Consider the following 121,896-nt stretch of genomic DNA (forward strand, 5'->3'; position numbering starts at 1 on the left):
CCTCCCAGAACTTTTTCTACTTCAACTAGGTTACCCTCACCCTCCAGGAGCAATTTTCCTCTGAGTCCTATACCAATTTCAGCCTTGCATAAGCAAAAAAAAAGTCCAGGTGATGGTGGCCATAATTCCCCTATGGTCCTGGTTATAACTTATGTTGGCAATGTGGGAGCATTTGTGAGCAGCCAAACGTGTTTATGTGTAAGAGAAATTAAGAAAGACAAGCAAACCCCAAGACATGACGACTTTTTTTAAAGAAGTAGCTAGGATAGCTGCAGAAACAAAGCAAGCAGGTTACTTCCATGCCTCCTCTCTTCATCTGTACTCTATTTATTGGTGAGACACATCTTCTGCTCATTTTCCTTCATCCGTCCTGCTTCCAGAATCCGTCCTGCTCTCCTTCAAAGGTACTCTGGCCTTCCCTCTGCCTATCCCAGAATCTTTCACTATGCCCACTCACTAAGATATGTTTAGCTACCTAGGATAATGATAATTTCCTAAAATAAAGCCAAAATTGTTCACATCACTTGGTTATATGAATATCAGAATATAACACCATTTAATAAGAAAAAAAAAATCTTTTAAACATGAATTAACCAACCTGGGTCCCTGTCTCCACTCCATCATTTAATGGTCCCATAGCCCTGGACAACTCAAGCTAGGATACTCAATTTCCTCAGATTGAAAATGAGTAGAATAATATCTGTCTTACCTAACTCAAACAATCAACTCATCAAAAGATTTTTAAAGTTTTTATAAACATAAAGTAATAATTAGGTAGATGGTCAGCCATGAGACCTAAATATAAGACACTCATTCAAAGAAAGCAGTTAGAAGACGACATAATTGAGGATTTCCCTGGTGGTCCAGTGGTTAAGACTCCACACTCCCAATGCAGGGCCATGGGTTTGATCCCTGGCCGGGGAATTAAGATCCCACATGCTGCACTTCCCACCCACCGCCTCCCCACAAAAAAGACTATACAATGGAAAAACCTAGAAGAATGCTGGAGACAAAAGCAACTCCAAACCTGTATAATCACTTAGCACAATGAAGACATCCAACTCGAGAATAAAGGGGAACCTCAGCCTTTGAGTCCACTCCACCTTCAGATCTCAAGCCATGGCTAAAACCAGCTCAGCTGCCTGCCAACTGGTGAGTGCCAGAGCATTCCTATTTGGTAAAAAGTTCTATTCTAGAATAGTTTGGGAATGAACGCAGAATTACTTTAGTAACTGCAGTTGCATGGGGTGGGGGTGGGGGGGTGGCGGTCAGCACTGCAACTGTACAGTAAAACTTTTCTCCTTTTACATTAGCAATGCCCATCCAAAGTCAGGGTACCTCTTGACTCTATCCTCTGCCAGACTGAAGATAAAGCAACTGTCTGCTTTCCAGACTACTGAAATTTAATACAGTACACATATACTATATCAAATACACATATAAATACACACTAAGCTGCTAAATCCCAAGAGGAAAAGGAGCTAATATACACTGAGCTCTATGTGTCAGAAACCATAAGGAAACAGAGATTTCATTTAATCCCCACAAACACCATGCCACGTAGGTATTATTATTCCTATTTTTACAGATGAGAACACCAAAGCTCAGATAGATTAAATAACCTATCCAAGGTGACAAAGCTAGTAAGTAGAAGAGTGGAGACTTGAACCTTAGTGTTGCCTGTCCCCAAAGCCCACACTGCTTCTGACTTTCTCCTCTCAATGGTGTAACCAGGACAACCTTCTTGGGTCTTCATTTCACCTTAATTCCTGATGTGTACTTAACTGTGAGTCGTGGTTTAAAGAAAATTTTTCCAGATTTCTTCTTTGCATTTTCTTTACACACATTTACTTCATGTTTCTGTACAAAATTATTCTTTTTAGGTTGAATCACTGGGCTAGATCTAATATGCTACCATTCAACATTTCAGCAATTAATATACATGAAGGGTGAAAGTTCTAGTCCCTTCTTTTAACACTTTAATAGTCATAGTTTTCAAGCATGTTACCATTTTCTAAGCTGGTTCTTGCCATTTAAAGAGTTAGTGTTTAGTACAATGCTTCACACACAGTAGGTGCAGAGGGAGAATATTTATTGAGTCCCTGATTGAGAGAAGTTGTCTTTATTCTTCTAGTTAACTGGCTATATTTGAGTACAGAATGAATTCTTTTACATTAAAGATAATTTCTTGAAATTAAAAAAAAATGATTCCGAAAAAAAAGGATATTAAAATCTAACAGTCTAGCAGTTACATCTCTAAATGACTAGTAGACTGTGAACTTAAGAGTTTAAAAGGCTTGGTATTAAAATACTTATTTTTATTATTCTGAATAACTTTTGCAAGTGCTTCTTTCCCTCTTTACAGAAAAACAAAACAAAACTGAAATAACCATAAAACAATTGTTTCACTAATGATGACTTTTTCCCCCATTTTCCACATATTAAAATATTTCTGTAATAAGTATACTTTATTTTTATAATTATGGAAACTCATCTCTGAACAAACTGTTTTTGTTTGTTTGTTTGTTTTTGCCAATTGCAGGAACCACCTACACCCCAGAGCACTCTATTCAGACATTACTGTTTATGCAGTTACACTGCTTGAGCTATCCAAGTTTCTCTGTGCCTGGTCCCAGGTCACTCTATGTAGAGTTGTCCCCAGGCTGCCAGGAGCTGGGACACTGCTAGGAAAAGGCTAGACCCAGAGTGGAAAGAACAGTACCTCTGAGGAGCTGCAGAGGAGTCACTGGGCTTTCAGAGAGCCCTTAAGGTGAGCAGAGAGGTCAGGAGTATGGGCTTAAGCCAGGGCCTGGGGGAAACATTCCCTGAGACAAGTCAAGCCCCAGTCCTCTCTGAGGTTTCCAGAACAAAGGCTAGGTGTGGAGAGAGCAGGTGGTGTTACCTCCAGGCACTGCTGAAGCTAGGGGAGCATGGCAGAGAGGCCTGCATGATGGGCGTATAACCTGTGGCAACTGGGCCTTCCCACGACACTGGGCAATGAGTATCTGTTATGGGGGAACCTGGCACCATGGCTGGGCTGGAGCACCCGGCACTAGGCCTGGGGGCCACGGGGCTGCTGGGGTGAGCCAGCTGCTGCCCACACCCTACTTTAAGCAACTGCTGAATAAACTGCATTTTGAACACTTTCTAAACAGTGTGGTTTTATTTTCCTTCTCAGATATAATCTATAGGAATTAAGTATTCACTAATTCATGCATGTGGCTCTAGAACAACTTGTTATATACTATCAGCACATTAAAGGTAATTATTTTTGCTTCCATTCAAGAATGTTTTCCTTGCTTTAGGTGGATATGTCTCTATCTTTGTATTCTTTTCAAGCAGGTGCAGGTTTCTTGTATAATCTCTATAGAACACTGAATGTCAGTCTTTTCTTAGTAAGAAGCACAAGAATGACATCTGCCCCTCATCACACCCAATTTATATGTCTTTTAACTTTATGTTACCTTTTCAATGACATAGAAGTGCTTCAGTCACAGTGGAACCCCAGCAGAATGAGCTGCTTTATGTGAGGTCTCATATAAGGGGATCCCTGCGCTAGATGGGCGATCCATACAAGCTGAATTTTATGCCCGTCTTCACTATTTTAGGATTTTAAAATACTTTTTTGACAAATTACTTTGGTGAAACAATGAACTGCATACCGGCCTCTGCTGTGTCAAGTCCTTTTCCCAGCTCACTGTTCAAACCAACCCAAATAAGATGCCCTTCTGATCCAGCTTAACTTAGCAAGCCAGGTGATTAGTTTGGGAGACCAAAATCTCATAACATTAATAGTTTCTTGCTACTTGAAATTATCAAAATGTGCTGAAATAATGCAGTCAGCAAAATGTCACTGTGTGACTTACATATGGATCTGTTGCAGCCTGCAAAAACACTGTCTCCATGAGGGACAGCCAAAATGAAGAGTTATGTGGGAGTAATAAAATATGATAACTAGGTCTGCAACTTCAAGTATAAACCGAGCTGCGCATGCACACATCTACAGGAGAGCCTGCTGATCCAAAAGCAAGAAAAACCCAATGTCCAGCATGTATGCACTCCACTAGCAGGCCTGCCAGGGAACTGTCCTTTCAGCACCACGGCAAGAAACCCTGGCGTAAACCTCCATACAGGCAACCAAAGCTGGGCAAGCTGGGCAAGCTGGGCCCTGAGAAACGTTTGTTAGAGACCCTGCAAAGAAAGCAACAACCAACTGTATGGTTGTTTATTTTTACGTACACTGTCTGCCATTTCATAATCCTTTATTAATTTAAAATAAAATCCTTCAATATTTTGGTAAAAGTTGACAAAACCCCAAAAGAAAACCGAAGATGTATTGTCAGCCTCTCAAACTGAACCCAGAAAACCAGTAACTGGCCTGCACTGTCAAGAACTGCGCTGCAGTGCCCACGAGCAGCACTACCAAGAAACACAACACATTTACACATACCCTGTATCAGATGTGCACAGAGCACATAACATGCTTAGAGCCCTCTCCAGGGACAGCCTCAATTTCTAGGACAGACAATGTTTGCTGAGTGCCAAAGCCATCACTACCACCCCCCTTCCAAGCAATCAAATTCTCTTTCAGGGAGAACTGAAGGCCTTGTGTGTCATGAGCTCCAAAGAAAAAATGCTGCAGTATTTCAAGAACCAGGTTAAAGGCAATGTATTACAAAGCTTTCAGCATTTTAAGTCGGATTTCCCCAAGATTTCTACCAGGTTGGGACCGGATGGTAATGTCACCCAGCCATTTGCATTACACATCAAAAATAAAAAATTAAAATAAAAAAAAAAGTCCCCCAACCACCATTATCTTCTAATACACGTGGAGAAAAGAGAAGTACAGAAAGACTGTGAAACAGTGACAACCTACCACACCCGAAATCTCTCTTGGAAAACTAAAACATCCCCAGCCTTAGCACACCCCTACCTCTCTAAAGGCTCTCCAGGCTCAAACTTGAGAAACAGTTACAAAAAGTGCCTTCCCCCTTGGCCCCCAGAGCCCTCACCCACACTTTCTGCCTCCATCCCGACTTCTCTGTGCCCACTGTGCATGCATTAAAAGCAATTTTCCCTGTTTGGTAGCGCTTGCTCTATGTTAATTATTTCTCCCTCCCCCTGAATTCGCCAGATGCAATGCAAAGTTTCTTCTCCAACTCTCCCCTCCTCCCCAAACAGATGACATCCTTTTATTATGGATACTGATACTGAACCTTGGAGTCTCCGGATGTAAAATGTATTCCCCCATGTTTCAAAAACTGCAGTGTAAGTGTGGAAGAGGGCACAGGGTGGGGTACCTGGAAGGAATGCCTGGTTTGAAAAATCATATTTATCAGACTGAAAAATGATTCCTATTCCATACCACTTCAAAACTGGGACCCTTGAAGGGGTCTGAAAGCCCTGGCTAAGCACCCCCGAAAGTTAACTGCCAAGTCTCCACTGGTGGTTGCTGCTGGCACGGAGAGGATGGAGCTGAGCTCTCAGGGAAAATGCAGAGGCTTTGCAGTCCCCCGAGTACCAAGGGAGAACTACAGAGCTGGGGTCCAAGCCCGTGCAGCTGGGCAGTCCTGTAAGCCCAAAGCTAGCAGAAGCCCAGGGTGCTCGCTGCCGGTGGCACGGTGGGGGAGGGCAGGAGAGAGGAGGAGAGGAGCAGGCTCTGCATCGGGTGGCGTAGGGGTGGGGGTGGGGGAAGGGGATATTCTCAAAGTGATGTACTCCCTAATGCAGGAATCCTAGCCTGCCAAGGAAGGTCCCGGGGGCCCCCAACACAGCCCCAGGGCACCCTGTCGGAAGGGGGACGGACGCATCTCAGTAAAGGACAGAGGAGTCCCGGCTCCCCTAAGAACCCACGAGCCCCCGGCTTCTGCACTTGGTAACAACCTGGAGCTGGATGGGGGAGAAGGATGCAGTAAGACATGGGGGAGGGGGTAGAGCTAAGGAGCTGCTCTAGAAGATCCGGACAGCGCTGCCCTTCCAGTGCAACCGGGCAAGGGGCCCCGACTCTGCCCTGGCTCTGGCATACAGGAAGGAGGGGGTGCTGCACCACGGAAGGGGCGCCGAGGGCAGCCAGAGTACCCCTGTGCAGCCAAGAGCGGAGGAGAGAGAGGGTGTATGGGGGTGGGGGGCAGTGGTCCTCAATTCTCCTCAGGGATCCCCGATAAACACGTTAGAAGGAAGCAAGACTTCCAAGCACCTGTACAAAACCGGGAGGGCAGAAACCCCGCTCCATGGCCCCTAGAGCCCCGCCGCGCACTCTGCGGCAAAGCCCCTGACTGGAGATGGGCGAGCCCCGCTCCAGGGTCCCGAGGCGAGAAAGGGAACCCGGCGGACGAGGAGCGGCGCCGGGGCAGGGGCTCTGGGGCGACTTACGGCAGCGGCGGCGAGGGAGGCAGCGGCGGCCCTAGCGCGGGGCCCGGGAGGCGCGGCCGGACTGCAGAGGCGCCGAGGATGCGGCGGGCGGGACTGCGGTGGGCGCCATCTTGGAGCGCTCCCCGAGCCCGCCCCCCGCGCCGCCCGAGTCCTTGCATAATTGATGACTCGCGCCCGCCGCGCGCCGCCGCGCGCGCCCCCGCCGCCGGGCCCCCCGCCCACCCCGCCCCCGCGCCGCTCCCCGCCCGCGCGCGCCCCCCGCCCGCCCCCGGCCCCCGCCCGCGCACGCCGCCCCCGCCCGCCCTCCTGCCTGCGTCCCGAGGCCCACCTACCCCTGCAGGGCGCGCCCGTTCGCTCGCGGCGCTCCGCGCCGTTCGCCGGTCCGCTCGCTGGCTGTCAGGCCGGCGTCCCCGCGCCGCCCGGACCGGATCCGGGGCGAGGGAGCAGGACGCCGGTAGGGGGCGCCGCGCCGGAGCGCCTCGCGAGCGTCCCCGGGCCCGCCTCCCCGACGCCCCCACCGAGCCGCGAGGGAGGGGCAGCCGGGCAGAGCGCCGGGACGCAGCCGCGGAACACGCTGGCGGGCTGTCAGCCAGCACGCGGGCGTTGAAACCCGAAAGGTGCTATGTGGACTCGAGGGCCCCGTGACCCTTGTAAATGCCAAGCCCTACCTTTTTCCTGAACGGCAGTCGCAGAAGAATATGTCCAGCAATATTGCAGTGCTCAGTTGTCGGAATTTCTGACATCTGTAAACACCAGGAACTCAATTTATCCGATCTTTGGCCATCGGAGGAAAAAAAAAAAATCGCGGAGGTCTATCAACAGCAGTTGGAGCCTTGTGATTCAGTGGACAGGGAGCCCTGGTAGGAGGAGGGAGCCATCCCTTCCCCCAGACCTGAAACTAAAAGTCACCTTAATCTTTTCGAACCTCAGTTTGTCCATCTGTAAAGTAGGCACAATCATTTGAATTGCTTACTCCACACTCTCTTAGGAGGATCTAGATAATGAATGTGTGGCCTCTTAGCACTATATTGTGCCTCTCAGATATTTCTTTCTATCGCAGGTTCACAGTTGAGAGTGAGAGTGTGGTCAGGCTGCCACTTACCAACTGGGTAGCCTTGGACGTGAACAACTCTGAGCTTCAGTGTCATCTGTAAAAGGGTACAATCATAGGACCAGCCTGTCGGTTTGTTGTGATAATTAAAGAGGAGGTTGCATTTTACACACTTAAAACACTTATCTGGCACACATACTGTGCCCAGTATATACATTTTAAAATAGTTTTTAAAATAGATTTATGGAAGTATATTTGATATAGAATAAACTATGCAAGTCTAGAGTGAACAGTTTTGATGTATGTATACATGGAACTATCAACAGTCATCAAGGTAATGAACATACCCGTCACCTCCAAAAGTTTCCCCAGGCCTCTGTGTAATCCATACATCACTCTCCTACACTCACTCCCTCTCCAGGCAACCACAGTCTCCTATTACTATATATTAGTTTGCATTTTCCAGAATTTTAAACAAATGGGATCGTACCATATGTACTTTCCTTGTATGGCTTCTACTCAGCATAATAATTTTGAAATTATTCTGTTGTTGATTATTCAGTCATCTATCAATAGTTCTTTCCCTTTTATTGCTGAGTAGTATTCATTATAGAGATATACCACAATTTGTCTATCTAATCACGAGGTGATGACATAGGTTATTTCCAGTTTTGTCCTATTATAAATAAAGCTGTCATGAGTATCTGTGCACATCCTTCTATGAACATGTGCTTTTATTTCTCTTGGGTATAAATTTCTAAGAATGGGACAACTGAGTCCTATTGTTCAGTTCAGTTCAGTTCAGTCGCTCAGTCGTGTCCAACTCTTTGCAACCCCATGAATCGCAGCACGCCAGGCCTCCCTGTCCATCACCAACTCCCGGAGTTCACTCAGACTCACGTCCATTGAGTCGGTGATGCCATCCAGCCATCTCAACTTCTGTCGTCCCCTTCTCCTCCTGCCCTCAATCCCTCCCAGCATCAGAGTCCTTTCCAATGAGTCAACTCTTCACAGGAGGTGGCCAAAGTACTGGAGTTTCAGCTTCAGCATCATTCCTTCCAAAGAAATCCCAGGGCTGATCTGGCTTGGAGAATTTTGAGCATTACTTTACTAGCGTGTGAGATGAATGCAATTGTGCGGCAGTTTGAGCATTCTTAGGCATTGCCTTTCTTTGGGATCGGAATGAAAACTAACCTTTTCCAGTCCTGTGGCCACTGCTGAGTTTTCCAAATTTGTACGTGTATATTAAGCCTATTAAGAAAGGGCCAAACTGCTTTTCAAAGGTGTGTCATTTTCCATTCTTACTAGCGGTAAATGAGAGTTTCGGTTGCTCCCCATCCTTGACAATACTAGGTATGGTCAGTCTTTTTCACTTCAGCCATTCTGACAAGTGAGAAGTGTTACCTTATTGCAGTTTTGATTGGCATTTCCTTAATGACTAAAGATACTGAGCATCTTTTCATGGGCTTATTTGTCATCAGTAAATGCTCTTGGGTGAAGTTTCTATTCAAGTCTCTTGCCTATTTTTTTCAGTTGTAGTGTTTGTTTCTCATTAATGAGTTTTGAGAGGTGGTTATATATTCTGGATACAAGTCTTTTATGAGATATGGGATTTGTACATATTGTCTCCCAATCTAGGCGTACCTTTTAATTCTCCTAAAGTTTTTCAAAGTGCAAAAAGTCTTGATTTTTATGAAGTCTGACTTATTTTCTCCTCGTTTATGGATCCTGCTTTTGGAGTCATATATAAGGTTTTTTTCTTTTGACATGGATATCTAGTTTTTCCTGTACTATCTGATTACCCATACACATTTATCAAAAATCAGTTAATCAAGTATGTTAAGGGTCTAATTCTGGCCTCTCTATTTTATTTTGTTGATCTTTTTGTCTATCTTGATTCTAAGACCACATTGTCTGATTGCTTTAGCTTTTTAATAAATCTTGAAGTCAGATAATTTAAGCCCTCTGACTTTGCTTTTCTTTTTTAATATTGATTTTGCTATTCTAGTTCCTTTGCATTTCTATATGAATTTTAGAATCAGCTTGTCAAATTCTGCAAAAAAGGCCCTTGGGATTTTGATCAAGATTGCATTGAATTCTACAGATCTATTTGGGGAGAATTGACATTATTACAACAGCATGATGTTTATCATTCCATGTATTTCACTTCTCTTTAATTTCTTTCAACAATGTTCTATAGTTTTCAGGATACAGGTCTTGTTCACCTTTCTGGGATTTATTCCTAAATATTTCATATGTTTGATGCTATTAAATAGTGTTTTTGTTTTTTAGCCACTCCACATAGCATGTGGGATCCTAGTTCCCCGACCAGAGATTGAACCTGTGCCCCCTGCAGTGGAAGCTCAAAGTCCCAACTACTGGACCATCAGGGAAGTCCCAGTATTTTTATATTTTAACTTCTGATTATTCATTGGTAGTATATAAAGTACAATTACCTTTTATATATTGATCTTATGTCCTGCAACTTTGCTAAATTCACTTCTAGCTCTATTAGATTTTTTGTAGATTCTATCAGATTTTCTACAGAGATTATTGTGTCACTGGCAATAAACACAGCTTTGTTTCTTCCTTTCCAGTCCAAATGCCTTTTATTCCTTTTTCTTACCTTATTGCACTAGCTAGAACCTCTAGTACAATATTGAATAGAAGTGGTAAGAGCAAAACGTCTTCCTCGTCTTAGGGGGAATACAGTTAGTCTTTTACCACTAAATATAAAGTTAACTGTAGGCTTTTCCTAGATACTATATCATGTTGAGAGGCGCATCTCTTCTTTTTCTGCTTTCCTAAGAGTTTTTTTAATCAGGACTGAATATTGAACTTTCTCAATACTTTTTCTGCATATGTTTTTTCTTTCTAGTTTGTTAATATGGTGAATTACACTGACTGATTTTCAAATGTTAAACCAACCTAGGGTAATGAAGTGGTCATGGTGTGTTATCCTTTCCATATGTTGTTGGATTTGATTTACTAACATTTTGTTAAAAATTGTTGCATCTGTGTTCATGAGGTGTTTTGGTCTACAATTTTCTTGTAATGCCCTGTTTTTGGTATTAGAGTAATCCTGGCCTCATAGAATAGGTTAGGAGGTAGTCCTTCCACTTCAGTTTTCTGGAAGAGTTTGTGTAGAATTTATATTCTTTCTTCCTTAAATGGTTGATAGAATTGCCCAAATGAAATCAATTGGCCCAGAGTTTTCTTTGAAGGAAAATTTTCACAAATTAAATGTCTTTAATAGATTAGGGCCATTCAGGTTTTTTATTTCTTCTTGAGTGAACTTTGATAGTTGTGTCTTTCAAGGAACTTCCATTTTATCTAAGTCGTTGGATTTATAGCCATAGAGTTGTTCATAATAATACCATATTTTTCATTTACTACCTATAGAATCAGTAGTGATGCCAACTCTCTCATTCCTGAGATTGGTAATTTATGACTTTTGTCTCTCTCTCTTTTTTATTTCTGATTATCTGGCTAAAAGTTTATAATTTTTACTGACTTCCCCAAAGAACCACTTTTTGGTGTCATTGATTTTTCTCTACTGATTTTCTTTGTTTTTTGTCATTGATTTCCACTCTCATCATTATTATTTCCTTTATTCTGCTTACTTTGTTTCATTTGTTCTTTTTCCTCCTAGATTCTTAAAGTAGAAATTGAGGTCATTGATTTGAGACCTTCTCCTTTACCAAAACAGGCATCTATTGTTATACATTTCTCTCTAAGTACTGCTTTAGCAGCAAACCACAAACTTTGATATGTTAGATTTTCATTTTAATTAAATTAAAGAAACTTTCTAATTTCCCTTTTGATTTTTTCATTGCTTCATGGATTATGTAGAAGTATATTATCTAATTTTCAAATATTTAAGGATTTTCCAGCTATTTTTCTGTTATCAATTTCTAATTTTATTGCACTTTGGTCAGAGAACATGAATTGTATGACTTGAACCCTTTAAAAATTTTTGAGACTTTTTTTTAATAGCCCAGAATATGACTTATCTTGGTAAATATTCCATGTGCAATTGAGAAGGGTGTATTCTCTGCTGTTCTATAAACATTAATTATGTCGAGTTGATTAATAGTAATGTTCAAGTGTACTATATTGTTCTATACTGATTTTCTTTCTACTTTTTTATCAGTTATTGAGAGAAGGATGTTGAATCTCTGAATATAATTATAGATTAGTGCAGTTCTGTCAGTGTTTGCTTCACATATTTTGAAATTCTGTTATTAGGCCCATTAGTATTTAGGATTGTTATGTCCTATTGATGAATTGACTTCTTTATTGTTACAAAATGACCTTCTTCATCCCTGGTAATATTTTTTGCTCTGAAATTTACTTTGTCTGATATAGACAAATACTGGCATGGTATTTCTTTTCATATTTAAAAAATTTTAACCTATTTATATCTTTATATTAAAATGGGTTTCTTTCGGGCAACATCTGGTTGAGCCTTGTTCCCCAGTCCCCCACCCCTGCCATCTATCAAGTTATGTTTTTCAATTGGGTGGTCAGACAATTTACAGTTCATGTGGTTATTAATATGGTTGGGGTTAAATCTAACATTGTGCCACTTATTTCCTATTTATCTTTCTATTCTTTGTCCTCCTTTTATGCCTTATATTGATTAGTGGGTATTTATTTTATGAGGTAATTATAAAGAGAAGGAATGGAAATGAAATCCACAAAAAATGGTTAAGCAGAATTACTAAAAGCTTTATGTAGTATAATTTATAAGAAAACCAGTGTGTAAATAAGTTAGAATTTTGAGGTTATAGATTTTTAAAAAATTAAATCTCATGACATGGAGAAACTCTTTCTTCTTCCTTGCCTTTGTAAATAGTTTTTATTTTGCATTTGTGAAACTCTATGATTGTTATAGTAAGGATGTATGTCCTTGATACTAAAACTGGCTTTTCCTGAAAACCAGACCCTTTGGAGCTATCATTAGACATTATTTGCCAAGAAGTGAGAGAGAACAGAGTTCTATATCCTTTCTCCAATATTTTAACAAACTTGGAAAGTCAGCCTCATGGGATTACATGGGGTTCAGGTAATAGAATTTGTTACTTTTAAGCTCTATGCAAGCTTTTCAAAATTTAAGAATTTTTGCTGACTTCATGAGAATCTTTGAAGGCATCAAAAATGTCAGGGATTTCCTTTAACAACTAAGCTCATGTCAGAAAAAATTTCAATGCACCTAAAAATGAGTTTACATTTAGAAAGATGAACGAGGGATTAGTCTTACCCAGGGTTGCTCCAGGGGGCAAAACTAAGACCAGGGTTGGGAGTTCCTAGAAGATAAGTGCCAGCTCAGTATGAGGAAGGATGTTCTAATAGAGCTGATCAGCAACAAATCAGACCACTCCGAGGAAAAGAGCCAAAAGCATTTGTTCAAGGAGAAACTGTTGGATCAGTCGTTGGACCCATTCAAAAATCGGATGAAAAGCTATGAACTTCTTTTTCTTTCCTGATAAATTCACAGATCCATGCACACACATGCACATATACTAACACACAGCTTTACATTCTCTTGTGAAACTCATCCTCTACCCCAGGTTAATGATGACTGATGTCCCGGATGTTTAAAGTGTGAAGTGGGACATGCCCCTTCCCACCCTGAGAGCCTGTGACCCTCTTATTCTGTCTCCATCTTCACCACTGCTTTTAGAGGTCACCTAGGGTTTAATGGAAATCCAGCAGAAGTACTTTCCCTCTTTGGATGTTCTGCCTGGCTTTTCATCTCTACCTTTTGACCCAATAATAACTTACTTAATCTTCTATCCCTCATTCCAGACATTACTGCTCCCTCTAAATTCACTGTTCCCTTCAATGGTAACAGGATTTAATACCTTAGCTTTCTGTGATGCCACCAGACTCCAGTCTGGAGATTTTATCTCTGAGATTACTCCTAATCTCCCACACAGAAATATTGGTGATGTGGAGGACATTATTCACTCTAGTCTTCCTTTTCTCTGCAACCAGTGTGAAACCCCCCACAATAATATACACTGTGTGCTAGTAGGCTTGTGGACTTTTGGACTATCCTACTTTTGGTTTAACTTACTTTTGGCTTGTTGTCGCCTGTTGTTTAGTCGCTAAGTCATGTACGATTCTTTGAGACCCCATGGACTATAGCCCACCAGGCTCCTCTGTCCATGGGCTTTCCCAGGAAAGAATACTGGAGTGGGTTGCCATTTCTTTCTCCAAGGATCTTCATGACCCAGGGATCCAACCCACATCTCCTGCGTTGGCAGGCAGATTCTTTACCACTGAGCCACCAGGGAAGCCCCCTCCCAGGACTGGCCCTTGTTAGGCCAGCTGTCTCTGACTTCATCTCCGATCTGCACCCATCTACACTCACTGGCCTCCCTCATTACTCGGAGACACCAGGGCTTTTGCACTCGCTGATCCTTCTGCCCGGATCATCCTTCTTCTGTCTTCCTCCAGACAGCCACAGCATGTCCCCTTATTCCCTTTAGGTATAAACAGATATCTCTTTCTCAGTGATGCCTTCCCTGGTCATCCTATCCAAAATTTCAATTCTACCCCCAATGTTTCCAATTCCCCTTCCCTGCTTTATTTTTCTCCTTAGCAAATGTCATTATTTAGCGTACTATCTATTTTATTTACTTGTCTTGTCTATCGTCTGACTCTCCCGCTAGAACATAAACTCTGGTAGGGCAGGGATTTTAAGTCTGCTTTATTCACTGCTTTATCCTCAGTACCTAGAAGAAGATCTATCAAGCACTCAGAATAAATATATTGAATGAATGACAGAAGGAAACTAAAATGGGGAAAAAAAATAAGGTGTTAGCACAGGGTTAGATGAACAGATCCGTGGAACTGAATGGAAATCCCAGAAACAGACCCCCCACATTTATAAATCCTTGATGTTTGACCATAGTTGATTTTGCAGACCAATGGGGAAGTGACAGACTTTTCAATAAATGGTGCTGAAATTGGATAACCACATGGAAAATAATGAGATTAGACTACTTCCATGTGAAATAAACATCTAAATGTGAAAGACAGAACTATAAAAGCTTTGACTCTAATACTGAAGAATAACTACATGGCCTCAGGGAAAAGAAGGATTTCTGAAATAAGACACAAAAAGCACTATCTTTAAAGGAGAAGACAAATCCAGTCCTGATCAAATTGAATCGTTATTTTCCAAAAGATAACCATAAAGAAAGTGGAAAGACAAGGTGTAGGATAGGGAAAATATCTGAAACACATATAACTGGCACAAGGCTGAGATTAAGAACTCCTGCAACCAAACCACCATTAGAAGCCAGGCAGAAGACTAGCGCTTCACAGGAAGAGAAATCTAAACGCTCAGTAAGCACACAGAGAGGTGTTCGACTTTATTAACAATGAAAAATCAAGTTAAACCCTCAGTGAAATGACTACCAGATTAACAGAAAAATTCCAAATCTGACAGTGCCAGTATGTTGGCATTGATATGGGACGAGGAGATCTTTCATCTTCCGTAGCACTAATGGGCACCCGTGTGAGACAGAATGGAATTGTCCAGTCAGATTGAAGAGAAGCATATTCTATATCCCGGCAAGGCCAGTCCCATGTGTGTACCTCAGAGAAACTCAGGCTCGCGTGCACCAGGATGCATGGGGGAAAAATGTTCCTAAAAGCAGTGCTTACCATAGTCGGATGTCCTTCAACCCTAGAACGAATAAGTTAAATGCAGTACAGTCACAGAAAAGACTACAACAATGAGGATGAACTAACTCGCCCCTCATGAAACAACATGGATGACTCTCAGAAACATCGTGTTGGACACAGAAGCAAGACACAAAGTAGCTAGAGCTGATTACTCCTTTTATACAAAATTCAAAAACAGATCGACTACATTACATAAATTAGGGATCAGATATAGGTGGTAAAATATAAAGAAAGGCAAGAAAATGGTTATCACCGAGGCCAGGACAGTGATTGCCTCTGTGGGGGAAGGAAGGAAATTATAATTGAGAAGGGACAACTGACGGGCTTCTTGGGGGCCAACAGTGTTCTGTTTCTCAGCTTGGGTGGCATTTTACAGGTCTTTATTTTCTGGTTTGTCTTGAAAATATACTCTCTGTTTCATGCCCTCTGCTGTAAGTATGATGCATCTCATAATAAAACTTTTAAATGTGGAAAAAGAAGAAGAAAGCTTGCAGCTGTAAATACTAGAGACATAAGTTAAAGCATCTAAGAAAATATAGTCCTGTTAAGAAAATGGAAATATTGGATCGATTAAAGAGTGAGATGTCACATATGCCTGTGGCATAGCTTTGTGATATGCATGAACCCAACCTAAGTACTAGGTAAAAATAAGAAAAATCAATTTGTAAAACCGTTTCAGCAGGTATTCTAGCCAGATGCTCATCATCTGAGGTAAAGTAACAAGAGTCTGAAAGAGTCATTTAAAATTTTTAGTTATACTTGAGAAGAAAATTGTATACTAGTATGGTGTATTACTAAAGTCAGTACAAACTACAAAAACAGATGTGCACTGTAATCCCACTGGCTAAGCACAGTACAATTTCATTTTTCATATGCAGCCTGATGGGCAGCAGGGAGGAGAAGTAGCTTTGCTCCACAGTCATTCAGGAACTTCCTGGATGTCAACAGTCAGCTTGGAGACCCCACAGAAAGCTTTAGGGTTCCATCATTTCCGCCCACATTCCACTGGCCAGAATCTAATCACGTGGTCCAACATGCAAGGAGTGATGGAAAACAAAGTCCTTTGCTAGAAGCCACTTGTTAGCAGCAGCTCTATAATGTGCAAGGGGAACAGAAGACTTCATGAAAAAGCTGGACTTCACTGCCACGGTGGTATTTATTATTTTATATATTTTTGAAGATTTCAGAATATATATTTTTTGACCCTCAAGGTTCCACTGTACATTGACTACAGCACTGTTATAGTATGTTGTCTAAACTGTAAACTTGATATTGATAAGAAATGAGTCTTTCAAACTTTGACATGAATCAGTCATGACAGAAAACAGCAAAATTCTGTAAAGCAATTATCCTTCGATAAAAAATAAATAAATTTTTAAAAAGAGATAATCATCAAAAAAAAATGACTCTCATTTTAACAGGTAAGAGCACACAGAAAAAGTCTAACCCCCTCCTCCTATTCTACACAAAAGTTGACACAGTGTACAGTGTGTTCTGCATCTTGCTTTTATCTCTTAACAGTATACCTTGGGACATTTCCAGTGCCCTTACATAAAGAGCCTCCTCATTCTTTGTTATAATGGCACAGTGTCCCACCATATGGATGCTTTGTCATTCTTTAAGCAGAGACAGGTCCCTATATCCCCAATGCCTAATATAGCACCTGATACATAGGGAGGGCACTTTATAAATATTTGAAAAATGAATAACTCTACCCTCAAGAAGATGGTAGTATAATAAAGCATACAAACCTAGACATGAAGAAGGCCAAGAACATGGTATATTACATAACAGTACACACGACACACGCAGCAAGCAGAGATAATTTATTTTAAAGGTAATTATTCAAGCGGGACGTGATGTCTAAGAGCCCATGTCCTGAGCTCACGTTCAGACCACCCGAGGTGCAGTGTGAGCTCTGCCATTCACTAAGCATACAACCTTAGGCAGACGACTTGCTCTCACTGTGCCTCCATTTCTTCACCTTGCAGTTGGACTAACTAAATGGGATAATACACATTAAAGCTTCACCGTTCCTGGCATATCCCCAGCACTCAGTACAGGTTAGACATCATCTCAGATGAGATGGGGCTGACAGAGGCAGCCTCATGGAGGTGTGTTTTGGTGGGAAAGGAGGAGGGTGGTACAAATAATACAAAGGTCTCAACAGGAAGGAATGACGGGAGCAAAGGTGCAGCCATAGGATCCCTAAGGACCCTGTGGGGGATGTCAACAGATTTGTATTTGGAGCACAGACAGCTTCCTAAGGAGTAATGAAACAACGAGATTGGTGAGATGTAGACTCTGACAGCAAATTGAAATTTGTGATTAATACCAGTGTAAGCCAGAGAGATGACATTTCATAGCTCTGTCTCAGGAAGATAATTTTAATAAGCAGTATTCAGGATAGATCAGAAAGACAAGTGAAAGAAAAAAATTAATACTGTGTGATGATCATTATAGTGTTTCAAAACATCAAATCACTGTGTTGTGCACCTGGAATTGACAGTGTCATAGGTCAATTTTTACTTTAATTTTCCTGACTAGCCAAACACATTAATAAAACAATTAATATTATGTTCCTACTTTGTGTTGATTTTGGCCCTTCATAAACTTGATCTCATTTTGCTTTCACTCAGCTCTATGATGAAGGTATTATTAGCCCTGTTGTAGATACAGCCTGACTTGAAGAGGCTGGGTATTATGTACTGCCCACAGCTGGAGAACAAAGAGTCAGCAAAGTTAAGTAGAACCTGAACTTGTCTGACTCCAAAGCAGAGGTGTACTAGGACTGACACATTACAGCCTTGCAAGAGCTGATAGGCAAAATTTCAGGAATTTTGTGAGCGTTTGTCAAGCAGTTAGTGATATAAACTTAAGTAATGCAAAACTTAAGTGATGCAAACTTATACTTTGATTATATTTAAAACAAGAGAATAAATACTGAAAATTCATCACTTCCTAAGTATTAACACTACCTGTGATAGTGTCTATGCTGTTAAGGTTATTTACATCTTTTGGATCTGTAGAGTGGAAATACTAAATAATGTTATGCTACCCTGAATCTCTTCCCAACTACAATCAGTAAGATCATGCTGATAGCTTGAAATTGACCGTGATGGGAGTATTTACAACATAACAAATGGGACACATTATAATTCAGGACTTGATTTATCATTTTGCCAATTGTCTAGACTTAAGAAGGTGGTGGAAAAATGTTAGAAATGTAGACTACACTTAAAAGTGTGTTGTGTCTATAGCGACTACAGTTTTCAAAACACAAAAACATTGAGGAACGATTCTTTCAGTATTAGGAGACTGTTACCTGATTCAGCAAGAAAGTCCCTTATGTCATTGACAAATCAGTGAAGTTTCAACATATGTCTTTGCTGTTCATTTTTCTCTTATTCATTAATGTAAACAAAAACACCAACCAACATTCATGACAAAACTGTATTCTTCTGTCAACTGCAACCTAGGTTGGCTATGGATACAGAGTTAGGGAAAAACCACAAGAGCTTTCGGTGAGAATCATCGGCTAATTGGCTATATGGTTGTTGCTGTTCCATTGCTCAGTTGCGTACGACTCTTTGCGACCCCATGGGCTGCAGCACACCAGGCTTCCCTGCCCTTCACCATCTTCCGGAGCTTGCTCAAACACATGTCCATTGAGTCGGTGATGCCATCCAACCATCTCATCCTCTGTTGCTCCCTTCTCCTCCTGCCCTCAATCTTTCCCAGCATCAGGGTCTTTTCTAATGAGTTAGCCACCCATCAGGTGGCCAAAGTGTTGGAGCTTCAGCTTCAGCATCCAGTCCTTCCAATGAATATTTAGAGTTGATTTCCTTTAGGATTGACTGGTTTGGTCTCCTTGCTGTCCAAGTGACTCTCAAGAGTCTTCTCCAACACCACAATTCAAAAGCATCAATTCTTCAGTTCTCAGCCTTCTTTATGGTCCAACTCTCATATACGTACATGACTACTAGAAAAACCATAGCTTTGACTATATGGACCTTTGTCAGCAAAGTGACGTCCCTGCTTTTTAATACTCTCTCTAAGTTTGTCATAGTTTTTCTTCCAAGGAGCAAGTGTCTTTTAATTTCATGGCTGCAGTCACAGTCCACAGTGATTTTGGAGCCCAAGAAAATAAAGTCTATCACTATTTTCATTTTCCCCCATTTATTTGCCATGAAGTGACGGGACTGATGCCATGATCTTAGTTTTTTCAATGTTGAGTTTTAAACCAGCTTTTTAACTCTCCTCTTTCACCCTCATCAAGAGGCCCTTTAGTTCTTCTTCACTACCTGCTATATGGTCATTTACAACAAAGGGTAGTATATTTCATAATATTTGTAAGCTGTGTGCTACCTATCCTTTCTATCAGTAAAATTTATAATAAACATATATATGCACATTTTTCTAGAAAGCCAGTTGCTGAACATTTATCAGCACTTCAGTGTTCTAAGTTATCATATCACCTTGCATCCCAAGGGGAGAGGGAGACCAACCATGCTTCTCTAGATCAAGTTAATGAATAGCAGCCTCCATCAAACATAGTATACTTATTTTAGGCAAACTGTGCTATTTTCTTTTAACCTTTTCCCTGATTTTATTCTAGGTCCTTGAAATACATGACTTCTTATTTTCAGCCCAAATTATGCAAGCATGTAAGACTTCCTCTAATTCTGTAAATAGTAATTTTCTGACTCTGCCTTTTCCTTCAACATACTGATTCATCAGTTCTAAGATGCACTTTTTTTTTTTTTTTCACATTCTAACATCTCTGAAATTGAGAATCCTCTTATAGTCACTGTTGGCCCGGCAGCAGCTGTGTCACTGCTTCCCATGTGTGAGCTTGGCCATACCTCTTCCATTGGCATCACTGCAGATGAGCTTAACTGATGTCTAAAACGTCCTTTAAAAGGCTGCTCACTGAAATAAAAGGTTACCGTAGTCACAGAACTGCAGAGAAACAGAGCAACAGGGACAAACTGATAGAAATAAACCAAACATTTCACTATGGAGGAATGGCCAAAATGCTAATTCTCCTGTAAAGACCAGCCAAGAGCTTTATAAGATCAAAGAAAGGAAGAGGCCCACCGCTAGATGAAGTTGTGTTCCATTTTGTACCTGACATACATATATGCAAAAGCAATGTCAATCAGAATATCATGCACCAAGCAAATACAGCAAATAAAGGGAGGAAAAACTGCCAAATCTCTAGGAATAAATAAAATTTGAGATTTGCTGAAATCTGATTACTAGTTTTATTTTCCTCTTCCATTCACTGATTTATATCATCAAACATTGCTTTGCATGTATCTCAAATATCTTACGTTTTGGTATTTAACTAGAGAAATATAAAAGCTACTTTGAAAAGAGAAATATAAAAGCTACTTTGAAACCAAAAGAAGGCCATCTCCACATAGGATCTGTCCTAACTCTATATGCCTGTCTTTCAGTCTTCCTTCCTTTAGAATATAACAGCAACCAACTGCTTTTTTCAAATAACTATTAGATCGATGCATAATACACATATAAAAAGTGCATTGTAAAGGTACAGTTCAAAGAATTACTACAAAGTAAGCACCATGCAGGTTAAGAAAAGAACATCAATAGTATCCCAGACAGGTACCCCCCCCCCCCAGTTACTAACTCTCCTCTCTTCCCCAAAGATATCCTCTAACAATATAGATTCATTTTGCCCATTTTTAAACTTTATATAAATAGAACAAGATAGTTTATATTGTTTTACTTTTATTTCTTTCACTCAATAACATGTTTGTGAGATTTATCATTAGCCCTATTCTCACACTGAATCAAACTTCAGGAGTGAGAAGGGAGAGTCAATGCTTTTCAAAAAATATTGATAACCCTACTCTTATAGAGACTTTGGGTTTCCCAGGTGGTGCTAGTGTAAAGAACACACCTGCCAATGCAGGAGACATAAGAGATGTGGGTTTGATCCCTGGGTCGGAGAAGATCCCCTGGAGGAGGGCATGGCAACCCACTCCAGTATTCTTGCCTGGAAAATCCAATGACTGGCAGGCTACAGTCCATAGGGTCACACAGAGTCAGACACAAACTTACCACACACCCACGCAAGAGACTTTGGGATCTTTTAATTGGTCTCTTCTCTTCCTCAATGTGAAAACATTGACCTTTGCCTTACACTTTTTCCTTTCCCTATATTTTTTTGAACTGAATTCCCTTTCTCACCACTTCCCAGCATCAGCAGATACTAGATGCTTCCAGTGGGACCCCAGACAGCACTCCCATCTCCTCAGCCTCCCCATCAGGGGAGAAAAGGCTTATTCCTTGCTCTTGTCATAGTTGGCCAGCACACCAGGGCTGGTATGATGCCTTATAGGAGGGCATCTAGAAATCCAGGAGTTTCCTTCTACCTTGTTGCTCTGCCATCTTCATGATGGCAGTCCTCATGTTCCAAGATAAGGCACCACAGAATCGACATTGTGAGCAGTAGGATAGGGAAAGGGGATAGAATGGCCTGTTTCTCTCTTTAAGGGTGCAATCTGAAAATTGCACAGGTTAACTTTTCTCATAACAGCTCATAAGTCAGAACTTTGTCATATGGCCACATTGAACTGCAAGGAAGAATAAATAGCTATCTTACTTCTAGAAGACCATGAGCCCAGGCTTAGAAGAAGGGAAGAGCTAATGTTGGGGAGCAACTGGCACTCCCTGCCACCCCACCCTTGGAGTGAATGCCAACTGAAATGCCAACTGAAATTCCAACACTTTTACTAGGTCCCCCTGCTGAATCCCCCAGTATCCAGAAGCACTGAATCCCAGCAGCTCTGCCTCTTAGCAATGATGCTCCTCAAAACATGCTCAGAACCTTTTGTACCTCTTGGATTCTCTCATTACTTCTGTGCACATGTCTTATTCCCCTGCTGCTGCTGCTGCTGCTAAGTCGCTTCAGTTGTGTCCGACTCCGTGCGACCCCATAGAAGGGGGGTCCTATTCTCCAGGCAAGAACACTGGAGTGAGTTGCCATTTCCTTCTCCAATGCATGAAAGTGAAAAGTATAAGTGAAGTCGCTCAGTCGTGTCCGACTCTTAGCGACCCCATGGACTACAGCCCACCAGGCTCCTCCATCCATGCCAAATGTAAATCTCCTTGAGGGCAGGATCCAAGTTGGATTCAGTTTGCATTTTCCATGCTAGGAAGCAATTCTTGCATTGAAATTGGTTCAAGTATTTATCCTGCCTTCCTGTGGGAACTATAAATAGGGATAACCAAATAGGTAAGGAGAAATTTCCTTTTATAGAAATATTCCAGCTAATATATAAAGAAGAAATGATAGGATTAAAATATCACCACTTCATAATTCCTAAAGAAACAATAATGGATTGAACATGACTGCTGACACCTCAAAAGGAGAGACAAACCTACACATTTTTAAACCTTTGCAATTTGGGGGCTTCCCAGGAAAAGCTGGTGAAGAATCCACCTACCAATGCAGGACACATGAGAGATGGGGCTTCAGTCCCTGGGTCAGGAAGATCCTCAGGTGGAGGAAACGGCAACCCACTCCAGTTTTCTTGCCTGGAAAATTCCATGAACAGAAGAGACTGGTAGGATACAGTCCATGAGGTCACAAAGAATTGGACATGACCAAACACGTGCACACACACACACATACTTATTAGTTTATTAGCATCATCCAGGACTCAGATGTTCAGTATTCCTCCTGAAATTACATAAAAACGCAAATGGAAAGAATCCAAGTCAAAATTATGTAACAAAACAGCACTCCATCACAAAAGCATGTTAAATTGTAAGAATGTTATTTTAAAACACTGGCACTTTAAGAAAATGATAGTCTTGAAAACCACAGAAGTGCCAAATTGCTAAGCAGATAAACATATGACCCTAATGAATGAGCTTGAATTTTTAAAAAATCAAATAAATCAGATAATTCACACTGAGATACAGAGTTTATGTATCTTCTTCCCTCATGTCTATTGATTATAAAGGAGCAAACCATTACATAGGAAAATATACCTGATTTAAAGTGTGGTACACGATCTTAAAAGTTGACCCAATTACTTAATTAAGTATCTCTAATGGAACATCTCAAGTTTCCTAAATAATCCGTATTTAGATAAAAAGGAAAAGATATTTACAGCCAGCACCTTTTCCCCAGAGCCTCTGTCAATGTCAACAAAAAAACTTAATATGTCAGTCTTGTATTTTAAGCTCACCCTTCTGGGGCTACATTCTCAGGTTTTTAACAAGGGAACTGCAAATATAACTGCCCAGCACATGGACTGTTTTACTAGTCCCTCAGGGACAGGCTTTCAAATGCTTAATTCCAATAATCCCATGCTGTGAGTAGATGGGTTAGTCTTCACTTTGGGCTCTGTGAACTCGATATCAACTGATCAAGAGCAGAGCCTCAGTTATGAAGGAAACAGTGGAAACAGTGTCAGACTTTATTTTGGGGGGCTCCAAAATCACTGCAGACGGTGATTGCAGCCATGAAATTAAAAGATGCTTGCTCCTTGGAAGGAGAGTTATGACCAACCTAGACAGCATATTCAAAAGCAGAGATATTAATTTGCCAACGAAGGTCCGTCTAGTCAAGGCTATGGTTTTTCCTGTGGTCATGTATGGATGTGAGAGTTGGACTGTGAAGAAAGCTGAGCACCGAAGAATTGATGCTTTTGAACTGTGGTGTTGGAGAAGACTCTTGAGAGTCCCTTGGACTGCAAGCAGATCCCAACAGTCCATTCTAAAGGAGATCAGTCCTGGGTGTTCTTTGGAAGGACTGATGCTAAAGCTGAAACTCCAATACTTTGGCCACCTCATGCGAAGAGTTGACTCATTGGAAAAGACTCTGATGCTGGGAGGGATTAGGGGCAGGAGGAGAAGGGGACGACAGAGGATGAGATGGCTGGATGGCATCACCGACTCGATGGACATGAGTTTGAGTGAACTCTGGGAGTTGGTGATGGATAGGGAGGCCTGGCGTGCTGCAATTCATGGGGTCGCAAAGAGCTGGACATGACTGAGTGACTGAACTAACTAACTATGAAGGAAAACTGTCTCAATTCAACTTTTATTATCCTCATCATGAGTATGCAAGGTATGTAGACAAAAGCTTTTTATCACCTAACTATATGAAAGATGAAACACTGCAATAATTCACGTAATCCAAAATGGGCAAAAGGAAAAGACTAGCTTCTGCTCAAGCAGAAAATTTTCAGACCTATGGAAAGGACAATACTAATAAAAAGTTGTATTTGTTTAGAAGCATTCAGAATGTCAATAAAACAGCTGCAACTTTTTTCTTTTTTTGCAATTACAGGGTCGTGTTCAGTTAACAGAATAAGAATGATTTCATGTAAGCTTCCTCAGAGACAACTGAAGATGAAAAACACTTCCATTCCCATATGTAACTAACTTGAGCTATGCACCAACAAGAACATGCTTTAAATTTCCAGGCAAATCTGCAACCCCCATAATAGTACCAGGCAGGGTCAGTAGCTGTTGAAAATATCACCGGGACAGTGGCCATCTAAAGACACATTTGTAGTATGTTACCTATATAAGAAAAGACACTGTGCAGTTTAAAATCAAATCTTACACAGCCTTACATTCCAGTTTTTTTCTTTGAAAGGAGTGAGCTGTCCACATGGGGGTTAAATTCTTTATAGACAAGAGAAAAAAAAAACTGGGTTAGGAGCAACTTACTCATCATCTTCCTCTTCATTTTCTTTTTTAAAAAACTGTCGACTTACTTATTTCTGGCTGCACTGGGTCTCCATTGATGCCGGCTTTTCTCTATTTGTGGTGAGTGGGGGCTGCCGTCTAGTCGCAGTACACAGGCTTCTCGTTATGGTAGCTTTTCTTGCCGCAGGGCTCCAGGCTCAGGGGACTCAGTAGTTGCGGCTCGCGGGCTCTCCTCATATTCCTTCTTATTCTCGCTTTTTTTCAGCCTTTGGTTGCTGCATCGCGATAGTCAGTCATGTCTGACTCTTTGCAACCCCTACTCTGAGCCACCGGGGAAGCCTACTATTAAGAGATATTTCTAAGTATAAAGACAGGTCAACTTAAAAAGTGTCAGCAGATAAATGTTTGACTTTATCTTATAATCTATAAAAATATGGAAGCTTCACGAACTTGCATGCCATCCTTGTGCAGGGCCAGGCTACTCTTCTGTATCGTTCCAACGTTAGTATACGTGCTCACTGTTGCTGCGTCGGGTTTCCCTTTAGCCTGGCATGCAGCAATACTCTTCTTGGACTTTCCCTCCAGCTGAGCAGCCTTCTTCTCACAAGGCTGCTTGGCATCGGCTGCAGTGTTAGTCCACATCTCTCCCAGTCTCTTGGCAGCTTCACCAGTGAAGAGGCCAGGGTGTTCTCCTTTGATTTTTGGACAATCCTCAGAACAAAACCAGGAAAAGGCCGAAGGAGGCCTCTTGGGCACATTGGGATCTTTGAACTTCTTTTTTGTTTCCTCTTTAGGAGGGATATAAATTTTAATTTCTTCTGCATGACGGGCCTTCTCTGCCTTTGCCATGTCTACGAATGTCCCTTTCGCTTGAGCAAACGTGGTCCTCCACCTCTCTGCACACTTCTTAGAAAACTCTGAGACGTTGATTGAGCATCTGGGTGCTTCTTCTTGTGCTCCTCCCAGCAAGTTCGCACAGAAAATGCATGTGATATTTTTCTCTTGGCTTCTTAGGATCTCCTTGGCCCACGTTTAGTTATTTTTCCTCAGCCATGCACAGGATCACCCAGTGCTACCCGGCTCTCACTTGCCCTGGTGCCATCTCTGAGAAACTCAACATACTGCGATGGCTGTGAGAGTGGGAGCCAGACACAGCCTCCTCACTCTCTCCAATCTGTCAACAACCGTACATTTTGTGTCTGTCTGACAGGGTCCTTCAAAAACAGATAATCTGGGGACTTCCCTGGCAGTCCAGTTAAGATTTCAAACTTCCATTGCAGGAGGCATGGGTTCTGTCCCTAGCCAAGGAACTAAGATCCCGCATGCCTTGAGGTACAGATGGAAAAATAAAATCTGAATTTAAAAGAAATATAGAGGAGGGTGGAATATTTTAAATAATACCATAGGTGGGAATCTGTAAAGGACAAATGACCTGGTTTCTTCAATATGTAAGTTGAAAGGAAAAAAGAGAAAGACAAAAGGGAAAAACCTATAGATTACAAGAAGCTCAAAATGTGCGTCAGTCACTTGCAATATGTGGACCTTATTTCAGTTCAGTTCAGTTGCTCAGTCGTGTCCAACTCTCTGCGACCCCAAATTGTAGCACTCCAGGCCTCCCTGTCCATCACCAACTCCCAGAGTTCACCCAAACTCATGTCCATCGAGTTGGTGATGCCATCCAGCCATCTCATCCTCTGTCGTCCCCTTCTCTTCCTGCCCCCAATCCCTCCCAGCATCAGAGTCTTTTCCAATTAGTCAGCTCTTCGCATGAGGTGGCCAAAGTATTGGAGTTTCAGCTTTAGCATCAGTCCTTCCAAAGAACACCCAGGACTGATCTTTAGAATGGACTGGTTGGATCTGCTTGCAGTCCAAGGGGACTCTCAAGAGTCTTCTCCAACACCACAGTTCAAAAGCATCAATTCTTCGGTGCTCAGCTTTCTTCACAGTCCAACTCTCACATCCATACATGACCACAGGAAAAACCATAGCCTTGACTAGACGGACCTTCGTTGGCAAAGTAATGTCTCTGCTTTTTGAATATGCTATCTAGGTTGGTCATAACTTTCCTTCCAAGGAGTAACCGTCTTTTAATTTCATGGCTGCAATCACCATCTGCAGTGATTTTGGAGCCCAAAAAATAAAGTCTGACACTGTTTCCACTGTTTCCCCATCTATTTCCCATGAAGAGATGGGACCTGATGCCATGATAGTTTTCTGAATGTTGAGCTCTAAGCCAACTTTTTCACTCTCCTCTTTCACTTTCATCAAGAGGCTTTTTAGTTCCTCTTCACTTTCTGCCATAAGGGTGGTGTCATCTGCATATCTGAGGTTATTGATATTTCTCCCGGCAATCTTGATTCCAGCTTGTGCTTCCTCCAGCCCAGCGTTTCTCATGATGTACTCCAAACAAACTATGAAAATAACCAAACATGCAAACCTGAACTGAGTAGATATTTGATATGAAGCAATCACTGTTAACTTTTAAGGTCCAATAATGATATTATGGTTATGTCCTTGGTTAGCAGTTCTTATCTTTTGGAGATTCAAGTTGAAATATTTACAGATTAAATAACAGAAAGCCACGGGGGAGGGGTGTATAGGTGAAAAAAATACAAATGAGTTGATAGTTATTTTGGGGGTGATGGGTACATGGAGTGTTATTATATATTTTCTCTACTTTTATTTTGCTTGAAATTCTCCATAATATGTTTTTAATACAAAAAATGGCCTCCTTCATGGTGCCTAGATCAGTATTTACACACAGCAGGTACTCTGTGAAAAATATGTACTGAATTGTCAGACAGCATCAGCTTTAGGGTCATCTGGGCTCCAACACCCATTTTCAGTGCTGATATTCACCCAATATCTTACATACAATGACCGCTCGCTGCCTTCTTAGAATTCCCATCAGGCCCTCATGTAGGACATGAATAGACAACCGATCAGAGCTGAATGCACCTAGGGTAGCAACCAAGTCACGGATAGGTGAGCCAATCAGATTCTCTCTCAGTGACTTGAAATAAGATGCTAAGACTTGGCCAGACAAGAAGGGGCCCTACCAATGAAAGATTTTATAGGGTGGAGGGCAGAAGTCTGCACCACATACTTTTACATGAAAAGAAGTTCAACTTCACTCACTGTAAGAGACATACAAAGTGAAAAATCATTCCAGTCCCATCAAACTAGCAAACATTCAAAAGTGTAGCAACATATATGGTAGGCAAGGTGGTGATAATACAGGGACTCTCATATATTGCAGGTAATAATACAAACGAGTACAGCCCTGTGGAGAGGAAGTTGGTAATACCTATCACGTACCTTGTGAGCCATAAATCCCATTTCTAAGAATTTAAGCTCAAAAGACACCTTGAACAATACAAAACTACATAGGCACAGGGTTATTTATTACAGCATTATGGGTAAGTCACAACTGCAAAGTACTGGAATATTCCTTTCTGTCTCTGCATATTCCTTGTGTCTGGCTTCTTTGATTCAAGGTTTTCTGAGATTAGTCTCTGTTGCCATGTGTATCGTAGCTCATCTCCATTTATTACGGAACAGCGGTCCACTGTACGGGTACGCCACAATGTCTTGATCCAGTCATCCGGTGATGGACATCTTCATGTTTCCAGGTTTTTTACTATTATGAATACAGTGACTTTGAAAATTCATATACAAGTCTTGGTGTGGATGTAGAGTCTCATTTCTCTTAGGCTAATACATGCGAGTAAAGTTTCTAGGTCACATGGTAAACATAAAACTTTACAAGACAGATTTATTTCAAACACTGCCAATTTCCCCCAAAGTGGTTCCAATAGCAATATATGAGCATTTTAGTCATCCACATCTTTGTCAATGCTGTTATTGTCCTTCTCTTAATTTTAGCCATTCTAGTGAGTGTAATGGCATATCATTGTGGTTTTAATATGAATTCTCTGATGATTAATGTTCTGGAGCATCTTTTTTATGTGATTATTGGCCACTAGTATATCTTATTGGTGAACCAGGACTTCATGGAGAAATTGTTCATTCCAGAGCTAAAACGTCACAGCCGCAGCAGATTCCTTGACATATATACACACCTTGCGACTTGCAACCAAGGCTTCTGGATTTGAACCACTCTGAACTGACCTCCTGGAGGGCAGAAATTGTATTCTTTTTTGTTGCCTCCCTGAGAATCCCAGGGACGGCGGAGCTTGGTGGGCTGCCGTCTATGGGGTCGCACAGAGTCGGACACGACTGAAGCGACGCAGCAGCAGCAGCAGCAGCATGCCCAGGGTGCGGCATTTAATGGATGCTCACGATGGTTTGTTGGAATGAATTTATTTCTGTAGTTCTGTTAATGTGTTACTACCTGGAAATCCAGTTTTCCATCCCTGGGTCAGAAAGATCCCCTGGAGAAGGGAATGGCTACCCATTCCAGTATTCTTGCCTGGAGAATCCCATGGACAGAGGAGCCTGTTGGGCTACCATCCACCACGTCACAAAAAGTCAGACATGACCAAAATTACTTAGCACACAGGAATGCACGTAGAAATCCAAAGACCCAAGAAAAGATATTGAAAACAGAAAGAACTTCTTGCCAATGGATGTTATTATTTTGTTCCTCTCTTGCCTCCATAGACAGTCCACCATCTGGCCTCTTCATCGGCCTTTGTGTTTCCCTTTGGCTTGTAACGTCCTCCCAGTATCAGGCAGTAAGATCCCAGCCACTGAAGAACACACAATTCCCAGTGTCAGTTTCAGACATCCTGTTTTTCTATGACAATTATCACTTAAATAGGGGTCTAATTTCCTGGCTTGAGCAGCTTATTCCCCTGCTGGGCATGCATTCTTAGCAGTGATATAGCTGATTGGCACAACAAGATAGCTGGACTTTCTCCTCCCAGGGCAGGGGGAGAAGGTTGGTAGGTAAATATTTCACTATTGCAAAGGGGATGACCCTTTGGGTAAGTGGAAAGCAAAAGTACTCAATGATTTCTTGTGTAGACATATCAGTTATCTATTGCTGCATAATAAACCTCTCAAAATTTAGTAGCTTAAAACATTAGAAATCCCCATAGACAGAGGAGACTGGAGGGCTAAAGTCCACGGGTTTGCAAAAGGTTGGACGCGACGGAGCAACACTTTCAAAACATCAACAATTAATTATTCATCCATGCTGTGAGCGTAAAGGGCAGTTCTTATGTTGGTCTCAACTGACCCCACTCATGCAGCTGCGTCCTGGACTCGATGGGACAGAATGACCTCACTTGGGTGTCTGGGGCCTTGTGTGCAATGGCTGGAATGTTTGCAAGAAATGGGCCTCTCTCTGCACTGGCTCTCATATCCTGGACTTCTCAGCATAGCGATTTCAGGCCAAAATCCCAAGAGGACCAAAGTAGGAGCTCCTAGGTCTCTTGAGACTTGCTTAGAAGTCATAAATAACCTCTGCTATGTTCTGTTGGCCGAAGCCAATCGAAAGGCCAGCCCGGATTCAAGGGGTAGAGAATTAGACTCCATCTCTTGGTAGGAAGAGCAGCAAAGAACTTGTGGCCATTTTAATCCACCACATGATCTGATAACAGTAGCGTACCCCAAGTGCTATGAGACCAAATGTATAAAAAAGCGTCAGGACAGAGCTGAAGTGTGGAGAGGGGACACAAGTGAACTAAAACTTGTTTTTGTTTTTCTGGCTGTGGGGTACCTCGGTTATTTTGTTTTATTTCTAGAAAGAAAATGTCAAGAGAAGAATTGTGAGGGTGGTGGAGAGAGTTCAGATCACCAAGACACAATAGAAGGAGCTAGAGCTGTTTGTCCTGGTGATGAAACGGCTCAGAGGAGATGCGGAACTGATTCCAAATGTTCAGAAGACTAGTACGTATTAGGAGGCTTGTTCGTGTGCTACCAGAAAGCAGAAGTAGAACCAGGAGGTAGACATTTCAGGGAAGAAGATTTTCCTTAATTTAAGAGAGAACTAACAATCAGAGATGTACATAAACGAGGTGAACTACCACAAGAGATGGGCCTCCCTGGTGGCTCAGAAGGCAAACAATTTGTCTGCAACACATGAGAACCAGGTACAATCCCTGGGTCGGGAAGATCCCCTGGAGAAGGGAACGGCTACTCACCCCAGTATTCTTAGCTAGAGAATTCCAAGGACATAGGAGCCTGGTGGGCTAGTTCATGGGGTCACAAAGAGTTGGACACGACTGAGTGACTAACACTGACTTTTTCACCACTAGAAACAGTGAACCACCCTCCACTGTGGTTTGGAAGCAAATGTTGGTGATCACTGTTCTAGAATGTAGGAGTTATTCATGCATCTGGTGGGGCCTCTGGGATTCCTCCCAACTTTGAGATTTGATGATGCCACTCCCTTCTATTGTTACCGTGGGGCCTCTGTGATAGGCACGTTACCCAACTGCTAGTTCCCTGGGCAGTTTCCAGAACCTCTATGCTGCCAGTGGCTCCCTGAGCTCTGCAAACCCCCAAGTGGCAGCTGGGTGGCACAGGCCTGCACGCAGCCTTCCTGAAGTTCTCTGACAGTTTTGCTCCTTCAGTTTGCTATTGTTCTAAGATTTCCTTCTGATGTTTTCCAGGAAGTGAAAAGGATCCGTCTTACCCTGTCTGGGGTGGATGTGTTTCTTGCAGCCCAGAGACAACCACCAACAATGACTCCTTTCTTTTTAATTATTTATTTGGCTGGGCTGGATCTTAGTTGTGGCATGCAGGATCTTTTTGTTGCAGCCTTTGGTGTGAGGGCCTCTCTCTAGTTGTCCGTGGGCTAAGTAGTTGTGGTGCGTGGATTTAGTTGCCCCATGGCATGTGGGATCTTAGTTCCCCAACCAGGGATGGAAACCAAGTCCCTTGCATTGGAAGGCAGATTCTTTTTTTTAACTTCTTTATTTCGGCTGTGCTGGGTCTTCATTGCTGCATGCGGGCTTTTCTTTAGTTGCAGTGAGTCGGAGCTACACTGTAGTTGTGGTGCACAGGCTTCTCGTTGCAGTGGCTTCTTTGTTGCCGAGCGCAGGCTGTAGGGCGCTCAGGCTTCGGTAGCTGCGGCACACGGGCTCAGTAGCTGTGGTTCCTGGGCCCGGGAGCACAGGTTCGATAGTTGTGGCACATGGACTCAGCTGCTTCACAGCATGTAGAATCTTCCCAGACCAGGGATCGAACCCGTGTTTCCTACATTGGCAGGCGGATTGTTTACCACTGAGCCACCAAGGAAACCCTAAGCTAAGAGAGACCTCTTTCTTCCTGTGTTTGAAGATTTTTCCACCTCAGGGTGCCATCTTCTCTCACTACTCTGCATCCACAGAAGGCAAGGCTATCTCTCCTTCCTGCTTAGTTTAGGGGGAGGTGGGCTGTGGCAAGGCAGCTCCTGCATCTCCTCTGGAGCATGTTTGCCAGAGACCTGCTTTTCACAAGCTGCTTGACCCTGTGCTGTTTCAGTATGCGTTCTGCTTGCTGGTGGTTGTCTGTAAGTCTTGCTGGTTTGGAGTTATGAAGGCTCCTGGGGGTAGAGAAGAGGCTTGGGGACTCCCTCTGTTCAACTGCCAGAAAACCATTTCCCAACATGGGGTCTGGGCTCTTGCTGCTGCAGCTAATGGGAAAGGATGGCTGTGGATCTCACCATCTGTCAGCCAGCGGGAGGGAGGAGCAGGGACCCAGCTCATTCATGCTCCCTGTTTGTAAGAGCAAGAGCTGAAGAGTGGTCTGCATCACCTTCGCGGTTCACTCCCAAACCATTAGCCAGAGCTCAGGCAAGAGACACACCTGGCTTTAAGAAGGCTAGCACCTCTCTAATTTTGGAAGAAGAGGAGACTAGGTACTGGAGGACAGCAGGATTCTCCACCCACTCTCGCCCTCCAGCTGGTGTCTAATACAGTAGTATAAATATGCACATTTTTGCAAGGAAAAAAACAATAACAAAGTGATACACTTAGAGCAGCAGAACTTTAAAAATGTAAAGATCAGCAACTTGTGGTGCCAGAGAGCAAGGAAGTGCTCAAAAATAAAAAAGATGTCAGATCGAGGAACTAGCTTGAAAGAACACCCAGTGGCTAAAGCTGGGACAATCTGGGTGATGAAATTGGTAGTGTAGTATGGATTATAACCCAAAGCATAGAATATGCATGACATCTTTGCATAAATTAATGATTCAGCATATAGATTCTTGTTGTTTAGTCGCTAAGTCATGTCTGACTCTTTTGCAACTCCAAGGACTATAGCCCACCAGGCTTCTCTGTCCATGGGATTCCCCAGGCAAGAATATTGGAGCGGATTGCCATTTCCTTCTCCAGGGGACCTTCCCGACCCAGTGATCAAAACTTCATCTCCTGCATTGCAGGCAGATTCTTTACAGCTGAGCCACAAGGGGAGCCTTTATATGGATAGGAGACAAAAGGCAAATGTCCCTTACAGAAGAATTCCAAATAATACAAGTAAACACTCCACCCTTAGTAGGTGGAGCTTAATTCTTGCCTCTTGTGGGCTGAACCTAGTGAATACAGAATGGAAAGGAGGGAAACAGCCATTTTACAGTGGACAAACCTGGCCAACACCACCTTAACCAAGTGATCAAGGTTAACATCCCCAGTGACGAGTCAGGGCAGTATCTTCTACTTCAACAGGATGTGATAGGAAGCCCTTCATCTCTTCAGGGCTCTTCCTAAAAGCTCATAACCCCACTCTGACCATGAGAAAAACACATGGTTTGTGGATTGGGGGACATTCTGTAAAATATCTTTTACCAATACTCCTCAAAATAGCTAAGGTCATGATAAACAAGGAAAGAGAAACTATCACAGACCAGAGATGGTTAAGGAGACATGGTAACTAAGTGCAAGACAGGGTCCTGGTTTGGATCCTGGAACTAAACACTGTAAAAGCAGCTGGAATCCACATAGAGCCTAGAACCTAGTTAAAAATAATATGCTGGGACTTCCCTGGAGGTCCAGTGGTTAAAACTTTGCCTTCCAATGCAGAGGTTGTGGGTTTGATTCCTGGTGGGGAAGCTAAGATCCCACATGCCTCGTGGCCAGAAAACCAAGACAGAAAGTTGAAGCAACAGTGTAACAAATTCAATAAAGATTAAAAAAAAAATAAGATATCAATGTCCATTTCTTCTCACAAAGTACACTTTTATGAAGTTTTAACAAAGTACTATTGTATTGTAAGACGCTAAAGTTAGGGGGAAAGGGGTGGGGTATATGGAGACTCTATATTTTATCTTTACAATGTTTCTATAAAATCTAAAATTATTTCAAACTAAAAAATCTATTACTATATATGTATAGGTACGTTTTGTTGTTGTTACTATTGAGTCACTAAGTTGTGTCTGACTCTTGAAATACATCCCCAAAGGATTTTGTACCTGTCTAGAAATTCCTCCTAAAACTAAGTTCTAAATTTACATCATTACAGGGAATCCTTTTAATTCAGATGGATCTTCAAAAAAACTCAATTAAGGGACTTCCCAGGCAGTCTAGTCTCTCGAGAAAGAGGAAATTCTTTTCTTCTGGGATCTCACAATTTAGTCGGGGCGAAAACTAACATATCTACTGCATAATCATGACATAGGTAGATAGCACCATTTAGGGAAGTGTAAGTGAACTGTGGTGTTGGAGAAGACTCTTGAGAGTCTCTTGGACTGCAAGGAGATCCAACCAGTCCATTCTGAAGGAGATCAGCCCTGGGATTTCTTTGGAAGGAATGATGCGAAAGCTGAAACTCCGGTACTTTGGCCACCTCGTGCGAAGAGTGGACTCATTGGAAAAGACTCTGATGCTGGGAGGGTTTGGGAGCAGGAGGAGAAGGGGACAACAGAGATGGCTGGATGGCATCACTGACTCGATGGACGTGAGTCTGAGTGAACTCTGGGAGTTAGTGATGGACAGGGAGGCCTGGCATGCTGCGATTCATGGGGTTACAAAGAGTCGGACACGACTGAGCGACTGAACTGAACTGAACTGAACTGAAGCTCTATGCGAACTCAGTGAAAAGACTTGCTTCTAGCTCCAAGAATCTGGGAAGGCTTCATGGAGGAAGTGACATTTAAATTGGACTCTGAAAGATGAGTAGGATTTGAATAGGATTCGAGTAGGATTCTGGAGTCCTTCCGCCCTTGGCTTTAGTCTCCAGGATTAGCAGCTGTTCATATGTCTCTCCAGCAGAGGGCAGGCTGAGCAAAGATGGGCGGCTGCTGCTGCTGCTGCTGCTGCTGCTGCTGCTGCTGCTGCTGCTGCTGCTGCTGCTGCTGCTGCTGCTGCTGCTGCTGCTAAGTCGCTTCAGTCGTGTCCGACTCTGTGCGACTCCATAGACGGCAGCCCACCAGGCTCTGCGGTCCCTGGGATTCTCCAGGCAAGAACATTGGAGTGGGTTGCCATTTCCTTCTCCAATGCATGAAAGTGAAAAGTGAAAGTGAAGTAGCTCAGTCGTGTCCGACTCTGTGCGACCCCATAGACGGGAGCCCACCAGGCTCCCCCATCCCTGGGATTCTCCAGGCAAGAATACTGGAGTGGGTCGCCATTTCCTTCTCCAGTGCATGAAAGTGAAAAGTGAAAGTGAAGTTGCTCAGTCGTGTCCGACTCTTAGCGACCCCATGGACTGCAGCCTACCAGGCTCCTCCGCCCATGATTTTCCAGGCAAGAGTACTGGAGTGGGGCGCCATTGCTAGAAAGTCCTATCTTTTAGTCAAGTTTCTCAGGGCGGTCTCAGCACTCCCGGAACTGACTGGATAGTTTTTCAGGCTTGCTAAAAATAGTGAGTCATCGCTATACTTGTTTTGGAGTTATTAAACCCAAGTGTGTGCTCCATACTTACACCTTAGGCTTCGCCTGAAATTGATATACCGAGTTTGCATTTTCTATCAGTTTCCTGTGGGTCAGGGCAGTCAGAAGTCTGGAACCACCTCTCCTTGGGTGCTGATGATGTCCTTTCTAGAGAAGTCAGGCCAGGCAGATTTCAGTGGTCCAGGCTGGGCAAGGTGAAAGGAATGCTTCTCTAGGTTGCCGTGGAAAGAGGTTCAACTTTCCCCACCACCCCTTATTTTGTCCCTTCTCCATAAAGAATTGAAGATTGCTCTGGTGCTTGAACTTTCTGCTGTCTTAGGTCAAATGGTTTACTAAGGAAACGTTTCCACTTCTGTAAGGAGCTGTGGAAAGCAGAATAGGGAAGGAGAAGCTAGTGTCTGGCTTCAGCTGAAGTCCCAACCTCAGTCTGATCCTGTGGCGAGCTCAGGAATATAACTGGTAGCCATCTTGGGGCAAAGGGACTCTTCCTTCCTATTCCCTCCCGCACCCATCAGTCACTGGTTTCCACTGCCCCAGGGAACATAGTAAACTCACAGGCACTTCCAGCTTCTTGGTGCCTCTGGGTGAGGTAGCTTCTGGAACGCTTGTGTTACACTCTGCAGACTCTCGTTGGCAGGAACCCTTAGGAGTGAACACAGCAGCCAGGGGTTGACAGGGAGCTGGTGAGAGGGATCTGAGGGGGCCAGTGGCAGCACTTCCAGCATCTGCTACTCTCTGCAAGGCCCCTTCTGTTTATCAGGCTCCCCATGACAGAGGACTTTGTCGCCCCACCCCCCGCCGCCCCAGGGAGAGCCTCTGGGAAACCGATGAAGGTTTCAAACCCTCCCTTCAGAGGCATTTCCCAGGATCTCAGCACTGCCTTTGTTGTTCTCAGGAACGTAGATTTTCATTGCAGGGTTCTCTTCACCATCTCCGAATCCCTCCTTGCCCAGCTCCTTGAAACTTATCCTGCCAGAGTTCTCTACTCCCAGCAATTGTCACTTCAGAAACTCCCTGTTGGGCTTTCCTGGTGATAGGAATCTGCCTGCCAATGCAGGGGACATGGGTTCCATGCCCAGTCCGGGAAGATCCCACAGCTACTGAGCCAGCACTCTAGAACCTGCGAACGGCGACTACTGAGCCCAGTCGCTGAGACTACTGAAACCCGCCTGCTTAGAGCCCATGCTCTGCAACATAAGAAGCCATCTCAAAGGAAGCCTGGCACCGCAACTAGAGGGCAGCACCTGCTTGCTGCAACTAGAGGATGCCCACACCCGGCAGCAGAGACCGAACGTAAACAAACACAAGTTTCTCAAAAAAGAAAAAAGCCCCGTGTGTGTATGAATGGCAGAGAATGCTCCAAGAGGCGTGCGTTTTATCCCATTGACCCTCTGTTTCGCTGAAGAGTAAGTTCTTTGAAGGGCAGGCCTGGGTCCACGCAGTTTACTATGGAGTCTCCCCCTGTGGTTCATAGACACCCAGCGTCAGACTAACAGGAAGTGCTTGTAAAAATATTAACCCTCCTTCCCCTCCACATACAATGGAGAAGTCTGGGAATCTTTTTTTTTTTCACAAGTTGCCTATGGGACTGGTGCTCATTAAAGAATGAGAACCACTGCTGAGCATCCAGGGGCAGGGTGGGGTTCTCCACAGAATTTTCATAGGTGGCTGACGCCTTCAGTGGCTCAGATGGTGAAGAATCTGCCTGCGATGCAGGAGACCCGAGTCCAGTCCCTGGGTTTGGAAGATTCCCTGAAAAAGGGCATGGCAACCCACTCTAGTATTCTTGCTGGGAGAATCCCACGGACAGAGGAGCCTGGCGGGCTATAGTCCACGGTGTCCCACAGAGTCAGACACGACTAAGCAACCAACACTTTTTCACTTACACCACCGCACCCAGCATTCTGTCCCTTATATCTGCTTGACTTTCTCAAGCAGGTATAAAACAATAGCATTAATTACCCTATTTGTTTTGCCTGTTGCTTCTAGCCTCTCCCCATTCCCATTAGAACTAATAAGCTTCATGAGGGCAAAGATCTGTGTCTCCCTGAATGGGGTACTCCAGTGCCTGGACAGCAACGTCTGCAACTGCAGGTGTTCAGAGAATATTTGTTGCATGAATGAATGAAGCATTTCTGTGGAGAGGCATCAGTGCAGCTGAAGACAAAGATTATTCCACTTTCTAATCTTCTTTCATCACAGACATTACGTTGGGAGTCCCCAAGGCCACCCTCAGGCTCAGTGATTCACTGGAAGGAACCAGAGGACTCAGAAAAGCTCTCATACTCACAGTTATGGTTTATTACTCCAAAAGGGTACAGATTAAAGTCGGCAAAGGGGAAAAGAATCTGGGTTTAAGTCCAGGAGAAAGCGGGCTCAGTCTGCAGGTGTCCCCTCCCGCTGGAGTTACATGAGGATGAGAAACTGTGGCAACACATGCGAAGTATTGCCAAGACGGGGGCATAGCCAAGCCTTGCTTCCAGGGCTTTCACTGGGGGCCAGTCAGGTAGGCATGCCGTGCCCAGTGGCTGACCTTAGCTGCCCAGTCTTTAGCTCTCTGCCTCCTAGAGGTCAAACTGATACACATGGTTTCAAGGCCTTCAACAGGCAAAAACAAGTATTAGCCAAAAGTTACACTGTTGGCATTAAGTATCTGGACATACTGGTACTGTCTGGCCCAAGGTCTCAGGTATTGAAAAAAAAATTTTTTTTTGGTCAAGCAGGATATTCCGAAGGCTCGAAGGTTATATCCTAGGAGCCAAGTCAAGGGCCAGTTCAGAAGAGAGGCCTTTCTTTGAAATGTGCAGGGTTTGCGCAACCCAGGCCTGCAGAGTTAACCTTTCTACACAGACATCAAAATCATGCTCTCAGCATGGACACAACTGAGGTTGTTCTGTAATTAAAATATTTGGTATTGATCTGACTTCTCCTTAAACACAATTGTACCTAATTAGCATATACTTGCATACTAATTCTGCCTCAGAGTTGGACTGAATGTTCATTTAACCAAGAGTTACCAAGGATTTGCCATGTGCTAGGTACAGTTCCTCACTGGGAATGCAAGAATGACCAGAAGAGACCTTGTCTCTGTCTTCAAGGAGTTTAGAGTTTTAGGCCTATAAAGACAGTTTTTGGACTTTGGCATGTAAAGGATTATTCTGAAATGACCAATTTCAAAGGTAGGCAGGGAAAAGGGACCATGGAATAAATGTAATAAAGATGTAAAACTAAAAAGATAAAGATGTGCATAAGAAAGTTACTACCAAACGGTCAGCTCTGCCTTTTGGGATTGCTACTGCAGATCTTGGGGATTCGCCTGTGGTTTGTCTGAGCCTGGAGATTTGCTAGAAGCAAGGCTGCCTTCTGAGATTAAGGACAGTCAGAGAATATCAATTTTGTGTTCATGTTTATTTATCACTTATATGGCAGCTGGGACTGCAAGGAGATCCAACCAGTCCATCCTAAAGGAGATCAGTCCTGGGTGTTGTTTGGAAGGAATGATGCAAAAGCTGAAACTCCAATACTTTGGCCACCTCATGCGAAGAGTTGACTCATTGGAAAAGACTCTGATGCTGGGAGGGATTGGGGGCAGGAGGAGAAGGGGACGACTGAGGATGAGATGGCTGGACGGCATCACCGACTCGATGGACATGGGTTTGGGTGAACTCCAGGAGTTGGTGATGGACAGGGAGGCCTGGCGTGCTGCAATTCATGGGGTCGCAAAGAGTTGGACACGACTGAGCGACTGAACTGAATTGAACTGAACTGAACTGAATATGGCCGCTACTATGATAGACACTTCATTGGTGTTAACCCACTGCCACCCTGTGCCCTTATCTGAAGCCTCCCCCGCCCTATGCTCCTGATGCAGGCTGTGCATGCTAGGAGGGCAGCAGAAATCACTAGCTCTGCCCTGGAGCCCCTTCTGAACCCAGCACTTTCCTACTCTCAAATGTTCATCAGCTTAGCCCTCCCGATCCCAGACTCATGTCTTCCTTAGCCTCTCCCTAGCCAGCCCCTTTCCTTATATTCTTAGGAAGCCCTTTCTTATAGGAACATACTCCCTATACTGCACTTTCTACTAATGCTTGTGGCACTTGCTTTCACTGAAGCCTGGCTTTCTCCAGATATATTGATTCTCAGCTCAGGTAATCAATGAAGTAGTGACAGAATCAGTTTGCAGTCTGAGAAGCCAGTTAGGGCAGTAATGAGGATGGAAATAGGAGTTCAAGAAGAAACACCCAAGGGCAGAGCTGAAGGTCCCAGGGTCACATTTCACTGGATTAAGAAGAGGTGAGGATGGACCAAGGCAGTGACAGATGAAATGGCAGGAGCTTAAGGAAACCCAGAGCTGCCATTAGCCCATAGGGTGCTTTTGTGCAAATTTGACAAAAGTCCTCCTTCCCCCACCCAAATGCAACCATGTTGGGGGACAGAGTGTGGGGAATGAGCATGAGGTTCCAGCTTCTCTTCCCTCTTTGACGCGGGCACCTTTTAGTGCACCTGTGCATGAATACACAGGGTAACCTTGGGAAACCCAGGTCAGAAGAGGCAGCCCTGACTCTTCTCCTCCCCAGATCAGCGGGCCAGCCCAAAGGCAGTTTGGCAAATTCTTCCACTCCAAACATCCCAGTCTAAGGGGCAGGGCAGACACAGCTGTGGAATTTGGGTGCCGTGGTTTTCAGAGTCTGGCGGCCATCCAGAAGGGCTCTATCAGGAAAGAAAGACCTTGGAAAGTCATCCCAGGACTAGTAGGAGCAAGGAAGGAATATAATAAGGAAGGGGAATAATGCTGGAGCCCTGTGACTGCTGGGCCCCAAAGACAAGGGAGCCAGGCAAGCAGAGCTCCATGTCATTACTTTTTGTCCTGGGCCTCACACCACCCTCCCTAAGACACCCAAGTTCCACATCAATACCAGCATCTCAGATTCTGTTTCTCTATATATTATTTCCATATCTCTCAGCTCAGCATCAGCTCGGTTTAGCCCCAGCAAATGCTTGTGGATTAAACATAGAGAACCATTCTTTCTGTGACCATCATTTTTATGATATTTATGCACCATAAAACAAACACTAAATACGTGATATGTATGTTGTGTTGTAGCAGAGAAATTACAAAAGCATCATGAAGTGATAGGGATGGAAGCAGTCTTAAACTTATTGAAATTCAACATCCTCTCTTTACAGAGAAGGAAATTGATATCTAACATAGAGAAGTGTCTTACTCAGAGCCCCCCAGCTGGTGAATGGCAGAGCTGGGATAAGGAGCTGAAAGAACAGTCGGATGGGGAGCAGACTTTGGGCCCAGTATGCAGGGGAAAGGCTTGCTAGTTGTTGAAGTCTCGGGCCTTGCTTTTGCTCCTGACCCACGTGGCAAAGCAGAAAGGGAAAACCTGAGAGTGAAATCACTGAAGAAGTGTAGGTTGGTCTCTGTTCCCAGTTCCTGGCACAGAGCTATTAAAACCCTTATAATTTCCTGGGTTACAGGAGGGGACACAGAGCTCCTAAACCCTCGAAATTCCCCAAGTGATGGGACCATCTTTTGTTCTAATGAGGCAGCTCTGCTTGGGCTCCTGGATGGGGCCTGATCATTAGAAAGACCAAGTCATGAATAGAAGCATGGAACTTCCAGGCCCACCCCACCCCCATTCTCTGGAAAGGGGAATGGGGCTGGACGGTGAGTCAAATCATTGATACTCCTAAATGATGTAACCTCCATAAAACCCCCAAAGTACAGGGTTAGTAGAGCTTCAGGGTTACTGCGTGCATTCCTATGATGGCACCTCAGCTGGGAGTAGAAGTCCCCACCTTGGAGACCCCCACACTTCACCCTGTGTCTCTCTTCATATGGCTGTTCACTCATATCTCAGAAAGTATCCTTTGAAATAAAGCATCAGCAGTAGGTAGCCTGCTTTCCCAGCTTCTATGAGCCGCTCTAGCAAGTCATTAAACCCAAGCAAGGGATCGTGGGAAGTTTGTAGCCAAGTCGGACCGAGGTTGTGGGCAACCTGAAGAACCCACCACTTGCAATTGACATCTGAAATGGGGGAGAAGAGGCAGCTTTGTGGGACTGAACCCTTAACCTGTGGAGTGTATGCTAAGACAAGGCAGTTAGTGTCAGGATGGCCTGGTTTGGAAAACCCATACATCTGGTGTCAGCAGTGTTGTGCGTTTGGGTTGAGAAAGAACAGAGCTTTTCCCCTATTCACTGAGCGTGCTCAGTACTGAACAGAAAACCTCTTGTTTTCACGAGGTGAATCTCAACAGGAAAGGGGGAAGCTGCTCTCTAATAAACTGGTGGTATACGTGGCAGGGTTTTCCCTAAAAAATGAAAAAGTCTCCCAGAATCTGAGCACAGACTTTCTACATTTTAAAATATTTCTTGAAGTGCCTATTTCCTTTGAAGTGCACCTGTATCGTGCTCAAACTGCAGGTAAAACCCTGACAATAGGGAACCCATTCTTCCTTTTCTCTGAGTTGAGAGGTCTGTAGTAGACTTGCCCAGCCCAGCATCTGTCAGTTTCTATGGACCAGAGAAAAGCTGTGCTTCTTGGCAAGGGTTCTGTTCAAGCCCTGGGGGCTGAAGATTCTGAACTAGCCCTACCTGTTGCCAGGAGGTGCTCAGTCTGCTGGGGAGACCAAACTGGAGATCCTGTGATCCTGTTCAGGGAGGCTCAACCATCTCAACTCAGTCCAAACGGAGTGTCCCACCCCATGACCCCACTGCACTGAAATGGGCCGCTCACCCCTGCCGGGGAATGTCAGTTGGACTATCAGGCCTGCTCACTCCCCTCTAGTTTAGGACAAACTGAACAGAAAAAGAGCTCCTTTCTGGGGAACTGGAGCATGTTCCAACCTAGACAACCCAGGCAAAGGAGAGAGAATGGACAGGCTCCTGTTCCCACCCTAGAACGCAAAAGGCCTGTTCTTTCATACTTTGATTCTGGCTCAGAGTCATTCGTGAGGCCCATTCTAAGTCGCTGCAGATGGCTTTCTTTTGGACACACTCCTCTAGCTCAGTATAGGGGCATTCTGGCTGCTCTGCAAATAGAATCACAGGACTCGAAAGCTGCTCATGGCCCCTCGGAGCTGGAGTGCACAGCAGGCTCTCTGGGGAGCAGGGAGGGAGCAGAGTATGGAGTAGGAAAAGGCATGCTTAGTATTATGAAATAATTTTATATTTGGATAGTGTCAACTACAAATTAGTACTTGCCGTGGGTACTTGCCATCTATCTCTACAAGGATCATTAATAACTCATGTGCTGCTGCAGCTGCTGAGCTTCAACACTCCTGAAGGGAGTTCAAGGTGGAAAGCGGAAATGAAGTACTCTGTGCTCTGGAAAACTGGCAGAACAGGTCTTCAGGTAGTTAGATATTTTAAGGAGCCAATTTATGAGCCCAATTCTTGTATTTCCTTATATCTAGAAAAGCACTAAAATCCTTCAAGGGGATGAATGTTCCTCGTGACTAGCAGAAACTTCTGGAAACATGTCTGCTTGATTGCATGTATTCCCCCTTGACCAAAATCACATAGATACTGTCCTTCCCCTCCTTCTCTTTGGAGCAGTTTCTCAGAGCTATCTGAGGTACTGTCTCCCACACTACAATCCTCATTTTGCCCCAAATAAAATTTAACTTGCAACTCTCACATTGTGTATTTTTTAAAGTTGACATGAACATCAGGTTAAAAGGCTTAAGAAAACCTCCCCTGAGGATTTCCCTATTGGTTAGGACTGTGTGCTTCCACTGCAGGGGGATGGGTTTGATCCCTGGTGGGGGAACTAGGATCCCACAAGTTGTGCAGTGCAAACAAACAAAACAAACAAAAAACAACAACCTCCTCTGCAGACACTGGGAGGTAAATTAATCTAGTGGAAAGAGGAAGGACTTCGGAGGCGTATCTGCCACCTAAGAGCAGTGTGATTTCAGGAAAATTACTTTGCATCTCTGATCTATAGTTCAGTTCAGTTCAGTCACTCAGTCGTGTTTGACTCTGAAATGCCATGGACTGCAGCACACCAGGCTTCCCTGTCCATCACCAGCTCCTGGAGCTTGCTCAAACTCATGTCCATCAAGTCGGTAATGCCATCCAACCATCTCATCCTCTGTCATCCTCTTCTCCTCCTGCCTTCAATCTTCCCCAGCATCAGGGTCTTTTCCAACAAATCAGTTCTTTGCATCAGGTGGCCTAAGTATTGGAGTTTCAGCTTCAGCATCAGTCTTTCCAATGAATATTCAGGACCGATTTCCTTTAGGATGGACTGGTTGAATCTCCTTGCTGTCCAAGGGACTCTCAAGAGTCTTCTCCAACCACAGTTCAAAAGCATCAATTCTTCGGCACTCAGCTTTCTTTATAGTCCAACTCTCACATCCATACATGACTACTGGAAAAACCATAGCTTTGACTAAACAGACCTTGGTTGGCAAACTAATGTCTCTGCTTTTTAATATACGGTCTAGGTTGGTCATGCCTTTTTCATCCAAGGAGCAAGCGTCTTTTAATTTCATGGTTGCAGACCATCTGCAGTGATTCTGGAGCCCAAAAACTAAAGTCTCTCACTGTTTCCCCATCTATCTGCCATGAAGAGATGGGGCTGGGTGCCATGATCTTAGTTATTTGAATGTTGAGTTTTAAACCAACTTTTTCACTCTTCTCTTTCACCCTTATCAAGAGGCTCTTTAGTTCCTCTTTACTTTCTGCCATTGGAGTGGTATCATCTGCATATCGGAGGTCATTGATATTTCTGATGGCAATCTTGATTCCAGCTTGTGCTTCGTCCAGCCCGGCATTTCTCATGATGTACTCTGCATAGAAGTTAAATAAGCAGGGTGACAATATACAGCCTTGACTACTCCTTTCCCAAGTTGGAACCAGTCTGATCTATAACATAGGAACAATTATACCTTCTGTACAGTGCTCTACAAAAGGTTTGTCTTATTTGAAACTACGCGTAGCCCAACAGCAGCCACATACTTCAGTCAATTCCAGTTCTCTGGTGAGGCTGAGAGTAGCAGGCAGATGGGAAAGTATCTGGAGGCAGAAGAGGGCTTTGCTGGACACAAGTTGTGGAGAGGTGATGTGAGCAGGAAGGACTGCTCACAGTCCTTCTGGAGCTGGAAGCTGAAAAGGAGAACAAGGCCCCATAGTGTCCTCTGAGATATGTCATTTTTGGTATGTTTGTCCTGTGCAAAGGGAGATACGGATGAGAAGGAACCAGTAGGGAGAATAAGGATGGAGAAGTGGGGAGGAGCTGTGTTAGAGGAGAAGGAGGCGGGAAGGACAAGACCTAGATGTCAGTGGATGATCAGCTTCCATCACATCCCCAGGGAAGCTGGCGACACAGTCAGTAATAAGATATTCATCAGGAGGACGGTGGAAGGCTGATGTGGAGGGCTAAACAGGACCCTTCTTCCTGTATGGGTGTTCATTTTCACCCTTCCTGGTTGGGATATTGCCAGTGAGATGAAGACCCCAGTTCCAGGGACTTTATCTGCAAGGTCACAATGTCTGGGAGTGTAGTTATCACAACAGTACATAACTCAGGTTTCCTCTGGTTAGAGTTTTTCCAGTAACACATCAAAGGCCAATCAAAGCTGAGTCTGTTACCCTGTGATCATATGAGTGGATTTGTGCTCCCTTCAGCAGGCAGAGGCCATAAAACCCCTTCTTTGGACTCTCAACCCAGTTAGTATGCCCGGTTCAGGAGATCACACATGGACACAGGCGCCCAGCTGCCCCAACAGGATCCTGAGGTTCTAGGTCCTGCTGGGACTTCCTCCCCCTGGAACTGCTTCCTCAAACTTTTACCCACTGGCTTCCAGACTCCAACATGCCTGGACCCTCCTTGATGTCTCTGGTCCTTGAAACAGGATTCTCTGCCCCTGCACCTGATCAGTCTTCTGGGGTTTTCCTACCTCTGCGGCTCCTGGTTCACCACAGAGTTGATCCTGCCAAGCAATTCCTGCCTTCATTATAGACTCAGGGCACATAGAACTTGGCAGTTAAGAAACCATTTTACCATATGATCCAGAGATCACACTCTTGGGCGTGTATCTGGAGAAAACTGCAATTTGAAAAGAAACATGCACCCCAGTGTTCATAAGCAGCACTATTTATGACAGCCAAGACATGGAAGCAACCTAAGTGTCCACTGACAGATGAAGGAATAAAGAAAATGCGGTTTGCAAACACAATGGAATACTAATCAGCCATAAAAGAATGAAATAATCCCATTTTCAGCAACATAGATGGACCCAGAGATAATTAAAACATTATACTGAGTGAAGTAAGCCAAAGACAAAATTATATCATTTACATGTGGAATCTTAAAAATGATACAAATGAACTTTCTTACAAAACAGAAATAAGCTCACAGACATAGAAAACAAACATGGTTACCAAAGGTGGAAGGTGAGAGGGAAAAATTAGGAGTTTGAGATTAAAATATACACACAACTATATATAAAATTGATAACAAGGACCAATTGCACAGCACAGGGAACTATACTCAATATCTTATAATAACCTATAATGAAAAAGAATCTAAAAAGAATATTATATATGTAAAATATATATACAAATTATGAAAGTTGCTCAGTTGTGTCTGACTCTTTGTGACCCCATGGACTCTTCCAGTTCTCCAGGTCAGAATACTGGAGTAGGTAGCCTTTCCCTTCTCCAGAGGATCTTCCCAACCCAGGGAATGAGCCCAGGTCTCCCGCATTGCAGGCGGATTCTTTACCAGTTGAGCCACATATATATATATCTGAATCACTTTGCTGTACACCTGAATCTAGTATGACATTGCAAATCAACTATAGTTTAATAAAACATTTTTAAAAAAAGAAAGCATCTAAACATGAGTTCTCATTTATACTAAGAAACTAAGGCCCAGAGAAGGAAGCAGAAATTGGCAAACAGCAGAGTCAGGACCAGAGAACCCTGTCTCCTGATGTCCACTTTCCCAGAGCCATGTAGTGACCCTGAGAATGAGGGTCTCAGAAAAGTTTTCCAAACTGCCCACCCTGTTGGTGAGATCAGCTTCCCCCTGGATGTACGTAATGTGCTCATTTATGCCACCCCCTCCTAGACTGAAAGCTCCATGTTTGTTCACCATTGTGTTCCAAGCCCTAGGGGTAACTGCCTGGCTCAGAGTAAGTACACCACCATTATCTCTTGACTCAATAAGCAGGTCAGTGTAGATATGGCCAAACCAATTTACTCAGCTCTCAAAGTGGTCATTTGGGCCTAGCAACTGGATGAGCTGAACCAGTGTCGTCAGAACAATGAACAGTGATATGGTTTTGAGCATGGATGTGCTTTGGCCTCAGGAAGATCTGGGTTTGAATCGTAGCTCTGCCATCTACTGGCTGTACACCTCTTAACCTCAGTTTCCACACCCATAAAAAAGAAGTAGCAATGCGTACCTCAAAGGATTGTTGTGAGAGTTAAATGAACTATGTATTTCAAAGTACTGGGCTCAGTGTTTGACACATTCTGAGCCCTTAAAGCATGGAAACTTTTTATATTAGAGATGCTGCATGAGCAATGCCTACCCATACTGCCTTCTAGGAGCAACCGCTACTCATGAGCTCTGCTGCCCACGTGACCTTAACCTTGGACAGGGCTGATTGGACCGGGGTAGGGTGTTAATAGGGGTTAACTTATTCAGTCCCCCTCTTCATGGGACCTTCCAGGCAACTGCCATCCCATCTTGTAATGAATGCTCTTCCTTTGGCCACTGGAGGAACCAAGGCAACTTAGCTTTGGGTAGCCACTGGGAGAGGGGAGAGTGCCTCCATGCTGGGAGAAAAGGCTCTTCATCTCTGGATCAGGAGGAGCTTGGTGATGCTGCCTCAGGGCCCCAGTGAGCAATGCCATCAATGCATGAGGGTGCTGGCCCAGTGCAGAGTGGATCAGCACTAAGTGTGTCTGCAGGGGTGACAATGGAGGTGGCAATGGCAGTAGAGTCTCATTCAGCATTGGACGTGGAGGTTGTCATTGAGGTCACCACATTTGTGAACAGACATGAGTTAGCTCTGAGGGGTATTGAGAGGACCTGGAGGTCCTATAATAGCAGCTGACAGGCAGGAGGCAAGCAAGAAAACACTCTTATGTTTTTTTACGGAACTCTAATGTTTTAACCTAGACCCACATGATCTGGGACCTGCATAACCAAAGGCCCCGCCCCAGGGTGGTGGGGATTCAAAGTGCAGAGGCCCTCACCCTCCTGCTTGGCCTCAGAAGCAGACGACTGCATCCCACAGCCTGTCTTCCCTGTACCATTTGCTCCCTCCACTCGACTCAGACATCTGGTCCCCACCCACTCCTTCATTACCACCCTCCCATCTCTCATCTCTTCCCGGGCCATGCAGTCTGTCTGCAGCGCCCTATCTCTGCCGAGGAGTCAAGGGCCCGCCCGTCCATCCTCACACCTTCAGGTTCCCAGCAGCATCCACCCTGTACCTCTGTGAGCTGGGCACGCCCTGGCTCCTGAGGCAGTTGATTCTGTTCTTGGTCAACTTTGGCTCTAAGTTTTAACCTTGAACCTAAACCTGTCTCCTTAGAAGAGAAGCTGGTCTGGGGTATGTCCTCTGGAGCTCTGTCAAGCGAGTTTGCTCTTTATTCTACGCAATGGACTTTTGCTCAGATGTGTGACATCAGAGTGATGTCCACTCTGCTTGGATCCCCCACATCCAGCTGCTTTTTGCCTTCGTCTCCCTCATCTGCCTTTCTCTCCATCGGTGCTTCCCCTTCCTTCCCCAGAGCACACCACCTCGTGCTGGTCCACCCACCTCCTTTCTCCTCTTCCAAGTCTTCTTCCTCAGGGCCACAAGATGAATTTTCCCAAAATATCAACAAGCATACATTTCCCCTGTGACAGTGGCCTGGAACCTATAGGAAAGTCCTCCTCAATCTGGCATTCAAGGTCTCCTTTCCTCTGTCTCCAAGTTTGGACAATTGCTTTCTGACACAAAACCCTTTGTTGTTGTTTAGTTGCTAGTTGTGTGATCTTTTGTGATCCCGTGGACTGTAAACCTCCAGGTTCCTCTGTCCATGGGATTTCCCATGCAAGAATATTGGAGTGGGCTGCCATTTCCTCTCCAGGGGATCTTCCCATCACAGGGACTGAACCCTCATCTCCTGCATTGGCAGGAGGATTCTTTACCACTGAGCCACCAGGGAAGCCAGCTGCAAGCAAACCAATCAAATTCACTGTCATCAGAACATTCCATTAGCACTTTTGCCTCTGGGGCCCGATCTATATACTATCTTTTCTCGTCTCCTTCTTTCTCTCCTGTATCATCTTTGGAGGCCTCCCTGACTGAGGCTCTGACAGGATCCCCTCCATACCCCAGAGAAACCCACAGTCCTCACCACTATGTGTCTCATATGTGATCTTATTTTTGATGAGTCCCACTGAAGGTCCTCTGAGAAGTTTTATTCCCCCACCCCCTTCCTAGGTAGGCACTAAACGCCTGAGTTTTGAGGGCAAAGATGAGATCAACCCTGCTGCCGAGACTCCCTGAGTCCTCTTCCACCCTCTTCACACGTTCCTCCTTCTCTGTTTTTCCAGCAGGCTCTGAAGAGGACACAAGAGTCTCTGTGGGGTCTGACCACTGTCAGGTGGGATGAAACCACAGCTCCCCTGAGCCAATTAGGGAGGAGCATGCAGTGGATTATGATGTAACAATTTGGTCACCAACCATGATTTACCAGGTTCCCCCAATCTTGGATCTGTACTTGAGTTCTTCACATCTTAACAATGCATCCTAAAATTCCTCAAGAAAACATTTCCAGGACTGCTCAGAAGTGATCACTTTCCTTGGCTTTCAGGTTTCTTTTTGTTTTCTAATTGTTTAAAAAAACCTGCCATATTGTAGGCACTCTTTCTGGACCACTGAATTTGTGTTTGTTTTCTCAACTTTGCCTGCTGTTTACAAGTCATATAACTCATACATTCTCTAGTTATACATTTCTATAATGACTTTTCAGTCTGCCCTTTTCCGTTTCTGTATACATCCAAATATGACCCCATAGTTAGGAAACTTATGAAGCCACTAGAGAGTGGGGAAGCTGAGGGCACAGATTCCAAACACACAAACATAAGCTCACTCAAGTCTCTGCTGTATCAGCTGTGTACTTGAACAATAACCTTTGTGAGCTTCAGTTTTCATCTGGAGGAGCATCAAGTATCCATTCCGTGTCTCGTGACGGTCAGATAATGTACACCTGATGTGCTTAGCCAGGCATGTTACAAACACATACCTGATGTTGGCTACTGTTGCCAGAGATTCCCCAGTAAGGGCTTCAGCCCTGCAAGGTAGGTTATGAGGGGCCCAAGGAAGGCCTTTGATGGTGATGATAGTGAAGATAGAACTGTTAAAAGAGGCCACGGAGGCCCTTCTGACTCAAAATTAGAGCTAGAATCACACAGCCCAAAATTGGTAGGAAACTTACCACTCTTTAGAGCAGTCAAGGCATGAGCATCTTTTCTTTACCCACTGTGTTTCTTAAGGAAATCAGGTGATAATTCATTTAGTAATTTCTGAGAGTGGGGAGGGGCCTTGGGGACTATGGTAAGAATAGAGAAATGACCATTATCGTTTTGGGGATTGGGAATTCTCCATTCACCCTTCCTCTCCCCTTGGGACCTAGGGACTACACCCCCAAAGACCAATGGCTGAACGAGGAACTGACGGTCTTATGCTGAGCTAGCACCCCACAACCCCAAATGGAAGCTGAGCTGGAGAGCATGACCGAGGCCCAGAAGCCCCAGCAAGGGGCTGATTCAGTACCTATAAACCACACAGACAAAGGTTACAATGACCATGACCCCCTCCCCTTGACCTTAGGGTGTCCACTCTACCACACAGCTGCAAGGCTGAGGACCAGGAGGGCAGGAGAGGGGCAGGCCTGCTCCTGGCAGAGGCACCAAGGGAAGGCAGAGAGGGCTTAATTAGTCTCTCCCATGCACCTATAAAGAAGGTGGTATTATCACTCCCATTTTGCAGGGAAGAAACTGAGGCACGGATGAAGCAAGCTGCCCCAGGTCACACAGGTATGAGGCAGAGCTGGAACTTGAAGCCTGGTGGGTTTGTTCCTGGTTTCCTTCTTATTTACTTGCCAGTTGCTGACAGCCTCAATCATACCCACTTAGTCTCCTGACAGGGAAGCTTGGTGATTCCTTCCACTTGTGAGCACTGACATCAACCAGACAGGTGAGATCATGGGGGGTGAGCTCTGCTAGGGACCTTTGGGGCAATGGTTGAAGGAGAGAGCAATGTAATTCTTGCACATTTTTCTTACAAGCTTGTACCTGTGAGTCCCAGCAATTAAACACAGTCAGTCAGTTAGTTCAGTCGCTCAGTCGTGTCCAGCTCTTTGCGACCCCATGAACTGCAGCACGCCAGGCTTCCCTGTCCATCTCCAACTCCCGGAGTCCACTCAAAACCATGTCCATCGAGTCGATGATGCCATCCAACCATCTCATCCTCTGTTGTCCCCTACTCCTCCTGTCCTCAATCTTTCCCAGCATCAGGGTCTTTTCAAAGGAGTCAGCTCTTTGCATCACGTGGCCAAAGTATTGGAGTTTCACCTTCAACATAAGTCCTTCCAATGAACACCCAGGACTGATCTCCTTCAGAATGGACTGGTTGGATCTCCTTGCAGTCCAAGGGACTCTCAAGTCTTCTCCAACACCACAATTCAAAAGCATCAATTCTTCAGCGCTCAGCTTTCTTCACAGTCCAACTCTCACATCCATACATGACTACTGGAAAAATCATAGCCTTGACTGGACGGACCTTTGTTGGCAAAGTAATGTCTCTGCTCTTTAATATGCTGTCTAGGTTGGTCATAACTTTCCTTCCAAGGAGCAAGCGTCTTTTAATTTCATGGCTGCAATCACCGTCTGCAGTGATTTTGGAGCCCCCAAAACTAAAGTCAGCCACTGTTTCCACTGTTTCCCCATCTATCTGCCATGAAGTGATGGGACCAGATGCCATGATCTTAGTTTTCTGAATGTTGAGCTTTAAGCCAACTTTTTCACTCCCCTCTTTCACTTTCATCAAGAGGCTCTTTAGTTCTTCTTCACTTTCTGCCATAAGGGGGGTGTCATCTGCATATCTGAAGTTATTGATATTTCTCCCAGCAATCTTGATTCCAGCTTGTGCTTCTTCCAGCCCAGTGTTTCTCATGATGTACTCTGCATATAAGTTAAATAAGCAGGGTGACAATATACAGCCTGGACATACTCCTTTTCCTGTTTGGAATCAGTCTGTTGTTCCATGTCCATTTCTAACTGTTGCTTCCTGACCTGCATACAGGTTTCTCAGGAGGCAGGTCAGGTGATCTGGTATGCCCATCTCTCTCAGAATTTTCCACAGTTTATTGTGATCCACACAGTCAAAGGCTTTGGCATAGTCAATAAAGCAGAAATAGATGTTTTTCTGGAACTCTCTTACTTTTTTTGATGATCCAGCGGATGTTGGCTATTTGATTTCTGGTTCCTCTGCCTTTTCTAAATCCAGCTTGAACATCTGGAACTTCAAGGTTCATGTATTGCCGACGCCTGGCTTGGAGAATTTTTAGCATTACTTTACTAGTGTGTGAGATGAGTGCAATTGTGCAGTAGTTTGAGCATTCTTTGGCATTCCCTTTCTTTGGGATTGGGATGAAAACTGACCTTTTCCAGACCTTTTCCAGGCACTGCTGAGTTTTCCAAATTTGCTGGCATATTGAGTGCAGCACTTTCACAGAGTTATCTTTCAGGATTTGAAATAGCTCCACTGGAATTCCATCACCGCCACCAGCTTTGTTTGTAGTGATGCTTCCTAAGTCCCACTTGATTTCACATTTCAGGTTGTCTGGCTCTAGGTGAGTGATCACACCATTGTGGTTATCTGGGTGGTGAAGATCTTTCTTGTACAGTTCTTATGTGTATTCTTGCCACCTCTTCTTAATATCTTCTTCTTCTCTTAGGTTCCTACCATTTCTTTCCTTTATTGAGCCCATCTTTGCATGAAATGTTCCCTTGGTATCTCTAATTTTCTTGAAGAGATCTCTAGTCTTTCCCATTCTATTGTTTTCCTGTATTTCTTTGCATTGATCGCTGAGGAAGGCTTTCTTATCTCTCCTTGCTGTTCTCTGGAACTCTACATTCAAATGGGTATATCTTTCCTTTTCCGAGCCACAGTCAGCTCCTGGTCTTGTTTTTGCTGACTGTATAGCACTTCTCCATCTTTGGCTGTAAAGAATATAATCAATCTGATTTCAGTGTCGACCATCTGGTGATGTTCATGTGTAGAGTCTTCTCACACAACCAAGAGGTAAAAGGGGTGAACTTGTAACCTGGTCTGTAACCCTTGGATCAGCCTTGGACATCACTAAGATAACTAGCCATGTCAATTGCTCTATCTCCTTCTAAGGGAAACTAACAAGTCATAGCCTCTGCTGAAGGAACATCCCTCAACTGCCGTTATCTGGTACTGCTTGACCCTCATTCTTCCCCAGTTGGCCCTGAGAGGTCCCAAACCTAAAGGCCCCTGACTCATAGGCTGGTCAGGGACCTACAACATGGCTAAGAAATAATGAGTTGGGCCCAATCACATTCTCAACCTTGGGAATCTGACTCTAGAAATACAGAGACAGTGAAAGCTGTGAGCCATGGGGATTGAAGCTGAAAGAATCTGGAGGTGGTTAAGGCTGTGACAGGTTGGGCAGAGAGACAATGACATTGCAGAAAAGCTGTAAGGTAGGAAAACATACACTGGAGGGTGAGAATAAGCTGGTTGGAAGTGAAGCAGGCACAGATGAGCTGAGTCAGGCCAAGACGAAGGTGAAGCGTGAAAGCAGTTGACGTTTGATCTTCCTGCACGTAAGTATCATCTGGAGAGAATCTAACATACACCAGCGTCTGTGCTTATTCCCAGGGAGTCTGTGTAATCAGTGTGGAGTGGGGGCCAGGCATTAGTAGATTAAAAATGTCCTCAGGTAGAGGCAGGTAGAACACCTCTAACCTGCCGGGAGGCTCCCCAGCCTCCGGAGTCTCCTGTTTTCGCAGCCCGGCTCCTGCTCTGCTGGAGGCCCCGTAGTTCAGGTTCCCCTGGGTCCTTTGGCAGATTCTTTTGGATATTCGGTCACTTACAGCTCCTGACTTATTCCTTGCTAACAGAAGTTTGTACAAGTAACAGAGCAGCAATATGGTCAAGGAAGATGGGCCCAACCCTGGAGAATGAACACAATTTGTCCAAGCCAAACAAGATAATCCCATCCCCTTCTCCCATCTTAGAGATGAGTATATGACTCAATTCTGACCAATGACATGTTGGGGACAGGGGGCTTCTGGGAGAGGTTTTCTCCTTTAAAAGAGAGAGAGAGAGAAGCTGGAGAAAGCCCCCTCACCCTCTGTTGTACTGAAGAGTTGTGCTGCCTGATGTGACGACCAGAGCTTCTGGAGCTATCCTGTGACTATGAGGGGGAAAACCAAGAGAACTGCAGAAAATCTGACCAGAGCCCTGATGCGACTGCTGCCATTAACCAACCCAGGAGCCACCTTCCTCCAGGTTTCTTGTTACTTACTCTATGTTTATTGTGTGCCAGGTACCATCTTGAGCACTTTTCATGTGTAACTTAATGGGTGAAAACTGGCTTCAGTTCCTGCACAGGAACCTTCCCATACACCCCCTGTGACTTAATCCTGGCTTGTCCTGTGTCCCACACCCGTTTGTCTTGGTTCTCCTTCCTGGAAGAGCCACAAAGGGCTGGTTTCAGGAGGCTTCCAGCTGATGCCCTTCTAGTCACATTCCACAAGGCTGGCTGACTGGCTCTCCCCTTACCCTTCCCTTCTACCTCCCTCACTCACCTCTTTACTCTTACTCCAACCCTTCCTTCTTCCCCTTTCCTCCATCCCTCCAATGACTGGATTTGAGAGGAAGAGAAATGGAGCCTCACGCCCCCTAAAACCAAAACTATCTGGAATGACTGTAGATCTTTAAAATCTGGATTTGTAGACAGTGGCAAGTCCTTAAATATTAGTAACTGGTCTCATCAGCCTAGCTGTAGCTCCAAGGTGGGCTTTCTTTTCATGCTATCCTGTCCCCTGACCCAAAAATAAGTCTAAGTGGTCCCCAAAGAAAGGGCAGTCTAGCCTCTTCCATGGCTCCAGCCAGGGATCCTCAGGATCTGCACGCAGGAAAGTGTATAGGCCCCTCTTCAGGCCCACCCCCACATCTTCATAACTCTTCTTCCCGAGTCTGGAAGGTGGTTACCTTGGCTCAGATCCCGCGTTTCGAGCTCAAAAAACACCATAGGTATTAACAGTTACACAGACTTTATTTTTCACCCATTGAGCATAGGAAGGTCTGGGCAGGCAGAGGTGTCACCATCACCCCCTCGGTTCACAGACACAGACCGTGAGACTAGGCGGTGAGGGACAGGGGTCCTGTTGCTACCACAGATCGCTAGGGGATTATCACAATGACACGTGTTCTTGGTTCTATTTACACCATGGAGTGTGGAGAGGGTACATTTCTTACACTAAAAATATATACTTTGGAATCTCTAAAACAAAAATATCTCTATCTCTACAGGAGACCTACTAGAAAGAAGAACATAGAAAACGAGGGAAATGTACCAGCACCTCAAGCCGTCCCCTTCCGTGGGAAGGTCGCTGTGCTCTCCACCTGACACCATGTGCTTGGGAGGGCAGCTGTATCTAACCAGTCGGACAGACAGACACAGATAAACAAGAGGGAGGCTTATCATCTTGGAGGAGTGAATATGGAGGAGAGGTGTGGGGAGAAGGATTTTGGCCTCTTTTGCAAAAGGAGTAATTGCACATCCAGTTTATTGCACGTGTGGAAAACCTGCAAGTTGAAATCGACTGCAAACCTGCTAAAAGAACCCGAGCTCTGCTGTTCCTGCTGGGCTTGGGAAAGGGCCGTGGGTGGGCTCTCTCTCCCGCTCAGAAATATTAGTGCCATCAGCTAGAAGAAAAATTCTATATTCTCCAATGCTGAAAGTGAGTTAGGTTTCAGCAAATGCTATTCCTTTTCTTTTCAGAAGGATCAGAAACCATTCCATTCCCTTTGAGCACAGAATCTCCTAAAAGAATTATGCCTGTAGTTGAATTGCTCCCCTTTCTGATGTTTCCTATTGAAAAGATTCATGTGACACTCCTTCCCTCTTTCGATAGAGTTACTTCACACCTCTTTGGTTGTGAAAGTCAGCCTCCTTCCAATAAAGAAACTAAAGAAATGTGAATTGAGTCAACTACCCCATTCTCTATAATTAATGCAAGACCCTAGGGGCACCAAGAATGATAAAGAGTAGGTTTGGTAGAAAAATCCCTTCTATTTGGTTTTGGAATGTCTTTCTCTATTTACACTGAAATATGGATGAGCCTGAGGGCTTGAGAATTCATAGTCCCTCATCCTAAATAAGGCAAATAACCATCAAGTTCCTTTTTGGAGCAGCCCCAGAACTATCCAACCTCCCCCCCTTTCTTCCCAGCCCCCACTGGCGGGGGCTGTTAGGACCTCGGACCAAAAACTCCTTCCCTCCAAGAAGAACTTGAAAGACTGAGGAAAAGGCAGAAAGGAGGGAAAGAGAGCTTGAAAAAGCTAGGTCAGCAAAAAGGGGCAGAACTGAGATGATGTCTCACTTGGCCAGTTAGGACCGGCAGGAACAAACTCTACCTTAGAAGGTCTGGCAGCTACGACCAAGAGACAGTCAAGAAAGCTGAGAATATCTGATGCATGTCGACTGTCCTGCCAGGATGTGGCTTGGGAACCTGAGAAGTCTAAGGAAAATGCAGTAACGAACTAGCAAAGAGTGCTTAAAAGTCCTCAGAGGAGGTGCTAACTCTCCTGCAAAGGCAGACATTTAGAGAAGCTAACAAAGTAGTAGAAAGAACATACTGGAGAATATGTCTAATGATAGTTAGAATGAAAGCCATGGGCTCTTGGCTCAAGCCTTCTCCTATGCATCAGGAAAACCTGGACATGTTGAACATGGACGTTGAAATCATCAGAGAAGTTGCAGGGAGAATTACTGATTCCTTAATTAGAAGGAAAGTCTAGAATACAGAATAGGTAGAAAATAAAGTCAAACAGGGAAATGTCCTTTTTGGATGACCAAAAACCAGATTCCCCAAAGCAGAGACCTCTTAAAGGTCACAGATGTCAACCTAAGATGTTAACCAAACCTAAGACTTAGCTTACCAGATTTTGATCAAATATCTATGACTAATTTAAAAGCCAGTCCTATCCCAGACAAATAGAAAGAGCAACTATTTATAACCTGTTTTGGAAATGAATGGTTCTCTAGCTCTCTACCCCAAAGGCAAATTTAATATATGAACAAGGAGAGGGGACAGGAGCTGAGTGCAGTAAAGACCAGCTCTCCTGATAGTCCCATCATCAGAAGTTTGAAATCATAAACAGCTACAAAGAATTAGCCTGCATTTTATGTAAGCAACATTTTGGGCAATTTCACAACACATTTCTGCTGACCTTCACCTTCTCCCTAGACCAACCCTTCCTTAAGTCATAAATTAGGAAGTAACCCACCCACTTAGTAATGCCACTAGATGCCACTTTTTCTGCTTAGAACAAAGATTCCACTCACCATCACTTTCTTAATCCCTGGCCTCCATCCCTTCCTACTCTACAATACCAGCCTATCAGGACACTGACTGTCAACACTCAAACTACTCCTGAAATTTCCCCTCGTCAGAGAAGAGGTGGATTATTTCTCTGGCCCAAGCAAGCCTGGGCATGGGAATTACCTAACTACCTGCCTTGCTTTCTACCCCTAAATCAGTGTTTCCTTAATATTGAGCTTAAACACCTTTTTCTAAGACTAAGCTACTGCATTTGTCCTCAGGCAATTCTATCAGGCTAGAGAGGGAAGTCCTAGACGGGGAAGGACCATATTCTCTTGATGTCCCCACAACTTAGATGCACGAGGCTGTTCAGTAGCAGCAATGAAATCTCCTGGATATACTCTTATTTATCGGTAAGCACACATGCACACACATACACACACATATACACACGAGGCCTCTGTTTCACTATCACTCTCAGTTTCCTATCCTAAACACTGTCCCAACTTGACTCTGCCACCCATAGTCACCAGCCACAGACCTGAGCTGGGAAGCAGCCAGGACTGGGGCTGAGTGCTGGGTAGGATTTGGGAAAGATGAGAGAGGAAGAGTATGGAGTGGTTCCTGCCACTGAGATGCAGCACAAATGGAGCTAGCTGCTGTTTGAGGAAAATTTAACTGCCCCAAAAGACTGGCACAGCCTCCCAAAGTAGGGAGCCCACAGGACAGGGCGTCATGAGACATCAGTGTGTGCAGAAACAGATGTTCGGAGCGACACTGTCACCCAGTTCTCCTGCATGGTGGAGACTTCCCTGCTAAATTCCCTGTAGCCACGCCGAGGCCAAGGGAACAGGAAGGAGTCACCACCTTCCCTATACAGAGGTGGCAGGAAAAGATGGGAGGGGCAAGATGGGGGAAGAGAGGAGGGATGTTCTCAGGGAACAGAGAAGAAACGAGGCAAGTTCAAGGAAGCAGCCAGAGAGGGACAGGGAAAGGCAGCAAGAAAGCTTTTCCCAGTGATGGGTTGCCTTATGATTTTTCTAAACCAGGTAGGTAAACAGGTACAATGATTACATTTATCCTAAAGTGATAAAATGTGAAGCTTTGGCTCTCAAAGATTTTAATGCCCATAGAGTTCAAAGAAGCATGCCTGATCCTGTCTGCACCATAGGAAAGGAAGCTGAGGCTGTCCCTGAAACAGCCTTGTGAATAGAAATTAGACAAGCAGGAACAATACCCATAATTCAAAGGGATATCACTTTAATATTTGAAAGCAGGGTGATGTTCAGCCAGTCGGCACTGGTATGGCCATACATACTGCTTGTTTATAGCAGGCATCCTTTCTGAGTGGTTGGTATCTATCCTGTACCAGTTGTCAAATATTTTGAAAATCATCTGTGTATTAAAAATAATTGTGGCTCTAAGAGATAGGGAGATAGGAAAATGCAGGATTCCTTCAATATCAAAGTCCCTAGAGTAAGACTAGAATAGCATCAACATATTTTTGGAGTCTAAGGAATGTAAACTTCAATAAGATTATGTAGCAACTCTTCACCTATGAAAGAGAGCACACCGAGGGGCCGTCCCTCTGTACAAATATTCTCCAGGATGGAAACTGATCAGATCCCCTGGGTACCAACATGCTTGTTAGTCACATTCTGTGCACAAAGGAAGGGAAAGTCTATACACAATGGAGCCCAAACCCTCACTGCAACAGAGAAAAGGAGACAAAAAGTAGAAACATAGTCTTAAACTGAATACCAGAATTAATTTCACCACTTACAGTTCATTTCCCCGTTGTGGCTTTTTACATCTGAAAGTCAAAACGTGTCAACAAAAAAAAATCCAGAATGATCAAAGTGGTTTGGTCCATTGAGCTGATGATGGTTTGCGACTAAGGCAGCTAAGGAGACATTATGTAAGCACTTGGATCTCTCCAGGAATGGAATCAAAATACGTCCTCAAGAGACAGCAGCAAGACATGGATGTTTCCTCAACATGCCCAATAAAAAACCCCTTATCTCTTTCTCTACTCACAAACAACTATGATCAAACTTTCGCCAGATATCCAGAAAGCAGACAGTATGACAATCTTCAGGCTGGGAAGTCCTTCCTGATGTCTAAACTAATTCCTTCTGTAGCCACTAAAGCTCATTCTCTTACTCTATCTATGAAACCAAGCGAAGCTGCTCATCCTCACTCATCATTTTCCCCTGAGCCGTTTCCCATCTGAGATAAGCAAGTCCAGTGTGTGTGTCCCTCTCGGCCCTTCCATCATTCAAGGTTCTCGCTGAGTTATGCAGGCTGCTGCTAGGGAGCGAGGAAGACGCACCAGGTCAGAGGCATCTTCTGGCTGTTGTGGTTGGCACTGCCAATGCTCAGGGTGCTGACCCTCCTAGGAGCAGACCTTCTGGCAGCCTCTGGGTCTGACCAGCATCCCCCAGAGGAGGCAACCAAACCAAGGCCCAGGGCTGCCCAGGAGCCTGCAGTCACTATGCAACCGGAGAGGCTTCCCTTTGCTCTCTGCTCTCCTCCCGCTCCCCAACCCTGTCCTTGAGCAAGAGGGACCTCCCTGAGGAAAATCCTCAGTGGCAGAATGGATATAGATGGCTCAGCAGGCCAGCCACCTGAAGAGGAAATGTTTGGCAAGTGGGAAGCTGGGTCTTCAATGGTGGCAGTTCTGAAGAGAAAGAGAAGGAAGAAGAGAAGTACCAGCAGGAGGTGGTCTTCGGTTTTCATGCTCAGGCCCGGCGATGCCCTCTGACGCACACCACCAATAACTGAATCTCGCATGGCTTGGCCAGGACCAAGGACAGGGCCAGGCTGGGGCTCGCTTCATCTGTGAGACCCCCGCCATCTTCTCTGTAACCAGAGCTTCCCTGTGGCACCTCACGGCCCACAGCCTCCAGCCCAGCAAAGACATTTAGTTGAAGAGACTGAACAAAAGTGTTACAATTAGACAAAAAGGGAACACATGATTCATTCCTGCTTTTAACACAATACTTTGAAGATGTCACCACAATTTGGATCTGGCTATATTTTAAGTTCATTTACAAGTAGACTAGTTCTCAACTAAAAATAATCATGTGCGTTATACTTTCGACAGCTGCCTGGATTTTCCTCTGAAGGAAACAAGATTCTATATTTCACTCACATTCAGCACAGATTTATTTTAACCCATTCGATGAAGAAATAACCCACCACTACCACCCACTAGTGGCTGTGACTTTCCAGAGCAGCCTTATGAATGAGACAGTTATTTACCCCCATTTCATGGCTGAATAAACCAACTGCCAGAAACAGTGGTCTGCCAGGTTACACATGGCATTAATAGCTAGGCCAAGTCTCCTAACCTAGCCTACTGATTTTTTTTTTAAGCTAGAAAAACTGCCTTTAGTAAGACCTAAGATTTCACCTTCAATTATCTGATGACTTAGTGTTTGGACCAAATTATTTACATAATTTGAGTACACAGCCTACCTCAATGTAGGCAAAAATGCCTCAAGTCTTTCCCTTTTCTTCATGAACCAGATTAAGATTGATCTATGCTACTGACAAACGATATTCAGAATTTGGTTTTCAAAATAAGAAAACAGTTACAATTTAATATTTCAAAATCTTTATGAGACAATAATTCTCATTATGGAACAAGTTAAATAGGTTACTTTGTATCAATATTATCAACACTATCCAATATTGTAAGGATTTTCCAGTTTGTATGGCTGCAATCACCAGAGAGATGCTCTACCGATTTTGAAATGGGAAATAGAAAGAGGATGAAGGGAATGAAACAATAAAGCAAATTTACATTCCAAAATAATTCTATCCTAACTTTGGGCTTGTGTAAATGGGCAGCTCAAAACAATATATCTGCTCAAATAGCTGGAAAACATTTTTGCTTCTCTTAGGCTTATAACAATTCTGTGAGGTTAGCGGCAGTCCTAGATGTGCTATTTAACAGATAAATTCAATTTTACACCTAAAATACAGTTTACTTTCAACAAAATCTCTATTTTTAAAAGCCAGAAATAAATAAAAATCAGCAATTATAGTTCTCTTTACCTCTTTTCCTTTGTGTTTCCAGAATTTATACTGAGAGCTTTCCAGACCGTGGTTTTAGGCATTTCATCAGATATATTAATCTCGGAGGGGTCACATCTGAAATCAATGCTCAGGACAGTCAGTGTCAGCCATACAAATCAGTCATATACCTCGGTCTGTGACGCCCGCCACCCACCGGAAGGCAAAAGATGAAGTCTGAGGGGGCTCGCCTCACAGCTCTCACAGCACGAGGAACCAGATGGTAGGAATTCGAAAGGCAAGGTGGCCCGTGAGTCAGAGCTGAGGGCTGGGCTGGGGTGCTGGCCAGTGGCCAGCCCTGCCTGCACAGTTCTGCTCGCCTCTGACAGGCCCCTCTGGCAATGCTGGTGGCAGCATCAGGGGCTACAACTGACTGAGCGCTCACTGCGTGCCAGGCATGGGGCTAAGCACTCTTTGTTCCTTTTCTCATTTACATGGCCAGATCTTTTCCATTTGTAGTTTACACAGGTCTGTTACAATGTGGTATCTTAACGATTATAGCATCAGAGATGATTAACATCCTCACTCTGAATGTGCAGAAACCAAAGCTTGTAGGGTTAAGAGACCGTCCAAGGTCAAACGTGCATAAGTGGAAACTCAAGACCTTGAATCCTGTCCTTGATCTCCTAGAAACCCCCATCCCCCCAATACTCTGAAGCTTTCCTCATGCCAGACTGTTTCCTTCTAAAAGGCCAAGAGAGGAGGCAACACCTGCTAGGAAAGGAACATGGCTCCCACTTTACCACAGAGAATACAAAGTCTCTGGCTCCTTGAATGGCAACTCACAGAAAGTTTATTAAGGACCAAAGATTCCATTTCTTTGTGGTCAGTGTCTTTTTTAAGTTGAATACTCATAGTAACAGAGTAGAATGGTGGTTACCAGAGGCTGAGGGGTGGGGGACAAGGGGAGATATTGATCAAAGGGTACAAACTTCCCATTAAAAGATGAGTAAGTTCTGAAGACTTAATATAGAGCATGGTGACTATAGTTAGTAATAAGAATGTATTATATACTTGAAATTTGCTAAGAAAGTAGATCTCAGATGTTCTCTCCACCCACAAAAAAGAAACGGTACATATAGGAAGTGATGAATATACTGTCAATTTGATTAAAGTAATTCTTTTACTATATATATTTACGTATTACATATAATGTTGCATACCTTAAATATATATTACTTTCAGTTGTCATAAATAAATGACTAAAAGGCCAAAGAAAAGCTTTTCCTTTTCTCTCCCTCAGTATAAACCACAATCAATTCAGTAAGTCGGCAGTAAATTATCCAGCATCTAGATGGCCCAGATCCCCTCTCTCTCCCTTTTCTGTTCCCTCTCTACCTCTGGGCTTCTTTCAGCTGTGTATTCCTCTCTCAAAGTGGAAACAAAATGCCAGGAATGAAAGCACAAATGGACCAATTTAGCATCCTGTGATTTGTGGTGAGCAGGCCACAGATAGGTTGAACAGACCAAAAGGCTAAGATCACTGGCAGAAGTAAGGAACTGGAGGAATCCCAGTTCAGTTTCCCCTTGGCTTCTAGGACTGCAGCTGCCGTGAGCCAAGCTGGAAGGGGATGTCCCTGCCCATCCCCTCAAGACTTGCCTAAGCACGGGAACTTCACGCCCACTAGGAGGACAAGCATAGCCTGCACCCTATTCACCTTTGGAAGGTGGCAGAGATAGGCAGAAAGAGTCCTGGTTTGAGGAGAGCATGAACTCTGGAAGCAGGGTCCTCCCATGACTCCCATAACTGGCACAGTGCCTGACGCACGGCAGGCCCTCAGGAAACCATGAAAGGAAGTGTGTTTTCATAGGTTGCAACTGAGAGGCTGAATGTCTAGCTTTTTATACCAGCAGCTGCATTCATGCCCCAACCCCCACCACAAAGCCAGAATGTTTACAGAACCACCAAAAGAAGTCAACTCCTCCGTGTTTGGGGAGCTTTACCTGAAACTGCTGTTCTTCCCAGGACTACTCAGCAACTTCCTGCTCTCTAAGGGGAACTTGTCTCCCCCAATTTCCAACATTTTCTCAGCTTCCTGCAAGAAAAGGAGACACTATTTTATCTTGGATCAAGTGAAACCAGTAGTCTACACCAGCCCATTTTTCAATCCCTGTAATTTCTACCTAATTTTCTCTCACATTTATTATAAGAGAGTGTAGCTATGTTCTTTCATAGTTTTGACTCACCATAAAATGAGTGACAATCCAATATCTGTACCTATTGAACAGTACTTCAAAAAAAAGAAAAGAACCTGAATATGAGTAAACCTTTAGATACAACTACCGATTTACTGGAAAGAGGAGCCCGACAGGCTACAGTTGATGGCATTGCAAATGATTTAGCGACTGAAAAACAATACTGTTAACTACAGTCACAAGGCTGGATACTATAACCCCATAACTTACTCATCTCATTGACCTATCACAGCCCTACCCCTTAGTGTTCTGTGATGCCACCGACTCCAGTCTGGAGATTTTTATCTCAGATCACTCCTAATTTCCATACTGGCAAGCCCTACAGAAATATTGGTGATGTGGAGGACATTGCTCACTCTAGTCTTCCTTTCCTCTGCAACCAATGTGAAATCCCCCACAAAAACATACCCTATGTGTTAGTTAGCCTGTGGACTTTTGGACTATCCTACTTTAGGCTTGTTGTTGTTGTTTTGTCACTAAGTTGTGTCTGATTCTTTTGCGACCCTATAGCCTGTAGCCCAACAGGCTCCTCTGTCCATGGGATTTCCCATGCAAGAATATTGGAGTGGGTTACCACTTCCTTCTCCAGAGGATCTTCCTGACCCAGGGATTGAATTTTTGGCTTATCCTTATATAGGATCATTGCACTGTATACCTTAAACTTACAACATATTATGGGTCAATTACATCTCAAAAAAATAACACAAGATTTTCAAAATTCAAGATTTTGGGGAAAAATTCCTCTAAAATGAATTTCAAAGTGCCTACTTCAGGCACTAACTGGATGTGGAAACTCTTTCAGGCTCATCCTTGGACTGGTATCTTCATTTTGCTGAACATCCATTCTTTGCACATATTATAAGCCACTGACAGAAGGTCCATTGTGTGGATGGCAGAAGCCAAGTGCTCAGGAAAGTGAGAAAGGACAGAAAGTCCTATACAAGTCATCTCTATGAACCACAACACATCTGCAATTAAGTACGTAACAAACACTCTCAGAAAATAATAGATTTTGAATAATTATCAAATTAGACCTTTGGGAAAACATAAACTATTCAATCTGATAATAAAAGCAGGTTCATATTCATATTCTAAGTGTAAACCTGGTAAGTAGGCTGTAGACAAACAGAGGAAAAAACAACTGGTTATCAAATTTGAAGATGAAGGACAGACATCAGCTGAGAATATCTTCAGAGTAATCTTCCCCGATCCTAAATATAACCCTTGGGATTCCAGACATGCTGACTTTCATGTGGCCCTTCCTATGTTCTGTAATTTGAGGCTGCCCCAAAGCGTGCAGCTGGTGTAAGAACTATGACCTCTTCCTCCTTGGCCTTCTTCTTGGCATCATCCAGCTTCTTCTTTTTGCTCTCAGGCATAAGATCATCCAACCAGCTCAGCTCCCGCTTAGAGAAACAGAGATCCATGACTTTCCTGACAAAGACCAAGGCCAAAACCTGAAGAAATATAAAGAAAATGAATTAAAGGGGCGTATTCCCTTCTGGAGTAAAAAACCACGTCTTATGTTCACAGCAGACTAAGACATGTCAGGCAGAATCAAACTCGACAATCATCATAGTTGCCTTTTATTGAGGCTCTCTATACCAGATACTACGTGTTTTATGCACAATATTTTATTTAACTATCATCATAACAACTCTAAACTTATTAATTTCCTACTTGAACTAATTTAATTTCTTCACTGAAAAGAGAAACCCTCATCGTCAGATTGCCCTAAGAGCTGTCTTCTCCTGCCTCAAGGCCAGTAGGAAGGGCTAGAGGGCAGGACAGGGGTGGCAAGCCTCTCTAGGAAATGGTTTTGGTGGGGCCAGTTATACCCAACCTGAGCAGGGCCACCACAGGGTCAGGGCACCCTGAAGGGCCATGTGGATTTCCTCTGGCCCTCTGCCTGTACATTTACTCGCAAGCCTTGCTTTATGTCCGCTGCATGGATCTCGAGTGGTTTCTGCCTCTGGCCTCTGACGAGGTTTGACACTCATTTTATAAATGAGGAAACTGAGGCCCAGGGAGAGAAGGTAACTTGCCTAAAATATGACAGCTAATCAACTCAATAGAAATGACCAGAGTTCTCAAATACTTCTCCACTTTCTCCCCATAAGGGCCATTTCAGCCAAAGGAGAACCAATAACAACCCAGAATGCCCTGTGTGGACTGACTGCTATTCACCAGCTAAATCCAGTGACTGGATCAGAAATGGGGCAAATCTGGCTAACTGCATTCATTTCCCCTTAATTTCAACAACTATTTTCACAGTAAATCCAAAATTGAAAGTATCCCTTCCAGGATTTGCTGGGAATTTGCTATTTCTTTAACCAAACACTCAAGCCCTGAACACAGCACCCCAATGCAGAACCCTACATGTATTCTGACAAAACTGAGAATCCCATCAGGAAGATATATATCTAGGAGATTAGGGGAAAAGAACCCCAAAGTTTCCTCATCCTTGAATATTCTTCCAGTAAGACAGACTTCAAAAGTATGTAAATGAATACTCGATATTACCCTCATTGCCTTTTCCCTCCAGAGGCACATCCTTTGGATAACTTTCAAACAGCCCACTGAATGCTCAGCATTCTCATGACATAGAGTAAGCCAGAGAGAGGAAGGCATCAAGGGGGCAAGATGAAACAGTGAGGTGGTCGGGTGGCAGGTATTCCATCATCACCCTGGTTTTAGGAAACAGATTGTCACCTGTTGCACCACACAGTTCAGCTTTCCTGGTCTCCTTTCCAAAGCCCTTGCTTCAGTTTGAAAGGAGGCAGGGGTGTCCCAGTCACTTATCAGTACTAGACACCTCTTCCTCTCTCCCAGTGACTTGAAACAGTGCATTTTCATCACTATAGACACTTCTGATTGCAATGAATTCTAAACTGGAACGATACTGCTTTCAGATAATATGCAAATTATCACAAACATGAAGAGTCCTCTCTCCATATCAGATTCATGAAAGACAGAGAAATATTAATAAATAGAAATACAGAGAGGCAGAAAGGCAGATGGATAGTCTTGAAAGAAAACATGGCAAACTACTACACACATGCATCCACACCCCAAGGTCCCCCACATGCTTGGTCTGTGAAGACCAGCCAAACAAGCAGGAACTCACCATCAATGAAGGACTAATATCCAGAATACAGAAGGCACTCCTGAAACTCAACAACACAAAAACAAACCACCTTATCTCAAAATGGGCAGAGGACTTGAACAGACACTTCTCCAAAGAAGATATACCAATGGCCAATAAACATGTGAAAAGATGCTCAACATAACGTATCACTGCAGACATTAAAACCAAATCAAAACCACAACGAGATACTAACTCACACCCATTAGGATGGATGTTCTCCAAAACACCCACCCTGACGCAACATGGACCAACCTTGAAGACATGCTAAGTGAAGCAAGCCAGTCACAAAAGGACAAATACTGTGATTCCACTCACATGAGGTCCTGAGAGGAGTCAAATTCATAGAGACAGAAATTAGAATGGTGGTTGCCAGGGACTGAGGGGAGTTATTGGTTCACAGGTACAGAATTTCAAGTTTTGCAAGATGAAGAAGGTTCTGGAGAAAGATGGTGGTGATGGCTGAACAACAAGGTGAATGTACTTAATGCCACTGAATTGTACAGTTACCATAGTGAAGATGCTAAGCCTTACATTAAGTCTATTTTATCACTATTTTAAAAAATAAAGAACAATACCTTTTAACACTCACCATCATGGGAAAGACAATGGCAGCTGGAGACGCCTTGATGGCCCAGAGCAGCACGAGGCAGGTCAGCTGGATGAGGGTGAAAAGGTGCACCTTGCGCAGCGGCACGTGCCGGAGGTAGATGAAGTCCGGCTGGTGCTTCGCGGGCATCCCAAAGAGCTTCAGGCGATCAAAGAACTGGAAAAGGGGGGTCAGCACTTATCTTCTGGTGGTTTTCCTGGGGCTTGTTGGGCCCATTCATGTCTGGTATACCATAGGCTCTGAAAGGTAGCTAATACCATTTCTACCTGACAGAAGTAGAAACTGAGTCTCAAAGAGAACAGGTCATTTGGCCAAGGTTGGTAAGGGACAGCATCACATTTAAACCTCTCTCTTCTCATTTTCAGTTCAACTTTCTTCTATCCATACTGTAGCTCCTGAGAGAGCTCTTTCTTGGGGAGTACTGAAAACAAAATAGGCCAATGGCATTCTTCTGCTTAAAAGCCCAAATCTATTTGTTCTTGGAGGAGTTTGGAGCTTTTCATGAACTATTTAAAGTAAAAAGATAAAATGAAACCTCACAACATTCTGGATATAGAAAATATCCTTATATTATAAAAAGGAAAACAGAGACTCTGAGAGATTAAACAACCTGCCCAAAGAACTCAGTGTTTAAAAGTGATTACTGGACATTCCAAAAGGACAAAGAGGAACCAGCCACCAATAGAAGAAGTAGCTAAATTATCATTTTGTCTATGATAAAATGAGCTAACACAAGTTAGCTCCTGATTTTCTCAATTCAAAGGACTCAGAGGAATGAGTTGATAGACGGGGAAAGACAATGTGTGACAAGAAGTAATACCTGCTTACCTGGGGCAGTTCCGTTGACTTCCCAATCTCTTCACCAATGTACCCCCAGTTACACCTCCCCCCACACACATTTTAGCCTGGCACCAAAACTAGTGGCATCCATGGCAACTCACTCCAGTATTCTTGTCTGGAAAATCCCATGGACAGAGGAGCCTGGAAGGCTATGGTCCACAGGGTCGCAAAGAGCAGGACACGACTAAAGCAACTTGACGTGCACATATGCATGTGTAGAAGCCCGTCTGGCTTCTGACCAACCTTCCAGATCTAAGTTTACTAGCATCTGACAAAATACCTAGTGTTTAACACATGTCTGATAACTGCCGAATAAAACTGACGAAGGACTGGAACCATGGCGCTGAATCAGGCCACCCTGGAAGTCTCTGTGCCCTCATGCCAACACGACTGTATTTTGTCCAGTGTCCAAGGGAATGTCTAAAAGAGCTTAAGCAGCAAGACTAGGAAATAGTTCCTCAAGAACTGGCTTCTGGTTCCCTAGGGAAGCTGCTCTCCCTGGTCAGGAAGGTGAGCTCACAGAGGGAAGACGCTGCCTGGCTGAACCCCATAGTACCTGAATTCCTTGCAGGGAAGACACTCCCATGTAGAGGAAGACTCCATACAGGACCGGCATCGGGATAAACTGAAGATGAAAGGGCAGAGACCAGAAATTCAATGTGGTATCATAGCACACTCAAGATTATATAAACTGCCAAACCTCCAAGAAGGGAAGCAAAGTCACAAAATCACTGCAGAAATGCTGCATTCGTTTCTGCTGTTTTTACATGATTAAGAAGCAGAAGTGAAAACAGAAGCTGACAATGAGACAAATCATTTTGTTCTGAAATGAAATGATTACATGTAAGTGTAATCTGGTTCTGGTTAAATCATAGGCCTCACATCTTCTCCCCATCTGGTTCTTCCTCCTCCAGGGAAATGGGCAGGCATGCACACACAGACACATGCACACACACACACTCACCCATCTCTTTCACAGAACTGAAATCTTTTAAATCTTTTGTAATCACATAATCATCTCCTCAGGGATTTGGTGTATTTTAATATAGGCTAAAAGCATTTGCTTTTTATCAATCAGAGACTTGAGGGCAGGAGTAGGGAGGTATCTTGTCAGATAATAATTTAGGGAGAAATGGCAACATGATTCTATTACACTTGAATACACACGCACACTTCCCACATTATACCAATCTAGGTAATTTTCAGAGCAGCTTTGTGAGGTAATGAGGCCCATGGAATTAAGGCAAGGAAAATGTCACTGCAAAGACTACACTCAACTTGCTTTTATGCTGGGGCTAAAGAACATTTCTAAACATAATTCTTCTTTGAACTAGAAAATTCCCATTGGATTTTACATTGTTCTGGCTCTAGAGTGAGTAGACTTATCAGTTTGGTGCTAATCTTGTTAGAAGAACTACTGAATGATTTCCTAAGAGAATCCTCCTGAGACTGTTCTAGGAGCGCCAGGCAATGCCCACCACAATGACTCATGGTTACGTTCCAAAGAGCAGACACCTTTGGGCTCCTCCAGATGGCACCCAGATCAGAGGTGGGGGCGTGGGGCATGAGGAGAAGGGGCAAGATCAAGTGGAAGGTAAGGGGGCAGGAGGAGGGTTCAGAATCCTGTCCCACCTCTGCCAATTTGCACCCTTAAGCAGCATCTGCATTGTAGGCTGAAGTGGTTGACGAGTCACTAAAAAGTGGGAGAAGGAGGCAAGGGAGATAAGTAAGTGCTCCACAATGGCTGGGGCTTGAACTTTCTTTTTTATCCTGTTTTTCCCACAGGCAGGCCTTTCACCCACAAAAACATTTTTTCCTCATGTTCAAAGTAGCTTCTATCTTTCCAAAAATCCTATTTTCACCCCTGTCTCATACCAGTACTGCCCATTTCGCTCTTCTACTTCAACAGAAAAAACTTCTTGATAGAGTTGTCTGCCCACACTCTCTTTACTTCCTCATCACCTATACACGCTTCAGGTCCCCATCCCTAGGCTTCTACTGTATTGTTCCAATGAATCTACTCTTGGCAAGTCTCATTAGGCTTCCACGTTACTAAACCCAATGATCTTGGCTTGGTCCTCATTTTTCCAGACAGTTTCCAATCAATCATTGCCCTCGCTTGAATTCCCTGACATCATACGCTCCCGGTTCTCCCTCTCCCGCTCTGGCAGCCCCTCTGAGTCTTGCTTGCTGTCTCCTCCTCTACCCACCTTCTAAATACTGGACCTCCATGGACTCTGCTCTTCTCTCCACTCCTCCTTTTTTATAGCTACCCTTCCCCCCGAGTGAGCTCATCTATGCCCCTGGCTCTCACTACCACCTATGTGTTGCTGACTCCCAACATTTATATTTTTAGTTTAGTAACCCCCACCTAGCCTCTCCACTCAGATGCCTACCAGACATCTCACTCAAATCTGATCACAGCCCATCCCTTACAAAATCACTTCCTCCTTCATACAGTCTTCTCCGCCTTAAATGCCATCACTATGCACTCAGATGGTCAAGCCAAAAACCTAGCAGTCATTTTTATGTTTCTATTCTCCCATTCCATATCCAATCAACCAGCAAGACCTGATCTCCTCCAAGATATACAGAAGTTATGCCTTTTATGCATTCCTTACCACCAACTTCCTTATCCAACCACCATCCTCTCTCATCTGTAATAGACTCACCAGTCTTTCTACCTCTATTTTTCCGCAAACTTAAATACTTATTCTCTAGATATAAGCCAGAGAGATCTTTTTAAAAAAGACTAAATGGATAATGTCCCTCTACTGTTAAAACCCTTTGAAGGTCACCTTTACCAGCGTTAACAAGCCCTACATGTTCTGCCCTTGCCCTCTTCAATCTCATCTCGCAGTGCTTCTGCTTTACATCCCTGAGCCACACAGCCCTGGTAGCTCCCAGAACATGTATCATTATTCCCCACTTCAGGACTTGTCTAGACTGCTTTTCTCCTTTCCCCCATGTCCTCTCCCACCACTCATGGCAGGGCTGGCTCCATCTCATCTTAAACACCATTTCCTTAGAGAGGCCTCCTCTGACCACACTAACAAAACACATCCCTTTAATTCTCTATAAAATCATACAACACTGTATATTTCCTTTGATCACATATTACATTCTGTAACTACCCTGTTTATTTTCTTAACTAACTTCCTTAACTACATCTTATCTGTCTTGCTCCCCTCAGAATAAACTCCTCAGGGCAGGTATTTGTATGTGTTTCTATTTATCATACCACTGCATTCCCAGCACACATCAGGCACTTAATATTTACCTAGCGAGAGAATGAATGGTTGTACCTTTAATATAGCTGTCATGAAGACTGAGCAGCCCATCAGCACAAAGATCATAAGGCCTGTCACTCTCTGTTCTCGGATGCCCAAGAATTTGGGCTGTTCTCCAGGGGCAGAGCACTCAGATTCCAGTTTGAGGCTATTCACGTGTGTGATGGATAGGACAGTTGCAGCCACAAACCAGGGCAGGCCCATGATGGAGCAGACACCCAGCATGATGGCCACCATCAGCAGGTCCAGGTGGTAGCCACATCCTTTCTGTGGGGAAACAGAGTCTCCATCACCATCAGTGGGCTGGCTGTAGTGGGACATAGGACAGTGAGCTAAGAGTCTCAGGCCCAAAGCAGGAAGGATAAGGAAGGGGTCCAGGGATTCCAGAAGAGTCTTGCAGCCCCTCCTGGTTTGGAGGGAACAGAGAAGAAAGAGAAACCTTAGCGTGTCCTACACATGCCAATATCCAGTTTTTATCCAAGTGTCCCCAGATCTCACCCTGAGTATCACATATTCAAAGATTCATCCTTTCTCGGCAGAGTAGCCAAAGACACATCTTGACCATTCTAGAGGGTCGACTCTACAGGAGTTGGCGATAAAAAGGTTCCTATAAACATTCCCCATTCCTTGCCAAATATGGATGTTGCCTACACTAGGGAATGAAGGAATAGAGACAAGTCATGAAGCCTCTCACTAATCAATGTATTGGCACCAACCCTACCTCCTAGGATTCTTGGGCTCAAAGTTCAGTCTGGAAACCTCATTAATGGACACCAATGGGAGAACAGTTGTCTCCAGGAAACAGTGGTCCAAGCCCTAACCTGACCCTCAGGAAGATAATCCTGGATCAGAGCATGTGACCATATAGGGACCACCAAGAACTCTGCCCACCAACCTCCCCTATAGGTCTGAGAGGAGAGTAATAGAGTCCAAGCTTCCTTCACATTGTACAAACATGCTCTACTCTAGTTTCATCTCCAAACCAATCTCTGTCATTAATGAAGGCGTCAGAAACCCCTGGAAACTCTCTATGAGTTTCCATAACTGCTTCCATAACTGCTTCCATAACTGCTTCCATAACTGCTTTCACCCAGGTTCTACAGTTCCTGGTCTAAATGGGTTTTCCCTAAAATTTTTTAAAGATGTAATAGGTTGCCATTATTATTATGCCATTATTCTAGGTCAGAAATTTTTCTTACCTTGAGTTTGTGTTCCTTCCTGTTAATGATGACAGCTGTGATCTGCTGGTCCATGAATATTAAGATAGTGCAGAGCAGTGCTGGGATAACTGCGGCAATCACAGTCCACCAGGGATTGGGGCCAATGGGACTAATAATCCACCCTCGGTCATCCCTTGTGGGCTAAAAGGGAAAAGCAAGGTTTTATTTTTGTATTTTAAGTTAACTGTAGTCATTAGGGCAAAACAGATCAAACTGAATCACAACAACCACATTTCTTTTTATTCTTGAATGAAAATTCTCAAAAAAAAAAAAGGCATGAAATACAGCAATTCCTTAGAAAATCTATGACCTTGTTTCAAATCCCCTTTGAAAGAGTCAGTCCTCAATTGTCAATTTCTTATGGAATATTCACTAATCCTTCACTTCCTTCCCTGGCTCTCCAAACTCCTGTGTACAGAAAAAGTGACTTTATCTCTGCATCGACCCAGATAAAAGATATTAACTAATAACAAAATCTGTTGTTTAAAGAATAATTTATAACTTTGAAAGACAATATAAATAACTTTGATTATCCTCCTCACTACTCCCCCTACCAGAAGCCATATCATGTATGTTTACAGCACAAATTAAGGCAACAGAGTCAGTTACGTGGAATCTAAGGGGCCTGGTCCAAGACCGCCTCCCATCAGCAATGAAACAAGGTCCAGGCCCTAGAGACCTGAGAGAGGAGCCCAAAACACTGAATCTGGGGACTCGCATGATCTGGGATCCTCTTCAGTGACCCTGTAAGACCACTATTTATAAATCTTACAAACTAACTGCTGCTGCTACTGCTAAGTCACTTCAGTCGTGTCCGACTCTGTGCGACCCCATAGACGGCAGCCCACCAGGCTCCCCCGTCCCTGGGATTCTCCAGGCAAGAACACTGGAGTGGGTTGCCATTTCCTTCTCCAATGCATGAAAGTGAAAATTGAAAGGGAAGTCGCTCAGTCGTGTCCAACTCTTCTAACTAAACTCTTCTAAATCTAAAAGAAAAAAATGCCAGGGTACTCTGGGGAAGAAAAGTTCACTTTGATTGGCAAGTAGGGATGGAAGATAAAAGGCCAGGGATACAAACTGGCCCCAAACTCATGAACAAAGCAAATACTTTAATCCAAAGTATTTGGTTCCACATTGGTTATCATTCTAGGATTCAAAGACTCTTCAATAATGTCACCAAGTTCCAAATTATTAATAGGTTAGGTTCTGAAAGTTTATAGAATCTGTGTTTCCTTAGTAATAATGTTCTAAATGGTTGTTAAATTGCTAGGTCAACACAAAAACTTATTAATCCCTAACTGACATTAACCCATCAATAACAGTACTAGCCTTCAGACTGGGTCTTGGTCACTGGGGGTCATGTGGTGTAATAGGGAAGAGAAGAAAGAAGAAAATGTTCTCTCTGCTTCCTGAAAGGGAGGCCTGCCAATGAGCAGCACTGCCTTTGACATTCCCCCATTTTCTCTGACGTCTCTCCCATCTTCCAGAGGCCTTCTTCCCACATGTCCCAGAAATGCAGTGCCTTCTGACTATCTGAAGCCTACCCATCAGGAAACCTTTCCAAGAACTGCTTAATGCTCCGAGATTACTTATTTTTACACAAAATCCATTCCTCCTGCATTGTCGACCTCAGCCAGCTATTAGAGAAAAAGCTGACTGCACTCATTCACACAGGGTGAGTATGATATATATTCTAGGAGGTATATACTTTTAAAGAGGATTTTTTTAATCCATCAATTTCTAACTGGGTGGAATTTCAGTTGAATTTAACAAAATTAAATAAAATTTTTTCAAGCAATACAGAAAAAGATATTTTTAACCAGGCCTGCTTCAGGGAAAGAGAAAGGGAAGACGAAGGCTGACTATGCCAGGTGTTTACAAGTTACCACGGGCCTGCGTTCCCAGCTTCCTCCTCCTCCCCAGCCTCCCCCCCAATTCCCTCCTCTCCTGGCTCCTCTCCAGTCCCCAAGGACACCCAGGTTTCCTCTTCTCTCCACCCTGTGGGGATCTGTGGAACTGAGCTCAGCTGTTCTATCTTCTCAGTTTCCTCAGTAGGTACCACCAAACTGAAACAGATTCGAGTCCCCATGTTTAGATCATCTGTTTTACTTTTTGTATAGATTTTTGGATCAACAGTATTGATTATAGACAGATATACAAGCAATGAATTAGGGTTGAAGAGATGTCACGATTACTCTGGTGGGAGCCCTAGAAGGAGGGTGAAGCTCCTCCACCACCTCACCTCCTCATGGGGCAAGATACTTGAGGACCAGGACTGAGGCCTACAAAGAGCCTTTTCACCCTTCCTGATTTCCTAAGACAGCTGATGCTCAATGAAGTGCTGTGAACCAGAACTTGTTCCGGAGACCCACATTCCCACAGTCTTTGGTATATGTTTATATAACTATAAATATTCCATTGTTTTATTTTTTAAATTATTTATTTGGCTGCACTGGATCTTATTAATAGCTGTGGCATGGAAACTCTTGGTTGAGCCATGTGGGATCTAGTTCCCTGACCAGGGATCGAACCCAGCCCCCTGAATTGGGAGTATGGAGTTCTAGCCACTGGACCACCAGGCAAGTTCCCACATTTCATTGTTATAAATCTTCACATTTTAAAGACAATAAATGGCATTAAGAAAATAAATAAGGCTTTTCATTCATTAAACAACATTAGGTTTTCTGACTTCTCTGATTTGAACTCAGTCAAGCCTGAAGAGTTTGCTTTTCTGCATGGTATGGTGTGAGCAGCACGACTCAGACTTAGAGGACCACAAAACACATGATTAGGGCAAGGAGAGGCCCCTGAAATAACTCGGGATCAGATTCTACGAACTACATACTGGCACTAAGTACCCTAAGATCTGTTTACCTTGAATACACTGGGAACCTGAAGCTTGGGTGATGGGACTCCAATCAAAAAATCAATAATCACCATTGTGAAGATAGTGAGGAAAACGGCAAAGTCACTCACCATGGAGCGGACCTGGCAGGAGAAAGGATCGGAGATGTGTTACAGTGGATTAAACCCAATAGAAAAGACTCAGGTATTGTAAAATGCTTAAACATGCTCAGAAGAATGATTTAATTTTATTGGTCAATTAACACAAGCATATTTAAACAACAGGACTATGTTAACATGCCCAAATTAATACCACCAAAGTGTGGGTATCATTAGGGAGAATGAATCCTCTGACAAATTCTCCTGGGACCCACTCCAAACTCTGAGTTCTGTTTAGAGAATCTGGGCCCAGCATTTAGGGACTATCTCTGAGAACCTGGGATAAGATTTCCTGGGACCAACAAGATCCAGCTGTACCCAGACCTCGCAGCAGCACCAACTCCTCTTTGCTCTCAGCCCCAACATCAAATCCATACGCAAGTCCTGTTGGCTCTGCTTTTAGCTCATGCCCACAGTCTGACCCCTTCTCACCACCCCATAGCTCCCAACTAGATCAGAGGCACCAGCAGCTCTTGTCTCTGTAGCTGCAGCAGACTCCTAACCCTGCCTCTGTCCTTATGTAAAGCTGCTGGAATGAGCATTCGAAACACAAGTCAGATCATGTCACCCTTCTACCAAAACCCTGAAATGCCTCTTCATTTCACGGAGCTAAAAAGCCCAGAGACCTCCTTGGCCAGCGGGACCCACACACATCTGATATCATTACTACTCTGACCCAGGTCCTAATGCTCCCCAGCTCACTCTGCCTGTCCCAGCCACACAGCCCTCCTTGCTGTTTCTTACTCATGCCAGACTCTCCCACCTCAGGGCCTTTGCACTTGCTCATCCCTTTGCCTCAGCGGCTTTTCCTCCAGGTGCCTCCATGGGCAGCTCCTCCTTTACAGCCACTCAAGTATCACAGTTTCCACTTAATCGTCTCTCACGGTCACCACCCGCCACCCTAGTACTTCCTGTGTGCCTTTCCTACATTTCTTTTCTCCAAAGCCCCCTCAGCACCATTTTGCCCCTAAGAGGACTGACTAACCGATTTTATAGTTTTGTAGCTTTAATAAAACACAGTCCCCCTCAGTGTCTAGTGCCCACTGTATGCCTACCTTAATCTGAGCTTCCAACAAGACTGAGCCAGATATAACATCTGGCCAGATATACATGGCCACATGTAACATCACTGATACCTTAACCTGGCTTTGCTTTCTTTTGAAACCTGAGGTTTCTAGCTCCCCTTCCCTGGTTTTTTTAGTTCTCCTCTGAATGTCACATAAATTCTCTGAACATGTAGCTGCCCTACCAAGAAGCCCATCCTGGGGCCCAGGGTCCTTCTCTCCTCTGAACTCCTGTGGCACTTATATCCCAGGATGGCATCCATCTAATGACTGCTATCTCCTATGAGCCTGGTTGTTTCATGGGTTTTCCCTTCCTATTGATGTCAGGGACACTCTCTCTCTCTCTCTCTCTCTCTCTATACATATACATATATATATATATACACACACATATACACACACACACACACACACACACACACACACTAGAGGATAATTACTTCACAGCATTGGAAGGTTTCTGCCATACATCAACACAAATCAGCCATAGGTACACATATGTCCCCTCCCCTCCCTCTCAAACTCCTATCCCACCTCCCTCCCCATCCCACTCCTTTAGGCTGTCACAGAGCACCAGCTTTGAGTTCCCTGCATCACTCAGCAAACTTCTCCTATCTATTTTACATACGGCAATGTGTATGTTTCAAGGCTCTTCTCTCACATCATCCCACCTTCTCCTTCACCACTATGTTCAAAAGTCTGTTCTTCATGTCTGTGTTGCCTTTGCTGCCCTGCAAGTAGGAATAAAACTACCATATGAGAAGCTAAAGGAGAAAAGGAAAGATATACCCATTTGAATGCAGAGTTCCAAAGAACAGCAAGGAGAAATATGAAAGCCTTCCCAAGTGAACAATGCAAAAAAATAGAGGAAAATAATAGAATGAGAAAGACTAGAGATCTCAAGAAAATTAGAGATACCAAGGGAACATTTCATGCAAAGATGGACACAATAAAGGACAGAAATGTTATGGACTTAACAGAAGCAGACAATATTAAGAAGGGATGGCAACAATACACAGAAGAACTATACAAAAGAGATCTTAATGACCCAGATAACCATGATGGTGTAATCACTCACCTAGAGCCAGACATCCTGGAATGTAAAATCAAGTGGGCCTTAGGAAGCATCACTACGAACAAAGCTAGTGGAGGTGATGGAATTCCAGCTGAGCTATTTTAAATCCTAAATGATGATGCTGTTAAAGTGTTGCACTCAATATGCCAGTAAATTTGAAAAACTCGGCAGTGGCCGCAGGACTGAAAAAGTGAGTTTTCATCCCAATCCCAAAGAAAGGCAATGCCAAAGAATGTTCAAACTACCGCACACTTGCACTCATCTCACATGCTAGCAAAGTAATGCTCAAAATTCTCCAAGCCAGGCTTCAACAGCACATGAACCATGAACTTCCAGATGTTCAAGCTGGTTTTAGAAAAGGCAGAGGAACCAGAGATCAAATTGCCAACATCTGTTGGATCATTGAAAAAGCAAGAGAGTTCCAGAAAAATATCTACTTCTGCTTTATTGATTATGCCAAAGCTTTTGACGGTGTAGCTCACAACAAACTGTGGAAAACTCTTCAAGAGATGGGATTACCAGTCCACCTGACCTGCCTCCTGAGAAATCTGTATGCAGGTCAAGAAGCAACAGTTAGAACCAAACATGGAACAACAGACTGGTTCCAAACTGGGAAAGGAGTACGTCAAGGCTGTATATTGTCACCCTGCTTATTTAATTTCTACGCAGAGTACATCATGCAAAATGCCGGGCTTGAGGAAGCATAAGCTGGAATCTAGATTGCCGGGGGAAGTATCAGTAACCTCAGATATGCATATGACACCACCCTTATGGCAGAAAGTGAAGAAGAACTAAAGAGCCTGATGAAAGTGAAAGAGGAAAGTGGAAAAAGCTGGCTTAAAATTCAACATTCAAAAAACAAAGATCATGGCATCCAGTTGCAAATAGATGGGGCAACAATGGAAACAGTGAGAAACTTTATTTTGGGGGGCTCCGAAACCACTGCAGATAGTGACTGCAGCCATAAAATTAAAAGATGCTGTTCCTTGGCAGAAAATGCTATGACCAACCTAGACAGCATATTAAAAAGCAGAGATATTACTTTGCCAACAAAGGTCCTTCTAGTCAAAGCTATGGTTTTTCTAGTAGTCATGTATGGATGTGAGAGTTGGACTATAAAGAAAGTTGAGCGCTGAAGAATGGATACTCTTGAACTGTGGTGTTGGAGAAGACTCTTTGAGAGTCCCTGGGACAGCAAGGAGATCTAACCAGTACATCCTAAAGTAAAATCAGTCCTGAATATTCACTGGAAGGACTGATGCTGAAGCTGAAATTCCAATACTTTGGCCACCTGATGCAAAGAACTGACTCACTGGAAAAGACTCTGATGCTGGGAAAGATTGAAGGCAGAAGGAGAAGAGGACGACAGAGAATGAGATGGTTGGATGGCATCACGGACTTGATGGACATGAGTTTGTGTCCATCAGGAGTTGATGAACAGGGAAGCCTGTCATGCTGCAGTCTATGGGGTGGCGAAGAGTCTGACACTACTGAGTGACTGAGCTTAGCTGATGACCCAGCAATCCCGGGCATATACCCTGAGGAAACAATAATTGAAAAAGACACATGTACCCCAGTGTTCATTGCAGCACGATTTACAGTAGGTAGGACATGGAAGCAACCTAGACGTCCATCAACAGATGAGTATATAAGGAAGTTGTGGTACATATACACAATAGAATATTACCCAGCTATAAACAGGAATGCATTTGAGTCAGTTCTAAAAAGGTGGATGAACCTAGAGCTTATTGCAGAGTGAAATCGGAAAGAGAAAGAGAAATATCATGTATTAATGCATACCTATGGACTCCAGAAAGGTGGTACTGATGATCCTACTTGCAGAGCAGCAAAGGAGACACAGACATGTCTATTTTTAGATTATATAGTAACTTTCAGTTCAGTTCGGTTCAGTTCAGTTCAGTCACTCAGTTGTGTCCAACTCTGTGCGACCCCATGAGTTGCAGCACGCCAGGCCTCCCTGTCCATCACCATCTCCCGAAGTTCACTCAGACTCACGTCCATCGAGTCCGTGATGCCATCCAGCCATCTCATCCTCTGTCGTCCCCTTCTCCTCCTGCCCCTAATCCCTCCCAGCCTCAGAGTCTTTTCCAATGAGTCAGCTCTTCGCATGAGGTGGCCAAAGTACCGGAGCTTCAGCTTTAGCATCATTCCTTCCAAAGAAATCCCAGGGCTGATCTCCTTCAGAATGGACTGGTTGGATCTCCTTGCAGTCCAAGAGACTCTCAGGAGTCTTCTCCAACACCACAGTTCAAAAGCATCAACTCTTTGGCGCTCAGCTTTCTTCACAGTCCAACTCTCACATCCATACATGACCATAGGAAAAACCATAGCCTTGACTAGACGGACATTAGTCAGCAAAGTAATGTCTCTGCTTTTGAATATACTATCTAGGTTGGTCATAACTTTCTTTCCAAGGAGTAACCATCTTTAATTTCATGGCTGCAGTCACCATCTGCAGTGATTTTGGAGCCCCCCAAAATAAAGTCTGACACTGTTTCCACTGTTTCCCCACCTATTTCCCATGAAGTGATGGGACTGGATGCCATGATCTTCGTTTTCTGAATGTTGAGCTTTAAGCCAACTTTTTCGCTCTCTTCTTTCACTTTCATCAAGAGGCTTTTTAGCTCCTCTTCACTTTCTGCCATAAGGGTGGGGTCATCTGTATATCTGAGGTTATTGATATTTCTCCTGGCAATCTTGATTCCAGCTTGTGCTTCTTCCAGTCCAGCGTTTCTCATGATGTACTCTGCATATAAGTTAAATAAGCAGGGTGACAATATACAGCCTTGACGTACTCCTTTTCCTATTTGGAACCAGTCTGTTGTTCCATGTCCAGTTCTAACTGTTGCTTCCAGACCTGCATACAGATTTCTCAAGAGGCAGGTCAGGTGGTCTGGTATTCCCATCTCTTTCAGAATTTTCTACAGTTTATTGTGATCCACACAGTCAAAGTCTTTGGCATAGTCAAGAAAGCAGAAATAGATGTTTTTCTGGAACTCTCTTGCTTTTTCCATGATCCAGTGGATGTTGGCAATTTGATCTCTGGTTCCTCTGCCTTTTCTAAAACCAGCTTGAACATCAGGGAGTTCACGGTTCACGTATTGCTGAAGCCCAGCTTGGAGAATTTTGAGCATTACTTTACTAGCATGTGAGATGAGTGCAATTGTGCAGTAGTTTGAGCATTCTTTGGCATTGCCTTTCTTTGGAATTGGAATGAAAATTGACCGTTTCCAGTCCTGTGGCCACTGCTGAGTTTTCCAAATTTGCTGGCATATTGAGTGCAGCACTTTCACAGCATCATCTTCCAGGATTTGAAATAGCTCAACTGGAATGCTATCACCTCCACTAGCTTTGTTCGTAGTGATGCTTTCTAAGGCCCACTTGACTTCACATTCCAAGATGTCTAGCTCTAGATTAGTGATCGCATCATCATGATTATTCGGGTCATGAAGATCTTTCCTGTACAGTTCTTCTGTGTATTCTTGCCACTTCTTCTTAATATCTTCTGCTTCTGTTAGGTCCATACCATTTCTGTCCTTTATCGAGCCCATCTTCGCATGAAATGTTCCCTTGGTATCTCTAATTTTCTTGAAGAGATCTCTAGTAACTTTACTGAGATATAATTCACATGTTTTACAGTTTATTATTTTTTAATCGAAGTATACATGATTTATAGTGTTTCAGGTGTACAAAAAAGTGATTCAATTTCATATATATATTATTCTTCAGGTTCTTTTCCATTATACATTAATTACAAGACACTGAGTAGAGTTCCCTGTGCTATACAGCAGGTCCTTGTTTATCTATTTTATATATAGTAGTGTGTGTATCTGTTACAGAGACAACATTTTAAGCTTCTTTCGCATCCCCATTTCACTTAAGCCAGGCTTAAGTAGCAAGTAGTCAGTACACAACTGCCACCTGTTCATTTTATGTCCAGACCGGAAACAACAATTTATTTAGAAATTATTTATTTAGACAACTTATTTAGAAACAACAACTTATTTAGAACTGCAGCCTCCACCTGCCCTCCATGCAGCTTCCCTTAACCACTGTGTAGACTGACTGTCATCTAAGAAAAGTGTTGTTGTCTTGAATGTATACACAGAAAATGTCTCATCAACTGATACCCCCACTCATTCACACATCCTGCTTTGCATTTCTGACTGATAAAAGCCTCACACACAGAAAAACCACCATTTCCTCCTGATCTTAGCTCCTCCTCAAAGCAAAGATATCTTTATTCCCTCTATGCTTGGCCTCTAATTCCACCCCGCCCAAACCAGTCATGAAACAACAATGCCGTCTGCATCAGGGAGAGGCAGTTGAGGCTTCAAACCATCATGCAAACCAAGTCAGGAGTGTTTTGGCTGCTGCAGTCAATGTGCCCAGTGATTCCACAAGCTATTACTCGTCATCCCCAAGAGGAGACTCTGGGGTCCCCTACACAGCCCAGGCAATCATCCCAATGTACTGTCTTCAGGTGCCAGTTCCAGCTACTGCTTGCGACATACCCCAGCATTCTGGAAATGAGATGTAACTGAACACGACGACCCCCTTAAACTCACCGGACACTTTTCAATCAAAAATTCTTAGGTATTAACCCCTCAGCCTACACCACACATCTATGAAAGAGGCTGTTGGACGCAGGAAGAAGAGAAGGCCGCGGCCTCCAGAATCAGGTCTTTTGGAGCTCTGCACCTGTCAGTGTACTCACAAGCAGCATGGAGGCTGAGAACGGGTTCTGTGAGATTTGAAGTCTACCACAAAAGAAATGCAAGAGTGTGCTACCTACTCTGGTCGGGAAATAGCGACTCGTCTTGAACGTCTTCAAGGTGCTGGAAAGGATGAAGGTGGTGAAGAAGAGAATGCAGGACCAAAAGAGCACGTCAGGAGTATAGGGTCCGTGGTGGCCGCAGGCGGAGCCTGCGAACTCTCCGTGCATCTCCTGGCACTCCTGGAGGAATAGACATTCTGGGTGGTGAAAGGCAGGCACGAGGGAGGAAACAGCGGCTGTCTCCTGACTGCCACTGTCATCCCAGGGTTGCTGGGACATGCAGGCTGCCTGTAGCCTCCACCTGCCCTCTGTGCAGCTGTGGGCTCTTGTTTGCATTTTGGGCGACTGCTTATGGTCCTAACTAAGACACTTTTGTAAATGAAATCAGAACTGTCCTGAGCAAACACGAGGTTCTGGGATGGCCCCAGCTATTGCACTGTTTTTATTACAGAGGACTTCCAAACTTGAATGTTCTTCCAGCCCCCACAAAACCTGGATCTGTCCCCTGATCCTCCCTGATTTCATTCCCACACATCCTCAGTGTAGGGTCACTGGGCAGGACATGTGTGGGAAAGAGGTACGAGGTCATCTTCCTTTCCCTTTGTGTATAAGAGAATTCTGAAGGGAAAGGAAAGTCAGTTAAGAATTGTGTTCTAAAAAAACAAAACCAAAAAGCTTTATTTCTATCAATGCCAGAGTTTACTGAAGGGCTCCCCACTTCTACCTAGAAGGACCCCGTAAGCCCAGTGGGCAGAAGGCTGAGCTGCCTGGCAGCGCCCAGACTTACACTAACAGTCAGGTTGGCCCAGTGGACTTCTGTTGTCACGATGTTGTGGTCCTTCCAGTACTGTAAAGTGTGATTGTTTGGATTCTCTGGGAGGGTACACCTGCAGCTGAGGGGAAAAGAAGAAACATTCCTGAGAGAAGTAGCCAAGTATTCAAGTAAATGTTCTGAGCCATGACAGGGCCAAAGGCATTGCCAAAGCCCACGCTATTTCTCCTTTGCCCGCTTCAGATCCTTGAGGTTGGTCCTATTCATTGAGACCCAACTATACCCTGATTTTTCAGTCAGTCATTACTAAAATTGGGCTCATATCAGCATGTGGGTCTTCAGATATTGTGCTGACAAGTTAGGCATCTGATGTGGTAATTCCCTTGCTTAGTTTCTATCTCTTGGGCTTTTCCCACAAAATTCATTCTACATAGCAAGGAGGACCAGATACCCCATTCAGCTCCCAATAGCCTCCCCAAGCCTAAATATTTTGTACCTTAAACCCCTATCACATTCTTGCTTTAAAATCAGAGCCTCCTGGAATCATGATGGAAACCACAACATTCTCCCTGGTGATATCCACTCTCCTGGTCATTCCCTGGCTCTCCGGCCTCATCTTGCATCCAAACCAGAGCAGACCAGACCTGTCCCACTGGCCACCATGTTGCTTCCCAGTCCCAGCATGCTTCACGCCTGTACTGGCTCCCAGTATACTCAACTGACTTGGCCGTTCCCAGCAACTTGGTTTCACCTCTGATTCTGCCAAGCATGCCTTCTAAGGATGTAACGTGACAGGATTCAAATTCAAAAAGATCTCAATAGGTAATAACAATAGAAGGAAATCAACAAAACAGAGACAGAGAAAGCCATAAAGTACTACATTTACGTATTAAAAAGATCAGTTCCAAACTTGGAAACAACAGAAATGTTCCTCAGAGGGTGAATGTATGTACGGTAGTACCTCCAGACAATCCACTGTTATTCAGTGCTAAAATGAAACGAGCCACCAAGCCACAAGAAGACAAAGAAGACATTTAAGCGCATAGTATGAAGTGAATAAAGCCAATCCGAAAAGCCTACGTGCTGTATGATTACAACTATATGACACAGCAGGAAAGGCAAAACTATGGAGTAAGAAGATCAGTGGTTGCCAGAGGGTGGGGTGAGGGGGCGGGATGAACAGGCAGGGCACAGAGGGTTCTTAGGGCAGAGAAACTATTCAGTAGGATGCTGTAACGGCAGATATGTCACTATACGTGTGTCGAAACCCACAGAATATACGATTCCAAGAGTGAACCCTAATGTAAACTCCGGATTATGGGTGATCATGATGTCATTGACTGCAACAAACATGTCACTCTGGTGATGGATGCTGATAGTGGGGGAGACTGCACGGTGGGGGCCAGGAGGTATACGAGAACTGTCTGTACTTTGTGTTCAATTCTGCTGTTATCCTAAAATTTGCTCTCAAAAAATTAACTCTATTTAAAAAATCAGTTACACACCTATTACCATAAAATCACTTAAAGAATTGGGGAGTTCTAGCTTTATAAATGGAGAAGGCAATGGCAACCCACTCCAGTACTCTTGCCTGGAAAATCTCATGGACGGAGGAGCCTGGCAGGCTGCAGGTCGGACACGACTGAGCGACTTTACTTTCACTTCTCACTTTCATGCATTGGAAAAGGAAATGGCAACCCACTCCAGTGTTCTTGCCTGGAGAATCCCAGGGACAGGGTAGCCTGGTGGGCTGCTGTCTATGGGGTCGCACAGAGTTGGACACGACTGAAGTGACTTAGCAGTAGCAGCTTTATAAAGGGCTTCCCTGGTGGTTCAGATGTAAAGAATCTGCCTGCAATATGAATCAACAGTGGAATGCAACTGAAATGTTAAAAAAATACCATCTTGGCGCTTCCCTGGTGACTCAGTGGTAAAGAATTGCCTGCCAATGCAGGAGACACCGGTTCAGTCCCTCATCCAGGAAGATCCCACACGCCAAGGCGCCACTAAGCCTGTGCACCACAACCATCGACCCTGTGCTCTAGAGCCCAGGAACCACTACCAAGCCTGTGTGCCGCAACTACTGACGCCCGCTCGGACCGGAGCCTCTGCTCCACCAGGGAAGCTGCCACAATGGGAAGCCTGCACACCACATCCCGAGTGACCCCAGGCCTCCACAACTGGAGAAAGCCCGAGCGGCAACGAAGACCCAGACAGCCAAAAAGAAACAAAATTAGTTTTTAAAGAAAATACTGTCTTGAGCTTTGTTAACAAAGAATTTCAGTATCCAAGGCCAAAGCCTACACAGTCCAGAGCTGGTCACTTTTGTCTGTCTTCTCCCACTTGGAGATAAATTCATGAGGGTAGAACTTTTGTCTGTCATGTTCACTGCTATGTTTCCAGGCTCTAAACAGTGCTGGGCACATAGTAGGTGCTCAGTGAATATTTGTTAAATGAATAAATGAATGATTAAAAAAGGTCAAAAAATGAACCTTCCTCCAACACCAATCAGAAATCCACTAGGTTTCAAAGATTATATTCCCTGACGGTGATTACTTCATAATAAAATAATTTTTAAATTCTAATACATATTTAAGGAGTTGTTTTTAAAGTGTGAATAAGGGATAGCTAGAATCTAGAAAAGTGTATTGAGGCTGGCTGGCAGGCATCTCCACACAGTGTGCCTTCTGCTCAGGCAGTTTCAGACTGATATTGTTCACTTCACAACCAGACCTTCCACATCAAAATGGTACAGCCAGAACGGAGGGAACTTGATGCACAAAGCTAAAGGATAGGGAGAATTCTCTTTAGTTATAATTCAGAGAACACGATTCCCAAGAAGAAATGTTTACAGGACCAGACTCTCCTAGAAGGATAAAGACACAGTGAAACTGTCTTTTTTTCAACTTAGCCAAACTATATTGAATACGTGAAAAAAAAGTTGAAATCTAGGTAAGTAAGTAGATTTTGTGTGTGTGTGTGTTCGTTCTAGAAAGTCATGTAGGTCTTCAGAGAATCACTCAACTTTTTCTTCAGCATTATTGTTTGGTGCATAGGCTTGGATCACTATGATGCTGAATGGCCTGCCCTGGAAATGAACCAAGGTCATTCTGTCATTTTTGAGTTTGCACCCAAGTATTGCATTTCATACTCTTTCACTGACTATGAGGGCTACTCCATTTCTTCTAAGGGATTCTCACCCAGAGTAGTAGATATAATGGTCATCTGAATTAATTTACTCATTCCTGTCCATTTTAGCTCACTGATTCTAAGATAGCGATGTTCACTCTTGCCATCTCCTGCTTAACCACACATCCAATTTGCCTTGATTCATGGACCTAATGTTCTGGGTCCCTATACAATATTGTTCTTTATAGCATCAGACTTTACTTTCACCATCAGACATATCCACAACTGAGTGTTGTTTTTGCTTTGGCCCAGCTGCATCATTCTATCTGGAGTTATTAGCAAATGCCATCTACTCTTCTCCAGTAGCATATTGGACACCTTCTGACCTGGGGGGGCTCATTTTCCAGTGTCATATCTTTTTGCCTTTTCATACTGCTCATGGGGTTCTCGTGGCAAGAATACTGGAGTGTCCTTTTCATCATAGGGGATTGGAATACAAAAGGAGAAAGTCAAGAGATACCTGGAGTTACAGGCAAGTTTGGCCTTGGAGTACAAAATGAAACAGGGCAAAGGCTAACAGAGCTATGTCAAGAGAACACACTGGACATAGTAAACACCCTCTTTCCAACAACATAGAGGTGACTCAACACACGGACATCACCAGATGGTCAATACTGAAATCAGAATGATTATATTCCTTGCAGCGTAAGATGGAGAAGCTCTATACAGTCAGTAAAAACAAGACCTGGAGCTGAATGTGGCTCAGATCATTAGTTTCTTATTGTAAAATTCAGTCTTATATTGAATGAAGTAGGGAAAAATACTAGGCCATTCAGGTATGATCTGAATCAAATCCCTTATGATTATACAGTGGAGGTGATAAATAGATTCAAGGGATTAGATCTGGTAGACAGAGTGCCTGAAGAACCAAGGACAGAGGTTTTTAACACTGTACAGGAGGCAGTGACCAAAACCATCCTAAAGAGGAATGCAAGAAGGCAAAGCGGTTGTGTGAGGAGGCTTTACAAATAGCTGAGGAAAGAAGAGAAGGAAAAAGCAAGGGAGAAAGGGAACGATATATCCAACTGAATGCAGAATTCCAGAGAATAGCAAGGAGAGATAAGAAGCCTTCTTAAGCAGTACAAAAGAAGAGAGGAAAATAATACAGTGGAAAGACTAGAGATCTCTTCAAGAAAACTGGAGATATCAAGGGGATACTCAAGTAAACTGTGAGTCAAGAAGCAACAGTTAGAACCTTATTATGGAACAATGAACTGGTTCCCAGTTGGGAAAGGAGTACATCAAAGCTATATGTGACCCTGCTTATTTAACTTCTATGCAGAGTACATCATGCGAAATGCTGGGCTGGATGAATCATAAGCTGGAATCAAGACTGCCAGGAGAAATATTAACAACTTCATATATGCCTATGATACCACTCTAATGGCAAAAGGTGAAGAGGAACTAAAGAGCTTCTTGATGAACGTGGAAAAGCTGGCTTTAAACTCAACATTCAAAAATGAAGATCCAGCCCCACCATTTCATGGCAAATAGGGAAAAAGTGGAAGCAGTGACAGATTTTATTTTCTTGGGTTCCAAGATCACTGCAGATGGTGACTGCAGCCATGAAATTAAAAAATGCTTGCTCCTTGGAGGAAAGCTATAACAAACCTAGACAGTATATTAAAAAGCAAAGACACCATTTTGCTGACAAAGGTCCGTATAGTCAAAGTTATGGTTTTTCCAGTAGTCATGTACAGACATGGGAGTTGGACCTTAAAGAAGACTGAGCACTGAAGAACTGATGCTTTAAATTGTGGTGCTGGAGAAGACTCTTAAGAGTCCCTTGGACAGTAAGGAGATGAAACCAGTCAATCCTAAAGGAAATCAGTCCTGAATATTCATTAGAGGGACTGACGCTGATACTGAAGCTCCAATATTTTGGCCATCTGATGCGAAGAGCTGACTCATCGGAAAAGACCCTGATGTTTGGAAAGACTGAAGGCAGGAGGAGAAGGTGCAACAGAGGATGAGACTGTTAGGTAGCGTCACTGCCTCAGTGGACATGAATTTGAGCAAATTCTGGGAGATAGTGGAGGACGTGGGAGCCTGGCATGCTGCAGTCCATGGTGCTGCAAAGAGTTGGACACAATTTGGCAACTGAACAACAAAGTAGATTTCTAGACCTTTTGGATACAGAGTAAGAGACCTATGGATCTATAAGGAATTATTAATATTTTCTACCTAATGATTCCTAAGAGTAGCCTATATATATTCACAGAGAATGTGATATGGTCCAAAGCCTCACAAGTTTTTGCAAAAAGAAGTTCTTCCCAACAACTAACTTAAATTCTCCTTGCTACACTTGCAGTCTATTTTTGTCTCAGTGCCTGGACCCAAAAGACATACTCTGGAAAGCATTTCTCAAGTCCTCTCTGATTCTTACTCTTAATCTATCTTCCCCATCATTGTCTTAAAAAAATTTTATGTGGGTAATTTTTAAAATCTTTGTTGAATTTATTACAATATTCTTCGCTTTTATGTTTTGGATTTTTGGCTGTGAGGCATGTGGGATCTTAGCTCCCTGGCCAGGGATTGAACCCACACCCTGCGCTTTGGAAGGTGGAGTTTTTACCAATGGTCCACCAGGGAAGTTCCCCCATCATCACTTTTGACTGTTCTCCTCTGGCAGACCCCCAGGTCTCCACATTCATGGCCAAGCTCTGTTTCCCAGAGGGCCAACACACTTCCTTAACAGAAGCTACAAGTCCCGCATGGCATGCTACCTCAGCCATTATACTCAGGCCCTTCACTTTAGTTTTTTAAAAATAAAAGAAGCAGAAGCATACTCACTAATACAGGCTAAGGTGGTCCAGCTGGCTATGCATGTGGATGGGGTAGGTCTCTGCCAGGTGAATCAGCTTTTCTATTGCTTCATAGATGAAAATAATGCAAATCAGGGAGGCAAACGCTTCTTCAGTGAAGCGAGTAATGTAGCAGACAAGGGAACTGGCATCAGTTGCCACAAGGACAATACACAGGAAGGCAGTCCACAGTCCAATACAAGCTCGCAGGGAGAGGTATGAAAGAGCGTAGTCTCTGAAACAAGACCAAAGTTCATCAAAAGTCAGTGAATGGTGCTGCATTCTGACCCGCTGCATTACAGGCAAGGGGCAGAAATGTGGTTAATTCAGCTGCTACTGTCAGTTCCAGTACTGCAAGCTAATCTGTCCCTGATTCTGACTGCACTTTACTCCTGAAGGCTGTCTTGGGACCATTGCGACAAAGATTTGCTTTACAGGTAGTATTTCCCACAGCAAGGACAGGGACAGTGGAGGAGGAGCAAACTGTCCACTGCCCACTTCTGCCATTCCTGCCCAATGTGGTTAAGATCCTCTCCCGACAGTTGAGGAGGAAGAGCTGGTCCTTGCTCCACGTGCTCCTACTTCTAATACACAATGAAAGAAAGGTTTACAGGAAAATGAGGGTGTTGCTGACTCCCCACCAACAATCAGAATATAAAGGGGGAGTATTAACTCTAATTAAAAATTGACTGGAACAGACTTAGAGATATCAAAAACAAACTTATGGCTACCTAAGGGGAATCATGAAGAGGGAGAAATAAATCAGGAGTTTGGGATGCACATACACACATTACTATATATACATATAACAGATAACCAACAAGGACCTACTATATAGCACAGGGCACTCTACTCAATATTCCATGATAACCTATATAAGAAAAGAACCTGAAAAAGAATGAATATAGGTATATGCATAACTGAATCACTTTGCTTACAACTGAAACTAACACAATATTGAAATTCAGCTACACTCCAATTTAAAATTTTTAAAAATCCACACAATTAAAAAATTAAATTTTTTACAAGAAAAATTGACTGGAAATGGAAATTGAGTTTTCATTAGGAAACTTTCATTAGGAGTTTGGATTAGCTAGGGAAAGTGCTTTTAAAGATAAAAAGTCAAAAAAGTCAAAAGTTGAGGGACATTAATAAAGCTCTCAGGGCCAGGAGATCTGCTATTTTAGGTATGGTCCTACCTGGGGGCAGGGTGACAGACCACAGGACGCTTTTGCCTGCTGACACTCTAGTAGGACCCTAACATTCAAACCTAAATAGCAAACTAACACATCCAGATAGGGTTTTCAGAAAACCAAATATCTTACTTGCAGAATTTGAACAAAATCTTTTCAAACACAAGCACTGGCCCAGTACTTCCCAGGATGGTAAGAGCCTGGCCGGCAAACAAGGAATAGGCGATCCCAGTCATGGAGGCTCCAAACAAGGATTCAATCGCACTCTACAGAGGGAAAAAAATCATCAGAGTCCACAGCCCATCTGAAATGAGTGACACAGGGTTATATACATTCTTAACTTAGCTCTCCAATGCACCTGACAAGCCACTTGTTTGTATTTTGTCTCAGCAAGAGTGATATGTACATAGTCTAATCCTCTTGTAAATGGATACTGCTTCAATAATTTACGTCCCCAAATCTATCTACATATGACTCCTTAACAAGTCTACTATGCACAACTCAATTCATTATTTATAAATATACATAGAAAGCACAATGATACCATTCACATTATGGGTTGTCATACAGAGTCACCTTAAATCTTATTTTCAGATGACATCAATATATAATTTTCTATCCCTGGAGCAATGGGGAATACAACAGGGCAATCGGCTACCTAAACTGATATGCAGGCAGAAAAGGGTCTGTTCTAAAGGGAGAGCGGTGTGGCTCATTGGCGTGAAGTCAGATGACTATGTAATTCAGCAGGAAGAAATCAATCTCTTCAGTTCACGCCCAGGGAATTTTCCTCCCAGTAGACTTGGTTGCCTTCATAATATTTTTACTCTCATGTGGGACCATTAGAAGTGGCAAAAGTTCTTACTATGCGCCCCTCGGTGGCTTCTCCAAGCAATCCCCCAAAGGTGATGACAGGCGACATGCAGGCACAGTACAGGAACAGAAAGGAGGCCAAGCACTGTAAGCTGAGGGCATCCCGGTAGTCACTCCAGTACCAGGGGGCCTTCCGCTTGATGTCCAGCACCAAGCCCCCAAAAAGCCTGCAGAAACACGGCAGACAGGTGTCTAATGCAGTCCCTCTCCCACTAAAGCAAGTCAACAGAGCACATTCGAAAGCACTTCCAATGCGCTCTGTATGGAGGTTAAAAATTGGCTTCAGTTTGACCCCAAGCACAAGAGATCTCTCTGGGGCCAGCATGGATTCTGGCCATGTTCCAACATGGATTCTATTTACAATCAAAGGCATGAATTTGAATGATTATCCCAAGCATAAAAATAATTAATTTGCTATGCATAACACCCATTCAATAAAAAGTTCCCAAAATTTAACATGAAATGAGGTATTAGATTCAAACTTCAAATTCTGAGCTGTTAGGAAGCAATGAACAAAACTATCATGGTATTAAATCTGTTAGTTTTATTATCTGTTTTCTAGATGAAAAGCCCCTATCCAAAATCACTGCCGATGGTGACTGCAGCCATGAAATTAAAAGACGCTTACTCCTTGGAAGGAAAGTTATGACCAACCTAGATAGCATATTCAAAAGCAAAGACATTACTTTGCCAACAAAGGTCCATCTAGTCAAGGCTACAGTTTTTCCAGTGGTCATGTATGGATGTGAGAGTTGGACTGTGAAGAAAGCTGAGCGCCGAGGAATTGATGCTTTTGAACTGTGGTGTTGGAGAAGACTCTTGAGAGTCCCTTGGAGTGCAAGCAGATCCAACCAGTCCATTCTAAAGATAAGTCCTGGGTGTTCTTTGGAAGGTTGAAGCTGAAACTCCAGTACTTTGGCCACCTCATGCGAAGAGTGGACTCATTGGAAAAGACTCTGATGCTGGGAGGGATTGGGGGCAGGAGGAGAAGGGGACGACAGAGGATGAGATAGCTGGATGGCATCACCGACTTGATGGACGTAAGTCTGAGTGAAGTCCAGGAGTTGGTGATGGACAGGGAGGCCTGGCACACTGCAGTTCATAGGGTCACAGAGAGTCGGACATGACTGAGCGACTGAACTGAACTGAACTGACATGTATATTTTTACTCTGAACTACCCACCTTACTCAAGAAATCAGCATAATCATTCATGCAGTTGCCAAGTAGTAACAGATACTTCATGCCAAGCACTGTGCCAGGTGTTGGAGATGCAACAGTAGCAAGGCAAACACAGCCCTTTCTCTCTAGGGTGAACAGTCTGGCACAGGGGACAGACAGTGTTGTGAGGGTGCCATGGCCGCAATTTCAGCTGGGACTCGAGAATGGACCAGGAGTACCAGATGAGGCAGAGGGGCTGGCGTGGATGGCGCCTAGAGGTGAGAGCGCTTGGCCTGTTCAAGGTGCTGAAAGAGTTATGACTGGATAAGGCAATGTGAGGGGTAATATCAATAGACAAGGCTAGAGATGTTGGACAAGCTAAGTCACAAAGGACCTTATAAAAAAGAATCAGGAATTTATCCCAACAGTGTGTCAAGCAGTGAAGGACTTTAAACAGGGAAGCAGCATAAGTAAGCAGGCATTCTGAAAGGATCACTCCGGTGAGAGCGTCATGAATGGAACATGGGGCAAGGCTGAAGGCTGTGGGTTGGAAAGAGAATCGGGTGCCAATTAGGAGGCAGAATCAACAGAACTTGGTGGCAGGACTTCAAGATCCCTCTCCACTTCCCAAGGACGAGAAAGATCAAGAGTGAGATGTCCTTCACCAAGAAGGAGGAGTATGTCTAGACAGGGGCAATTTTTAAAGAGTGGAGTCATTGAAGAGAGTCATTCAGCATTCTACAGGGCAAATTACCTACTTCTACACATGAATGGCACAGAAAAAAAAAAAAAAATAGAGGAGGAGGCCTGTTATAGAACGGGAACATAATAATGCAATGCAAACCTCCACTGGATCCTGTGTCAACAGACTTTAAAAGGATGTTGCCAAGACAATCACAGAAAGGTGAATATGGACTAAGCATGAGACAATGTAAAGAACTATTGTTAATTTTATTAGATTTCATAACGGAATGATAGCTGTTTTTTAAAATGTCCTTATCGAACAGAGATACCTGCTCAAGTAGTTACAGGTGAAATGACATGTAACTGGTGATTTGGCTTAAAATAATCTAGAAAACATAAAAATAAAACAAGTAGTGAAGAAACAGACGAAACAAGATTGGCAAAATGTTGGTAACTATTGATGGGCACATGGGGGTTCATTACAGTGTCCTCTCTTCTTGTTTATGTTTGAAATGTTCTATACTGAAAACTAAAACACACCAATCTACTCTCTCATGAAAGGAGGCTTAGCTAGCTCTTTCTTTCTCTGTGCTCAGGAGCCTAGAGGTGTCCTACGAGGCCTGGGATCTGTTTGCCAGAGGAGAAGGCCGAGCCAGCTCTCCTCCTCCATTCAAAAGCTCACTCTCCGTGGGATGAACTGAGAGAGTAGTTTTGACATATACATATTACCGTGTGTAAAACAGACAGCTAGTGGGAAGCTCCTGTATGGCACAGGGAGCTTAGTTTGGTGCCCTGTGATGACCTAGAAGGGTAGAACGGTAGTCGGGGTTGGGGGAGACTCAAGCGGGAGGGAATACATGTATACATGTAGCTGATTCATAGTTGTTGTATAACAGAAACTAACGCAACATTGTAAAGCAATTACACTCCAATTTAAAGCAAAATAAAAGCTCCCTCTTTCATCTAGCCAGGTCAAATGCGTATGCAGATGGACACAGGGCACACACTCTTTTATCTGATCCACTTGCTCTTCTGGTTTGCAGGGCACAGTTGGAACTTACAACAGTAACATCACAGTCTGGGCCTGGGTTTAGAGGAGAGAGGCAAAGTCAGCCTTGTGACCTGCTTTGGTTTTAGCCTGTCTGGCAGGCCTCGCTGAGGTAAGGAGCTATCTACAGGGTCTAACCTAGAGCATGGGAGTTCCACCTCAGGGTTTGGGACCCAGGTTACAGTTTGTAATAAAATGTCACTTGGTCTTGCTTTCCCCTCTGAGGAGAGAGCCCCTCAAGGACCTTATGAGCAGCCACAATTAATCCGGGGCAACAAGATTTTCCAGGTCCTTAGCCAACATAGCATTACCTCCCAAACACCAGTGACCTTCCTCTGAGGGGTATTATTCTGGGAGAATAACCTTCTGCAGCAGTGAGCCTCACCCTACGATGCTGCCATGATTGGTCCTCCTGGATGCGTGAGGCTCATTATTCAGGAGGAGTGTCTATGAGTAACAGGCAAAAGATTTATGTGAAATGGATTTATAAGAAGCCATAGAAAGGAAGGACATCTGTCTGCCTAGCAGTGATTGAAAGGGGAGAGAAAAGATCTGAGGCTCCTATTGATGGTATAACATAAATTAACAAAATGATTTCAAATTCTGTTTTGGAATCTGTCTCATTCCCCACTCATACAGACCCTAATCGAGTTATCTGGCACAGACAATAATCAGACATGGATACTTTCCTCCATATATTTGAGACTTCCTTTCCCTTTCAATACTATCCTTGATGTTCAAGTTTGGGGCAGCAGGAGGCACACAGGGCCACAAATTTACGCTTGAAGCCAGAAAGGACTTACCTGTGGAGAGGGCCACTAGGCTCTAGAGCACTAATTAGGAAGACCTCTGGGGAGGGTTTTAGGGACCGGCCAGCCAGGTTTTAGGGAGAGCCCAGTCATCCAATTGTCTGCTGTGCCTGGAAAGAAACCTATTTCAAGTGGGGCTGGGATCATCAAGATAGTAACTCCCAATTCTTTTCTTCATCAACCCTTCCCCAAAGTGGCTTCTCCAACGAGGTACACCAATCTACTTGGGAAAACCCCTCAGCAGAGCATCCTCTGTGCTGTGAAGCTTCTGGCCTAGGAACTCTAGTCAGGCTTTGCTCTTCACTCTACATGGGAATGCCTCAGAGTCACGACCTATCGTCAACATCAGGGAGGCCCAAGGCACTGTCTCAGCCCTGGCTTGGGAGGTCAGATCACACACAACTCAGACTGTTCTTAACTCTGCCTTCTCTCCTACCTTCTTAGAGCCTATACTACCATATCTTAAGGACCTCTCCATCCAACTAGGATGGCATCCCCAGGTTGTGCACCACCTCAAAGAAACACAGCTAAACGTACAAATAATACAGAGTCCAGCTTAATATAGTTTTAGTCTGTGAAGTCCAGGAAGGCCCAGAAACCTCTAGGGTGTCCATCTGCAGAGGAAGGTTCATATTCACCCCTACATACTTTGAGACTGGGAAAGGAGCCAGAGTTGGCATGAACTGTGAACTGTGATCCCCAATACGAGCTGAAAAAGCTACCAGAAGAAAGTCGCGTGTCTTGAGGTCTTTCCCTAAGGGCTCTGAGGGAAACTTCTGGAGCTCAGGAAGAGGCCCATCAAATAGAGTGAGGCTCTGAGTCTAGATGACCCTTGCTTCCAGCTCTGTCAATTCCAGCAGTTCCTCACTCGGCATTTCGGAAGAATATCCTCAACCCCATTTGAACTTGTGAGTAAAGGTACTGGGGGCTGGTGATTAAGTGTGTGATGGTCCTGGCTATATGGGTTTTACTTTGGGGATGTCAGGCACCATTTCCCAGATTCTGTATCAGGTCTAGATATAGATCCAATGTAATGGGCTCCCAAACCCCCATGTGGAATTGATTGTAAGTGACCCTCCTCTAAAAAAGCATGAGACCCTAGTTTATTCTCTTTTTGAAACCAAAAGAAAGCTGAGCTCTCATCTCTGCAAAGATCATGTGTTTGAAGGAAAGTTGTTGGCCTCATTTCTACTACTTTCAAACTCTCAGTCCTGAGTTGTGAACACCCTTTGTATTCAAAAGGATAAATCACAGCTTTGAAATTCTATCAAATCCATACCCAAGACTCTTCCCCTTAAAAAAGCACCACCTCCTTTAAGATAGTCTCAATTCTGGAAACTATTCTAAAGACAAATGTATCCTTTGAAATGCTTCTCAATACCAGGACTCCTCCGCCACAACTCAGACCTCTTCTAACTTTAAAGAAAATATGAACTTTACTTCTGGAACTTGATCCCTCTTTTCAGTGATCCCTTCCATCAAAGCGCTCCTCCTTTCCTCCAGTAATCCCTCCCGGAGCCCAGTTATCCTTCCGCCCTTGAATACATTCCACCAGGCAGAATGAATTCTCCCTGTCAACGCTGCTAGTTAAACGCTATTCTGTCGGCTTCTCAGTTTCCTCTCCTGTCTGTCCCTGAATTTTCAAGAGTGGAAAAATTAACACTCTCTGCAATTCAAAAAAACAAACAAATGTTGGGTTTCCGTTGGATGGAGTACTGAAGATAAAGAAATAAGGAAAGCAACTTCAAGGAAGGAAGAAAAAAATAGGCGAAAGCACTGGAGTAGACATTAAAGCTCCTTTCTGTCATCTGAGTCCTGTGCTGAGAGTCTCTGCCCAGCAGACCCTCTTAGACACAAGCACAACTTACAACGCCAGAACCATAATCCCAACCTTCTCCCACAACGTGGGGGACACCTCTGGATGCCACTCCAAGCGCAAATCTCATTCTCTTTTACTACCTTCTTACCTGGAATATAAAACATCCCAGCTTGGGGACCCTCTTTCCTCATCTACCAGAGAACCTCCTCATTGGACATCTGTCCTTAAAATCTGGGCCCAGAAGAGTAAGTTGTCTATTCTCAGACACACCTAAAATAGTACTTATTTCCCTACCGCAAGGGGTTTCTTAACTTAAAATAACCATTTAATATTTATCCATGTCTTAACTTAAAATAACCATTTAATATTTATCCATGCCATGTCCACTCGTGCTAAAGAACAGTCATCATTCTAATAGTCATTCGTCAGATAATAATTGTGTACCCACTCTATGCAGGGCACTGAACTGGGTGTTAGGAATATAATGGGGTCCCCGCCTTTAGGGAACAAACCCTTCTGGCAGGAAAGACATCAAATCAAGAAATAATAATAAAACATGACCAGGGCTATAACAGGGGACTGGGCTAAGGGTAGTAGCTGGGCAGGGGACAGGGCTCTAAGCTGTGATACCACACAGCACGAATAACCTAACCTCCTCTAAAGAGTGTCTTAGAAGACTCCAAAGGGACACCTAAGCTGAATCAAAGGACAAGAAGCAGTTAGCCTGGAAATGAAGAGGCGGAGGAATGTTCAAATCGGGGAGAACAATGTGTGGGAAGGATAGGAGGTGAGACAGAACACGGTAGGTGGTTTGAGAAACTTGAATGAGTGATACAGTATTTGATAGAATTGTAATATTTATTGTCAGTGGTCCCATTTGAAAAGTCATTCCCAGCCAATAAAGATACTATAGAGAAGAAGGCTGAAAGCAAAGATGACTCATTTCTTTATACAGCTTCTGTCCAGTAAGCAGTATTAGCTGTGAAATATTCCAGAACTTACCGCCCGGTGCGCTGAAGCTCTGGCCCGCTGTGGCCCCCATGTGGCTCCGGTTCTATGTGGCAAACGTTTCCATTTGGAACTCCAGGCATTTTCCTTTTCTCCTTTTAACAGAGGACCACACAATTAGCAAAGTCAACCACCTATTCTGTCTTTCCTGCTATGGCGGAGGTAGGCAGGGTGGAAGCGTGGGAGATGGCGGGGATCAGGGTAGCATGAGAGAATCCAAAAGCAGCCCCCCAAATACCCAGGTGTTTCTTATAGCTTTCAGATGCATTTACTGATTTGGGACAGTTTATTGACTTTCCTGAAAAATACAAAAGACAACAAATAATTTCTCTTCCTCTCCACTGGTACCTGACTCCTCTGTCTTGTCCAGAAACAGAAACGAGAAGGCTTTGGCATCAGATATGACCTAAGTTCAAGTTGCAAATCTGTCTATGTGTAATCATTACCTTAAAACCTTGAAGATAGTATTTTTATTCCTCATTTGTTAAATAAAGAATAACAACACCTACTTGGAGATGTTGCTGAGAGATTTAATTAACATAAGTAAAGCACCTGGCCCAGGGACCAGTGTACAGTAGAAGTTTTTTTCCATCTTTAACCTCTCAAGCACCCTCTATGGACTGAGCTCTTTTCATTTAATGGCTTCATTCTTAATAGACTCCCAAGAAATGCCCCCTCCTCTCCTCTCTGCCATTTCACACCAATCCTCCAAAAGTTGGCTTAAAATTCATCCCAGGGTAATCCTGGCCAATCGATGTTACTACATATTCATATTTTATTATTCTTCTGACATTCTAGGCACCCTGCAATAGAACCACATCTCAGTTTATTTAGCATACACCAACATGGTCTTTGCTATGTCCATGGTGGGCTCTCAGTAAGTGACACTAAGCCACCACTGGCTCATGTGCATACATTACCTGGGAAGGGACATTTTTGGGTGGCTCAATTCGAATGGAGGGGTCCCACTCCCCTGGAGGAAGCACCGTCACCTGGTCTAGGAACTCATCAATCCCTGCCAGGAGGTCATCTCGCTCTTTTGCCTTATAAGCCACATCATGAAAAATCTAAGAGAAGAAAAAATCCTCAGGAAAGCTGAAAGTCACTTGACTTAAACAATAACCAATGGATATGGTAAAAGATGGATAAAACCTCTTGGTTTTTATCTTTGTCTAGGGGCTCTGAAATGTAGATAAGTTTAGCACTTAAAGAAGTACAGGGATAAAAGAGTTTTAAAAATGAATCTAAAGATGAGTCAAAAAAACTAAATATATGTCTATTAGTGTAGAAAGAGATAAGACATGACTATAAAGTTTTGTAATTCTGTTATCTCCTCAAAGAATGGAACAAAAGCCAAGATGCATAAGAAATTTTCCTGATCATGATGGGTAGAAAAACTGGATGGAATTACTAATAAAGGTCCTCCATGAAATATGCCTTCCAACCAAAGACGGCGGATAAAACACAGCCCCATCTCCCTTTGCCTCTTAGACATATGCCTTTTCAAGGCCCTACTTTGCAGCTTACCTGAGCAGCACAGTCCTCACCAGGGATACAGCAGGGGCAGCCGAAATGGCTAGTAACCCTAGCACATTCACATGACAATGCCCAAGAGCATCCCCCTGACAACTGGTCTCATTTACGTGAAATGGGAGTGAGGTTTCTTTATGTAAATAGCTTGGATACACTTCATTAACTATCTTCCCTAGAAAGTTAAGTCAGCCTGAATATCTTTCCTACTTGGTATCCTACTTGGCAATAGTTTTCCCAGAAAAAGATTTCTCTGCATCCTTGATTATTCCAAAGAGAGATGACAGAGGAAGAAAAATCCAAGAGGACTTGGTCCTCAAAAACATGACCTGCATTGCTTCCCAGCAATAATTGTTTTACCCCCAACAACTAGCACAATGCCTGGCACAGAGTAAACACTCAACAAATATTCATGAGATGAACACATGAAAAGTAGAAGTGGTGTGCATACCTCATCTGTCATGATGGTGGCCATGGATCTGCCAATCTCATGATACTGCTGACCTTTCCCTACTGGACCCAGCAAGATAAACAAGAACCTGGCAACACACAAAAAGGATGAAATTATGTGAGCAAAAGGAAATTATACAAGGAAATACAAGGAAATTTCTTCTCTAAACAACATAACATTTCTCTTTTCTATCAAACAGAATTTATCATAGTAACTTCAAAAAAAGGAAGCGAACTAATGTTGGAGCAATCTGAGTAGCCTTGACCTAATAGCTCTACTGTAGTCATTAGAAGCTATCTGTACGACTCCATTCAATAATGTGGTTATAATTCTCAGGGTTTCCATAGACACAATTCCTTGCTCTAGAAAGGATGTTTTTTCAAAACATGGCATTGTAGTGCAAATTCAAGAGTATCTGAATCTCATTCATTGCTCTAATAAGAAAATGATGGGGAGAGGAGAAGGAGAAGGCAATTGAAATGATCAAGCCCTGCAGAGGAGTCTAAATTGTGTCCCAGGCATCTGAATATTCCATAATTAATGGGACTCTGAATCACCTGAATCACCACCTTCAAAGTGCATGAATAGGCTTTGGAACAAATATGGACATATTTGCACACCATACAAGTCCTGCCAGAACTATGGAAAGAGACATCGATACCTTTACTTAGAGATGTCTCCTTGGGATAAAGCTCTGCAGAACGGGGAGATCAAGACAGTCTCCCTATCCCAAGTAAGTGGTCCTTGCTATGTCTTCGGAATGCTCTTTGAGTCTCAATTTCCCACGTCATAGAAACTGCACAGTCACAGCCTTTAAAGTCTTACAATTCTTCTGCACAGAGGTTAATCAAATATACCCCAGTTTTCTGAGATCATTGCTGAATTTTAAACAGCAATCCCCAAATTAATTAATCCTACATTTTGGCATTAGCTGGATTCTTCCACTGCTGCTGCTGCTGCTAAATCGCTTCAGTCGTGTCCGACTCTGTGCGACCCACCCCATAGATGGCAGCCCACCAGGCTTCCCCGTCCATGGGACTCTCCAGGCAAGAACGCTGGAGTGGGATGCCATTGCCATCTCCGGGTTTCTTCCACTAGAGCTCATATAAACCTGTGCATTAGACTGTGCTTTGTGGTCCTCATCTTTACCTTGTTGGGATGGGCACTTCTGTCAGGCCTGAGAGAAGGACAGCCGGAGATAGCCTCACAAAGGCGACAATGGGGCGGTCCAGAGAGTCCACCTCTCCAACCAGGACATTCGAGGCCTCCGCCCCAGTGGGAATTTTCTTCATAAAATGAAGGTCCACCTGAAAATTTAAAAGCACCCCGACAGTGTGGGAGCCATCACCTCACACGTCCATCACCCTCCTCACAACTTACATTCATGCATCATTTTATGATTTAACATATTTTTCTCACACTACTTCACTTAATCCTTATAATAACTCTCTATGGTGGATAAGATTGGCCAATCAGACTCATTCTTTATTTAAAAAAATGAAGCCACCAAGACCCAGAGAGATGAAGTTGACTTGCCCATGACAACAGAGCTTCTAAAAGAGAGAATTTAAATCTAGGGTTCTTATTTGAATTCCATTACACCATGCATCCTCAAAGTAAATGTTTTTGAAACTCCAGGTGAAATTGTTTCCATTTTTAAATACCTGAATGCTTTGCCTGAGGTTTCGGAGGGCCTCATGAGCTGAGAAGTGACATAATACTATCTGCGTTTTGGAAAGACAGTGTCAGGGAAAGACCAGAGCAAGAAAAGGCTGGCAGCTGGGAGATCAAGGATTGAGCCAAGAGCTGCAGGGGGACCCGGATACTGTGGGAGAGGCCTCAGACACCGAAGTCACAGTCACCAAGAAGAGTTTAACCACAAAGTAGTTGTGAGATAGTAGCAAAAATATTGTTTTCACAAAACCCTTGGAGGTAAAAATAAGAATAATTGAAAAATAAAACCTTGGAGGTAAGAAGGTGCTCCTAGAGAGCAGGTATCGAAAATAATTCTGAAACAGCAGGAGGTGTGCATCAGGGTGGTTTATCAGTGGCTAGTGGGTTTCAGCAGGTCGAATCTGGGGGAAAAACTGAGTCAGCCCTCTCTGGGACAGAGAAGGAGGAAGACATGAGCAGATGGGCCTCCTTTTCTGCAGAAGGGGCTCTGGTCCTGGAGAAAGGATACTGAAATGCCAAAGCTTACCCAGCTTCCAGCAACAGGACTCTGGGCTCCACAAGAGATATGCTTAGGCCTGTGAGCCAACTTCCACATCTCTGCTCACCTTGCTTAAATCCACTGGACTGTGTTCACAATTCACTCCATTCTTTACTTCAAGACTTGTGGTTGGAATGGACTGAGGAGACACAGTTTGACCTTTGGAGAAAATCAAACAGAATTCTCTGAGACTTGCCCTTTCCCTCTTTGGCGCACCTCATCCATTGTCAGCTGGTCATGGCTCTCAGCTGCAAAGCCCACAGAGAGAAGAGGTTCAGGTGACTAGGAAGTGAGGACCCACACATACCTGTCTCCTTACCTACCAGCTAGCAGTAAACGGGGCACAGAGATCTTACTATCCCGGAGCCCTCTTCCTGCACCATTTGTGATGTTTTTTTCTTGCTTTATTAAAGGCGGTAATCCTCAACCAGGAGTGCACACCATAAATTCCTATGGAGAACTTTTCAAATACATGGGTCCCCAGGCATATCTCCTATACATTGTGTTTCGGTAAATGTGGGGACAAGGAGACCCCCAGCCTGGCCACAGAAACGGAAAGCATTCAGCAGCTGAAATTCATCAGATGTTTATAACCCACCACACACCTGGCTCAGGGCTTTACGCAGATTAACTTATTGAAGCCTCACAACAGACTGATGGAGTAGATCTTATCATCATCGTTACTCTACAAAGTGTGCTTAAAGAGGTTTGGGAGGTTGTCCAAGATCTTTGCAAGAGGTGAAGCCAGAATCTCAAGCCTGGAAATCTGACTCAAGAGTCTACACTACTGAATTTTGCCTCCCTAATCTAAGACATTTGTTTACTTCTAAAAAGCTCCAGTTGACCTTCGCTGGAGCCAAATTATCCCCAGTGTGGATATGTCCCTGCTCGCTGATCCTGCTGACTCCACCAGCTATCTTGCTGTATCTCACTGTGTACACTCTTCATTGAGCCCAGGGTAGGCAAGGTGCGAGCAGAGAAACTGGAAGAAAACTCACGGAGTCATAGGAACTGCAAACACATTTCTTCTCTCCTGAATGGCACAGCAGCCATAGCAATGGACATGCTATATTCTCTCCTCTCATGGTTGACCCAGCAGACACAGCCTGAACGCAGCCTCACCACCATAATGCAGCCATAACGTAGCCCCTCAGCAGCACAGACAACTCTCCCTCTCTCTGGCATGCCAAGTGAAGCTTATACATGCTTACAGAACAAAAGTAAGCTGCAGGCAAGCAGGTATCTCGGAACGTGCATCTGCAGTGCTATAAGTGATCTCAGCTGATATAGAATCATTATTATAAAACATGGGGCGAGAATGAGAGGGCATGGGGTGGGAGAGCCTGACCAGGCCATCTTGGCTAATTTGATCTTTTCCTACACTCCCCAAGTCGCATCAGTTCTGAGGCCATTCTGGGGCACAAACCTTTCCCCTGAGGTCCACTGAAATGTATCTGAGGCATACATCCTTAGTGCCACAAGAGATGATGGTCGCCAGTCCCAGCCAACCATCTTGCCGATCCTCAAAAAGGACTGTGTCAAAGTGAGCATGAAAGCATATTAGAGAAATGCTGTTCCTACCCTCTAGTAACTCAGCATCTCCACCTAGTGCCTAAATGTCTTATTAATCTAAAAAAAAGCAGTTACTCCGAATAATCTTACCATGTTTATCCATTGAATGTGGGTCAGACTGCTTCTTGCCAACCTCAGCAAAGGAGCGAACAATGGGGATGAGGTTGTTTCTCTTCTTCTCATTCTGATGATGATGCTTTTTGAGAAGAGCTTCCCGGACTTTAACCCTCATGCTGTCATTCAGGTCACTGAACAGCTCCTGCTGGTCCAGGATCAGGTCTGGAAGGCAGGTGCTAACATGAACACTCAAACTGATGGTCAATGATTCCAAAGAAGGCAAGGTCAGGTGAGGTAAGGGACACAGAGTAGGAGGAAGCAGTTCTACCAGGATCACTGAGGTTACAGTCTCTGTATCAGTGCCTGAAAGAGCTAACTGCTGATAGCAGCTGTGACACATTACACATTATTCATGTAACAAATCATTACTTTTATAAATGGAAACTATTGAGCACTTAACATGTGCCAGGAACTACATTCTGAACTTATTACATAATGATCTAATCTGATCCTTATAAAACCTCTGAAAAGTAGGTGGTATTATAACAATTTTTACAGATCAGGAAACTGAGGCCCCAAAATTACAAAATCCCCATGATCTCACATCTAGTGAGTTGCAGAGATGGGATTCAAATCCCAGACTGTCTGACTCAAATGTCCACATGATTGCCATTCTGTTCTATCATTTGCCAAAGTTCCCCTAGGTTCTCTTCCTCTGAGATTTTAACATTGCTGTGATTGTCAAGAGAAACTATAACTGTAGAAGGCCACATGACTGTTTGAAGGTAGAATCCATAAAAATAATTAATTTGTTTTTGATTAAGCCCTGCAGACAATTAATACCAAGCATCAATCTTGACCTGCCAAGTCCAGCAGAACTGAGGGGGAAAAAATCCCAACACCTGCTACTGCAAGGCAGCTGGCACAGAAGTTAACAGCATGTGTTCCGGAGCTAAACGTCCACACCTCTCCCACCCACTTCTACCACTTTGTTTGATAAACCTCTCTGTACCTCAGTTTCCTCATCTGTAACATGAAGCAAGTACGATCCTTAGAAGATTGTTGTGAAAAATTAATAAGATATATAAAGTGCTGATTCACTACAACTGAGACCATTTACCTACCCTTATCACTAACATGAATACCTCAGGTCCCTAATGTGAAGAACCATAGCCGTTTTACTTAAACCCTACATATCCAGCCCCCTGCCACCACCTCTCCCAAACTTCAACCTGTTCTCAACTCCAGCTCCATCCATGACTATCCAAGTGTTAGAAGCAATAAATAAAAGAAAATCTATTTCAAATACTCAAGCCAAAGATCCAAGCTTTTCTCTCTTTAACTTTTAGATTGATTGGTTCCTTGTCTCACAATATAAACATGCTTCAGGATACTTCATCTTGGGGAAGAAAAAACAGAAGAACATCCCTCCCAGGTCTCCTTTTATCTGTTGCCTTCCCTTTCTCGCACATGTACTCGCCCTCTCTTTCCTCTCAAAAGAAACATTTCTCACCTGCTGCAATATGGCTGCCTCAATGAAACTGCTTTTGATAAAATCATCAACAACCTTCCAGTTGCTAAATCTGGTGGATGCTTCCAGTTCTTACTTCATCCACCTCTCTGCAGCATCTGACACTGATGAACACAACTCCTCTCTTCTTTTGTTGTGGGTTGAATGGCGCCCCTTCTAAAGATGCTGTGTACTATATACTAACTCCCCAGAACCCATGAGTACGATCTCATTTGTAAAGAGAGTCTTCACAGATGTAACTAAGGTGCTAACACAAGATCCCATCAGTAAGACCTCTCCCCAGGTCCCCATGTGATCCCAGATAGGCAGAATTACTTGGATACTTGTAATGAAGAAAAGCTGGAAGAAACTTAAAAATCTGTCCAACCAAACAGAGCCAAGCCAAGGAAAAGCCTTACCCAGGTGTTTCTCCAACTCCATTCCCCAAACACAATACCTTACACTTCCTGTACTAGGAAACTCCATCAGATATCTCCCCTTCACATCATGCTGAAGAAGTGGGGAGTCCTTTGGCTCAATTTCATACATGTTTTTCCTAGTTGCCATATTGAAAAAAATCTTTCTTTCACTTGAACCCACTTTTCTCTGCAGAGCTCCCAGTCATACTTATTACCAAACCAGAGCTTGGTTGTTGCACTTATTTTAATTGCCCTATGGCTATTTTCCTCACTGGGGCTTCCCTGATGATTCAGATGGTAAAGAATCTGCCTGCAAAGCAGGAGACGTGGGTTCAGTCCCTGGGTTGGGAAGATCCTCTGGAGAAGGAAATGGGAACCCACTCCAGTATTCTTGCCTGGAGAATTGCATGTACACAGGAGCCTGGCGGGCTGCAGTCCACGGGGTCGCAGAGCTGGACACGACTGACAGAATAACACCCACACACATTTTCCCACTAGAAGGTGAGCTCCTTGAGGGCAGAAACTGTATTGTATCCTGTGCCTAGTACATAATCAAGCATAGATAGAAAATAATGTTTGCTAAACAAACAGGCAAATGGAAAACCACACTCCATGTCATTTGCATCCCAGAACAAGCCTGTGGAATAGGCAGGGAAGAAATCCATCCTAGAGCTGAAGGTGCTGAGGTCAGGAAGGTAAGTGACTTGCCCAAGCATAAACAGCCACTTTCTTCTTTCTTTCCTCCACACCACACCACAAACAATCCTCTGCTTTCTCTCCCCTAACGTTACCTGAGATTTCTTCTATGCTATTTGCACGCATATCCAGAAGGACTGTCCCATTAATAAGACAGCTTCTTAACTCAAAGAGGCTGTGCAGTGAAAGGGTTGCCACATAAGGCTTGCTCCATCGTTCTCCCCCATCCTCAACATCTTCTTCAAACTTCAGCCACCTGAAAGCATGACAAAGAGATGCCAAAAACAGAAAATAAAGAATTTTCAGGAGAGGGTTTTTAATGTAGATCACAAAGAAAGGTACCTGAATAATCACACTGAACCTTGTAATCTAATCTATATGTTCAGCATGCAATGGCAAGTGAAATAAGCAGGTTACAAACCACTGCAAAATTGAGTATAGCTTGATTCCATTTTTATTAAAGGAAAATCTTAAAATACAACACACACATATATAAGACACCAAATATATTCATTATCCCTGGGGTATTAATTTTTATTTTCTTTTTGCTTATCCTTATTTTCTCATTTTGTATAGTGAGCATGCATTACTTGTGCAACTAAAAAAACAGATCTAATCTATATCATTTGGATACACTGACAAATCACATTAATAAAATGATCATATTTTTCTTTGTTAAGAAGTCTGTGTGACCTTCAGAAGTTTGCAAAGACAGGATGCTAAGGCTAATTGCCTTCTTGCTTGGTATGAGGTTAATTGGTTTGTTTAATCCTCTCTACTCATTGAACACATCTATGGATACAGCAGGTATCCAGGAAGAGCTGTTTCAATGAGGCCTTGAGCCATGCTTTGCTAGTTATCCACCTCATTTTCTTCCCTGAGGCTCAGGCATGCTGGCTTTGTATCACCCAGAAGGCTCACTTGTCAGTTACTAGAGGAACCCTAGACATGGGCTTGGTTCATCTGAGAGTTATTCTTGGGTTTGAGCCTTAGACAAGCGTACTCACTCTCTAATCAAGGGAAGCCTACTGTCAGGCTGGATATTATCCCAGAGGTCTCTACGAAGTTGGATTGTCCCATAGGATGTCTCAAAAATTAGGGAATCTCCAGTGAATTAAACCTCAAATGATTGGGATTTCCCTGATGGTCCAGAGGCTAAGACTTCATGCTCCTAATGAAGGGGACCTGGGTTTGATCCCTGTTTGGGGAACTAGTTCCTATGTGCTGCAACTAAAAGCTCCCATGGTGCAACTAAGACCTGGCAAAGTCAAATAAATTAAAGAATTTTAAAAAAAAATGATGCTATGGCTCACCCATAGAAAAAGGCTATGTCTGCTGGGCTAGGTCTAGGCCAAGGTGGCCCCCTCAGGCATCTTCCAAGTCAGACACACAATATTAAGAGCCCAGGAACAAGTGAGAGAGGATCCCCTGTTCCACGTTTCTGTCACCAATCCCCAGCTCAAGGTCAACTGGAACAGGTGTTAGTTACCCCCGACATGACAAAGAGGCCAACATCAAGACTTCCCATGCAAGAGCCTAGAACATCAGTGCCCATGTCAGTCATCACGTCTCCCGTGAAGAAATAAAAGGCAGGCAGACCTGTCACTCATGGAAAGGTACACATTTGCCTGCCCCAGCAAACCTTGGCCCAGGCTATTCAGGGCCTCACCTGGCTGTCTCCTTCCACTCAGCGTCTTCTCCCTCTTTCAGACAGATCTCATCCAGCTCTGTGAAGAGGTCATGAGGCACATGTTCTTCATCCTCCTCAGTGCCAAGAATGAACTGAACACGCTGAGATGGTGTGTCTGGAAAAGCAGCCACAGAGAAAGGTCTGCTCCCAACCTCCACTTGGGACAGAAATAGCATCCTGCCACACTCAGTGCACCTGGGGGGCTTCCAGCTTGTGAAACATATAAAGACAATCCTGAATTCAGATCAAAAAGATTTCTTTACTTCCAGAATTAAAAAAAAAAAACAAAACTATTCTTTGGAGTTTCCCTGACAGCTAGTTGGTAAAGAATCCGCCTGTAATACAGGAGACCTTCGTTCAATTTCTGAGTTGAGAAGATCCACTGGAGAAGGGATAGGCTACCCACTCCAGTTTTCTCGGGCTTCCCTGGTGGCTCAGCTGGTAAAGAATCCGCCTGCAGTGCAGGAGACCTGGGTTCGATCTCTGGGTTGGGAAGATCCCCTGCAGAAGGGAAAGGCTACCCACTCCAGTATTCTGGCCTGGACAATTCCAGGACTGTATAGTCCATGGGGTTGCAAAGAGTCGGACACGAGTCAGCAACTTCCACTTTCATTCTTTGGAAGCAGTTTCATGAAAAGAAAAAAATTAAGTAACACCACTTGAAGAAAACCCATAAGAAACTAGAAATCTGATTAATTTGATCAAAAGGAATAGCTAATTCTCCAGCAAATTATTTCACCTTCTATGGTACTGATTTGGGGGGCCTGAACAGTGATGTTTTCAGGTAGATACTTTTGATTCTCAGAGGCATTTCTTCTTCTTTGAAGCAAGCTCAAAGCCTAGAGAATGAAAACTACTACCTGCTGGATGTCCATCCCACATGCCCTCAGTCTCAGGGGGACTCCCAGCTGTGGACGCCCACCCGCCTGCCCTCCTGAGGTGTTACCGTGGGCCAGGGCCTCTGCGCCTTCCTCCCCCTGGCTGGCTCCCTTGCCCCGCGTTCGTCTCCGGTGCTTCTGACCGTGCGTTCGGTGGTGCCGATGGCTCTGCCGGCCCAGTGGCATCCGGACCCCCACGTACAGGGTCCTATGGCCTGAAAAGAAGCAGAAGGTCTGAAGAGAGAACTCCTTTAAGAAAAGGAGGCTAGTGTATTTAAGAGGAAGAAGAAAAAGTCACAACTCTGTAATGACAAAACTTCAAAGACCTCCAGGACTGAATCTGTAGACATGGGCAAGTTGAAGATCTCCATCCTGTTTGTGGCTGCAAACTTCACAGGAGGGTTGTGAAGATCAAAGAAAATTATGTGCGTGAACATGATTTGCAAACTATAGGGGCAAAAACAAAAGCTAGTAGTTGCCACTACAAGACAATTTGAGCAATTGATAAAACGTGATATGGTCACACCAGGACACCTACAGCAAGTCTTGGCACAGAGGCCATTTGGGAAAGTGGTTAAGTGCTCAAGTCAACCAGCCTGGGTCCAAAACTTGATTTCACCATTCACTTGCCATGTGACCCTGAACAAATTATCTAATCTCTCTGTGACTATCTTTCACAAGGAATATTGTAGCTTATTCTTTAAACTTTTGTGAACAGTAAATAAGATAATGTATGTAAAATGCTTAACACAATGCCTGGAATCAATTTTAGCAGCCAGTACATTCTAGGATCAGTTTCCATTTTATTTTTTCTGCACTGTAGAATACACCATCTAGAATAGCAGTGAGAGGCTAGTTACAAATTATAAGGGGTATAAGGCTGGGAGCATAAAGGAGAGATATTACATATTTTACAAGAATACAAGATAATAAGTGATCCCATAGCAGTCCTTTCTAGTTCCTCCTTTCTACTCTCTCATCCCACCCATAAACCTTATTTTGTTTTGTTCCTGACTTCCAGGCCTGTCTTACCTCCACCTGATTTCCCTGGCCTTCCTGCCCAGCCTGGGGCCCAGAATCAGCAACTCTAAGGATGCTACACACCTGACACACAGAGCTGTGACCTTGCCCCGTTTCTGCCCAGTTTCTGCTGCTTAACTCTTGATCTCAGGCTGCCTCTGCACATCTCCACCACAGGAGCTTTTGTCGCTGTCTTCACATCCACAAGCTTCCCCACACTTCCTCCCTCTGAGCAGGTGACCTCACTTCATGCGGTACTGAAAAGACAGGTTCTGTCCGGTGAACTCCCACCTTCTCAGCCTGGCTCACTTTCCTCCCCCAGGTCCCCCTCTTTACAGGCTAATGAGTATCACATCCCATCCTGCTGGGTCTCACTCTATCAGTTATCCTCAGTGTCTCCTTTCCATCCATCCCTTCCCTGGGCTTCTCAAGTCTCTCTTACCTAATAAAGAAATGTTCCTGCCACCATATGATCCAACAATTCTACTCCTGGATGCTATGCTATGCTATGCTAAGTCACTTCAGTCGTGTCTGACTCTGTGCGACCCCATAGACGGCAGCCCACCAGGCTCCCCCATCTCTGGGATTCTCCAGGAAAGAACACTGGAGTGGGTTGCCATTTCCTTCTCCAGTGCATGAAAGTGAAAAGTGAAAGTGAAGTCGCTCAGTCGTGTCCGACTCCTTGTAACCCCATGGACTGAAGCCTACCAGGCTCCTCTGTCCATGGGATTTTCCAGGCAAGCGTACTGGAGTGGGTATATATATTAAAAAAAAAAAAAAAAACCCACAAAACATTCATTTGAAAAGAAACACGTGTCCTAACGTTCATAGCAGCATTATTTACAATTACCAAGGTATGGAAGCAACCTAAGTGTCCATCATATGATGAATGGATAAAGAAGACGTGGCGTATATACATACAGTGGAATACTACTCAGCCATAAAAGAGAATGGCATTTTGCCATCTGCAGCAACATGGATGAACTTGGAAAGCATTATGGAAAGTGAAATGAGTCAGACAGAGAAAGACAAATACTGCACAATACTTCTACGTGGAGTCTAAAAAATACAACAAACTAGTGAATAAAACAACAAAAGAAGCAGGCTCACAGATATAAAGAACAAACTAGTAGTTACCAGTGGGGGTGGCGGGAGGGAAGCAGTATAGGAGTAGGGGGAAAAGTGGTTATTATGGGATTATATGAAACCATGTGTGGGAAAGTTTTGAAAACTGTAAAGTATTATAGAATTTAAAGATTCTTTCATTCAATAAAAATAAAGTTTTAAAATAAAAATAAATTTAAAAAAGAAATGTTCCCAGTGAAGTGCTACTCTTCCAAGTTCCTCCATCAGGTCACATTCAAGAAGAGCTACAGCTCTAGCTCCCTTTCCTCACCATCTCCATAGCCTCTGCATGTGGCTGCTCGCCACTGATTGCCTTCATTAGGGACACTGAAGTCCACTAAACCACTAAGTCTATCATATTATGTCTCTCTCAATCCAATTCAAAAGACTTCCTAGAGAGCCCACCAGGCTGCAGCCATCATCTCAGTCCCTAAGGACTTCCTCCCCTTGGTGGTCCGGGCCCCCCAGCACCTGGGCCACTGCCTCCCTGGCTCACTTGCACTCCTCTGGCTGCTTCTCCACCCCTTCCACAATCCATCAAAGGAAGGTTCTCCAGGTTTTCTGCCCCTTTCTTCTCTCTTTTTAGTGATATTTACTTTCATGATTTCAAAGTTTCTGTCTACAAATGACCCCCAAATGTTTATCTCTGGAAAGTCAACATGTTCCAAAGCAAACTCACTGTCCTCAATCTCAAATCAGGCTCATACTCATGTCTTATATTTTTCTGTCCATGGCATCACCATTCTCTCAACTTTCCAGGCTGGAAACCTCAGTGTTACCTTGTATTTCCACCTTGCCCCTCGGTGCTCCATCCCACAGATTATGATCATCCACAGATTAGATCAAGTCTTTTCTCCTCCCATTGTGAGGACAGCAGGGGCCTCCTTCCTGTCTCCCCTACCAATTCAGTCCTACAAACAAGCCCTCCTGAAGCACTGCCCTGATCCTGGCTCACTCCTACAATCAGGACCCTTCATGCTCTAGCATGCAGGGGGCCCAGCCTCCTTTCTAGTCTTTTCTTTCTCTAGAACAGATTATACATTCAGTAGGGAAAGAAAGGGAAAGCTCTCTAAAAGAACCGAGTGATCAGCTCAAGAGAAATCAAAATGGAAATCCCACACATGCCCACACTGAATAAATGTTCTTGGGGAAAAAGTCTAGAGATGTATACCTTCTGCATCTACCCCAACAACAGAACAGCCTGGTTTTGACCCTGTCTCCTTCTCATGGCCTCAGCTGATGCTCCCACCCTCACCTCACACTGGTCTCCACCTAAACCAAACTGCTATTCCAAAAATGTGCCAATGCTTTCCAGACACTGACTTGGCTCACTCCTTCAAGACTCACTGCAAATTCACCTTCCTTCTTGGTATTTTTGCTGATCCCTTCGATCAGATGTGCTGCCTCCTTCCTATAAATCCCCAAAGTCCTTGGCTAGCATTCCCTTATGCACTTATTTTGTGCACTGCATTAAAGTTAGGTATTTATCAGTTTTTCTCCCACTACTCATCTGCAAGCTCCTCTAAGTCCCAGGGTAGGGCCTCCCTGGTGGCTCAGAGGTAAAAATTCTGCCTACCAATGCAGGGGACATGGCTTTAATCCCTGGGTCAGGAAGATCTCGCATGCCTCAGAGCAACTAGATCCATGTGCCTCAACTACTGAGCCCATGCTCAAGAGCCCAGGAACTGCAACTACTGAAGCCTGTGCCTATGCTCTGCAACAAGAGAAGCCACTGCAATGAGAAGCCTGCACACAGCAGCTAGAGAGTAGCCCCTAGTCACCACTACCAGAGAAAAGCCCACACAGCACAGCCAAAAAGCAATCAACCAACCAATAAAAAAGTCCCACATTATGGGGGGTCCCAGGCTTCCCCAGCGGTACTGTGGTAAAGAACATGCCTGCCAGTGCAAGAGACATGGGTTCAGTCCCTGGGTCAGGAAGATCCCCTGGAGCAGGGCAGGGCAACCCACTCCAGTACTCTTGCCTGGAGAATCCCATGGACAGAGGAGCCTGGCAGGCTACAGTCCATCAGGTCACGAAGAGGTGGACACAACTGAGCGACTTAGCATGCAGAAAGAGCAGAGAGAGGGAGAAAGGACCGGAGAAAATATCTGAAGAGATAATAGCTGAAAACTTTGCTGAATGGGAAAGAAAAAGTCAACCAAGTCCAGGAAGTGCCGAGAAGAGTCCCTGAGACACATAGTAATAAAACTGACAAAAATTTAAAACAAAGATAAAATATTAAAAGCAACAAGGGAAAAATGACAAATAACATACAAGGGAACTCTCATAAGGCTGTCAGCTGATTTCTCAACAGAAACTCTACAAGCCAGAAGGGAATGGCACAATGTATTTAAAGTGATTAACAACCAAGAATACTCTACCCAGCAAGACTCTCATTCAGATTTGATGGAGAAATCAAGAGCTTTTCAGACAAGCAAAGTGAAGAGAATTCAGCACCACCAAACCAGCTTTATGACATACGCTAAAGGAACTTCTCTAGGCAAGAAACACAAGAGAAAGAAAAGACCTACAGAAAATAAACCCAAAACAATTAAGAAATTGGTAATAGGATCACACATTAATAATTACCTTAAATGTAAATGGATTAAATGCACCAACCAAAAGACATAAACTGGCTGGGTGGATGAAAACATGTCCATGCATGCACTTCCACTTACCACATCACGCTGCTTAACCCCTCAAATCATATGCAATTATTTTATATTGTTAGGTTAATCATGTCCCCATTATGACTTACAATGATGAATATCTTTTATCTGACTATTTATTGTAAAAACTGATAAACATCTTTTACTATTATGTATTATGTAACTATTATTCACTTATACTGTTTTATCATGACTAGTCAACAGAAAATAATAGAATTCTATATCACTAATACTACCATTTAAAAGAAAAACCTGCAATCACTTTTTAAAATCCAGATGCATATCAGAATTCTCTTGGCATTTTTTGAAGAATACAAATACCCAGGTATTGCTTTTTTTCTCCAAAGCTCCAGATGCGTTTCTAATGAGCAGCCATGTTTAAAAACAACCGGACTCCAATGTTCATCGCAGCACTGTTTACAATAGCTAGGATATGGAAGCAATCTAGATGTCCATCGGCAGACGAACGGATAAGAAAGCTGTGGTACATATACACAATGGAATATTACTCAGCTATTAAAAAGAATGTACCTGAATCAGTTCTAATGAGGTGGATGAAACTGGAGCCTATTATACACAGTGAAGTGAGCCAGAAAGAAAAATACCAATACAGTATACTAACACATATATATGGAATTTTCAAAGACGGTAATGATGACCCTCTATGTGAGACAGCAAAAGAGACACAGATATGAAGAACAGACTTTTGGACTCTGGGAGAAGGCGAGGGTAGGATGATTTGAGAGAATAGTATTGAAACATGTACATTACCATATGTGAAAGAGATCACCAGTCCAAGTTCAATGCATGAAACAGGGCGCTCAAAGCCAGCGCACTGGGACCACCTTAAGGATGGGATGTGGAGGGAGGTGGAGGGGGGTTCAGGATGGGGGAAACATGTACACCCATGGCTGATTCATGTCCATGTATGGCAAAAACCACCACAATATTGTAAAGTAATTAGCCTCCAATTAAAATAAATTAATTAATTTTTAAAAAGAAGAAAAAAACCACCACTGGACTATGATTATCTTTCATTTTTGTCTAGATTGTTTTACTTTTTCTATTTCATATTCATTCAGTGTCCCCACTTCATTTAGTTTGTTTTCCAATTTCTCCATCTCTTCTTTTTTTTAAATGTTCTCTCTCAAGCCTTTGTCAAATGTAATAGAAAATCTTTTGTACATATACATATATAGTATGTATAATATATATATATTTTAGAAAACTTGGGAATTTTTCCCTAACTAAAAAATTTATGGGGCCTTCCCTGGTGGATCAGTGGCTAAGACTGCACTCCCAATGCAGGGGGCCTGGGTTTGATCCCTGATCAGGGAACTAGACCCCATATGCTGCAGCTAAGACCCAGTGCAGCCAAATATATAAACATTAAAGAAAGAAAAAAAAATTTATGACATTTTGATTCCCCTCGTTTGACTTAGTATGAATAGAATGCTAGATTTCTAACTTATATTCACTCAAAACTTTGATATAGTTCCAAGTATTTTGGCATCTAGTATCACTGCTAAAAGTCTAGAAAATTTATTGTATTAGTGATCTTTTTTAAAAAATTTGAATGAAGCTTGAAACTGCTAATCCAATTCTGAGAATATAAAGAAATACTATGTTGTTAAAAAATAGGAAATTAACACGTGATACAGTATTATTAACTAAAGTATAGATTTTGTTCAAATTTCAAAAAAATTTATGCTAGTGTCCATTATTTGTTTTCATAACTTATTCAAGACGCCACATCATATTTGATTGTATTGAGCAGCTTCAGCAGCATGCAACAAATTCTGGTAAATTCTCTTTTCATTTTTATTCTATTACAAATATTTGCTATTTCCTTGTTATGGCTCCTTCGATACACTCATCATTTAAAAGTAGACAAATAATTTCCAAATACATGGTATTTTAAGAGAATCTTTGACGTTAATTTCTCGTTTTGATATTAGCTTCCCTTTCAAATGCTTTCCTCTCTGCGATCACCCTCTATGTTTTCCAGTCTCCTAACTGCATTGAGCCTTTCAGTGACTAGCCAAAGATCTCTGGTAAAAGTCACGCTGCACTTGGAAACATGTGGGTTATTTTCCATTTTTTTTTCTGCTTTTCCAACATAAACATTTTATTGAAAAAAATACTAAGTAATTTACAAATTCCTCTGTTCCTCTCTGACATGAGAGGAATAGCACATCTCCACTTGCCAAGAATGGTGACACCAGCACAGCAACTGAAACCATCTGTAAACAAGGCTTGTGATTGTTTTCCCTTCTCCAACTGACAATAGAGAACTTGCCATAAGGGCACAGGTATTAGTAAAAGCATACAAGCTGGAGAGTGAACAATGGCTCCTACTTATCCGTTTTCCTTGAGATACCATTGGCACGAGTTCCACTGATGAAAGTTCCCTGTGGCCTGACTTTGGCCAGGGCGCAGGAATCACCATTGGTTGGGGGCAGACACCTGCAGTGACCTGGTATCTCATGTTAAGACACTATTTCCAAATGTCTTTTGATATTCATCTCTAACATACTTCCGCAGTGATAAGAGAACAGACTCCATATTATTTCATTACCTTTATGCCACCAAACTGTTGCACTTGGTTTTATGTCCCTGGATATGTTCCAGTAGTCTCTCCTAGTTTATAGTCTATGGGAATTTGAATAGAATTTGTACCCTACTGTTGTGTGGAAATTGTATAAACCTTAATTACGTTGGATTGGTTCACAGTGCTTTTCAGGTCTACTCTCTCCTTCTACTTCTCTGTATCTTGATTCTATTAACTTTTGAGAGTTTGATATTGAAACTCCAACTAAAAATCTTAATTTATCTACTAAAAAAATAATTATAATATATAGTGGAACTATAGGTAACCTTGTTCTATATTTTCTAAGTCTACTATAAATGTGTTATCATATTTTCATAATTTTAAAAATTTTAAAAAGAAGCAAAAAAAAAAAGTCCCAGATCAGACCTTCTTCCTTTCAGAATTCCTTATATAACAAAACACAGTATCTGAAAAGGGCCACAAAAGGAACATGCAACCAAAGTGAACGTGCTTAGAGTGGATGAAATACCCACCAGGGCATGAGATGATTGAGAAGGTCCTAATCAACCTAGGAATGGAAAGCTCAGTCCAGGAAGAGTTCCTATATAAGGGGCTTTTGCAAAGAGTTACGAAGGAAGACTTTTCCTTCTCTAAGAAGTATTTTTGATCCAATGAGTTCCCATAAATATTAGCCAACCACAGCACGTGCTTTTGAAAACACCAGAGAGACAGGCAAAAAAGAAAACAAAACCCAGCAGAGGTCAGAGCTAAGAACAACCAAATGGCTACCAGAAAACCAGACATCAGTTTCTAGGCTGGAGACTCAGAAATAGGGACTCATATATCCTGAGTGAAATCAGAAAAGATGACAAACAAATGGACACTGGGAAACGAATGCAGCACCAACAAAATCCAGTCCGTCTGATGGGATTCTGCAGCCCAGGGACTTTACTAAACCTAAACTAATCCTGTAGTCACTTCACTGGCCTCTCTACTGCTCCCCTACCCACACAGTCTTCATCCCCCTCATCTACGCACTTACCCACCCAAATTCTGCCTTTTTCCCAGTCTTTCTTCCAGTTATTGTCAAACCTACTCTCTAGGGACTGTGTGCAAATACAAGTATTCATTTAATAAAACTTACTAGGAGATGTAATTGTAGAGTTTACTTTTTAAATAAGTATGTACACACAGAGAGCATTAGTGAATTGGAACTCAATCTTGCAGAGCATGATAGGAATCACAGAGCGAGCCTACCCTGCAGACGGAGTCTGGACTTTCGGAAGCTGAATGCATTCTGAGCACGCTAGAGCATGGAGCATGCGCACAGAACACAGAACGCCTTAGCACACACGGATGGGTACCCTATTTCCTGGGCTTCAGGTTGAGTCAAAGTCAATTATGGCAGGGAAAGTATAACATGTGGAGCATTTGCAAGCCGCCCCTTTCCCCTCCCCCCAACTTATAACTAAGGCCAAATGGCTCTTACCTCTTTTAAAAACTTATTAGAAGGTACCAAACTCACTCTAGGATTCATTAGTCTAGTAGCTAATCAGGAATAATGATCTGCCAGAAAAGATGGAAAAAGCCATTCCTCTAAATAAAGCCACTGCCCCGTGTTCCTCTGGGACTGGGAGAGTCCCCTGAAGAAATCAGGCACTATTGCTCTTTTCGAGTTTCTCTTTGGAAATTTGTCCTAATGTTTGCTTTTGACTCATATATATATATATATACATACATACACACATACATATATATGTATAAAGCAAAGGCTTCCCAGGTGGCACAGTGGTTAAAAAAAAAAAAAAATCTGCCTGCCAATGCAGGAGACACAAGAGACATGAGTTCTATCCCTGGGTCAGGAAGATCCCCTGGAGGAAGAAATGGCAACCCACTCCAGTATTCTTTTCAGCAATAGTCTATGGACAGAGGAGTCTGGGGGGCTACAGTCCCTAGGGTCGTGAAGAGCTGGACACAACTGAGCACACACACAATGTAATGGTTTAGTGCATCTGCTCCTGCTGATGGATTAATTTATGCAAAAAAAAGAAAACAACCCTCACATTTACAAAAGTCTCTAACAATGTCCAGAGATTACATCTCAGAAGTAGTTCTGAACATGGTTTATGTCAGGTGGTGTCAAGGGGGTAGAACAAAGGGGAAGGAAGACCCAGAGATTTATCTGCAGCCACAGAACCTTGCAGCATGGCACACGTGAGAACGAGAATACTATTAGAACAGTCTACTTGTCTTCCATCAGAGTGGAACTGATTTCACTCCATGTCTTCTAGAGACAGCACCTGCCTGAGCACAGCCTCGCTGAGCTGGGATGCCCTGGGAGCCCACAGCATGGTCAGTCCTACAAGCACACCACAACTCCCTCTCCTCTCCAGAGCTACTCAAGACCCATGTCAGGCCTGAGGAGTGGGCACTATTTGCCCTCCATTTGCCTGTGGTGCTTTTTTCTTAAGTGCCAACGTAAGTAAGATTCTAGTTTTCAAAACGGGCTGTGTGTAAACGACTGTTTCCTTGTACACTACCCCCAGCAATGCCATCGTCACACATGGCCTTCTTTCACAGGAAAATGTGGAGACTGCGCAAGGAATAGACGATGTCATCTTGAGAAGATGCTCCTACTGCCAGCTACTCAGCTGATCTCTGATGGAACTCAGTCCTTGGGACCCAAGAGAGTTGGTCCAAGCTAATTATTCTACTCCCAAGTAGAGAAGAGTGCTCATAAATGGTTAACTTCTGGCTGAGGGCAAAGGTCTAGTGGGCTCAGACAACTAAACTAAAAGTAACAGTACTCCCAACTACAGTGAGAGGATAGAGAGGTAACAGGATTAACAAGGCGGAAGAAGGGGTGGGGCAATGCATAAAAATGTTCACATGATGGAGCAAGATTTTGAGGTCGGGTGGTTAACTCTGGGTAGGCCCTCCTCTGCAGGTAGTATGATACAGTGGAAAGAGCAGAATTCCATCCCAGTCTTAACTGCTTAGACCCTGAGAAGTTTCCCCACCATGTAAAATAGGGATGATACCTACCTGCCTTGATTGCTGTGAAGATTAAAAAGAGAAAGAAGTGCCTAATCAAATGCTTATCACACAAGGGGTATTCAACAAATGTTCGCCTCCCACCTCCACACCCTTCTTTCTTGCTCTTTCTTCCAACTGCTGAAGGCCACACTGGCTCCTCTTCCATCTGGTCAAAATAACTTGGGAAGCTTGATCTTGATATATCCAAACACCATTGACCTCCACTGAGCCACCCACATAAATTCTCATGGTAACAGACCCAGAGGCTGAGTCAGCCTCTACAGCTTTGACTCTCCCAACCAAAGGACAAGTTTTCTCTGGGGATTGTACAACTTTGATGAAAAAAAAAACAAAAACCAGCACGGGAACAAGCAGTACAGAGAGAACATTTCACATGCTGTCTCAGTCATTAGAAAGTTGCTGTATCATAGCCTTCAACGTTGCAGGAGATGCTATAGAGATTTCACAAAGGCTTTTGAGCCAAATGTGGGTTCGTGTTAAAGTTATCGTGGACACAAGCCTTTCTTTTATAAAACTGAGTGCGAAGAGTTGACTCATTGGAAAAGACTCTGATGCAGGGAGGGATTGGGGGCAGGAGGAGAAGGGGATGACAGAGGATGAGATGGCTGGATGGCATCACTGACTCGATGGACATGAATCTGAGTGAATTCCGGGAGTTGGTGAAGGACAGGGAGGACTGGCATGCCTTGACTCATGGGGTCGCAAACAGTTGGACACAACTGAGCGACTGAACTGAACTGAGAATCACCAGCATTATCAGGACACTAGGCTCTGTGGGAAAAAGGAAAGCAGAAGGATAGCACATGATGGTCATGTGGGGAGTTGGGGGAGGGGAGGGGAGAAGAGCCTTGACAGAGAGACAGATGGACAGAGCAGGTCAATTAAAATGCCTCTTCCTTCCCTTCCACTTCGGTGGATTTTTATACAGCTCTGTGCTGTGGGCCCTCAGCAAATATGCCACAGGTGTGTGTGTGTTTTCCCTTTTCTTGTTTAGATGAAAACACCAGATAGAAATGGGTATTAAGGGGGAAAGCAAACACTGCAAATGGGATAAAAATAAAGTTTTATGTTTAAGTTTTTAAAACTATTTGTATTTTATTTCTTTTGTATAGATTTGTGTTTGTATCTGTAATTTTTGCTTAATGATTCTAAGCAATCATCAAGAATCGATAAGCTGATCTGAGTGCTTCGCATTCTCAAGGAATAGGTCATTTATTAATACTTACATTGGACTTTACTCAAAGCACTGTCTCACTAGCTGTCTACTAGATTCTAACAGTAAGACAGGTAGTATTATGTCTACTTTTGTTTACGAGATGAGGAAATTGAGGCTAAGAGAAATTAAGAGATTTTCCCCCAAGGTCTCACAGCTGGTGAGCCAGACCTGGACTCCAGCCCAGGTCTCCTGAGAGCAAAGCTGCTCCTCGGCACAGGCTGCCTCTCACTGATTTCCCTCGGCACACGTAACAGCAGGGCTTACCTTCCAACTCTTCCTTCTCATAGTGGATGTTGAGAATTGTGCTGGTCCCACCCTGATCCACCACAGCTTCTTCATCTGGTCTCTGTTGAAACATAAATTAGTAGCCACAGTAACACTCATACATTCATTCAAACTTTCATTCAAGTACTGTGTGTTTGCCTCACCCTTTATGCAACATGGAAGGGGAAAACCCAATGGTTTACAGATATTTTCCATTTGAACCTCACAATAACTCTGAGATGCAAACATGGCAGCCATTCTTTCTCATTTCATAAATAAACAGCCTGAGTCTCAGAAAACTTTAAGCAATTATTGCCCAAGGTCAGAAACATGGTAAAAGACAGAAGTAGAATTGAGCTGAGGTCTTCTAACTATGGATCCCATGTCTTTCCCACCTCCATACTCTACCCATAAGTCTGGACAACGTATTGGAATTTTCAAAGTGGTGTCAACCACATTGCCTCATTTGGTATAAGCTGGTCTCTTTGAGGGGATTCCCTGGTGGTCCACTGGTTAGGACTCTGTACTCTCACTGCCAAGGACCCAGGTTCAATCCCTGGATGGGGAACTAATATCCCACAAGCTGCATGGCATGGCCAAAAAGAAAGTGTTGGCCTCCTTGACCTCTCTGCAGCATGAAGCCTATTTACCACTCTGTCCTTGAAATACTCCATCCTGCTCCTCTGCCCCATTCTAAGGTTCATCTCCTTCCTCCAACCACAATTCCCGAGGATGAGCACTCTACCTTTTGTTTCCCATGCTTGAGTCTTGCAATTTCAACAGTGTACTGAAGCTATGAGGCTCAGTATTTGACAAGCCACTGGGATGCCATGCCTCAAGATCCACGTGTCCAAAACCCAATGAATCTTCCTTCCAGACTGATATCCTGTGCTCATTTACTTACTCCTACCCATGGCTCCATGGCTCCATGATTTCTTAGCCCACGTTTGAAATTTCAAACTTATTCATCCATTCCATGTGTTGAGTGCCCGTCATATACCTTCCAGGAAGCAGCTCCCTTTTCTTGTCAAGTCCTCCTTTGCAGTTCTCTCAGGTTCCCTCTCCACTCTCAGCCTCTCTGTCACCCACCC

General features: G+C 43.7%; 1 protein-coding gene and 2 pseudogenes across 1 annotated transcript; all 3 read right to left on the reverse strand.

The window, feature by feature from the left end:
• Window positions 1–24,840: 24,840 nt before the first annotated feature.
• Window positions 24,841–25,859, reverse strand: LOC128048094 (high mobility group protein B1-like; annotated as a pseudogene).
• LOC128049131 (uncharacterized) lies at window positions 25,250–25,342 on the reverse strand (annotated as a pseudogene).
• Window positions 25,860–54,232: 28,373 nt separating the features above from the next.
• SLC4A8 (solute carrier family 4 member 8) lies at window positions 54,233–120,880 on the reverse strand. The gene is made up of 24 exons (XM_052640542.1): window positions 120,806–120,880; window positions 108,969–109,134; window positions 108,002–108,137; window positions 106,428–106,588; window positions 103,741–103,929; window positions 102,146–102,237; window positions 101,016–101,173; window positions 99,867–99,954; window positions 98,806–98,952; window positions 97,880–97,980; window positions 91,351–91,525; window positions 90,618–90,751; window positions 89,282–89,527; window positions 83,315–83,420; window positions 82,546–82,707; window positions 75,462–75,575; window positions 72,567–72,728; window positions 71,383–71,634; window positions 68,634–68,702; window positions 67,220–67,393; window positions 64,802–64,939; window positions 63,231–63,322; window positions 61,269–61,364; window positions 54,233–54,344 (listed from the first exon to the last, which is right to left on the reverse strand). Exons 1-24 carry the CDS (start codon window positions 120,878–120,880, stop codon window positions 54,233–54,235), a joined length of 3,345 nt encoding a protein of 1,114 aa, XP_052496502.1.
• Window positions 120,881–121,896: the final 1,016 nt, after the last annotated feature.

This window comes from Budorcas taxicolor, chromosome 5 (genome assembly GCF_023091745.1).
Source record: "Budorcas taxicolor isolate Tak-1 chromosome 5, Takin1.1, whole genome shotgun sequence".
NCBI lineage: Eukaryota > Metazoa > Chordata > Mammalia > Artiodactyla > Bovidae > Budorcas > Budorcas taxicolor.

Coding starts and splice junctions, on each gene's coding strand:
- SLC4A8 (XM_052640542.1), bottom strand. CDS start 120,880: ATGAAGAAGCTGTGGTGGATCAGGGTGGGACCAGCACAATTCTCAACA. Junction 99,955..101,015: donor GAAGTGCCCATCCCAACAAG/GTAAAGATGAGG, acceptor GTGTGTTGCCAG/GTTCTTGTTTATCTTGCTGG. Junction 82,708..83,314: donor GGGCCAACCTGACTGTTAGT/GTAAGTCTGGGC, acceptor CTATTCCTCCAG/GAGTGCCAGGAGATGCACGG.